The sequence below is a fragment of the Colletotrichum aenigma genome (assembly GCF_013390185.1).
Source record: "Colletotrichum aenigma strain Cg56 chromosome Unknown KSG_Cg56_contig01, whole genome shotgun sequence".
Lineage (NCBI taxonomy): Eukaryota > Fungi > Ascomycota > Sordariomycetes > Glomerellales > Glomerellaceae > Colletotrichum > Colletotrichum aenigma.
The window spans coordinates 2,027,779-2,141,058 of NW_023500907.1; the positions used below are offsets into that span (position 1 = coordinate 2,027,779).

The 113,280-nt window shown below is 53.5% G+C and overlaps 34 protein-coding genes across 34 annotated transcripts; 21 read left to right on the forward strand and 13 right to left on the reverse strand.

The window, feature by feature from the left end:
• Positions 1-1,639: 1,639 nt before the first annotated feature.
• On the forward strand, positions 1,640-3,121 carry MNN10 (putative alpha-1,6-mannosyltransferase MNN10; the record flags this gene model as incomplete). The annotated part of the gene is made up of 3 exons (XM_037315792.1): positions 1,640-2,066; positions 2,125-2,407; positions 2,458-3,121. The coding sequence occupies 3 exons, from the start codon at positions 1,640-1,642 to the stop codon at positions 3,119-3,121; spliced, it is 1,374 nt and encodes a 457-aa protein (XP_037184501.1).
• Positions 3,122-14,814: 11,693 nt separating this feature from the next.
• On the forward strand, positions 14,815-15,837 carry CGCA056_v000532 (Endo-1,3(4)-beta-glucanase; the record flags this gene model as incomplete). Its single annotated transcript, XM_037315793.1, has 2 exons — positions 14,815-15,215; positions 15,267-15,837. The coding sequence occupies 2 exons, from the start codon at positions 14,815-14,817 to the stop codon at positions 15,835-15,837; spliced, it is 972 nt and encodes a 323-aa protein (XP_037185262.1).
• A 2,219-nt stretch (positions 15,838-18,056) lies between these two features.
• Positions 18,057-18,648, forward strand: CGCA056_v000533 (uncharacterized protein; the record flags this gene model as incomplete). Its single annotated transcript, XM_037315794.1, has 2 exons — positions 18,057-18,224; positions 18,280-18,648. The coding sequence occupies 2 exons, from the start codon at positions 18,057-18,059 to the stop codon at positions 18,646-18,648; spliced, it is 537 nt and encodes a 178-aa protein (XP_037185261.1).
• Positions 18,649-19,552: 904 nt separating this feature from the next.
• Positions 19,553-23,165, forward strand: CGCA056_v000534 (putative ATP-dependent helicase; the record flags this gene model as incomplete). The annotated part of the gene is made up of 3 exons (XM_037315795.1): positions 19,553-22,255; positions 22,319-22,410; positions 22,463-23,165. The coding sequence occupies 3 exons, from the start codon at positions 19,553-19,555 to the stop codon at positions 23,163-23,165; spliced, it is 3,498 nt and encodes a 1,165-aa protein (XP_037184498.1).
• A 3,994-nt stretch (positions 23,166-27,159) lies between these two features.
• Positions 27,160-27,591, forward strand: CGCA056_v000535 (uncharacterized protein; the record flags this gene model as incomplete). The annotated part of the gene is made up of 1 exon (XM_037315796.1): positions 27,160-27,591. The coding sequence occupies one exon, from the start codon at positions 27,160-27,162 to the stop codon at positions 27,589-27,591; it is 432 nt and encodes a 143-aa protein (XP_037184497.1).
• Positions 27,592-29,921: 2,330 nt separating this feature from the next.
• On the forward strand, positions 29,922-32,118 carry CGCA056_v000536 (uncharacterized protein; the record flags this gene model as incomplete). The annotated part of the gene is made up of 2 exons (XM_037315797.1): positions 29,922-30,493; positions 30,543-32,118. 2 exons carry the CDS (start codon positions 29,922-29,924, stop codon positions 32,116-32,118), a joined length of 2,148 nt encoding a protein of 715 aa, XP_037184496.1.
• A 1,249-nt stretch (positions 32,119-33,367) lies between these two features.
• On the forward strand, positions 33,368-34,369 carry CGCA056_v000537 (uncharacterized protein; the record flags this gene model as incomplete). Its single annotated transcript, XM_037315798.1, has 4 exons — positions 33,368-33,581; positions 33,676-33,757; positions 33,816-34,004; positions 34,078-34,369. The coding sequence occupies 4 exons, from the start codon at positions 33,368-33,370 to the stop codon at positions 34,367-34,369; spliced, it is 777 nt and encodes a 258-aa protein (XP_037184919.1).
• Positions 34,370-34,566: 197 nt separating this feature from the next.
• csn-4 (COP9 signalosome complex subunit 4) lies at positions 34,567-35,886 on the reverse strand (the record flags this gene model as incomplete). Its single annotated transcript, XM_037315799.1, has 1 exon — positions 34,567-35,886. One exon carries the CDS (start codon positions 35,884-35,886, stop codon positions 34,567-34,569), a length of 1,320 nt encoding a protein of 439 aa, XP_037185266.1.
• A 1,057-nt stretch (positions 35,887-36,943) lies between these two features.
• Positions 36,944-37,651, reverse strand: CGCA056_v000539 (J-type co-chaperone JAC1; the record flags this gene model as incomplete). The annotated part of the gene is made up of 1 exon (XM_037315800.1): positions 36,944-37,651. One exon carries the CDS (start codon positions 37,649-37,651, stop codon positions 36,944-36,946), a length of 708 nt encoding a protein of 235 aa, XP_037186322.1.
• Positions 37,652-38,710: 1,059 nt separating this feature from the next.
• Positions 38,711-40,382, forward strand: CGCA056_v000540 (Cytochrome b2; the record flags this gene model as incomplete). The annotated part of the gene is made up of 4 exons (XM_037315801.1): positions 38,711-38,738; positions 38,797-40,092; positions 40,151-40,224; positions 40,293-40,382. The coding sequence occupies 4 exons, from the start codon at positions 38,711-38,713 to the stop codon at positions 40,380-40,382; spliced, it is 1,488 nt and encodes a 495-aa protein (XP_037185772.1).
• A 3,538-nt stretch (positions 40,383-43,920) lies between these two features.
• On the forward strand, positions 43,921-45,137 carry CGCA056_v000541 (uncharacterized protein; the record flags this gene model as incomplete). The annotated part of the gene is made up of 4 exons (XM_037315802.1): positions 43,921-44,081; positions 44,155-44,582; positions 44,637-44,761; positions 44,817-45,137. The coding sequence occupies 4 exons, from the start codon at positions 43,921-43,923 to the stop codon at positions 45,135-45,137; spliced, it is 1,035 nt and encodes a 344-aa protein (XP_037184995.1).
• Positions 45,138-45,976: 839 nt separating this feature from the next.
• mug151 (Meiotically up-regulated gene 151 protein) lies at positions 45,977-46,943 on the reverse strand (the record flags this gene model as incomplete). The annotated part of the gene is made up of 3 exons (XM_037315803.1): positions 45,977-46,695; positions 46,763-46,811; positions 46,872-46,943. 3 exons carry the CDS (start codon positions 46,941-46,943, stop codon positions 45,977-45,979), a joined length of 840 nt encoding a protein of 279 aa, XP_037184718.1.
• A 798-nt stretch (positions 46,944-47,741) lies between these two features.
• On the forward strand, positions 47,742-51,194 carry PRP5 (Pre-mRNA-processing ATP-dependent RNA helicase PRP5; the record flags this gene model as incomplete). The annotated part of the gene is made up of 4 exons (XM_037315804.1): positions 47,742-47,899; positions 47,944-48,010; positions 48,066-48,504; positions 48,559-51,194. 4 exons carry the CDS (start codon positions 47,742-47,744, stop codon positions 51,192-51,194), a joined length of 3,300 nt encoding a protein of 1,099 aa, XP_037184719.1.
• A 474-nt stretch (positions 51,195-51,668) lies between these two features.
• CGCA056_v000544 (uncharacterized protein) lies at positions 51,669-52,156 on the reverse strand (the record flags this gene model as incomplete). Its single annotated transcript, XM_037315805.1, has 2 exons — positions 51,669-51,827; positions 51,926-52,156. The coding sequence occupies 2 exons, from the start codon at positions 52,154-52,156 to the stop codon at positions 51,669-51,671; spliced, it is 390 nt and encodes a 129-aa protein (XP_037184722.1).
• A 1,308-nt stretch (positions 52,157-53,464) lies between these two features.
• Positions 53,465-55,375, forward strand: ADE17 (Bifunctional purine biosynthesis protein ADE17; the record flags this gene model as incomplete). The annotated part of the gene is made up of 3 exons (XM_037315806.1): positions 53,465-53,610; positions 53,687-55,169; positions 55,220-55,375. The coding sequence occupies 3 exons, from the start codon at positions 53,465-53,467 to the stop codon at positions 55,373-55,375; spliced, it is 1,785 nt and encodes a 594-aa protein (XP_037184723.1).
• Positions 55,376-57,809: 2,434 nt separating this feature from the next.
• Positions 57,810-59,999, forward strand: ZNF701 (Zinc finger protein 701; the record flags this gene model as incomplete). The annotated part of the gene is made up of 3 exons (XM_037315807.1): positions 57,810-59,481; positions 59,535-59,681; positions 59,728-59,999. 3 exons carry the CDS (start codon positions 57,810-57,812, stop codon positions 59,997-59,999), a joined length of 2,091 nt encoding a protein of 696 aa, XP_037185773.1.
• A 3,441-nt stretch (positions 60,000-63,440) lies between these two features.
• On the reverse strand, positions 63,441-64,328 carry RPL35 (60S ribosomal protein L35; the record flags this gene model as incomplete). Its single annotated transcript, XM_037315808.1, has 4 exons — positions 63,441-63,449; positions 63,642-63,867; positions 64,001-64,140; positions 64,326-64,328. 4 exons carry the CDS (start codon positions 64,326-64,328, stop codon positions 63,441-63,443), a joined length of 378 nt encoding a protein of 125 aa, XP_037185774.1.
• A 496-nt stretch (positions 64,329-64,824) lies between these two features.
• GOS1 (Golgi SNAP receptor complex member 1) lies at positions 64,825-65,640 on the forward strand (the record flags this gene model as incomplete). The annotated part of the gene is made up of 3 exons (XM_037315809.1): positions 64,825-64,893; positions 64,968-65,081; positions 65,137-65,640. 3 exons carry the CDS (start codon positions 64,825-64,827, stop codon positions 65,638-65,640), a joined length of 687 nt encoding a protein of 228 aa, XP_037185777.1.
• Positions 65,641-65,919: 279 nt separating this feature from the next.
• ATP10 (Mitochondrial ATPase complex subunit ATP10) lies at positions 65,920-67,042 on the reverse strand (the record flags this gene model as incomplete). The annotated part of the gene is made up of 2 exons (XM_037315810.1): positions 65,920-66,589; positions 66,645-67,042. 2 exons carry the CDS (start codon positions 67,040-67,042, stop codon positions 65,920-65,922), a joined length of 1,068 nt encoding a protein of 355 aa, XP_037185778.1.
• Positions 67,043-67,588: 546 nt separating this feature from the next.
• CGCA056_v000550 (Lipoamide acyltransferase component of branched-chain alpha-keto acid dehydrogenase complex) lies at positions 67,589-69,184 on the forward strand (the record flags this gene model as incomplete). Its single annotated transcript, XM_037315811.1, has 2 exons — positions 67,589-67,757; positions 67,830-69,184. The coding sequence occupies 2 exons, from the start codon at positions 67,589-67,591 to the stop codon at positions 69,182-69,184; spliced, it is 1,524 nt and encodes a 507-aa protein (XP_037184526.1).
• A 1,114-nt stretch (positions 69,185-70,298) lies between these two features.
• CGCA056_v000551 (putative gluconokinase) lies at positions 70,299-71,087 on the reverse strand (the record flags this gene model as incomplete). Its single annotated transcript, XM_037315812.1, has 2 exons — positions 70,299-70,748; positions 70,809-71,087. The coding sequence occupies 2 exons, from the start codon at positions 71,085-71,087 to the stop codon at positions 70,299-70,301; spliced, it is 729 nt and encodes a 242-aa protein (XP_037184525.1).
• A 4,340-nt stretch (positions 71,088-75,427) lies between these two features.
• CGCA056_v000552 (uncharacterized protein) lies at positions 75,428-75,625 on the reverse strand (the record flags this gene model as incomplete). Its single annotated transcript, XM_037315813.1, has 1 exon — positions 75,428-75,625. The coding sequence occupies one exon, from the start codon at positions 75,623-75,625 to the stop codon at positions 75,428-75,430; it is 198 nt and encodes a 65-aa protein (XP_037184708.1).
• A 1,184-nt stretch (positions 75,626-76,809) lies between these two features.
• Positions 76,810-79,139, forward strand: YOL057W (putative dipeptidyl peptidase 3; the record flags this gene model as incomplete). Its single annotated transcript, XM_037315814.1, has 4 exons — positions 76,810-76,934; positions 77,040-78,657; positions 78,708-78,819; positions 78,871-79,139. 4 exons carry the CDS (start codon positions 76,810-76,812, stop codon positions 79,137-79,139), a joined length of 2,124 nt encoding a protein of 707 aa, XP_037184707.1.
• Positions 79,140-79,843: 704 nt separating this feature from the next.
• Positions 79,844-80,930, reverse strand: RPL6A (60S ribosomal protein L6-A; the record flags this gene model as incomplete). The annotated part of the gene is made up of 3 exons (XM_037315815.1): positions 79,844-79,996; positions 80,082-80,417; positions 80,811-80,930. 3 exons carry the CDS (start codon positions 80,928-80,930, stop codon positions 79,844-79,846), a joined length of 609 nt encoding a protein of 202 aa, XP_037184522.1.
• Positions 80,931-81,794: 864 nt separating this feature from the next.
• On the forward strand, positions 81,795-83,951 carry CGCA056_v000555 (Heat shock protein 78; the record flags this gene model as incomplete). Its single annotated transcript, XM_037315816.1, has 1 exon — positions 81,795-83,951. One exon carries the CDS (start codon positions 81,795-81,797, stop codon positions 83,949-83,951), a length of 2,157 nt encoding a protein of 718 aa, XP_037184521.1.
• A 1,147-nt stretch (positions 83,952-85,098) lies between these two features.
• ARF (ADP-ribosylation factor) lies at positions 85,099-85,928 on the reverse strand (the record flags this gene model as incomplete). Its single annotated transcript, XM_037315817.1, has 4 exons — positions 85,099-85,191; positions 85,248-85,313; positions 85,383-85,627; positions 85,781-85,928. The coding sequence occupies 4 exons, from the start codon at positions 85,926-85,928 to the stop codon at positions 85,099-85,101; spliced, it is 552 nt and encodes a 183-aa protein (XP_037184524.1).
• A 1,466-nt stretch (positions 85,929-87,394) lies between these two features.
• Positions 87,395-88,180, forward strand: EMP24 (Endosomal protein P24B; the record flags this gene model as incomplete). The annotated part of the gene is made up of 3 exons (XM_037315818.1): positions 87,395-87,592; positions 87,705-87,912; positions 87,975-88,180. The coding sequence occupies 3 exons, from the start codon at positions 87,395-87,397 to the stop codon at positions 88,178-88,180; spliced, it is 612 nt and encodes a 203-aa protein (XP_037184523.1).
• Positions 88,181-89,246: 1,066 nt separating this feature from the next.
• CGCA056_v000558 (uncharacterized protein) lies at positions 89,247-91,877 on the reverse strand (the record flags this gene model as incomplete). The annotated part of the gene is made up of 1 exon (XM_037315819.1): positions 89,247-91,877. One exon carries the CDS (start codon positions 91,875-91,877, stop codon positions 89,247-89,249), a length of 2,631 nt encoding a protein of 876 aa, XP_037184710.1.
• A 4,092-nt stretch (positions 91,878-95,969) lies between these two features.
• CGCA056_v000559 (uncharacterized protein) lies at positions 95,970-96,999 on the forward strand (the record flags this gene model as incomplete). The annotated part of the gene is made up of 2 exons (XM_037315820.1): positions 95,970-96,813; positions 96,902-96,999. The coding sequence occupies 2 exons, from the start codon at positions 95,970-95,972 to the stop codon at positions 96,997-96,999; spliced, it is 942 nt and encodes a 313-aa protein (XP_037184709.1).
• Positions 97,000-97,269: 270 nt separating this feature from the next.
• Positions 97,270-98,460, reverse strand: uap2 (Splicing factor U2AF-associated protein 2; the record flags this gene model as incomplete). The annotated part of the gene is made up of 1 exon (XM_037315821.1): positions 97,270-98,460. The coding sequence occupies one exon, from the start codon at positions 98,458-98,460 to the stop codon at positions 97,270-97,272; it is 1,191 nt and encodes a 396-aa protein (XP_037185693.1).
• A 531-nt stretch (positions 98,461-98,991) lies between these two features.
• adrm1-b (Proteasomal ubiquitin receptor ADRM1-B) lies at positions 98,992-100,485 on the reverse strand (the record flags this gene model as incomplete). The annotated part of the gene is made up of 4 exons (XM_037315822.1): positions 98,992-99,550; positions 99,773-100,256; positions 100,308-100,377; positions 100,435-100,485. The coding sequence occupies 4 exons, from the start codon at positions 100,483-100,485 to the stop codon at positions 98,992-98,994; spliced, it is 1,164 nt and encodes a 387-aa protein (XP_037185694.1).
• A 522-nt stretch (positions 100,486-101,007) lies between these two features.
• Positions 101,008-102,042, forward strand: eef1b (Elongation factor 1-beta; the record flags this gene model as incomplete). Its single annotated transcript, XM_037315823.1, has 4 exons — positions 101,008-101,047; positions 101,104-101,143; positions 101,378-101,757; positions 101,813-102,042. The coding sequence occupies 4 exons, from the start codon at positions 101,008-101,010 to the stop codon at positions 102,040-102,042; spliced, it is 690 nt and encodes a 229-aa protein (XP_037185695.1).
• A 602-nt stretch (positions 102,043-102,644) lies between these two features.
• Positions 102,645-103,414, forward strand: PSF1 (DNA replication complex GINS protein PSF1; the record flags this gene model as incomplete). The annotated part of the gene is made up of 3 exons (XM_037315824.1): positions 102,645-102,671; positions 102,730-103,259; positions 103,321-103,414. The coding sequence occupies 3 exons, from the start codon at positions 102,645-102,647 to the stop codon at positions 103,412-103,414; spliced, it is 651 nt and encodes a 216-aa protein (XP_037185696.1).
• Positions 103,415-106,173: 2,759 nt separating this feature from the next.
• Positions 106,174-109,744, forward strand: CGCA056_v000564 (Uncharacterized protein; the record flags this gene model as incomplete). The annotated part of the gene is made up of 6 exons (XM_037315825.1): positions 106,174-106,330; positions 106,448-107,212; positions 107,264-107,406; positions 107,459-108,005; positions 108,058-108,491; positions 108,542-109,744. The coding sequence occupies 6 exons, from the start codon at positions 106,174-106,176 to the stop codon at positions 109,742-109,744; spliced, it is 3,249 nt and encodes a 1,082-aa protein (XP_037185697.1).
• Between the last annotated feature and the right edge of the window lie 3,536 nt (positions 109,745-113,280).

Sequence of the window (113,280 nt, forward strand, 5' to 3'; positions counted from 1 at the left end):
CGTCGGAGCCATGTGTCATCTACTTACGTCTCCGTCTCGACTGTGACGACGCATGAGCGCCTGATGTAATGTCAGCGGTCCACCGCATCTTGGCGGCCAGGAGACCCTCCCGTCCGAAAAAAGATTGGACGCAGCAGTACGGCTGGCACCACGAGAGAGAAAAAGGGAAAGGAAAAAACCTTACCAAAGTGAGGTTGGGGCCAGGCACTCTCTGCACCTGAGAGACAGAGTCTAGAGAGAAGGGGGGTGGAAGGGCTCCCTTATTTTATTTGCCCGTTTGCCCATTCCTTTTGCAGATACGAGACTGGAAAACAAATACTCACACAAAAGGCGGGCGTCCTTCTTCCCTTCCTGGAGTCACAGGAGTCAGCGCTTTGCATGTGCAAAAGCCCCCGTGGTCCTTTTTTTTCGTCTGGCTGACTGCATCTGCATTTCTCTCTCTTTCTCTTCTCTCCTCTTTCCCGAGTTGGCATCTGTCCCTGTCCCCCCAGTGCCAGTGACCTCACAGCTGCTCCGTCCCCTCCACTCCACTGGAAACCCCCCCAGGTGCGAGTGCCAGTGGCAGCAGGAGGCCAGTTCGCTGCAGCCACCACCAGCACCGCGTTCTCCTCTGTCCCCAGTCGCCCGGATTCCATTGCCAGCAAAGAAACCCCCCCAGCCTGGAGACGACTTTCCTCCACTCTCACCCTGCTCCTCATCCCTAATAATTTTTTCCTTCTCCTGTTTGTTCCCCCGTCCCGTAATATCAACGCAGCCGACTGGACAGCGTCGTCGCCCAGAACCACCAGAACCACCCATACCACCATATCCCTCACGGCCTAGGCCTTGCTTTTACGTTTTGGCGTCTTCGCGCATAGCACCTTCCCGGCATCAGGACAGCAGTACAGCCTCACTCTCCCCCGCCAAAAGTTACTCTGCCGGCATCAGGCACACGCACCGCGCTACCACTGCAGGACGACACTCAGACTCACTCTCCCGTCCGTCCCTTGCCCACGAGGACCCCCTCCCCTTTTTCGGATACGGAGACCCCCTTAGGTCCCCTACCTACATTTAGCGAGTCTATCTCGTCCTTCAATCCTCCATTGTGTGTTGTAACCAGACGGCTCGAGTGCCATCTGGTCACAACCCCCATCAATTCTTCAATCTGGATCCCTCACAGCCCTTCGCCGCCTCTTCGTCCTTCAGCGATCGAAGGCCAACCCGCTCACACCACCGGCGGCGCTCTTCTGCCTCAAGCGGCCTTGCTGTCACCGTCGACGGGCCTGACCGTGGCTCTCCTCAATTCCTGGGGGTTCAAGGCCACGGACACGGCCAACCGCCTGCTCTCGCCCCGATCCCAGGTACGTCGCCTCGCCTCGCCTCGCCTTGCTATGACATGCCCCCCGATCCTGTGTCCGTATCTGTATCTGTGTATGCACCTTTCTGTGTCTGCATCTCTATCTGCATCCTCGCCCGCAAACCACACAATCCACATTCCAGCCCGTGGCACACCTCCATGCTTCCCATCTCTTTGTTTCCTGACCACCCCCGTCACCGACATGCCACCGACGCAAATACGGGTTGGACAGCCAAATGACAGGACCCGCTTGCTGACTTCTCGTGTTCTTTCAACGCTGCAGGCACCCCCAATACCGCAGGAATGTCCCTCTCCCGCAGCCCGTCTCCTATACCTGGAGGTGGTTGGGCCAGCCCTGGCTTGACCATTAACACCAGCGGTCGAACGACTCCGAGCAAAGGCTTCTCAGCTTCCAACGGCGCCTCGGCACCCTGGGACACCGCCAAGATGAGGTCTCCAAGCGGCATGAACGGCTATCCCTCCTTTTCCACCCAGAACCAGGGCTTCTTCACACGACACATGCGCCGCATATCGAGCAGCCTGCCACGATTCAACAACCAGACCCCGTACGCCGAGAAGGAGAAGCTGGGCAGGCCACAGTGGGGCGCGCAAAAGGTTCCCTTGACGGGGAGGATACGGAGCGTCTTTGCGCGCATGGGGAGGAAGATGAAAGTGCGGCTGCTGCTCCTCTTCATCCTGCTGCTCTCAATCACCATTTTCTACACAACTCGTACGCCAGGTCAGAACCCTTCTAAAATCATCTTCCCCCGTTGCTAACCTGTAAACAGCCCTGGTCCACCATTGGCGAAGAAAGATGGGCGGCGGAGAGAAGTACGTCATTATCCTGGCTGCGAACATTGGTGGCGGAGTCATGGAGTGGAAGGGAGCCCGCGAATGGGCCATTGAGCGAGACAGCGTGCGGAACAAGAAGAAATACGCATACCGGTGGGGATACGATCTCGAGATTGTCGACATGAGCACCAAGAAGCGTTATGCTCACGAATGGCGCGAGAGCTGGGAAAAAGTCGACTTCGTTCGCCACGCTTTCCGCAAATACCCCAAGGCTGAGTGGTAGGTTTATCACAAAAATGACGTGAACACAAGCTGACAAGTCGTCACAGGGTTTGGTGGCTGGACTTGAACACATACGTTATGGAGCTTTCCTACCCCCTGCAGAACCACATTTTCAACGACATCAGCAAGCATGTCTACCGCGACATCAACGAGTACAACCCGCTGAACATCTCGCATCCCTTCACCGATCCGTACCTCGACGAAGAATCGCGAAGCCCTGTTGGCGACGGAAAGTCCGACTCTGTCAATCTGATTCTCTCCCAGGACTGCTCAGGCTTCAACCTCGGCTCCTTCTTCGTGAGACGGAGTGCCTGGGCTGATCGCATGCTGGACATTTGGTGGGACCCGGTCGCCTATGAGCAGAAGCACATGGAGTGGGAGCACAAGGAGCAAGATGCGTTGGAGCAGATGTACACAACTCAGCCCTGGATCCGCAAGCACACCGCGTTCCTCCCCCAGCGCATGATTAACAGCTTCCCGCCCGGCGCATGCTCCGAGAATGGCAACGACACCCGCATCCACTATGACCAGAAGGATCGCGACTTTGTCGTCAACATGGCGGGATGCGAATGGGGCCGCGACTGCTGGGGAGAGATGTACAACTACCGCGAGCTCAGCTATTACCTGAACCGCAATCCCTGGGAGCGCTTCAAGGAGGATCTCCTAGCCGTCATCTGGTACAAGCTCACTGGCCAGAAGGTCAAGCTTTGAGGTTCCTCACGGACTAAAAAGACGAGGTCCCGATGCGTCATTTCGCGTCCTTACCTGGACCACCTAATAGCGGCTGGTCGACCGTGTTTCTCTTCCGGCAAACTGCTTATCGATGGGGACACCCATCTTGTATACCACAGAATACGCATGCGAAGCCCGGCATCTCGGAGTCTCTGATGTGCAAACGTCATGAGCAATGTGAACAACGAGACGGGGGCAGTACGATTGGCTATATGGACATTGCGGTATTTAAAAGGAGGGAGTTGACGATGGCAGGAGTATCGGATACGATTTCTGATGGGATGTACAACACGGTCATCTTTTTTTTTTTATTCGACGATGGTGCACGTTTGTCGTTACACTACTAGACGTTGTACGTCATGGCAGCGCAGAACGCGTGCATTGGCAGAGCAGAGCCTCTTTGGATTATTTTACTGGCATCAAGAGCTGACGCCGGCTCCTTGGCTTGTGGCACAGGTAGATTGCATTTTAGTGGCGTTCAAATCAGAACTGTTCAAGTGTTCAACCGAAGGAAGTTGAGTGACGTGAAGCAGCTCCAGTATTCTGGAGTTTTGTCGCGGTGTCGTATATCAAGGTGAAACGGCGGAGGCTCTTCTTCCCCAGAGCTGTTCAGGGTTGAAGAGAGTTGTTTGGCGGTGCTCTATTGGATGCGCTTTGCGTGAAGTCTATCTAACTGAAAATGATCGACGAATGCAAAGACGGCAACTCTAACGTAAATCCAAGGACCTAGCTGCTTTCTTGTTCAAGCCTTGACAGTGACAGACGCGGCATCCAGGAAGAGCTCAGTGGCGATAACAAGCCTCCCCTGCCCAGGTGCAACCCCTGAGGTCGATAAGGGGACAGTTGATTTTGCCTTTGCGGTAACCTTATGGTTGGGGCAGCAACTTTGCAGGGGCTTGTTTTTTTCTTCTTCTCTCGAAAACGAAAGAAGCTCTCGTGGCGAGAGGCAAGACATGCAAATTCTAGGATTGCTCTGTGGCGAAGAGCAAAGCAAGCAAGCAAGCACACAAGATGTCGCTGAGGGGACAGATATTGCCGTCTTCTGCACGTGTAAAATGGGACGATCTTAGCTCTGCGGAGCGGTTCCTCCAGGGTCTCGCGGCACCTGGGATCTCGCGCAATCTAGGGGACCTTCTCTGCGCGGCTTTATGCCGGCAGCCAATTGGTGGTTTGAAGGTGGCCAGGGCACGGCGGCAGTGGTGGCGCGGCGCGTATTCGGCTCCGCTGCCGTGGGAACATATTCCCTGATTTTCCTTCTTCGTTATCTGTTTGCTGCGGGCCCTTTTTGGTCCTTGTTGTTGCCTCTCGGGACCCAGCACAACGCTTTGTGAGTCAAAACTGCGGTAAAAAGAGTTGTCAACGTAGCAAGTTGGCAAACGGGAAAATGCCTCTGTACACGTATGTAAGGCGCACTCACACTCCGGCCGGCAAGCGTTTGCCAACCAACACTGCAGAGATCGTGGAGCCGTGATGGGGCCCACGGGGGCCTGGAAGGGAGGCTCCGGTTCCGCATAGAGTGATCTGCGCGCTGGCTATTCGGATGGCATATAATACACCCCCTGAAAGTTTGTAAGCGTGGTACTTCGGGCCTGGTTTTGCATGCGGAAGACCTTCTGGAGGCTAATTGTATTGTAGTGAACGATAGGGCTAGCCTTAGTTGACGCTAGGGGCCCTATTTAGCGTTAATATTACTATATATTTAAAATATAGATCTAACTACTTAAAAATAACTTTACTAATATATCTTAATGTTTAATAAAGCCCCCCTATACTGCTACTACTATATATAGCTTATGAGATATTAAATATATTAATTTTAGAAGGTAGTTTTCTAGTATAATGTTCTAAGTGTAAAGTATTATTATAGTCTTCTTACTAGCTAGAAGCTATAGTAGTAGCAGCTAAAACTATACATAAATAAAGTAAATAATAATAATAGGAATATAAATATAATTAATTTTTAGGTCTTATATTCTATAGTCTAACAAAATACCTTCTTATATTTATAGAGTTTAAACTTTTATATTTAATATATTAAAAATCCCTATAAATATATAACGTACTTGCATAGCGAGTCGGCCAACATAGCGAGTCGGCCAACATAGCGAGTCGGCCAACATAGCGAGTCGGCCACCTTCCTCTACCTTTCAACCTTTTGTATAAGTTATTTCAACCACAACGTACGAAATCAATTAAAACTACATATCATCCTCTTCCTCATCACTATCCCAAACTACTTCACAGGTTCGTGCGTTATGTCCAGACTTTCCGCAATTGCTATAGCGTTGCGCGCGTGGTTCAGCACCTTCTGTATAACCCTCCTTCTGAGGGTTATTCTCTCCTCTAGTATTAATTAACACTACCTTTTTCTACTTATAGTGCCTCTGCTTCAGCAGTATTAAGTGACCCTCTAAGATGTAGTTAGGTCTTTTTTGCTTTTTAGCGCTTACTTAATACCTTATTTGCTATATAAAGCTATGGTTCTTAGCTTTAATAAGAGCTAGTTAGTAGGCTAATTTACTAATACCTTTTGCTTATAGGTTAACTACCATATATAAAGGTGTTAATAAGCTATTTTAATATGCTTAGATCTTCTTTGTAAGGGAGGAAGCACTTTATACGCCCTCTAATACTATAGTTAGTATCTTTATATCCTAAGAGCTTTAGCTATTAGCTATAAGTTTGATAGTATTAATATTTTTAGCTTGAAATCTAAGTAAGAAAGAACTATTTTAGGGTTAAAAAGTATAAAGCTTATTTATCTAAAACTAGCTTATATATTCTTTTTGCTTATTAAGGTAAAAATGCTAGCAACTTTACTAAAATATATGTTAAGCTTTATAGATAGATATTCTAAAGCTATATAATAAGCTACTATAAAAGCCTAAATATTATCTAAAATAAAAAATAAAAGATTATAACTTCAGCTTTATATATTCATTATATTATACTGATCTTTAAGTTTTTTTAGAAGTCTATTAATATATTTATCGTTTAACAGAATAATACTTTATATTATAATATTATTATTATAAAAACTTAAATAATAGAGAACTTTAGTATTATCTATCTTATTAATTAACCCTCTTAATCGCCTAACTTAAACTTTATGAAATATATTTAATTATAGATAAAGCGCTAAATTAATAAAACCTACTTTATAAGGCTTATTAGCTTAACTCTATAAAAAGCTATACTTATTATAAGCCTTTTTACTTAGGTTAGCTAGATATATAAATAATTATATACTTATAGGAACTTTTTATAAGGGGCTGGCCCTTAGTTTATTTAACTTAAAGGTATCTTAATTATAGTAATCTAAGCTAAAGAAGAGAAGTTTCTAGGATACTCTTTATATAGAGGAAAAATAGGTATAAGGCGCCTATTAAGTAAATATAGTCACTAAAAGCAGAATTCCTAATAGTTTATAGCGTTACTTAGATATAATAAGTAGGCGTAATTTATAATATATGCCCCCCCCCCCTTTAACCTTTATAAAAATATACTTTTAATATAAGCTAAAGTTAGTTAATATAGACTAAGAGTAGGCTTAAAACTCTATTAATTTAAACTATTAACTATATTATACCTTATAAGTAAATAATAAAATAACATGATTTTTTATATTTAGTTTATTTTTAGTTTTTTTTTCTCTTATTAATTTATATAGTAATAAGTTATTTAATTTTTTATATTATTATTTAACTAATTTATTATTATTATAGCTATACTTTTAATATATTTTTAGTTTATTCGTTCTATAAATTAGTTAGATCTAAATCTCTATTAAGCGCTAATTTATATAGATTTAGCTACTATCTATTTAGTCTTTATAAATAGTACTTCTTATATATTATTACTTACTTTTTCCCTATTATTTCATTACAATTAACCTTATATAACTTCCTATTTCTAATTTTAGTAAAGAGATAAATTCTCTCCTTCTTATTAATATTAAAAGCTTATTCTCTAATTATTTTAATTTTATTAGCTTTTTCAATAGTAAGAAGCCTATTTTTAAAAAATTTAATTTTAAGGATAACCCTTTCTATAACTTTATTTAGTCTTTTGCTATTTATTTTACTATATAAGTATTTATTTTCATATATTGTTTAGTTATTTATTTATTGTGTTTCTAACGTTATATTAAAACTTTTATAAATATTAGTTTATTTTCACTAATATCCTCTTAAATAAGACCTAAAGACTTCTTTATAAGGTTTTCTATTTAAAATATATAACTACTATAGCTAAAGCTAAGCACTTTATTAATATTATAGCTTACTATAATATCTTTAAGCGAAATACATTATTTTATTGCTTTTCTATAGCTATAAAACTAACCTTTTTTTAAATAATATCACTTAGCATATCTATTACTCTAATAAATCTATTAAGTCTGCTTATATTAATATAAATATTACTTTTTTATTATTCTATTTCTATAAAACTAATAATTAATTAGAGTACTAGAAATATAGTTTACTATTATAAAAAGTTTATTTTTTTAAGTTATAACTATTTTATTTATTATAATATTAATAAATAAGTTTTGATAAATCTTTCTTATATTATTGCTTTAATATAATTACTGATTTTGTATTAGCTTTTTATATAACTTAAAACTTATATGAAGCTTTTTTACGCTATTCCTATTTAAAGCTATAAGATCTATACTAAAGCTAAAGAGAAATGTATTATTAAGGTTATTATTAAAGCTACTATTAATATCAATACTTTTTTTATACTTTTTATTAGTTCTCTAGCTATTCTTATTTTTAGCGCTTTTATTATTACCGCTATTTTAATATCTCTCTTAGTTAAGTTTAATAAAGTTTAGTTATACTACTTTGTTTAAGTTTATTTAGATATAGCTAAAGCTTTTTATAAAATATACTGTATTTTTATTTTGTTTTTATTTCTAGTATTCTACCTATTTTTAGCTTATTAATGCTGCTATTACTATTTATACTAAACAAGAGAAATAGAGGGTTTATTTCTAAAGTTTTTATTTTATTTACTATTTACTTACTTTAAGCTTATTTTAGCTTTATTACGCCTTTTTATAGTTTTGTATTATAATAAACTCTTTTTATTTCTTATTATTTTCCTCTTTATAAATTATTTTACTGCTTTTTTTCTTTTTCAATTCATTTATTATTATTAATTTATAACGTTTTATATTAAAAGTTACTATTATTTTTATTTATAAAGCTATATTTTTCTTTAAATTTATTAACTATTTAGTTATTCTATAAAGATTATAAAAGCGTCTCAATAAATTAACTATATTTTAACTATTTAATTAGTAATTGATAGTATTTATTTATATTTATATATTTTTATTATATCACTAAAATAGATTTAATTTCTTATTTATTCTCTTTATTGTCAAAAATAAATAATAGATAGAAATTATTAACTTTTTAATTTAAAAGTAAGTTATTTATAGTATATAATATAATAACTTAATATAAAAATAGTTATAAATTTTATTTAGAACGTTTAATTTAATTATAATAAATCAGATTATTTTAGTTATTTTGTATTTTAAGTAAAACTAATTTAATTTCTTATAAGGTCTCTCTATATAGAAGTTTATTAGTAGTAACTAAATTTTGTTACTTAGTTTATAACATTTTATTAGTATTTTTTCAATATTTACTAATTATTGTATAGTTTATTAAATAGTAGTAATTATTATTTAAGCTAATTTTAAAATTAATTTTAGTTTATTAATAAACTTATTAGTAGCTAATTTATATAAGTTTACTAGTTTTAATATAAGCTAAATTATTAAACTTAGGTTAATATAGTAATTATAAATAAAAAAGAAAACATTTATTTCTATAGTAGCTATATTATAACCATTAATTATTAGTTAAATAGAAAGTAAATAAACCTCTTAGTTATTCTAAATAAAGTTAATTACTATCTATAGAACTATTTAGATCTTTTAGTTAAAACGTTTAGTAATATGATTTATTTATAAATAAAAAGTAATACTTAAATATTATTTAATTTTAATAAATATATAAATATCACTAAAATTAGTTTATTTAATTACTATTTTTATTACTAATAATTAATTTAAATATTCTATAGAGTTAGTAATAATAGTTTATAAAGCGTTTGATATATATTTCTATATCTATTAAAATTATTCTTTTTAAGTTATTATTTTAGAGAGTTTATTTAGTATTATTTAGAGATATTTAGACTCTATTTTTATAATATAAAAAAGGTTTATTATAAAGTTTATATTAAAGTTAAAATAAAGCTATTTAGTTATTAATAATAAGTATAAAAGTTTATATTTTATTTATTATTATATTATTTTATATTTATAATTATTAAAGCTTTTTATAAATTAATAAATAGCTAAAAACTATTTTAATTAGAAGTATTATTAAGCTCAAATAGCTAAAATATTATTTTATTTAAAATAACTTATCATTACTAAATTATAATATTTTTAGATTAGCTATATTTAAAATATATTCCAAAAATAGTTTTTGTTTATTAATCCTAATATTTAGATTTAATCTCTAATTATTAGTTAATTAAAAATATTAATATTATATTTAGTAATCTATAGTTTTAAGTCTAACTAAATAGAAAAGCTTTAATTACTAAGTAGTAAAGTGATAAACTTCTTTATAATAGCTATACTGTTATATTAAGTTTTATTAGAAAAGATCTAATATTTTTAGTTAGTGGTAATAAAGTAGCTTTAGTGAAGTATAAATTTAAAGTAGGATTTTTTGTTTTTTTTAGGTAGGTGTATAGAGATAGGTTATAATATATAGTAGGTATTAAAATTAGTTGTTATGAAACGTATAGTGTTACCCAAATAAAGCGTGAGGGTGGATATGAGGCTAAAAAGCTATACCTAAAGGATAGTGTGATTATAAGGTGTTTACGTTATAAATTTTTATAGTAGATTTTTTATAGCGTTCTAATAACTATATAGCAGCTATAATTACTATATTAAAGTTTAACTCTATGCTTTAGAGCGTATTATACTTGGCGTAGTATTAATTTTATAGTTTTTATAACATATTTGATATTATAGCTAATAAAAAGATAGAGGCTATAGATTACAATATGCTAATTATAAGTAGTTAGTAGTAAGTTAATAGTAGTAAAGATAAGTAGGGCTAGAGTAATAGGAGTTTAAACGTTCTGAGGGGTAAAAAGGTTAATAGAAAGGCTAGTTATAAAAAGAGAGGTATTAAGAGGTTTTAGAGGGGTATATAAATAATTTTAAAAAAAAGATAATAAAAAGAAAAAAAGATATATATTTAGCTAGGTAATTAGGTGAAAAGCCTTAGGGGTAGTAATAAGGTATTTGAAATTATTATTATTAATTTTAAGTAGGGTAAGCTGTTAAATTAGCGCTTAAAGTTTACTTTTAGCTATAAGGGATTAATATGCTAAGGCTAGCGATAAGTGCTGCTTAGAAGGCGTATTAACGTTAATATTACTATTATTAGTATTAATATTATTATTATTATAAGTAGAGAGGTTAGTATTTAAGTTATAATTTAGTGGCGAGAAAATATTATAGTTAATATTATTATTAGAGAGGTTTAGCGTTAGTGAGGCTACTTAAAAGTTAGCTATATAGCGTAACACCTCTTATAATAATTTTTAAGCTATTTAATAGGTAGATAGGTAGGTAAATAAGTAGGTAGGTAGGTGTAAATAAAAGTAGTGAAAAAAAGCTGGTTTTTTAATATATTAAAGCTATTTTAATTAAACTATAAAAAGTAGGGTTCTTTGAAAGGGGAGAAATCATAAGAATGATTATAAGTATTATTAGAGATTATTATAACAGTCTAATAGTAAAAATTAGTGTAAGAAGGTAGTTTTTTTAAGATTGCAATTAGTAAAAATTGTTATTTTTTAGTGTTATGAGAGGATAAGTGAGGTTGTTGTAGGTAGAGGGGTGGTGGGGGTTAAAAATGACGCTAACTTGCCTAATTAGGCCTAGCGTGGCTGGGCTGCAGGATGTATGGAGGGTAACAAACTTTCAGGGGGTGTATTGTACGCCCTTTTTCTGCGGGATGATCTTTGTCCTTCCAGAACCAGGGGGAGACAAGAGGATCCTTCTCGGGGGACTGCCTGCTAAGGCATCTGGACTGTCCATGGAGGTTTTGATCCGAGCAGAGAGAGGCGACTCTTCCCGCGGCCGGCGGACGAATGTTTGGTTCTTGTCTGGGTCCTAAGACGGGAGATAGATTAAGACCGTTGGGAGGGGGCACGACGCGGGTGGGTTAACTTGAGATGGCAAAAGATCTGGCTCTGCGGCTGCCGGCGCATCGACGGGATGATCTTCTCATGCACCCATGCTTCATCCCATGGAGCTCCGGCTCTGCACAGGGTTGACGGGGCAGGTCTGGATAGTACTTTGTGGTGTCGACATTGGAGAAACCCGTGGAGAGCAAGAGACAGAAAGAAGAGATGATGAGCGAAAAAGGGCCTTCTTCGGGCAGCTCAAACAACCCCTGCCTTATCAATCCCATGGATCTCGTCCTTTCGCCCCCTCCGACGACGATGTCCGACGGGATGCGTGATGGGTACTGTGCTTGGGAAGAGACGAAGCGAAAGGGAACACACATGAGGCTAAGCTGGGCTGGTCCCAATTCCAAGACCAATATCGTTGCTTACAGACATGCCGCAGCACCGGCGAGGGAACAGAAAAAATAGTTTCAGAAACATCAGAAACATCAGCTGGGCGAGGCATCGGGCAGATGCGCGATGCGAGCGGCCGTTCATCAGACTCAAACACACACGACCAACGCATGTTCCATGGGCTACGTAAGCACCCACGCTACAAGGAGAAGTGAAGGTGGTGGTGATGTTTGACTCTGTCCCGCAGTCGCACCAAGACCTCATAAAGTTGAGTCCGTGTGAGCCGTGTGCACTGCCTTATTACTTCGCTGTAAAGGCCCGAGGTTGTAATGATATTGAGTCGACGTTTGTGCGAGTGTCAAAAAAAGATGATCGTGCGCAGTGTGTGAGTGTGGTTGGGCAAATGTTTCAATTCAGCGCGTCCACGTCCCTCTTCCCATCCTCATCCTCCCTGACAGCTACCCCCTCTTTCGGGGTAGCCTGTAGGATGGATGGGATGCCTTACGTGGCGTGGCGCTGGATATCTATATGTGGCAGGAGTTCAATAATGTTTCAGACGCCCGCCCTCGAAGGGAACTGTAGAATGCCATGGGAGCGGACGGCGGGCCCGTTCGGATAGTCAAGCGCAGGGGGGACTGGGAAACAGAGACACAGAGAGACAGAAGGAGAGTCTAGCGCGGCATGGCATTTTGACACTTCTGAAGCGCAGGCGCAGGGCGATAGGTTCCGTCAGACCAAGCCCTCCTGTCAGGGGAAAACATGCGTTAGTCGAGGGAGTGACAGTCAGGAACAGCTGCAAGACATTTGCTAGGCGCAAGTATCTTTTCCGCCTCTTATGGCTGGGGAGAGACTTAGTTCGGGGCTCTTGGTCCTCCAGTCGGGAACATGCAAGATGGAGAGAGTACATAAGCGTGTGTTGGCGTGCTAGGTAAGGTACCAGTCAGTGCCAAGCTGACTGAGGTGATGCAATGCTCCATCGAAGCCCAAGAGCATGCAGTCACTGTCAGTGAGTGTGGTTACAGTGTGGGTGGGTGAAGAGAGCCGCCGCCGCTAGGGCGAGTGGGCGCCGCGTGCTCCAGAACAGAGTGACCCGCGGCGGCGGGAGGGCTGCCATTGGGCGGCTGCCCGCCCGCCCCTGGCATGGTCCGTGTTTCAAAACGGGCGAGTCCAGAGTCTTTGACTTGTCCACCAACCCGGCACTGACATTCAAACGTCTTGCCATCCAACTCTCGTTGTTCTCCCTTCATGTCCCTTACAAACGCCCATTCGATTGGCCACGGGCTCTGGTTGCGTTTGTTTGGTACTCGCGCAGTGGAGGTCTCCGGTTTTCTGTTCTGCTCTTCTCCTTTTTCTCTTCTGCTTTTTCGTCCCAACTGCAGTGATTCCCCCCCACTATGGGCAGGGTCCTTGAAGATCCCCTCCCGTCGCCGGATATTGTGTGCCTATCCGCAGTGTACCTACATGACTTTTTGTTTCTTCGCCCAGACTGCCATGCCAGCCCGCGAGAAAAGCACGCACATACCCACTCAAAACATGTCGACAGCCGGCAACATGGACCCCTTGGATCTCGTCTCGGGACCAAAAGACTCGCATTATGCAACCATACCGCCTCTCGGCACCCGGCCACCGAGGCGAATTCGAAGCCCCATGAGCCCCTATCATCCCGTCTTCGCTCCGTCGTCGTTCGGGGTTCCCCTTGCAAAGAAGTTGACAAGCCCTTGGCGGGTAAACAGATTGAAACGGGCCTGTCGTTCGTCGACTGCTCAACAACACCACCCCGTCCTATCCACCACACACCCCTCCCCGCATATGCGCACACATGTCTGCATCCCAAGATCAAGGCTCACAGGAGTTGGGCCGAGAAGAGGAGCAGGAGGGGCAAAGGCAAACGAGCGTTTACTTGCAGTTAGAAAAAAAAAGTTTCACCATGGTTCCCAGATATGGCCCATGTCTTTGTGCGTCTACGTGCCCCCCGGTATAGGTCAGATACAACGGACGAGATTGGTCCCTCGGTCTCTGTCCCTCTGTCCCATGTTCTGGGCGCCTTGTCAAGCCAAGTCACAGTCACACTTCCTCAAGGCAACGCAAAGAATGTTCCCCAAGACTTGTCCGAAGGGCAAGGGCCTGGCCTGGTCTTGGGCCTGGCCCTCCTCGTCCTCGCCTCGTCCCCACCTGCTCAAAGAGGACTGTATTTAGCTGGCTGCATTCCCCCATGTGGTTGAGGCTCATGATCTCCTCGTGTGCATCGGCTGCTCAGTATCCACGACGACGCAAAGGCCCCTCCTCAGCCTTCCTTCTTTCTTTCATCTCTTCCTTTTCTCACACCCTCGGTGGTGCTTCACTTCTTCTTCTCTCAATCTTACCAAAGCCCAGCCCCCAGCAGGCACAGCCGTTTCAATCTCTCCGGCTGAAGTTATCGTCATCGACGGTCCCACTCTTTCTTTACTCACCACAGCCCGTCCCATCTCGGACATCCTCGCCAAGCCGGTCCAGGTCCTATTGATTAGGCCAAACAGCAAACAGCTGACACACATTTGCTCCTCCATCTCATCATCGCTCGCGAGTCGACGTAAGAGTTGAGAAGAGCCAAGCAACTATACCATAGCCTCCCAGCCTTTTTGTGCGTGCGTGTCGCTTTGGTGTTCCATTCTTTCGACATCAAGACAGAAACGGAAACGAGAAGGAGGGCCTAGATCCCGTTCGTGTGAACCAACCTCGAATCGCCAAGTACTCTCCCTTTTGGGACCCAGCAGGATCCAGAACAGGACGACGTAGCTGGCTCACGAGAACGTCGTCACCCAAGTGCCGCCAACCACCTCGTCATAGTCGGCTCACTTGAACCCCGAAAACATTCAAACATTCTCTTTCCTCGCTTTTCCATGACCTCTTTGACTCTCACTTCTCCCCTTTGATTCAAACCTTTCAGACACAATCGTTCTTCTCAACCTTTCCACACCCTTCATCCCGGTCAAACCTAGCGAAAACCACGCAAGTCTCTTATTACCTAAGACTCTTTCCCTCTCTCCCTCTTCGACATGATACAGATCGTGATGCCTTCGCAAAAGATCAAGTGTGTCTTGGGCGCCGCCGCCCTACTCTGCTCCGGGCTGGCCCAGGCGCAGAAGTACGTCCTCCACGACAACTTCGACCAGACCAACTTCTTCCACGAGTTCAGCTTCTTCGACCAGGCCGACCCGACAAAGGGGTCGCAGACGTACACCAGCGCGCAGACGGCCAACGACAAGGGCCTCGCCGGCTTCGCGCAGAACGGCATCTACCTCGGCGTCGACGCCAAGACTACCGGTCAGGGCCGCCAGTCGGTGCGCGTCACGTCCAACAAGGCGTACGACTCTGGTCTGTTTGTCGCCGACATTGCGCACATGCCCACGAGCAGCTGCGGCGTCTGGCCTGCGTTCTGGATGTTTGGTCCCAACTGGTGAGTAACGACAGTCAGCAAACAGTAAGAATGGAAAACTAACCGCGGCAGGCCCAACTCTGGCGAGATTGACATCATCGAGGGCGTCAACACCCAAGAGTCCAACGCCGTGACTCTGCACACCGGCCCCGGCTGCACCATCACCAACGACGGCACCGTCTCCTCCACGACGCTCAAGGAGAAGGACTGCAACGCGGGCAACGCCGGCACCGGGTGCGGCCAGTCGACCTCCAGCAACCAGAACTACGGCGACGGCTTCAACGCCATCGGCGGCGGCGTGTACGCGGTCGACTTCAACTCGCAGGCCATCTCCGTCTGGTTCTTCCCGCGCAGCGCCATCCCGGCCGACGTGACCTCGGGCAACCCGACGCCGTCGTCGTGGGGCCAGCCGCTCGCCAAGTTCAACGGCGGCCAGGGCTGCGACATCCCCTCGCACTTCAAGCAGCAGAACCTCGTCTTCAACACCGCGCTGTGCGGCGACTGGGCCGGCAAGGTGTGGTCGCAGAACGCCGAGTGCGCGGCCCTCGCGTCGACGTGCTCCGACTACGTCGCGGCCAACCCGCAGGCCTTCACCCAGGCGTACTGGCTCATCAACTCGGTCAAGGTCTACCAGAGCCAGTAAGCAGATGCCCTCCACTTGGTGGGCGGGTGCGTCTTTTTTTCCCCTTTTAGACACGACGACTGCAAAGACCTGGCGTCGGTATGATAGACGACGATCCAGAACGGAGTTGGAGGCTGGTTTTCTTTCTTCATGGGTTTAGCTTTTTCTTTTGACGACATTTACGACATTTGGCTTTGACTCTTCTTTTTAGAGATTCTCTTCGACCACCCCAGGATATCTACTGGTAGATACCATTTTTTGTGAACCTTTTGGGACATTACATGACGGAAAGACGGCGTTACGGGAAAGAGAGAAAGAGGTCTCCTTTGATGATTACCTACCTTAGACTAGGTTATGCTTTTTGGCTTGTGGGTATGTTACCTCCAGATACCCTGCATTGGACTATTACCTCGTAAACTTGGAATATGACACAACCCCTGGTCTTACTTGAGTTCAAAATGAGTAAACAGAGATCGTTTCGCCGAGCAGAGCACAGAGAGCAGGCCTCGTTTCGCCAAGTAAAGTATGAGGGAGATCAAACTTGAATGCTGGTCCGAGTCAGCACGCAGAGCTGTCAGGCGTCCTTGAGAGGTTTTCGGCAAGAAGGACCGCTGAAGACTCGCTCTTCGTCGTTCAAGTTCATGACACGTGCGGTGCTGCGGCGCTGGGAGAGACATCTCCGGTGCGCTGATTTCCTCGACTCGAGTCGGCCGGCGACGAACATGTGTGCATCCTGTCACCCGGAGCAAGATTCAGTTGACGTCCCGAGATGAGATGTCGTCCAACTTAGAGGGCCCAGCAGCCACTAAGAACGAGTGGTTCTGTTATGCCTCCAGGGAACCGGGCTGTCGGGCGAGGGCTGCCGAAACTGAATTAGATTTCACCGGGAGGATGTGCGTCCGATCTCTAGTGCGGGTTGCATGAAGTGGTTCAAGTGGCAGAGCCAATGCAGGGCCAAGACTCGAAACACGCTCATCTTTTGCCGTCTAGATGGGCGGGCGCGACTTCACTACAGCTTTTGAGGCCAACAGAAGATAGGAGTAAGGTATTAGGATTGACGATCTCTGGACCTGAGTCGAGCAGGCCATCGATGGCTCTGGAAATGAGGGTTACCATGATCGGTCGCACTCGGTCATCCCCGTTACCATTCGCGGATCTCGTCATCCGAAGAATTCAAGAGTGGGGAAAGGAGTTGGAGATGATGGTGAGAAACGGGCTCAGGGGACAGGAGTTGGCCAAGACGGGAATTACTCCGGGATAGAGGCTGGGCGATGAGATGCAGGAGAGGAAAGAAGACGTGATGTGAAGCGCCAGGGCTCTCCCTCGACCCCGTGCTGCTGCTGCCCTGCCGTTAGTGCTCAGTTTTTAGCGCCCCTTCTCCCACGCGCAAACCTGCAGTGACAGCAAGGGGCCCCACACGCTTAAGACATGCAGCTAACAGGTCCCACCTGATCGGGCTTAGCTGCCAGGGGTATGAGGCAGATCCACCGTGATCTTCGACAGACTTCAAACTCGCAACAGGCACACAACCAAAACCTCCAGCTTTGCCCGACCTCTGGAAATGGAGCAGCCGACGGGCGGCCCCCGAGCTCGTCAAGGTCGTAGAGAACTACCAAGACCTCTGATTGGACCCTGACCCGCTCAATGGAATAATCTACGCTCCTCGTAGATCGTGCGCTTGGCAAAGAAGCTTGTCTGCTCGTACCGAGTTGACCAGGGGACGACCCCGGCGTCGATGGCCCTTGGCACTTGTGATGCACCTGAACCAGTCCACATGTTGCATCAGGGCCTCGGATGAGACGCCGATGGGCAGTATTACTGCGATTACCGCTCGTTCTCGTTCGGACGACTCAGGCCCATGGCCGCATATGGGGTGGTGTTTGTCGCGGAATCTGAGATGAGCCTTCCGTCAGACGGTCTACTGGCCCGATGGAGCAATGATGGGATGGGGCGAAGAGGGAAGCCGCGGGGTCCAGGGCGACAACCAGATGGAGCAACAGTACGGTTTGGCTATAGGAACTTGTGGTATAAGATCCTCCCGCTCGCCCCGACCATCATCTGTCTTGCCTCTTCTCATCATCAGCTTCATCTCATCCAATCTTCAATAATATCCATTCCCTTCATTCCACAGCAGCGCTGTCCCATTCACTCTTTGCCGGTCAATAACCTTAAAACAGTAAATATTATACAATTCACCAATACCTTTCGTCAACACGCCGACATCAACCACCAACGACAAAATGTACTTCACCAAGGTCGCCGTTCTCTTCTCCCTTGCCGCCACCGGCTTCTCCGCCCCCGTCGAGAGCCGCCAGGCCAAGCTCCTGTCCGTCCAGGACTACTCCCAGTTCCAGGTCTCTGACGGCGTTGGCGGAAACGCCCTCGCTGAGGTCGCCCAGAAGTTCCCCGTAAGTCACTTTCAACAGCCACACATCACCATCACCATCCACTTACACCAAACAGATCGACCAGATCAAGGCCAACCTCGCGGGCGTCAGCAAGGACGATCTCGCTATCCTCCAAGCCGCCCGTGTTGCTGCCGAGGCCGCCGAGACCGATGCCGGCGGCTTCAACGACGCCATCGCCAAGGCCTCCGGCGCTGACAAGGATGCCCTCTCGGTCGGCAAGATCAAGAACAAGGTCCTCAAGCTCCAGCTCGAGGTCCTCGCCCTGCAGGTCCAGCAGGCCCAGGGTGCCAGCAACCAGGCCAAGATTGACGCCGAGCAGAAGAAGCTCGACAACAACGTCAAGACCGACACCGCCTCCAAGGGCAAGACCAGCCAGGCCGTCAACTTCAAGGCCACTTCAACCCCCAAGGGCAAGAAGAACTAAGAAACTTTCTCCGTGGGCTATCGCGGCCGTTGCCGTGAAAGGCATCTCGCGCGGGGGTTTGGTGCAGGAGAGCAGAAGAGAAACGGCGTCAATCTCCTCTTGGCTATACGTGGTGGGGGAAACTTGGGTCATGAAACATTGGCGAAGGGAGTTTACGCTCTGGGGAGCCTGAATTCCTGGTTTAATTCGTGGACATGATAATTCGGCTGAAGTTGGGGGAAATTTAGTAAAATACAATTGAGTTTTACTACTCGGACACTCCCGATCGGTGAAGGTGTGACAGTGAAAAGATCCTTGAAACCCGTCTTCTGATCGAAGTATCAGTATTCTTCTAGATGTCGTCGCTCATTACTGCTGGGTACGTACTTTCCACTGGCGCGGTCGCTTCTCATCCGTTCCATTCTGGCCAAATCATGTGTATGTCTTGTAGGATTCACGTCCATCACCTTGATTTAGCCTCCGGAAAGCTTCTCACCTTGATATCATTGCACCGAGTCTACACGATGGAGAACAACGGTTGCACGACTTACACATTTAAGTTGGGAAGGATCCTGGGTCGCACTTGCCTTGTTCCGGCCGCCAATGCGCCGCACTGTGCTTGGCGCCATGATCTTTGCGGCAGACTGTGTGAGCGGCCGCCTCATTCACTGTGACTAGGCTTCCACTCGGAACCTTCACCTCACCTTCACACTTTCTTCCTCTTACACTGAAACGTCAGCGACGTACCTGTTTTTTTTTTTTTTTTTTGGGAGATCTATCTTCACCATCGACATTGGCCATACATATCAAATCAATTCGAGGCTATCTCAACACCGCAGCGGCAATTACGTGGCCTCCGCCGCATGACTTGCACCACCTAATACCTCAGCGAACCGGGCGCCCCCGGTGGCAACTCCCTTGCCCAATGTCGACGCCATCAAACTACCTCCCCATGGGATGCTTGGTCATCACCAGGGAGAACTCCGGTATTCAAAGCGATGTTTGGAAGCGATTGCGAGACCGTTACGGAAACTGGGCGGACATTAATCCAGCAGATCCGGTCCCCGACATCAGCACCACCCAGCTGGCGAATTTTGACGACACGGATGAGGCTCTTTTGAGGTCAAACCCCGTCACGGTGTTCAGAAATCTTGCGGCCGCCAGATGGATTCTATTGCAAGTCTTGGTCTCTCAAGATCATGTTGCCATCATCAGAGTCTACGCGCTACCCGATGACGTTGACAGGCGCCTCGTCGATCGTGAGCGGAATAAGCTGAAGCACTCCCGTGGCCTGCTATTCGCAGCCCTCGACTTTTCACCGCAAACTTGGTCAGGCCGGCCTGCCGATGCACCCGTCACACTCAGTAATCACTTGAAGGAGGATTTCGACGACGAAGATGAGTCCCGCACGCTTTTGGAGATGTTCAACAGCATGCCCTCGCCAGACCCCAATCCCAATGTCATCACCAATCACGGGGATCGTGAGGCGGCGTATGCAGTTCTGGAGAGCGACGTTCCTGGCCTTGCCACAACACTCTACGACTATCAGCGACGATCAGCTGCTCTGATGATTGAGCGAGAAAGCGAGCCCGGCCAGGTCCTCGATCCCCGCCTTCTCAAGAGCGTTGACCAGAATGGCGCCACGTTCTACTTCGACCCCAGCCAGAGCGTGCTTCTCAAGGAGCCACGGTTTTATGATGGAGTCAGAGGTGGCATCCTTGCCGAGCAGATGGGGGCAGGCAAGACGCTTATCTGCCTGTCTCTAATTCTAGCGACCAAGCACTCGGCCACCCAAACGCCAGAGATTTACCGTGGAAACGACATTCCTGTGAGAAAGCGGGTAGCATCTCTCGCAGATATGGCGGCTTCATGCATCACTCGAAACGCGGCTCCCTGGAAGACGTACTTTAACACATACGGCACCGTGGAGGATCTGGAGTTCCCAAAATGCATTGCTGCTATTGAACGGAATCCTGGCTTTTACCATGTTCCACCTGCTCCGCCTAAGCGAAGCAGTCGATACCAATCAACGGCCGAGCCGCCACCGACAAAGATATTGCACAGTCACGCATCGTTGGTGGTTGTCCCAAATAACCTCATGAAACAATGGGAACAAGAGATTGCGAAGCACACCGCTCGCCAGGATCGAGCTGGTCTTAAGGTCCTCACCCTTGCCAGTCAGGTGGGAGAAATACCCGACGCCCCTTCGTTGGCAAGGTACGACATCGTCCTCATTTCTCAGTCCCGACTCGGCAGGATATACAAGCAGACTATGCTACATGGGTGTCCCCTGACAGAAGTTCACTTCAAGCGCTGCATTGTTGATGAAGGCCACAAGCTTGGATATTCCAGGATTTCGAGCAAGAGCGATCTGCTGCTAGCTCTGGACTTGATGCAGATTACTTCTCGATGGATCGTCACCGGAACACCAACTCCAGGATTGTACGGTGTAGACGGCAAGAGCAAGGTAGCCAGTGCTGGAGACAAGATGGCTTCGGCGGACACCGAGAAGCAAGATCTTGAGAAGGTAGGAGCGATAGCATCGCTGTACCTGAACGCCCGGCCTTGGTCAAATACCTATCATGAAGCGGAAGATACGCCTGCAGACTGGGCCGTCTATGTGATGCAGCCGCGGCACAGCTCGAGGAGTAGCGGACGCAAGGGAATTCTCAGGGCAACGTTGAACACGCTGCTCATCAGGCACCAGCTGTCTGAACTCAACAAGCTGCTTCCTGCCGTCGATGAGAATATTGTTGTTCTTGAAGGTTCCTATCAAGACAAATTATCGCTCAACATCTTCTCGATGATGGTCATCTTCAACGCAGTACAGTCACAACGGCAGGATGTAGACTACTTTTTCCATCCTCGACAGAAGAAGTCACTCCTCCAGCTACTACACAACTTGAAGCAGGCTAGCTTCTTCGGTGGTTCATTCTATGCGCCCGAAGACTTACAGAAGTCGCTCGATACCGCCGAAGAGTTTTTGAAGGAAAAGAAGGTACCGATCAGCCCGAGTGATAAGATTTTGCTCGAAAAGGCCATGACAGTGGCTCGCATTGCCCTCAGCAATCCGTTGAAACAGCTCAGCAACCAGTTCAACGAGATTCCCATCTTTGTTCAGGACTTTCTTCCAAACGGTGCTAGTAGAGCCTGGTCTATGGATGATCAGGATACCAACCCAACTTGTACCGACGCAGGTATGGTGATGGGTGTTCAGAAGGTCGTCCGCTCTTCGCTGGGAGATGCAACCAAGTTGAACAGTCTGATGAATGGCCAGCTTAAGGAGGAAGGATATAAGATGATGGCAGACGGCAGCATCACCAGCGCCCGATCCACCAAGGCGGAACGACGAGCAACCAAGCTTCCGGACACACTCGCAGGAAACACAAAGCTTGGAGGGGAAAGGACGCCTCGGCATCTGCGCGCCAACGCTTTCCACGCCCCTGAAGAGTCTTTCTCTCAACAGAATCTGCCGGAGGACCTTCTGAAGGCAGAGCTAGTTTCTACGGTGTCAGCCAAGCTGTCGTACTTGCTTGATAGCATTGTGGAACATCAAGCGACGGAGAAGATCATTGTCTTCTATGAAAATGAGAATGTGGCATGGTACTTGGCCAGCATGCTCGACGTGGTGAGTAGGCAACTACAGTCTATGCACAGTCTATGCAACGCGAAGCTAACTTGACGAACGCAGATTTCAGTGTCACACCTAATTTACGCCAAATCACTGGCATACGATCGAAAGATGCAGTACATCAATACATTCAACCATGAAGACAAGTTTCGGTCAGTTTGCTACCTACCTCCTTCATCGAGTAGTCTCTTACATGCATAACAGCGTAATTCTCATGGACCTGTCCCAAGCAGCTGTCGGTCTGGATATGCGCGCGGCTTCGAGAATCTACTTCATCAACCCGGTCCTGAACCCCCAGATACAGGCACAAGCTGTTGGACGAGCTCGGCGTATCAGTCAGCAGAAGCCCGTTACAGTAGAGACGTTGATTCTCCGTGGCAGCATCGAGGAAGTGATTGTGGAGAGAAAGAAGAGCATGTCCCAGATCGAGCACTGGAAGTGCAAGACAATGTTGGACGACCGTCCGATCTACAACTGGATCCTGAACGCCGCCATCATACCGCTGCCCGAGGGCGAGATGGAGAAACTGGCTCAGGCAATTCCGCTGAAATATCCCCAACCGGTATTCGGCAGCGGTTTCGGAAGAGAACACCATCCTGACCAGGACCTCATCATGGGTGACATTGGTCCCAGCTCACCCATCAAGAATCGACAATCGGCGAACGTCAAGACTACCAACGGAACAAAACGTTCTCGCAGTCCAGAACCACGGAGTGCGCCTGTCCGCCCTGCGCGCAGAGCGCGATTTGCCGAAGATGATGCTGCCCCATCTGTCAACATCGCGATGAACGGCGAGTCCAGCACTGCAGAGACCCCGGTCATTGACCATCAAGAGAGCGTTCCACCTCAGGACTCGCATGAATTAGACACTAAGCCAGCTCGCCGAGTACAGTTCTCGGTGGCTTGATGACATGTCGGCGTACGGGTATTGTGTTTTGATCACGTTTTATAGATAATTGACTTGTATATAACATGAGAAAGGGTGCGGGCACTCCTAAAGCGGCGGAGTGCCATGGTGTGGTTTACCCACGGGTGGCAAGAACTGCTACCTGAGTCTATATATAACGTTCATAATAGCAGCTTCACGGAGGCAGCCAGCTGTACATACCTAATGACCAAAGGTTTCGGACTTCACCCTTCTTCTCTCTTCATGCAGACTGCGACGCCATCGAAGGCGCATACGCAGAGCACGCGCCCATCGGGGATCCGATCTGAAGATGCAATGCAAGCTGTCGGTTGCCACAGGGATATCTGAGATCGCAGGACGAACTGCGTTGTTGTCTGTACCTACACGCAGAGCCAAGCATGCGATGGCGTCCGAGGACCAGAGTCCTGAGCTATTCATAGTTGGATTTGGTGAGGTGTGAAGTCTGACCTCACGGACCATGTTGTTTTTCAGTCCTTGCGATGCTTGTTCCTGACCACGAGGCCTCGTTATGAAGGGGACTAAGTTCGATGACAGCGGAACCCGGTTCACGGCAAGCACGTGTGGACGAACCGGGTCGTCCAAGGAACTGGGCCAAAAGAACGGACCGCCGGTGCACTTCTTTTGGCGAGAGGGAGTTTGGACGTTTTTTTGGCCCACGAACCTCACCTTAAATCCCGCGCGAGGGGCAGTGCGCGGCCCTCCGTCCGTTTTGGCGAAACCTCTGTGCACGAAGAAGGCCTGGACATTGCTGAGATTTGTTTTTTCTTCTTCTGGACAGAGAAATGATGGGGTCATTGGCCCATGGGAAGAACCAAACCAGGTTTTGCAGGCATTGTGAAATAGGTCGATCAAGGTGATTGGGGTTCTTGGACTTTCGTGCCGAGACGGCGGCGGCACGCCGTTGTGTTGTAGCTAGGAAATATCACACGCGAGTGGGGAGGAACACGCACCCACTCTCCAAACCGAGATATCCGTTCAACGGGGGTGGTTCAGCCGGCAAGAAAGGCGATGATGCAATGCGGAGATGTCGGCAAGCCGCCGCGGCCCCCATTGCCCCCGGAAAGAGAGGCTGGGAGTCAGGCAAGGTAGGTTTGCGGTGACAGGAAGATCCCCACTCTGCCTTCCGGTGACTGTCCGTCCCAGTTTCCGGGGGGCGGCGACTGAAGAGGAAGAAGAAGAAACGGAGGCGCATCATGACGCCTGTCTCGTTCAATCTGTGACTGTCAAGTCTCTGGGCTGAAGGGCGGGAGGCGTTCTGGTCCACACCATCCACATCCAATCCTTCCAAGTTTCATGGATCCTTTTGCAAAAGTCGGCTGTTGAGAAAGCCTGGCCGGTGGCGCCCTTGCAGCAGCAGCAGCATCATTATCGCGCACTTTGACGCGCAAGTGGCGGCGCCGCCAGGAACAGACGCGGGTGCATTAGACCGGCGCTCGCTAAGAAGTACCTCGCCTGCGACGCAGTTTAAGAATGACAGATGCATACAATGCAGAGCCATTGTCGATAACATTCCTCGCCCCAAAAGGACAGAATAGAAAAGTCCAGAGGTTGGGCCGTTTGCGCTAAGAGTTGGGTCTAGGGCAGGACACAGCAGGGACGCCCGTTGAAACGAGTTTCTCACCAGGGCAACGACTTAGCCCAAACTAGTTACCTTGCTCCGATCTCTCGGGACTATCCCCTCCAGCATGTCTATTTGCATTCCACCTAAAAGTCCCGTCACCTTCTCTCGGCTCGGCTTGGGACGAAGGGCAGGCAAGAGAAGATGGGATGGCCCGGGCGGGAGCGACTGCATACCATCATCACACCATCCCGCCGGTACCGCTCTCGGGCTGTTGTTGAGATGAGTCGTGAGATCGAAATTGCGATGATAGCGATAACAGCCCTGGGCAAGATGGGTTGCTTCGAGTGCGCGGGAAGTCAGCGGGAGGCGGATGCGAGTAAGCGCCTTTCAAGATTGACGAGGCGTCGTTGATGCGACCTCAGCACGCGCTGCGGCGTCCAGGGTGCAAGCCGGGGCCTCTCAACTCTCAGCTGAGGAGGGGAAAAGAGAGCCCGGTGGGATTTGCCATGTCGACCGTTGGATTTCCCACTTGAAGCAACATCCACGGCATCCTGTTCCTGGTGTGTTGGAGTTTAGCCAATCCGCCAAGGCAGGAAAGCAGCAGCGTACCCGATGCTGCAGCCCTCGAGGTTCCAGCCCCGTCTGTGCCATCGAAACACTCCAGACCGACAATCCCGTCATGGCCAGCTGCAGCAACAACCCCCGTACGTACGTCCTATCCAATCTTGATGCGTGTGGGCGTGTGAAGGTGTGTGTGTTTGACGCTGCAGGGCGGAACGGGATCTCCCCAACCTCTCGCCGATATGCTTCGCGGGTCACCTCATTCGTTGGTCTGAAGGTCCGGACGACGAGCCCTGGGCGAAAAGCGAAAAAAGATGAGACCAGACGACGAGAGGGAGCGAGCTTAGGGCCGTTCAGGGACTGGGCTCTATTTGCCCGAGACGACTACCAACGCACAATCACATCACCATTGCCTGTCCATGTCTCTGTTTCTCTGTCTCGCGTTCTCCTCGGCCTAGGTGCTTCACATGAAAGGACCACGGAAGACGACGGCAACGTGCGCAGCTCTGTATGGGCTGTGTGCATGGCCTGCATTGTCCAGAGGAGCCTATTGCTGGACGTCGATGGCGGTTCATCGCAACCCCGCGAAACGGGGGGGGGGGGACAGGGAATCATGGCATATGCCTTGGCTACCTCCAGACAGCCCATTGGCCGCGAGCAAACCCGGGAGTCGTCGTCGTCCGTCCCAGCCGCCTCCGCCACGCAAGGAATCGCCCGGCGGTCCAGAAACCTCGCCCAAATCCACCCTGTTAACCTTGTTTTCTTAACTTTGCACACAAATATCGTCTTGTGCTGAAATGGAATTGTGGGTAGACGTTTATGGATACAGCCTGCAACACATCGTCGATTTGATGGAAGAGGCGCGGGACTGGGCTAGACGAAGGGGGGGCACCGTGGAAGGTAGAGGGGTCAGATTGCCCACATTCCAATCATTCATGCCGACTAAAGCATGCCCCAGCCGCTGTGTTGCAGAAATGCTGCCTCCATATTGCGTTGCTTTGCGTAGAGATGCGGTAAAGGGCACGGAAAAAGTTCTCTGGACCAGGCCTGGTCCTTGTTTGTTCTGGTGCTGCTGCTTCCTGGTCTGAGGGGGCGAGCGCCGACACATGGACATGTCTTACCGTGCCCACGACATGACGGATATTTCGAGCGTGCGTGGGTTGGGGGTGTTGGCTGAGGCGTGTGTGTGTGTGTGTGTGTGGTCGTCCTCGCGAGAGAGTGGGAGGAGCCTGATATAATGCGGTCAGCGCATGAGATTCCGCAATCTCGTCCTTTTGCCCTCGCTGCTCATTTCTCTGTGTTTCGAGTGCGCGCAACCGCCCCCTTTCTTAGCATTGGTACATATTTGTCTCGACTCGTTCCTTGATTTTCTTCATTTTGGTTGTTCGGATTGCTTGGGTATATGGGTCCCGGCCGGCTTGTCTGAGCTTGGCTTCCACTGTTTCCGACCCCTATCCTTTCAGCTCAGCTCGCTTCAGTCCCTGCTTGGTGATGCCTTCAACTTGGTAACGGGCGGGTCGGCTACTGAATCGAGAACCCACACGACAAGGCAACGACGGCAACTAGCCAAGCTCCCCACGTTGGAATATATTAAAAACACACAAAATTACGGCACATCGACCTCATGAGGACCAAAGTTGCGGGCACCCTTTGGCGACAATAAAAAGGGCAGTCTCCCCCTCAGACGGCCCCGGCGAGCGGCGCGGCGGAAGTTTGAGTGAGAAAGAGAAGAGAATTGTGAGGAGCGAAAAAGAGTCGGTCAGCGCCCCAGCAACAACGGAATCTCACCGAAGGCCAAGACGAGGACGCAACGAGCCATTGAGACTCGGAAAACCCGAAATCCACGGCGAAATGATTAGCGGACGGCAGTACTACGAGATCCCACCCGCTGGCGGCGGCGGGAGCGGCGGCGTCGTCATCGGCGGCGGTGGTGGTACCCGTGGTGGTGCGGGCACCCACGCGATGAACGGCCACGGCAGCATTCATCGATTCGACCCGACATACGTTCCCGGCTACGGCCACGGCGTGCATGGTTACAGTCGGGGCCATAGTCACGGTGGTGGTGGCTACTACGATCGCAACCGCGGGACGCGAGTCCAGCAGTACGACGACGACAACGGCGATAGCAACAATATCAGCATCAACCACGGCTTCAAGCCTGCCCCCGCGGCCAGGCAATCCCTCTCGGCGCTGGACGAGAAGCGTGCTAACGAGATCCGCCGAGGCGTCTACGCCCACGTCTTTCTCGATGTCAAAAATAGCAGCAAATCAGAAGTCTCGTAAGTCCCTCTTTCGTCCTACTCTCTGGTTTTCGCGCCTCCGTCTTCCATTGGCCGCCCCCGTTTCTTGGGTTCATCATCCACCTTTGCTTTCCATCGCAATTTTGTTTCTCGTTTTCGCGCGCGCGTCAAAAAATCCGTCGGTCAGGCTGTCAGTCTGTTTTCTGCCCTTCGCGCATGTACACTTCACTTTGCATGAGAATGCGTTCGTGTTCGTCTCTGCTGCAGTCGGATTTACTAGTCATTTTCCGGGCCTGCTAGTCATTTATGTTACCGCGTGCCTCATGCTGCAGCACTTTTTCTGCTGCTGCTGCGCCCTCTTCGATGCCTGTCCTGACTTTGAGGATGGTTTCATCCATTTGCGAGTTGGGACGGGGTCGTTTGGGCTTCAGGTTCATCCGATTATCCCGTTTTGTCAAAGTCAATCCCTGGTACCCACGTTGTTTGCGCATGTGCATGTTCATGCTGCGTTTTTCTGTTTTTCCACCGTCTCTTGCCCACATTTTTGAAGATAAAATCTGGAAATCTGGATGACGACTTTGGATACAAGTCCGACTGTTATCGCGTCGTGCGATCTCCCGAAAGAGTTTAATGGGGCGCTGCTCCACGCCTCATTTCATCGGCGCCCGATGTTTCCAAGCGGGACGTGGAGCTGAGCCGACGGGGTGCCTGTTAGTGTTGGTTATTGGAAATGCTCTCTCCATTTGCACTTGCACACTTGCTTTTCGGGAAGGCTTGGAAAGACAAGACACATGCAGCAGCAGCATGCGGGAAAATCCCACAGACGAGCAAGCCGCTTCCTTCAATGCCGCAGTCGTTCCTCGAACCTGCTTCTTCTAAAATTGCGTCCCCACGAGATCTTCCGCCCAGCCTCGGCGCGGGCGGAGACGAGAGCTCGCTGATCGCGAGCTGTCACTTCTGGTGATGGACACGCATCGTCATCCCCCCAACATGGATGGAGCTTTGGTTCCCCCGAGTTCGACTTGGACTTCTGCTCCATGTCTCCCCCTTGCCCAAAAAGACACATAGCGCAACATACGACCCCCTTGCTCTTTCATCTCCAATCTCCAATCTGCAGCTCAAAGTTGGGCAGACCCATGATTTGAATCATCCTTCATCCTTGCCAGCAGCCGCAAATCACCCACCCTTCCGACCTGGAGCGGACGCTCTCAATCACTTGGGTGCCAGGGAGCACGAGAACGGAGACTGCAGACGTTTTCTCGGAAGGAAACGATAAGCCCAGCAGGAACCAGGGGACCAAAGGAGCTTCCTAATTTCCACCAGGAACAGTGGCGCGCGTCTCTGTCCAGTGGCCGGCGAGGACAAGACTCGCGCCGCTACCCGCCAAGCGGCACGATACGGCTCCAAGGCTGGCTGCTGCCAGAGACCAACAAGATTTTTTCCTTCTGTTCCTCTTCTCGTCCCTCTTCGCGCCGCACATAGTGTAAGCCCTAGCGCAAGTGCTAGAGTAGGGAGTCGTCGTCGTTCGCCGCGCCCACGTTGCCGGGTTGCGCGACTCGACTACGGCGTTGCTTAGCCCGGCCGCCTTGCAACGCCTTCCCAAGACTCGACACAACACCCGCGACAACCCACGGCTGAGGTTCGCCGGTCCCAGGTGCCAGGGACCCCCTTCAAGCTCCAAGTGCGCCCCCAAGGGGGTGGTGGGAGGGGTGGGAGGGCCCTTGGTTCCACGGCCCATGGCAACCCCCCCGCCGGTGGATGGTCGATGGGCGGGCACCCATCAGTGCCATCACGCTCCATTGGGATAGGATGATCAGAGCCATTGTCTGAGCACTGCCGATGCACCTGTCTGTCGTTGCGTTTTGTGTGTGTCTTCCACGGATGTGTTGGTGTCCGTAGTTACGGTACAGAGTACCTTACGCAGCCTGCCTCCGCTGAAAGCCTAGGGTCCAGGCTACAGCCTCCCCGCCGGTGCCAGCGCTGGTGCGAGTGCCGGCCTCTGTGCTGTTTTCCTCCCGTCTTTTCGTATTAAACATGACTGAACCCCCCCCCCCATTCGTCACGTCATGCTGGCGCTTGTTTAATCTTCTCTGTTTCTCGCTTTCACTGTTTGCCGATTGCTTGTACCTTCTTGGCTTGGACACTGGGACTGGGGCCGTTGCCGATTTCCGATTGCTCTTGTTGGATCTCACCTATTAACACGTCTTCTCCCACCCCAGTAGCAACAATCCTAGAGTTCAACAACACAAGAGACGAGCCTCCGCCTCCCCTGCTGCTTCCACTTACGTCGTACACGATGGTAATCGCCTGAGAGTCCCCGGCCGTTTCTCTTCACGCCCGTCAGTCGCTACCGCAGTCACCCTGACCCCCGTCATGGCCGCCAGCCACGGACCGGCCCCAGCATACTTTGGAGCCCCTACGGAATTATACTCCAAGCGTGATTCCTCGATGAATGCGATGAACGCGATGTCGCCCGCACGATCGAGCCCGCGGATAGCCCGCGTACCGTACGCCCTGCAAACAACATCCGCCGAATCCAAGGGTGTCGTCGAGGCCATGCCCGTCACCCCACTCAACAGACCGCGGAAGCTCTCACAGGCTTCCACTGTCACCGTAACCAGCGTCAATAGCCCGAGGGACAGCTTCGACTCGAGGTCGAGGAGCTCGTCATGGAGCAGCAACAGGTCCAGTTTCGAATCGAGGGACTCGTGGAGACCTGACTACCTGTATCAGCGACCCAGCCAGCCTGTCGTCTTCAGGAAGAAGGCCCAGCCTGGTGAGATCTTTGCAAAGCTGCCTGGAGAGGTGCTGGAGCTCATCCTGGGCGAGCTTAAGAAGTTACATCTTGACAGGAGTAGTGAAAGCTGTGCGACATGTTGGATGAGGGATCTGTGCTCCATCAGCCTGACTGCTCGAAAATGGTGCAAATACGCACGAGTGGCCTTGTGAGATATTCTTTCCTACAACGCCGTTCTGTTTGCTGACGACTTTAAGATACGAGGACATCCAGCTGGTGGGACCAGACTCGACCGCGCAGAAGAAGAAGTACAAGCTCGCACTTGGCTCCAGAATGATGCTTCTACGACGAACTCTGAGATCGAACGCGTACCTCGCCGCCATGGTTCACACCGTGAAGGTCCCCAGCCCGCCCGTCGGCGTCGCGCTGGAGGATTATCACAACCAGGTGGCTGCCCTCATCATGGCCTGTCCCAACTTTGAGCGCCTCATCGGTCTTCACCCTCAGTACAGCCACTCTTTCAGCAAGCTGTACCACGCCCTCTCGACCCGCAAGCGTCTTAAGCACATGGACTGGGTGGTCCAGCCCTCACCCTTCCAGCGACAGCACCGATTGGGCCGTTCGAACTCTTCTGATAATGTCCCAACATTAACCCAACGCCAGCGCGAGATGGTGACGCCTGGCGATCTGCAACCGCACCAGAGCGCTACTTTCCTCGAATATCACGTCGACTGGGCTCACCTCAGCACTTTGACGATTCACTGCCTCCCGGGCGCGACGCTCACTCCCGATAATCTCGTCAGCTCGGCGCTGATGCACCTGACGTCCTTGCAGCACCTATACCTGTCTCACATGCCGGTGACTGCCTTCAACGACAACGCCCTCCTTTCGCTCCCTCCCTTGCGCACACTATCTCTTTCCCACGTCCCCGGTGTCACTTGTGCCGGAATCTCGGCCTTGGCGACTTTGCCTACAAGCCAGGCGATCCAGAAACTGACTCTGCGCCACATCAACCTCGAATCCCTGCCGGCCCTGGCTCGCATCTTCTCCAACTTCACCTACCTCGAAGCATTCACTCTCGTCCAGAGCTTCGCCCCTACCCTCCCCACAGACACTTTCATCTGGCTCATGCCCTATCTTGCGTCTGGTTCCCTGCGCAAACTCCACTGGGATATCACCAGCAACACCACCCACGCAAACGCAGCGGATTCGATCCTCGCCCGCAGCATTGCAGCCTCCGGCTTCCCCTCCCTTCGCAGCCTCCGCACCCCGAACGACCCCGAGGGTATCTTTCAAGCTCTCTGCCGCCCCTACGAGCGCGTCGACCTTGCCAGCGACCGATTCCGCCAGCCCGTTGCCCGAAGCGCCTCGTTCCCCGCCGCGGCGCCCGGATCCCCCACCAAGTCCAAATTCCCGACCAAGGCCGCCACACTACCGCCCACCGAGACATTCCTGGAGTGCACCGATCTCCACCAGGCCCGTCTGGCAGCGCAGGCCCGCCTCGAAGCCGCGCGGCCTTTCCCGCGGTTCTTTGTCAACGTCATTGATGAAGACGGCACGCTGTTGGAGAAGTACGGACTGGCAGGTTTCATGGGTACCGTTGAGAGCCGTATCTCATACAACCTGCGTCCGGACTCTGGCGCGAAAGACGAGCGTGGCGGAATAGTCGAGATGTCAGACTTGATGGCTGGCAGCAACGGCGAGGACATTCCCAACGGCAAGGAAGGCTGCACCGGACGCTGGAATGTGTCCTCGTCGGCGGCGGAGAAGAAGGACAAGGAACGGTGGTGGCACACGGAAAGAGGCCGATGGCACCAGCCCGAACTTGCGTAATGATGATGAAACGTAATCATGGAGGCAATACCCCTTGTGATCTGGCTTTTCTCTCTCTCTCTCTCTCTCTCTCTCTCTCTCTCTCTCTCTTGTTTCTCCATGACGACCTACTCATGATATCCAAATTGTCTTGGACGTGGAGATAGATACCAAACGAAATCTGGGATGGGGCAACGGATGTGTATAGATGTGCTTAATGTTTTATAACGGTATTTAAAGGGCCCAACGACAGACGGCGAGAGATACAAGATGATGCCAAAAAGAAGTAGATAGGCCAGGAAAGAAATCAACAGCACCTCTTTGACAGGGGTTTCTTGACGATTGATTCATCCTTCTGCTATGCTGTCTGTCACATTCGTGGGGGTCTGTGAAACCTTGTCAGGAAACTTTCCAGAAAAAGGAAACGTTTTGCCCTCCAAGTCCAGTTGCCATGGTGTTTCGTTTTGCGTGGAATTCTCTAGAAGACGGTCCGTCCGGCTTGTGCTTCAGATCATCCGTGGACGGTGACATGCATCTGGGTATCCAAAGAGCTTACATCAGCGCCCCCCGACGAGAGCAGGCCGCAAGCTGTGACATGGTGGGACCAGGAGATGAAGCAGGCACTGCCTCTCTGCTGTTGCCTGTGCTCACAGTCATTGTCAGTCATCGCGTGCTGAGGTGCCTGGCTGCCTTTTCAGCATCAGGTATGAAGTACCATACATAGGTAGGTATGCTCGGCTGGCGGCAGGCGGGGGACCCTGGTGCGCTGCAGGAGCCTTAAAACCCGCCCAGGGAACTCCCCATCATAGGCGGTTCCATTCCTCGCCAACCCTCCCCCCTTCCACTGGACCCGTCCCCGCCCCCACCGTAGGTTCCCTGTCCGTCAATCCCGTGCGCGCAGTGACCACCCGACCGCTGCTGCCTCCCCACCTGACCTCAGTCACCTCCGTCAGCCTCAACGACCTCCGACATCTACAGTATCTCGACTTGCACCTCTCACGTACCAGCCGTTCGTCTCAAGATAGATTTGAATATCCTTCACCGCTTGAATATCCTTCTGAGTCGTTACTTCCGACGCTGACAACCTTGCTTCATTTGCATCATCACCCGCCCTCGATTGCATCATTCAATCGGGTACCTTGTAACGAGTCTGGAAGTACATCGGCATCAGTCTGGGGACCACATTTCCGTTCGGAACAGACCGAAAGACGACGAACAGGACGGGAGCCGGGAAAGAAGACCACAAAAGGCACGGAAGAGGCAGACCAAGATGGCCAAGGAGAAGACGCTCCGCATCTTTTGCTTCGGCGACTCGCTGACGGCCGGGTTCTCGGCTTACGGCTCAGTCTACCACCCGTACTCCATTGCTCTGACGCAGAAGCTATCCAAGGACTTGTCCCACACGCAAGTCATCGCCACCGACAACGGCATGCCGGGAGATGTCGTCACCCAGGGTGCTTTTGCACAGCGGTTCGCGAGCGAAGGTCCGTTGCCGCCGTCCACTTTCATCTCATACGATATCTCACTTCACGTCTCGCTCATAGCTTCTCATGTATGATGCTGATTGATGAAATGAAGTGAACTCAGTATCATTTGATCCCGCCGCCGGTAAATCAGTCCCAACAGTGTACGACTGGGTTATTATCCTGGGCGGCACAAAGTAAGTTCGACCTCATTCATTGTGGCCGCATCTCGGATAAGTGCTAACGCTCTTGCAGCGACTTGGCATATAGCGTGCCTCCAGAGAAGATTTTCCAGTCTCTCCTAGCAGTTTACAACACAGCCCTTGAGAAGGGAAGCAAGGTCCTCGCGTTAACAGTACCCGAGACTGCCATTAAGCATACAAAGGTGGACGCTGCGCGGAGTCAACTCAACTCCGCCATACTCTCACATGAGGCGCCAAATTAGTAAGTCAAAGTCTACTTCTTCACAACCGAAGTCGTCACGCGAAAAAGGAGAGAAACGCTGACCGCAGCTAAGCTACGCCTTTGATCTCAACGCCAGAATCCCCTACCACGCCCTCCCAGACAGAGAGCGTAAGAAGTACTGGGACGACGGCGTACACTTCACCCCGGCAGGCTACGACTGGATGGGCGGCCACATCGCCGAGGCGCTGGGCAACTTTATCGAACTAGAGCGCGACCCCAACTCGCGCAGGTCGCGACGCACGAAGCGGTACAAGGAGGAGGACATCTCCTTTGACGAGGAGTCGGGCGACCCACGGTCGCTAAGTGAGGGATACGTGGTCGTGCGGATGAGAGACTTGGATTAGATACCTTTTATGATGCACCCTTTTTCTCTTTCTTGCTGACATCTCTCTATTGTCGGCTGCCTGCCCTTCCGGCTGCCGAGGTGCCCTCCCTGATGAGTGGTCTCATGTGCTATGCTTGTTGTGTGTGATTCCCCTGAACGCCAGTGATCCCCCTTTACAACGCCAGATATGTTCATCATCCAGTCGTAGCCGTCATTTCATACAACCAAGTTGGCCTCCACGAATTCCTGAGTAGGACGATTATCAACCGCGTTTGCACAGAATATGTCGAAGAAAGGGGTGGTACTCACGGGGAACTGTTTCTGTAAAGCGTTGGTCACATTCTCGACCTCCTCGGCCATGCTCTGCACGTTGGCATCCCACTGCCTCATCTCCTTGCCGACCGTCACCTCCGCCCGCCCGCTGCCCTTCTGGCCCGAGGCCTCGCCGCCCTCGAACCAAATCACCTCCTCAAGCTGGTCGATCCGGCCGAGAAGCCGGCCCTGCTCAATCATGCGCGCCGTCGTCTCCTCCGCCTTCTCCCCGTCCAGGCCGAGCAGCGAGCCGAGCGCCTCGAAGCCGATGTTGCGGTAAAGGCGCGAGGCACCTAGTAGGTTGTGCTCAACGACGGCCTTGGCCAGGACGGTGGACCCGTCGGCCGTCGTCGCAAGCTGGTGCGGCTGCAGGCCCTGCGCGAACTTCTCCACCTCCGCGGGCGCGAGCAGCCTGTCAAAGAACATCTTCTCCAGCATGCCGAACTCGTCCAGCCCGGCGGACCGCTCGTCCTTGTACAGCTTGCCGAGCGCGCGGCTGCGCATCGGGCCGGCGGGGGCGAGAATGGCGCACTTGACGGCCATGCTGAGGGTGTGCAGGCGCTCCTCCTCGGCGATGGCCGGGCTCAGGCTGATCTCGTGGTAGCGGTTGCTGGCGCCCAGGAAGTCGCGTTTGGAGTCGAGGATGCGGGCCTGCGAGAGCTTGAAATGCAGGTCGAGGTCGCGGTCCTGGACGGTGTGCATTATGTTCTTGAGCTTGTTGACGTACGTCTCGGCGGCGGTGGTATCGTCGACCTCGAGGTAGTTGCGGGCGATGCGGACCCAGACGCGGGCCTTGTCGTCGTTTGTGACTTTCCGCTGGGAGCCGTCGAGGGGAATCTCGGCGAGGGACTTTGCGGCGTCGAGGAAGTCCTCGTTGTTCTCGTGGGCCTCGGCGACGAGCTCGCGCACGGCGGCGGCCTGGTCGAGGAAGGAGGACGGCTGGGCGCTCAGCTGGAAGAGGGTGTGCGTGCCGACGGCGATCCAGAGGTCGTCGTTCTTGAGGTCGCGGAGGACCTTGACGAAGGTCGTAAGGACGGCGCGGGTAGACACGATGCCGAGCGAGGCGGCGAAGAAGGCGTCGAGGACGGCGTTCAGGTCGGAGGTGATTGTCGGCGGAGAGGAGAGGTTCTTGATGTCGGTGATGATGGCCTCGTAGGCCGCTGCCTTGTCGCCCGCGGACTCGGCTTGGGCGAGCCGCTCGGCGACCTTTTGCGAGGGCGCCATCGTTGCTTCTTTCCTTCGTTTGTAGGGTTATTCGTGGGGGTGAGTGAAATTCGTGAGGTTCTTGTTTTTGGCGTTAGGGTGTTGAAGTCGCAGAGCTGGAGCTGAGCTGTCCGTTGGTCGTCATTGGTAAGGTTAGGCAGGCAAGGTGGAATGGTGGGGTAATAGCTTCGGAGAGGTTCACATTGTGAAGGGGTGCAAGGGTCCACCATCAAAAGTCAAAAACATGCATTGTACGACGGGAGCTTGTACAACGAACGAAGCTAATCATTACACAACAAACTATTTCATGTCGACCTAGAACGACTTCGAGATTCTGGGCTTCTAGGTTGAGGGCTCATAATTGGAGGAGTTGCTCTATCAAGGCACTTCCCAGGTTTCTAGATAGACCGCCTGATATATGTACTTGACTACTTTTCTTACGGACGATAGTGACGATAACGACGATGGTAATCAGGACGATGTTAGTAAAGCAGAGCAAGATATATAACCACAGGAAAACTAATCGCTCTAGCACAGGAAGAATAGACTCTTTTCAATTCACGAAGGTCAGTCTCATAGCTGTTGTGAGGATAGCAGTGTCCGTCACCAGTTCCCAGTCTGGCCGGACCCGCACTGGCATCACGGTAGGTAGCTGGAGGGAAGCTCTCAAACGGGGCAAGCTGCCCAAAACCGACTTGTTGATTCTGCCTCAAATTTACCCCGTCGGTGAACAGTCGGAATCAAGGAGGCTGGTTTTCACAACATTCGCTGAACTATTTTAAAGCGGTCGCGTGTCTGGGCCATCGGGATTTTTTGCCAAACACGACTCGCTCTCACCCCGTCCATTTTGACTACCCACGATCGCGCGAGACAGGGATCGGCCGGAATGCATGGGAGTTGTGAATGCATTAAATTATGAACGGTGCGCGGGTATCTTTCCAAACATCGGCCCACCATCAGCCGATGATGACGAGCGAACCCTTCCAGCTTAGATATACACTTTTTCCCCTCCTCGATGTCTTTTTTATTTACAAGACACTATGGAAATGTTTCGCATCACCTCGTTTTCCCTCGAAAACTAGTGTTGCAAAACAATCGGCTTCCCCGCCTCCCAGTTGTGCAGGCTCTCCTGGATATTGACCCAGTACCGCAGCTTCACCGCCTCCCTCTTGGCCGTATCGATATCGTCGTGCCGGAACGCGTCCTCCAGCACCTCCTCGCTCTCGCGTATCCGGCCCTCATTCGCCTCCCGCTGGCCCTCGAGTTCGCTCTCCGCCGCCGCCTCCTCAATCTCCTCGCGCGCCTCCAGCACCACCATTAGCAGCTCCGGGTCCTCGACCTTGAGCGTCTCGTCGTTGGCCACGTCCACGCCCCGCAGCTGCAGCAGGTACTGCGCCCGCAGCAGCGGGTTCGACAGCGTCTTGTACGCCTCGTTGATCCGCGCCGACGTCGCCTCCGCCCGGTTCTTGAGCTCCGCCGGGTGCATGTCTGGGTGCGCCTTGGCCTGCAACCGGAGGAACTCGCGCCGGAGGGCGCGCTGGTCGATGGGGAAGTGGCCCTTGGGCGGCGGCCCGTCCGGAAGCGTGATGGGGAAGAAGTCGTAGTGCGTTGCCGGCGGCTTGCTGCCGCTCTCCTGCGCGGAGGAGGCCGTCTGCTCGCTCGACGCCGCTGTCGCCGGTCGGGAGAGGGAGGCCGTCGCTGACATCCACCTTGTCTGGGTGAGGCAGTTAGAGGGCTTCGGGCCCCATTGTGTTGTGCTTCTCGCGGCCAGCGGCGTGCTGGTCATTGCTCCCGTCCCGGCTACCCGGGCCACGGTCGCTTGTCGCCGGCACCTCGCACAGAGGCGGGATACGTCGCGTGCGCTCGTCGTGATTGAAGTACGCATTCTGCAAGACTGGTACGATTGAACTCAAAAAGCTTCTCCTTTACGCAACGCAAAATGGGTAAGTTGTTGGTAGCAATCGTGGGGGGGTATCTATGCGATTGGAAACACAGTGAATGGCCTTTGGTGTTGCTCATCTATAAAAGTACGAAATTTGCGACGGCTGAAGGGCGAATGGATGACGTCCCCCCCTTCCAGTTAATTGCCCACACTGCCGCGCCAAAGCGAAGCGAAGCGGGTTGAGGTGGTCCTAGCGCCGAGAGCCGCGCCGACATGTCCGAAGTCGGCCGGGGGGCAAAGTCGGTGTTTTCGCGGGCTCGCGGCATTCTTTCCACGGGCGGGTCCTGCTCGACATTGTTCCCCATTTAAAAGGAGCCACAGCTTTTGACTAAAAAGTGCGGTGTGATTCGATGGTTGTCGGGTTACGAAGTGTTGTGCTGGAGCTGTCTGCATCCACACCCTTCCGATGTCTGGGGTCGATTGACTGCATTTTGATGATGCCAGCACCCAGAGAGGAACTGGGTGTCATCACAGGTTTGCGGCACTGATTAAAACGTGCAGACAGTGAAGCATCAAGATGCACTCTTGGACTTGCACTGGAAATCCTTCCCGGTCACTCCCGTGAAGCTCGACCTCTTCTAAGGTCTTATCAGAAAGACGTTCCATTCAAAAGACCAATCAGGGGATTCTTATTAATGCATGTGCACCTATTTGGGCAGCTTTCTCCTACGCCTACCGTATACGTATCCAGAATTGTGTAAGCACCCGTATCAGGCTTGCTTTCACGGACGTGCTCCCCCAACCCCAGATCAAACCCCACGGGACTGGTTCCTAGGCCATACGTACGGGGTAATTACCGCCGAATGGCAGGCGACTTATTACGACGATGGTGCCCGCTTCGTCTCGTCGAGGTTCGTCCCAGTTTTCGTGTTGAAATTCGAGACCGCGAACAGCTAAAACATCATGTCCAAGGTATTCACTGCTGAAGAAGGTCAGTCCACGTCGGCTTCTCTGCCCCAATTCCTCCTTGCTGACACCGAAACCATCAGTGCGAAAGCACAACACCCCGGAAAGCTGCTGGGTAGTGCTCTACGGCAAGGTGTACGACGTGACCGAATTCCTCCCTTCCCACCCCGGCGGCTCCAAGATCATCGTGAAGCTGTCCGGCAAAGATGCGACCGACGAGTACGACCCTATCCACCCCCCAGGTATCCTCGAGGAGAACCTGAAGCCCGAAAACTGCCTCGGCACGATAGATCCTGAGTCGCTGGCTCTGCTGCAGCCCGCGCCGGCCAAGGCAGAAGACGCGAAGCCTAAGGAGGGACCGCCTCGCTTGGAGACACTGCTCAACCTTGATGAGATTGAAGAGGCTGCCACAAAGTTGATCCCCAAGAAGGCATGGGCATACTACTACTCGGCTGCGGATGACCTTTGGACGAAGAGCAACAACGGCCGCGCATACAGGCAGATTCTGCTCAGGCCGCGCGTGTTTGTTGACTGTACTCAAGTTGATACCTCTACATCAATTCTGGGCCACAATGTTGGGCTTCCGCTGTTTGTGTCACCAGCTGCCATGGCCAGACTCGCCCATCCTGACGGCGAGCGTGGCATTGCAAAGGCTGCTGCCAAGTTCAATGCGATGCAGTGCGTATCGAACAACGCCTCAATGACCCCAGAACAAATCATTGAGGGTGCCGAGCCAGGCCAGGTCTTCGGATGGCAACTCTACGTCCAAAACGACAGGGCCAAGAGTGAGGCCATGTTGAAGCGCATCAATGCCATGAGAGATCACTACAAGTATGTCTGCTTGACGCTGGACGCCCCCTGGCCCGGCAAGCGTGAGCTTGACGAGAAGCAGCAGTTTGAGGGAGCCTTCGAGGTCGAGTCAGAGTCAAACTCCAAGACTGAGGAGGCTAAGCGGCCAGGCGGTGGTGGTGTCGGCCAGCAGCTGTTCTTTGGAACGGCAGCTGACTTGACGTGGAAGACAACCCTTCCCTGGCTTGCAAAGCACACTGATCTGCCCATCGTTCTCAAGGGACTGCAGACGCACGAGGATGCCTACCTGGCTGCCATGTATGCGCCTCAAGTGAAGGCCATCATCTTGTCGAACCATGGAGGCCGTGCTCTCGACACGGCCCCGCCTGCGGTTCACACTTTGCTCGAGATCCGCAAGTACTGCCCTGAAGTGTTTGACAAGATCGAGGTTTGGGTCGACGGCGGTATCAAGCGTGGAACAGATGTTGTCAAGGCTCTGTGCCTGGGTGCGAAGGCTGTCGGCGTTGGTCGCGCTGCCCTCTTCGGTCTGGGTGCTGGTGGCCAGGCCGGTGTGGAGAGGACGTTCGAAAGTGAGTCTTACGTGTGCAAAGACATGTCGTTGTTGACGAGTCGCTAACTTTAGTCTAGTCTTGAAGGCCGAGACGGAGACATGCATGAGGCTACTTGGTGCGAAGAACATCAGCGAGCTGGGCCCCAAGTTTGTAAGTGACACCACTACAATCCAAACGCAAGACCCTGGTGAGACGTCGGTTGCTAATGTATGCGGCAGATCAACACTCGCCAAGTTGAGAGGGATATATACGACGGCGAGTCTGGGCTCGAGAACAGGGTTAGCCTGTGGGTGAAGTCGAAGCTGTAGATTGACAGCGCCATGCCTGTACACCAGCTGAAAAGAGGAGGCTCTTCGAACGTTGGCCGAAGGGGGCAAATTACTGGCATCGCGGGGTAGACGTTATCATTTTGCCCTCAACGCTGCGATTGCATGGTCCCTGACCTCACAAATGTGGGATGCGCCTCAGCTCAGTTCAGGGTCAGCCTGGACATTGTGAGCTGAGATGAAGGGTTGATAAGGAAAAGATGGTGGGTGATGGCGGAATGGGTTCTGAAACCAAGGCATACGACAGCGTCGCAATTCCGCTGGCTCGCTCAGCCGTGTAGAGTCATATATGAATGTAGAAGGACGCAGAGAGTTCTGGATTTCGAATAACAGGGTTAGGCTTCGGATGCCAATCATTGGCAGCTATTGCCATCCTATCAGTGGTCGGCCCGACGTTTTGAAACGAAACCCTCAGTGGTGTCTTTCGAATTTATTTCCGATCCGACGGCTTCGCTGTCATTGTTAGATCCGAGCGCTGCCCACCAAGACAGCCAACAACAGAAATGTCCCGGCGTGGTGGGTTGGGTTCCACGATTCTCGGTCAGTTAACGTCAGGCGGTGCAGCGACTTGAGACGGAATTACGTCTGTTGGGAGGTTGAAAGGCCGGGAACCGTTGTCGGCGGCGACGGGATCGTGAAAGACGTCGCGTGAGGAGCTCGAACCTTGGGGCAGGTTGTGAGAGGTACATTGCGCGGCATGATGGATGGATGTAGGATCCATACGTCTCTAACACGGTTAGTGATGCTATTGTGGCTCTGTGAGTAACCACGGATGATCGGATCGCGAAGGATAGTGGGTTTGGCAGAGTTTTGGACGAGTTTAATGTATTTGGAAAGGAAGCAGACGATGTTCCTTCGTCTTCGGTTTTCTGCCTTCGGGTCCCAACGTAGTACTCGGCCGATTGAATCGAGTCGAGTCGGACCAAGTCGAGTCAGCCCCAGCCCACTCGGGCAAGAAGCTTGTGCAGGGGTGGTTGACGGCATCCCGCGTGGCACACGATGAGGTCGGTGACGACGGGGAGAAAAGAAGAGACCGACAACGAGGACAACCCAAACAATTGCAAATGCTGTAGCATAGTAGTACAGACGAGAAAGACTTCGAATGTCGAAGTGGGTGTGACACGGAGTGACAGCCTTCCCCGAGAGCTTCCCATGTTGAGAGACGAGAGAGGCGGCAACACTGTGAAGAGGGTGGACGCACAGAGCATCGAGCAGCTTCAGCTCCACTCCACTGGTCATCAGCGACGAGACGCATGTCGTTGGCCGCTCAGTTGCTGTTGTTGGTGTGTGATTTCCGGTGGAGATGCGCTAGGTAAGGCACCTGGTGCTTCTGGGTTGTGATTCTCCACTGCCCGATGCCTTTCCCCCTCCTTTGCGCGCCCAGGTTCCCCGTCCAAAAAGAAAGTGCAGCAGCGGCCTCCGCTCCCCCGCCAGCACCCGTCGTGCCCAGGCCGGGGTATGCAGGGGTTCGAGTGGTTGGGGTGGGCACGCGATGGACGACTTCAATGTCGGCTGCCCTTCGCCGTCCTGCAGTCTGCAGGTGCCTCGTCCCAGAATGAGAGCACCTTCTTCGTTTTCAGTTTTTTTAGTGGGCGCTGGCAACAGGCCCCCTCCACTTCCTAATATTTTTTTTCCACTTTTTTGCCTTCGACTAGCTGGGCAGGGCAGGTACTTGGGGTGCCTCGTTCTCTCGTACTCGAAGCAAATCATTGGCTTCCTGCGTCAAATCTCCGAGGCTATTTCGTTGTGTCCAGCCAATCCAAACGCTTCCTCACCCCATTTCGGTCTGCTGCCGCTCCCTCTGCGCTGTCATTTCGACACCGTCCTTTTCTCTGCATACGTACTTTGCTTGTATCCACGAACTGGTGCTCTTCCCCCGCCCATCTGTGCACGCCAGCAATCCCTCCCATCCGTGGTTCACTAGCACTTTGCCTGGTGCTTGTTTGTCAGCTCTTTCCTGCGAAATCCGTCGTGTGATGCTCCTCGACGCCATGCGTTCATCGTGGCTTGGGCAGCCAAGATTCGGCGCGATCCAGAAGGCAGCCCTGGGGTTTTCGAGGCCAAGCTGCTCATTGGCCCCTGGGCAGAGTCCGACGACTTCACCAGTGGCGCACGGCAACTTTGCGGGCACGACGAACAGCCGTCAGCCTCAGGGCCGTGATACTTTGATTGGACAGGCGAGGATTCCCTCTCCAACGCTAGAAGCCAGCCGGACCTGCCTAGTGGCCATTAGGCCGCTGCTGGGAAAAGCTCAACGTCCACTGGATTCCTTGCCTCCACGATGAAGCTTGTCTCATCTCCAAAAATGCAAACCGTCGCCCCCCAGCCGTTTATTCTTTTCACGCCGCACCCATCTTAGTTCTCAGACTTCTCCGGCTCTTCAAGCCAACCGACGACCCGAACGCCCTATCATGGGCTGACAATTCAAAAAGACGGCATCATGGTCTCCAAATGCAATGGCCAACCCGCGTTCTCGCCTTGCTCCCCTGCCTCTTTTGGCGGCCAAGCCACCAGAGCCCGTATATTGCGCCGCAGATGCAAATCAGTGCTACCACACACGAGATCACTTTCATATGCTTGACCCAAGACCTCAATTCTCTTCACAAGATGCCGAGGGACCGCCAGCCGGTCGCCCAGCAGGATTGCAACTCTGCGTGTTACTAGGCACCGCGCAAGGGACCACCCCGGCTCTGCTCGACACACAACGCGGGGCAACCGCTTCGAGATGGTGTCGACCTTGTTCTCGGCATGCCACCCAATCTGGACGCTGCCCCGGCCTGCCCTTGCAAGTCTACCGCCGCCAGCCTATCCGTACCATCCATCCTGAACCCTCCCAAGCGCAGATTCGGACGTCAAATCTTGGTGACCTGACAGCTTTTTCATCTGCATCCAGTCACGCCGTGCCATCTGACTGGTCGATCCCGACTCCTTGTTACGCAGTCGGGCCAAGTATCCGTTGGATAGATAGCCCACGCACACGACGTACGGATACTATGGATGGTACATGCCCACTTCGTTTTGCCATGAACACAGGTCAAAATGTACGCCGGGCACATATGTACTCAATATCCATTCACGCCCAGCCCAGGTATGTACCTGCGCCGCGACCCAACTTTAGACTACCCCGTCTACCTACCGAGTCGGGGCGTCTTAGTCGAATGGGTCGAGGCGAGCGAGAGGGTTACATGCTTGAACCATTGTGGACATGAAGATCTTGAGCTATCGCTACCGTGTGATGCTTTAAGGGTGCCCATTATTCCCCGGCATCCCCAGCCCTTACCCCAGAAAGCATCTCTCGATCTCTGTACTTAAACACCTTTGGTCCCACTCGACTGCTTGGTTCCTCGATACCCTGCCCGCCATCGTTCAGCTGTCATCGAGACATCCAAGCGGACTGTTTGCTCCTTCGCCTCCTTCGAGAGAAACATCGGCCTGTTACGGAAGCGAGCAACAACTCTACGACTATTGCATCCCACAACGCATAACACACACATAAGACGCACAGCACGACTCGGTCAAGATGAGGGACAAGCAAGATATCAACCATTCCGAAAACGCCTTGAACGGTGTCAATTCTGGAGGAAGCGGAAAGAATAAGTCCTGCATGAGGCATTGCAAGAAGCTGTGGTGGGCGTATCTGCTCCTGCTGGTGGTCATCACCGCCATTGTCGTCCCAGTCATGTAAGTACACGCGATCAGATCCTTACTAACTACCGGAACGCTCCTCCAGGCATGATACTGACCCTTCCTGCAGCATTTTGGTTGCCGTTCCAAAGATTGCCCAGCATAAGCTCGACGAGGCCGAGCTCGTTGTCGATGGAATTACCCTCTCCAACACAAAGTCCAACTCATACACCATGGCCATCAACTCGACTTTGAAATCGGACGGCAAGGTCAAGGCCACGATTGAGGGCTTCGAGGGAGTCATGTACCTCGAGGACTTGGAGCCGCACACCCCCTTTGTGACTATCAACTTCCCCGAGACCAAGTCCGTCAAGGAGCAGACCGTCAACATCAGCCAGCCTATCCAGATCCAGAACATGGCGGCCTTCACAACGTTCAACACCTGGTTCCAAGCAAACGAATCCCTCAGAGTCACAGTCTACGGCGAGACCCACGTCAAGGTCTCTGGACTCCCCAAGAGATACCCCGTGACCTTCAAGAACACGGTCACCCTGCAGGGTACGATCTGAGTTCAGCCCCCAAGTTATCGCATGATAAGCTAACAAAACCTAGCCCTCAACGATTTCAAGGGACTCAATGTCACAGAGAGCGAGATCAGCCTGACCCCCGACGCCAATGGCGACAACTTCAAGGGCAAAGTGACGATCCCCAACCACTCCGTCATCACTCTCGAAATCGTAAGTTCATGCAGGTCAGCCAGGTTGCTGCCGTAACTGACACGAAGCTTTCCAGGGCAACGCCTCTTTCCGCAACCTGCTCAATAATAACGAAATCGGCACCGTCTATATTGACAACCTTGTTCTGCATCCGGGCGACAACAACGTCAACATGCGCGCCAACATCTCCCAGGCCCCCGTCCTCACGGCCATCCAGGCGAAGCCCGCTTGCGAGAACGGCGTCATCCCCTTTGGCCTGAACGGCAAGGACGTCGTTAACGGCGGTCAGAGACTGTCGTACTTTGCTGATGCTCTGGCTGCTGGCACCGTCCTTACTGATATTAACGTCGGCGCCGCCCTCAAGAAGATCGGTCTCAACCTTACCTGCAGCTCTTAAGCAAGCGAGCCTTACGACTAGAGAACATAAACGCATAGGGAAAACTGGATATGGGGAGGCAAGGTGTCTGCTCGCTGGTTCGAAATAATGGTTTACTTCTGCGCTCATGGGGGAGGATTTACGTGCTATGTGTGGAAGATTTCGATACCTTGACCTCTGTGAGATGACGATACACAGTGAAGCTGGGCGCTATATGGCTGCAATAGCTAAATCATGATACACGTTCCGCAATCACCGTCCCTTTTGATACAGATTGGTATGCCCAGCAGGAAGGTTCTAACTGACAACCTCGCGATGCCAGTTGTTCACACAAGATTAAGCCTATTTCCGACGTCATGAAACTCACCCCATCTTCACCCCTACGGCTTCTCAACCTTCTTGCTTGACGCACATTCCCGTCACCTGTCGTCCAAAATTCATCTTCGGTCCGTGTCCCGGACTTCTTCTGCTCTGACGACACGGATGACGGTGCACACCCATACATAGGATACACGAGGAACACACGGATGTCATCGTCCTAAGGGGGTATCACAATGCCTTTTCCCTCCTTCTCATCTCTCCTCGCTTACAATCAGACGCCGTCAACGCAGATGAAAAGCACTGACTTCTCATCGCAAATCCACGTGCTAGAAGACCACTCGTGAAGCGCGCCTCGGCCCAAGACATCCTGAGACGCCTGCAGAAACCTTGCTCCTCTTTTTTCCTGCCTGTCCAACCCCACGCAGCGCGTAATGCAAGGCCATGTAACCCCAAACTGATCTTCGCGAGCGCTGACTATGCCCATATGCCGTATGCACTAAGAGCTGAGGGGGGGCGTGGGATCGACTTTTCACACTACCTTACCAGCCGCCGCCCGCCTTTCGCTTCTCCGCGCGGGAGAGGGCCCCCTGCTCGGACGAAGAAGCCGAAGCCGCCGCCGCCGCCGCCTCGTTACCGGGAGACGCGACTTCGGATGCAGAAGGACCGCCGGCAGCCGCTGTAACGAACTCGACTGGCCCGCCGGCCTTCCTCAGCCCAGCACGCTCGGCGCGGACGCGCTCCTGGCTCTGTCGCAGCGCGGTCCTGGTGGCCCACTCCGGGAGAACTGCTTCAGACGTGGGGTCCCAGATGTCGTGGGGCAGCGTGGTGGCGTAGCCGCCGCGGCCGTCGATGTCGACGAAGTCCATGAGCTTGTCGGTGAGGCTTGGATTGCGTAGGGCGGAGGACTGGGCCAGCTTGGCGTTGAAGTGCACACCCTTCTTCTTGAGTTCGATGAACTGGGTGAACTTGGCGGTTAGGGCTGGGGGAGGGGAGCCTGGAGGCGAGGGGGGGATGTCGAAGTTCGGGACCGGGGGGAGGGTCAGGTCGCGGAGGAGGGCGCGGGAGGCTGTGTAGGGCGAGTCTGCACCGTCGGCTGCTTGTGACAACGACCCCTGGGGTAGCTGGGCTCCCATGGATGGTAGGGCAGGTCCTAGAGGAACGGAATGTTGCTGAACGGGGCCGATCGTTATGTTCTCTGACGGTGGTTGCGGCTCCTGAGCCTCTTGCTTTGGTGGCTGTGGTGACGGTGGCTTGGCATCTTCAAAGAATTTTGTCAATGTGAGATTCGCAAGAGCTAGATGACCGAGTTTATCACAACTGCTTACTCGAATCGGCCTGCTGTGGGGGCGGTGCCGTTGTTTTTGAAGTTTCAGTCTGTGGATGATGAGTTAGTGAACCGCTTGGGAGAAAGGAGTAGTGAGTGAGTGAAGGCACCTTCTCCTGAGGGATAGTCTCTTGGACATCGTCATCCTCGTCACTGCTGTCATATGCGACCAGGCCGGCCATTTTGATTGAAGTAAGATGGAAAAAAAAAAAAAAAAAAAAAAAAAGTAAGAAACTGCCAAGAACTTCAGATGATCGTGGGGGGAAATCAAGATGAATTCAGCTCTGTAGCGATGGCGTTGATCAAGGTGAAGCGCCGGTGTGAGTTCCTTACAGGCTAGCTGAATTCCGGGGAATTAAATTGGAATTTTTCGATTGGTCTACCAGAGTGGGTCCTTGCCGCAAGGTCTGACCTCACGTTTGGGCGGCCTGGAGCAACCTAATTATCACGTCGCGACCTTTTTCCGCCCCTCTCAAACTTCTCCAGCCGCATGTCATCAGCATCGCCATCCTAGCAGACCGATCTGTTGACGACGCTCCTTCTTCACACCATCATCATTTTACCCTACGGAGCTGTCAGAGCCAAGCTCCAACAGTGGTTGACACCCAGAGTGACAGAACCCTGCGAGAACAAGAAGCAAAAAAAAGTAGCTCTCACCAACGTAGTGTCTTGCTGAGAGTTCGAGACCTACAACATGGCTCGGACCAGGGACTCGCGCTCACCATCGCCTGCAGGAAGCCAATACAACGCGAGACGCCACCGCAAAGACGATGACAGGCGCGATCGGGATCGCCGCGATGACGGCAGAGATTACCGTCGTCGCTCGCGGTCCAGGAGCCCTGGCGATGTGAGAAGACACCACTACGGGAGACGCGATGGGGATCATTCTGACAAGTTCAACGAGCAGCGCCGATACCGAGATCGCGACCGTGATCGCGACTCCTACCGCCGCAGGGACCGCTCCATAGACCGACGAGACGATGATTCATATCGAGGAAGCCGACGAGACAACGACCGCCACAGAGACCGGAGGAGGTCGCGTGACCGATACGCTGACCGAGACCGGTCGCTTGACAGACGGCGGCATCGTGACAACGACAGAGACCATCGCCCGCGGCGGGACGATTCTCGGGACAGGGTGCGCGCCAGGCGCGAAGGAACGGCTGATTCCCATCCCCGTAGCAGGCGCGATGACAGCCGTCCGCGCGCTGCGGCGCCTTCAGACAGCACGCCAACTGCCGGTAATGAGGTATGAATATTCCCCATGTATACTTGATGCGAACATCGCTAACAACGATTGATAGGCTGCTAAGCACAAGCCTACCCCAGCACAGACTGAAGCTGACAAGAAGGCTGAGCGACTCGCCAGACTTGAGGCGTGGAAGAAGAGCAGGGAGAACAAGGCGAGCAAAGAGAATGAGGTTAATCCAAGTCAGACTAGGAATCTCCTCGCTGAGATGGACAAGAAGTCCGTGCCTTCACCGGCCGCTGCTTCGCCCACCGTTGCGTCGCCTGCCGTGGCCTCACCCGCTGTCGCGTCTCCTGGAGCCGCATCGCCAGCTGCGACGCAGGCGACATGTGGAGCCGCATCGCCGGCTGTGCCTTATTCAGGCAAATTTGACCCAAAGGCGATTGCCAAAAAGTCTGCGGCGTCACTCAAGCAATCCAACTCGAACGGTGTTCTGGGCTTGCTTGACGGCCGTCCTGAAAAGAGTACTGCTGCTGTTGCGCAGACCACCAAAGGTACGTTTGTTCCGCGATCTGCCACGCATACTTTTGCTTACCAAGACATCTCAGCTTCCGCATTGCCCGCCAATCGAGGAAACCTGAGCGCCTTCGGCTTCCACAAGCAGGCCGACAGCGACAAGCTGCCCAGCAAACGCAAGCTGGACCTCGACGAAGAGGAGGGAACGAAGAGGAAACTTACGAAGTTGCCCGCCCTTCCCCTCGAGGCTGATGACACCCCCTATGCTGATCAAGACGAGGACGATGAGTCTGACGGCGGCAACTTTGCCGAGACTGAGGAAGAGGCTATTGCGGCCGCTCGCGCAGCACACGAACGGCGAGAGAAGGAAATGCAAGAAGCAAAAGACGAGGAAAAGCCCGACGTCACAATGGATGACGCGGCTCCGGCTCAGACGAACGGCGCTACCGAAGAATCCTCAGCGGACAAGATGGATGTCGAAGAGGAAGACGAGGTTGATCCCTTGGATGCCTTCATGGCCGACTTGGACACCAAGCCCAAACCTGCTGCTCCCAAGGCAAGTACATCATCGAAGAAGGTCCAAGAACCCGAGGCGTACTTCAGTGACGATGACTACGCCTTCAAGGCAGAAGACAAAGATGCGAATGCAATCCTCGCCATGGCAGCCAAGCGCAAGAAGAAGGATATTCCCACCATCGATTACAGCAAGCTCGACCTGCAGCCAATTCGCAAGAACTTCTGGGTTGAACCGGCAGAGCTTGCAGCCTTGACCGAAGCTGAGGCCAACGACCTACGTCTGGAACTCGATGGCATCAAGGTTTCCGGGAAAGATGTTCCCAGGCCTGTCCAGAAATGGGCTCAATGTGGTCTCACACGGCAAACACTGGATGTCGTCGCCGACTTGGGATACGAAAAGCCTACGTCCATTCAAATGCAGGCGTTGCCCGTCATCATGTCCGGCCGCGATGTGGTCGGCGTAGCCAAGACTGGATCCGGTAAAACGGTTGCTTTCCTCCTGCCCATGTTCCGTCACATTATGGACCAGCCTCCCATCAAGGACACCGATGGTCCCATCGGCCTCATCATGACCCCCACCCGCGAGTTGGCGGTTCAGATTCACCGTGACTGTAAGCCTTTCCTCAAGGCCATGGGTTTGCGGGCTGTCTGCGCTTACGGCGGAGCGCCTATCAGAGATCAAATTGCCGAGCTCAAGCGAGGAGCCGAAATCGTTGTCTGTACGCCTGGCCGCATGATTGATCTGCTGGCAGCCAACCAAGGCCGTGTCACCAACCTGCGCCGCGTCTCATACGTCGTCCTTGATGAAGCGGATCGAATGTTTGACATGGGTTTCGAGCCTCAAGTCATGAAGATCTTTGCCAACATGCGACCTGACCGCCAGACCATCTTGTTCTCGGCGACGATGCCTCGCATCATTGACTCCCTTACCAAGAAGGTGCTGAAGTCTCCAGTAGAGATAACCGTCGGTGGCCGCAGCGTCGTAGCGCCAGACATTACGCAAAAGGTCGAGGTCATCCCTGAAGACGCCAAATTCGTTCACCTCCTAGGACTCCTTGGTGAGCTTTACGACGAGGACGAGGACGCCCGTACTCTCATCTTTGTCGAACGTCAAGAGAAGGCAGACGACTTGCTCAAGGAGCTCATGGTGAAGGGTTACCCATGCATGTCCATCCACGGCGGTAAAGACCAGATTGATCGAGACTCTACGATTGCTGATTTCAAAAAGGGCATTGTCCCTATCCTTATTGCCACCTCCGTTGCCGCCAGAGGTCTAGACGTCAAACAGTTGAAGCTGGTTGTCAATTATGATGCCCCTAACCATCTGGAAGATTATGTCCACCGCGCCGGTCGAACCGGAAGAGCCGGTAACAAGGGTACTGCTGTGACTTTCATCACTGAAGAGCAAGAGAACTGCGCTCCTGGTATTGCCAAAGCGTTGGAGCAGAGCGGTCAACCTATACCTGACCGTCTGAACGAGATGCGCAAGGCCCACAAGGACAAGGTCAAGGCTGGCAAAGCCAAGGACACGTCTGGTTTCGGTGGAAAGGGTCTGGATCGTCTCGATGCCGAGCGTGAAGCCGCCCGTCTTCGCGAGCGCAAGACTCACAAGGCCGAGGGCGAGGAAGACGACGTGAAGGAAGAGAAGACAGAGGAAGACAAGGGCAAGGATGCCGCGTCTGCCATTAAGTCAGCCGTCTCCGCGATTGTATCACGCAACGCCAACAAGCCTGAGGGAGAAGCCAAGCCCAAGGACGCGCCGGCCGCCGCGGGTGCCCCTGGTGGCAAGAAGCCTCTGGACGCTGTTAGTGCCGCGATCAGTGCTATCAACGAGCGCCTTGGCAAGGCTGGCCAGCTACGTTCTGGACAGCCCATTGACAACAAGGGACCTGATGCCGGTGCTTACCACGCCACGCTGGAGATCAACGACTTCCCGCAGAAGGCCAGATGGGCCGTCACAAACAGAACCAACGTGGCCAAGATTCTGGAGGCGACTGGCGTGTCAATCACCACGAAGGGAACGTTCTATCCGGCAGGCAAGGAAGTTCCTCCTGGAGCAGACCCCAAGCTGTACATCCTTGTTGAGGGTGACACTGAGGTCGTAGTGGGGGCTGCTATTACAGAGCTCACTCGTCTGTTGAGCGAAGGTACAGTGGCCGCTGCCACGGCGGACAGCCGCGCGCCCGCCTCTGGACGTTACAACGTCGTTTAGAATCTTTCGTGTGTCTTTCGTTGTCCATAGTAAGCTCGTATTTAAGTCGGTTGTCGGAGTGGCGGCGTCAGGAAAGAGGGAGGTTCGCCTCGAAATATACATCAGGGCACACATACCGGAAGGGAGATCCGTCCTTATCGGGCTGTGGTATTAGTGAGAGGTTTCAATAAAAAACATGCTCTTCAGATTGGCTCAGTTCTCGGTGAACGGTGGATGAAACTAGCTAGGTAGCCAGCGTCGGTCGCATCTTTCAACGTCTTGATAATCTGCTGGAGAGACCACCAACTTATGCCGAGAAGCGCAGGACCAAATCACAGGAGGGCTAGTTGCTTCCGACAGAGAATAGGTCAATGTAATAAATCTGCTTTCCCATGCGCTAATAATGACAAAACCAAGAGGTATTATGGAAACGACGCCCGCCAAACCCCATATTATCTTGCAAAGAACGCTGCCCCCTCTTCCTCAACGCCAGGTCTAGTTGTAAGTCCTCGCCTCAGCTGCGGCATCAGCATCGCGTTGGCGCAATTGCTGGGTGCTGGCATCCTTCAGTAAATCGGTCTGCGTCTGCTTCTTTTGCGCATTCAGTTGCGAGCCCAGCTTCCCCGTCGACTTGTTCGCTGCTTTTGCGCGGGCCTGTTGTGGTACATGTTAGCGACACTGTCTCACAGTGTTCCAAGGGGGGTCCGTCGGTCGCCTGGCTTGGCATAGGACGGTGAGGGGGCGCCTCTTACCTCTGCTGCCTCGGCGGCCCTGCGTCGCGCGTCGTCCGCGTCGGCGTTGGACCGCTCTCCGGATGCGCCGCCGCCGCCGCTGCCGCTACCACCGCCCAGTGTCCTCGGAGGCCCTCCTACTCTCGCGGGGATCGGCGCGGTCTTGGGTTGGGGCGGGGGCGCAGTGCCGAGGGGGCGGCCCGGGGAGGAGAAGTTGTCATCGCCCGACTCCTTGCCGCAGACGGAGCCCATTGTCGCAACGGCGGTTCGGGGACGGGGTATGGATGGTCCTTTGTTTGATCGATGCGCGCGGGCGGCGGTGGCGAGATCGTTTCGGGGGCGCGATTCAGGACGGAAGACGGAGCCAACGGTCGGGAGGATGAGGTTCGGCGGGTTGGGAGTCCGGAGGGAGGAGGTCGGTGCGGATGTACGTAATTACGGTGTGTTCGCGGCGGCGGCCGGGATGCAGGGTCTAGGAAGTGTGGTTATCTGTTTTGTCGGGTTGCGATCGGGGTTGCGACGGTCGTTCGGTGGGATATGCTGTTGTCGCTGGAGGAACGGATGAATGAGATGAGACGCTGGAAGAGGTTCGGAGAGGGAAACGTCAACATAAGGATCACTTGGCCCGGGGAAATTCAGGGCCGCGTAAGGTAACCTCGTCTATTGATATGAGGCCAAGACTGCGACGGGAGGTTCGACGACAGCTGCGCCGCCCTGCCACAATGGACGCCGCGCACACGGTACACCCGGCGAAGAGACGCTAACAATCAGCAGGCAAGGGTCCCGTGGTGCTTCGCTGGGTCCGTTTGTCTCTGTACGGGTAAACCGCCTTCCAGGGCTGTGCTACGGCGGGGGCGGGGTTCATTGGCCCGAGACAGGTCGCTCCGACCTCCCCTCTCTCCAGCCAGTGTCTCCAAAAAATGACGCTGCAGCGCCGGACCAATGGCCGAAACTCCAATTCTCACAGTGTTTTCGCAGAAATCTGCAAACTTTGGCGCTTCAGATTCACCAGGTGGGGGCGGGGATTCACAACCTGCGCGGCAAACGCGACAATGAATCCTCCGCTGGCTTGACTCAATATCTGCAATCGCCATGTCTGCCGGATAGGAGCGAATGGAGCTGTGGAAGAAGAAAGATTCTCTCTCGTGCTCAGTTTCCCCTCATCGTCGTCCCACTCGAAGGGGCCCCGGGAGGTTGGTTTGCGGTTGAGGTCACTCTTGTTGCATTGCACCAGGAGGGACGAGCACGCGACGTGGGGCAAAGTAACCTGTGAAGTACATCATCTAGCACTAAATACCCCGCAATCCTGCGGTACATGTCCCGTACTTTTGCCAGCGTTTTATTTTTTTTCGTAGCTGCCCCTCCCCCTCCTTGATCGGAAGCTGATTTTGCGCGCCTACCTCTCACACCCACAACGCATCATCTCGCAAGGGCAAATTTTTTGCTTTTCGAATCTTGCCGTTCCCCTACTCCTCTTCGTTTCCCAATTGTCCTTTACTTTCATCCTTCATTCCCCGACACCAAGCCATTCCGTCGAGTTTTGAAGGCACCGAAGCAAAGATGTCGGGTCAGAAGATTGCCATCCTCTCTGTCTATGACAAGACGGGTCTGCTGGACCTGGCCAAGGGCCTCAACCAGCAGAATGTCCGCATCCTTGCCTCTGGCGGCACTGCCAAGATGATCCGGGAGTCTGGTTTCCCCGTTGAGTAAGTCTACCAATAAGCCATCATTACCTGGGCTTCCGTGACTTGAACATGACTGATTGGGCTGCCCCTCGTACAGGGACGTTTCCGCCATCACCAAGGCCCCTGAGATGCTGGGCGGTCGTGTCAAGACTCTTCACCCCTCCGTTCACGCCGGCATACTTGCGAGAAACCTCGAGTCCGACGAGAAGGACCTGGCCGACCAGAACATCAACAAGGTCGACTATGTCATTTGCAACCTGTACCCCTTCAAGGACACCGTTGCCAAGGTCAATGTTACCGTCCCCGAGGCTGTCGAGGAGATTGACATTGGTGGCGTCACCCTCCTCAGAGCTGCTGCCAAGAACCACAGCCGAGTTACCATCCTCAGCGACCCCAATGACTACGCTGAGTTCCTCAAGGAGCTTGAGACCGGCGAGATCACCGAGGAGAGCCGCAAGCGCTATGCCCTGAAGGCCTTTGAGCACACTGCCGACTATGACACCGCCATCTCCGAGTTCTTCCGTAAGCAGTATGCTGCCGACGGCAAGCAGTACATGGCTCTCAGATACGGCGCCAACCCCCACCAGAAGCCCGCGGCTGCCTTCGTGTCTTCTGGCGAACTGCCCTACAAGGTTCTCGGAGGCTCCCCCGGTTACATCAACCTCCTGGACGCCCTCAACAGCTGGCCTCTGGTCAAGGAGCTCAAGCAAGCTCTGGGCAAGCCCGCTGCTGCAAGCTTCAAGCACGTCTCCCCTGCCGGTGCCGCCATTGGCACTCCTTTGACCGAGGATGAGCGCAAGGTCTACTTTGTCAACGACATTGAGGGTATTGAATCTTCTCCTCTGGCTCAGGCCTACGCTCGTACCCGTGGTGCCGACCGCATGAGCAGTTTCGGTGATGTGATTGCCCTCAGTGACGTTGTCGATGTCCCCACTGCCAGCATCATCTCCAAGGAGGTGTCTGATGGTGTTATTGCTCCCGGTTTCGAGCCTGCCGCCCTTGAGATCCTCAAGAAGAAGAAGGGCGGAAAGTACCTGGTCCTGCAGATCGACCCCGACTACGTCCCCTCCAAGACGGAGACTAGGACCGTGTACGGCGTTACTCTGCAGCAGCACCGTAACGATATTGAGATTTCCCCCAAGTCTTTCAACAGAATCATCACGCCCAAGGACTCTGCCCCTCTGTCCGAGTCCGCTCTGCGTGACTTGACTGTGGCTACTATTGCCCTGAAGTACACTCAGAGTAACTCTGTGTGCTACGCCTACAACGGACAGGTCATTGGCCTGGGCGCCGGACAGCAGTCCAGAATCCACTGCACTCGTCTCGCTGGCGACAAGGCAGACAACTGGTGGCTCCGCTTCCACCCCCGCGTTCTGGGCATCAAGTGGAAGAAGGGCACCAAGCGCCCCGACAAGAGCAACGCCATTGACCTGCTGGTCAGCGGCGAGCTCCCCAAGTCTGGTGCGGAGCGCGATATGTTCGAGGCGGTCTTCGAGGAGGTTCCTCCCGCCTTCACTGAGGCCGAGAAGGAGGAGTGGCTTGGCAAGCTGACCAACGTCGCCGTGTCAAGTGATGCTTTCGTAAGTTTCAAATGCTCCGATAATGCAAGCCACCTGCTGACCAAGTCCAGTTCCCCTTCGTTGACAATGTTTTCCGCGCATCTCGATCCGGTGTCAAGTATATCGCCGCCCCTGGCGGCAGCCAGAACGATGGGGCCGTGTTTGACACTGCGGAGAAGCTTGGCATCACTTTCGTCGAGCAGAACATCCGCCTCTTCCATCATTAAGATCTCGTGTTTTGACAAAAGCTATGGTGTTATGGGGAACCATTGGGAATGATTGGATCGGCTGGGATCCGGGGAAAATTGAGACTTAGGAGGCGTCCATTCAACTCCGAGAAATACCGGCCTCGGGCTGTGGAGATCTCAACGATGATATGCATCACGAATCGAGAGCAGCAGCCGCAGCCGTGTGAGTGGGGAGGGGCGCCGGGGAAATACGCCACGTCGGAAGAGCACTGATATTCAACATATATCCGGAGTACTTGGGATTGACTTATTTAGGCAGATAGCGGAACATGTGGTGTGGCTTTTGCTACTTTTACGACCTCAAAGTCACTACGGAGGAAGTTGACTTCCGGTAATCATTGTTTGTCGTATTACACTGGCGATCAGTACTCTTTCGCAAAAGAAGATTTCACCACGAAATCTCTACTCCCTTGGGCTATTGGCGTAAACCCGCGCGCGACTTTGATTGACCGGACGTATCTCCATCGAATATCTCAGTGACGGGAGTTTCTTTAAGCCACATGCAACGATATTTTCTCTCTGGGAAGAAAAAGCCTTTTGTGTACTGAGAGTTTCTTCCGGCAGTCGGTGTTAAGCATGGCAAAGTAGCAATTAAGCTTTTGAAATTATGAGGCAACTAACTGGGCATCTGATCAGTTCGTTATGACTCACACGGCTTCAGCTCTGCGAGATCCACCGAGAGATTTGTTTAGTCGAATACGATTATCGTTTGAATTCGAAAATGAGAAAACATCATGTTCCTGAAGGCATGCATATGCGGCGTCATCGCGTCATTTGCGCAGCACTGGAGCAGAAGTGGTCTACTTACACTTTGTGGCGTGATCAGTTTGGAACTCAACTTGAGGCTTGCAGCTGGTGGCTGGCTGCTCGCCTTGTTTTCTCATCCCATTGTTCTTGTGCCTGCGTTTAGATCAGGGAATCGAGTTTGGCAGTAGCCCCAAAGTTCCTATTCGCATGAGATCCATCATGGAGGCAACAAGGCAACCAGCTAGCTGGCCCTAAGTCGGAGTTGAGCGCCTCAGCCGCCGCGGGAGATGTTCGAATGAAGATGAGATGTACAGATAGTGTTCAGGTCCCGTACACAGTGCTCCCTCCCATCTCAGCGAGGCGCACAGGCACAGGCGCAGGCGAAAATATGCGCACCATAAACGCAGCGTCGCGGTTCTCGCTGCTGACATACGCGCAAAGCTGGACGCCCGAGCCAATCAGAGACCTCTCGTCTGCTAAGAAAGGGACTGCAGTGGATCCCAGCGCCAACCACAGGCGACTGATTACCTTCTTGAGATACGTATCCGTACCACTTGCTGGACCCCCCCTGTGACCCGTGTTCTCCACACACGCCCCCACGTTGTCAGCTTGTCAGCCTCTCAGAGGTCCAGCATTCCTGCTCGTGAGAGGCTTGCTTCGGTTCACACATCACGACGGTGGATGATGGCTTGACCAGCGGCGGCGCTCACCGAGCTCTGCCTAGAAAGAGGAAACCTTACGTCTTGTCTGCGAGCACCGATAACGTTGTTGTTGGCAGCGCTCAAGTTACAATATTTAAGACGGCAGGACCCCTGTGGTCAAGGGGGTTGCGTCGACAATCAAGCAAGAAAAAGCACACACAAGAGAAAGAGAGAGAGAAAGAGAAACCAAAACCCCGGAGCGCAAGCGCAATATTGCCTCGACTCCTTCAGACCCGAAGGTAAGTACTCATCGTCACAAGTGATCTTTTAGCATGGGTTTTTGACAGAAGCGACAGGGATTCCAGTGTTACGCTGCCCCTCCGTCGCCATACTGAAAGACCGCATTTTCGCGCCGGTGGCCATCAAGGTTCTCAAAAGCGCACCGCACCTGGGCATCGTGCCTGCTCCAGCAGTGAACACCGCCTTCCCACACCACGCGCAGCAAAAGGACGCCAGTCGCAGGAGCTGCCAGGGCGACGACGAACCACCGGCTCATTTCCCCTCAGTTCGATTCACCTTCCAAATTTTTCTTGCCTCCTTCCTTGCCCAGAACCCCAAACCCAAGCTCAAGCTCAAGCAAGCCATAGCACGAGCTGGCTTGTCAACGGCTGGACCTCCCTCCCTCTTCTTCAAGGTTGTCTCGCTAGGTTCTTTTTGGTCCCAACCCCAAGGGTACTCCAGCCATACAAAGTCGGCGCCATTCCGTCTGCATCCCAAATTTCCTCCCAGACATAACTGGATCTTTTCCCACCAACCCCCAGACACTACGGCTACACCATCTGTTCTTCATACTTTATCCAGGGTCTCACCGTTGCGGCTCTGCGACCTTCCGAATCATTTCCACCTCGACTGTCTTCTCCAGCCAGCCCTCCTCGTGGCCCAAGTTACCTTGCCCACTGACGATCAACGTGGGGTGACCCAAGCGCGCAAACAACTTCGAAGTCAACGTCACATCTCTCTCCATCATGGACGGCCTGGGCAACCATGGCATCCATGAGCATCTTGGCCTCAGGGGAGAGACAGAAGAATATTACCAACTGCAAATGGAGCGACATCAGCACGCCCAGCACTTCCAGGGCCACGCACACAACCACCTTCATGGTCTGGTGAATGATCCTTTCCTGCCCTCCTACCACGACGACACCTGTTTAGACTTGGGCCCAGGACATACACATACCCACGGTCCCACCAAGAGTCATCAACAAACGATGAATCAAGCCCATCACGGTCGCAGCATGAGCATGGCTGCTATATCATCCAACAATCTCTCTACGCCTCACACACCAGATATTAACGTTTTCGGCCCTTTCGTCTCGAACTATACTATTGGCGTGACGCCGGAAAGCAATATGACCTTCGATCATCACAATGCAATGTCTGTGGATTGGATGACGGCCTATCACGAGCAGCAACAGCAGCAGTTGATGGGCTATCAAGAGGAGCAGCTGCAGCAGTCAAGCCCCGCGATGCCTAGCAACCATTCTGATTGTGACGAGTCCGATTCCTGCGCAAAGCAATGCCCCGACAGCCGCTGCGAGCAGGGCGTTGCCTGCAACAACAAGGATTGCGCCGAGTCTCCTTGTCTCTCTAGTTTCTCTGATTGCGACGACCCTGAGTGCGAGGGAGACGTCTGTAGCGAACCAGACTGTTTAGCGCTGGACGGCCCTTCACTGAAGGCTGCAGAGTCTCTCATTTCGTTGGAATCGAGGCCGGCGCAGTCTTCGTCCCAGCCGCCTTCTCAGCCCTTCTCAGGCCAGGGCACTCCCCATGGACTGCCGGCTCATTTATCGATGCAGTCAGTGAACCTCGGCGGCCTTTCAGAGACACCCAACTTCAATATGGCGCATGGGGACTTCTACTGTTCATCATCTGCTAGGCACGGTATTCCATCCGATGGTCTCCCTATGCCACACGCCTATGCTTCTCAAGTCTATACGAACGGGTCCATCGACTTGAACGACTTGAACAACAACATGGACAACTTGAACCAGTTTATCATCCATGCACTGGAACACCACGTCCCTGGCCCCCATCCTGATCGTTGTCTGGGACCTTGCTACGACACGGTCAACGGCTTGGTATTTGAAAAGTGCCCCCTCCCAATGGATTCGCACTTCCACCCAGGACAAAGAGGGTTTTGCACAGATAACTCCACGCAAGGGGAATGTAATGCACCTTTGCATTCCGAACCTGGGGCTTTCTTGGATCATATCAGGGAGATGCATCCCATGACTATTGAACAACACATGATGGAAGCAGTCTCGCAACAAACAGTTTGGCCAAGCTCCCGGGGTACTCTTCCAGCACAGAAATCGATCTCGAGGCGATCAACTCTTGACATGTCGTCGCCAACACTGTCGTCGGCTTCCGGGACACCCATGTCGGCGGAGACTCCAGTCACGCCTGACACAGATATTGGACAAGCTTGCACTTGCAAATGGAAAGTCAGTGATGACCAGATCTGTGGCCTTAGGCTTCCCAACGATGAAGCTCTCCAGAAACATTGCAAAGAAATCCACCTGAGCGCAATGGCCAAGCAGGCAAAGGGGTTCCCCTGTCTTTGGAGCACATGCCCTCGCGATACTACGTTCAACCAGAAGTCCAAGCTGGAACGCCATATGCAAACGCATACAGGATGTAAGAGACCCTGTTCCAGTCCCCTTCAGGGAAGATAACTGACTGTACCGCAGACAAACCTGTCAAGTGTGAAGTCTGTCAAGCTGCACTTTCCGCCAAACAGTCGCTGGCACAACACATGCGTATACACACAGGAGAGAAGCCGTGGAAGTGCAATTTCCCGGACTGCACGCAAAGTTTCAAACAGCAGAGTGCACTCAGTAAGTTCCCATCGAAGTCTCAACATGATCTAGCTGACCTTCGTAGCCATGCACAAAAGAACCCACACTGGCGAAAAGCCACTATCTTGCGAAATCTGCGGAAAGAAGTTTGGCGAGTCCAGCAACTTGTCCAAGCATCGCAAGACTCACAACGTTAAAGGTCAGTTCACCTGTCAAGTCTGTGGCAAGGACTTCCATCGACTGGACCAGATGCGAAGACATATGAGGGTCCACGACAACAAGGACAAGGATACGCAACATGGAAACGGTAGCATGGGCCGCGTCATTAGCGGTCGCGTTGAGAAGAACACAAAATGAAGTTCCATTTTCTAGGTAGTGGCGTTCTGGTATGCTTTCGGTCTGTTTTTTTCTTTTTTTTTGGTGTTGGTATGAAATTGGGTCTCCTTCTCACTTGGGCACGGCTTACGAAAAAGATACCCTGGGTCATGAACTGGCGTTATCGGTATACCCGGGAATCGGTGTTTGGGTAGCCCCTTTTACAGGAGGGCAAATATCTCAAAGGATGTCCCGTGCCGGCTGAAGGATTAGTTGTTTTCAAGTTTCGCGCGGTGGTGCAGTAGTAGTAGTAGTAGTAGTAGTGGTAACAGTTTGCTCGTCAGAGCCAAAGACAAGTGAACAGTTTTTCACTGCCACAAGTCTGACCACCCACTGATTTGCGTTCGTGGCTTGTATGATGACTTTGAGCCTGGCTCATCCGGGTCTCTATGTCGGTACTTCATCTTTTGGGATTACTGAGATCAACCGAGATGTGTTGGGGTTGGATGATTGCCTTCACAGTCTTGTTCGGGACGCTGACCTCGAGATCAGGGAGAGGGTCTGCGAACCATAGCCAGACAGCCAGACTGGCTACTCTCGAGGCAGAGGATTCACATACGACTGAGTTCTATGAAAACTTAGTGTATCGAACGCCCCACAAGAGCCCGAGGGAGATCACATTGAGCCAAACCCGCCTGCAGCATGGCCGCAAGCCGGGGAAAGGCCCGACGCTTTCTTTTGGAGTAAAATCTAACATCGGTTCCTCGTACGACTCTTGACGAGGGAAAGAAGATCCGTTCGCCACTGTTGACAGGAGTGTTTGCGCTGCTTTGGGCTTGGGTCTCGTGTGAGGGCCTCCTGCCGGGACTGCGGGTGCTGCCACCGCGAAGGAGGTCAGTCTACAGTGCGGCATACGTTCGCCTTCCTCGGGGGTGAGTCATTTGAGGCGTCGGGTGAGAATCCGGGACGTCTGCGTCGAAGTTGCCCACCAGCCGACGCTGTTGGTACCCCTGAACAGTTGGACTCATGTGATTACGCCGCGGGCATCGCGCTCCACTCGGTCAAACACATTGCCTAAGGCTCTCGTGGAGTGGCACGAAGATGTGATCTTGGTGGATATTGACGAAAATACTTTCCCTGTGTATCATCATCGCCGTCGTTCACCGAGGGGCTGAAGTTTAAATGCCCCGCAATCTGGCCAATGCAGAATGGAACAGCGGATCTGCCCGAAGACGGGGGAGTGACGGGATACCAAGAACCCGGGGCGAGTTTAGAAGTCGTAAGAATACGAAGTTGCGCCAGGGTGGATGAAGTTGCGCCAAGGTGGATTTTGTTGTTGTCTCATGACTTTCGGAACTCGACCTGGGGCCAATTGAGGAGATGGGGGCGTTTAGACTTTCGAATGCGACTGTTCTGGGTGTGGTTCGCCTTGGAAAGATCGTCTTGGAAGAAGTTGGAAGCTTTGAATGTGGAAATGAAGTTGTCTGCGGTGGAGTTTTCGTCTTGTGCGGATGACGTCTGCTGAAAGTCGTACAGAAGTAGCACGAAAGTCACCAAGTTGTATAATCATGTTGAGATTGCCGCTTATCTTTCGTGGGGAGGAAATGGTGCAGATCATGCCTAAACTCTGCGAGTTCGCGACAGAATGTGCGAGAGAGCAAGTGGCGTTTCCTCAGAGAAGATGGCGGCGCTGGGTGCAAAGGAGGGGGTTGTCGCGACAGGGTCTGGCAGACTCCCCGCGAGTTGCACCAGGGTTGGTTTTCTCTGTTGCTCTCGGCTTCTAATTATGACTGTGCTCTTATTCAGTCCTACCAAGGCCTGGATTGCATCGCTTTGGTTTCGACAGAGCGGTCGATGAGACGAATACGCTATCGATGATTGTCGTTGAGGAAGTCAACCTAGAGGTTTCCCGTCCCATTTCGGAAAGTATGTGTTACTGTCGCTTTTATGAATACTGTACTACCACCGTCGTTGTGTTCTTCTCGCCTGTGTGGTGAATCATGTCTACTATCATCGCTCATGTTGCCAGGTTTGCTGCGGACGGAGCCATCACGTATTCTTCGGTCGATTCACATACTTAGACCAGCGAAGGGATACGGCAGTCTCTGAGTATTGGGCATTATCATTGAGAAACCCATTCAAAATGTGTATGTAGCAACGGTGCCTTTGAAATTGCTCGATTCGCTTGGAATCCGAGCCTGTTTGAGGCGACTGATCCCTATGATACAACGTCTTCTTCGATGACAGCTTATGCGGTGAGACAAGAGCATGGCTGCCAATAAGTCAGGAAATACGACGCCGTGATTAAGTGTGTCTGCGGCTATTTATACCCTAGGTAGGAATTGGGAAGCTGGCGATGAGTGGTTGTTTGAGGAATCTCATGATCAAGAAACATTTCAGCGAAGTCATTTCACGATGCGCCTTTGCCAGGCAAAAGCGGGTCTAATTTGCCCAATGTTTGAAAGTAGCACATGCGTTTATTTCGAATCATAGAGAAGAGTTGACAGTAGCTAGCTACATGGGAAAAATTGCAGCGTGTGGTACAGCTATCGTATCTCGTTGAAGACTTGATCGGTTGAGTTCATGAGTTGGAATCAAGGATTAAACGACCGGTAACGCTTAATCGACATCCGACAACGCGCGTCTGAGAGAAATAGCAACTAGCCAACTCAGGCTCTACGTAGTTGACAACCGTACCTTGGTGAACACACCTTGATGAAACCATGACTAGACAAAGGTCTAGTACCGAGTATTTGGTGGGGTCTAAGTGTTTGTCGGGCATGAATCATTGCTCGAATCGTAAACGAACATGCTTGGGATAAGAGAAAGACCGAGAACATCGCGGGAAAATGAGGCGCCAAGGACGCAGTAAGAATGTATTGCCTGCGATGTCCGTCAGGCACCGACACGGAAAAGCGTGATCTGAGGGCGGTCGGGGTCGTTGAAGACCTGTCTTAGGTCCGACAAGAATCGAAACGCTAGCCATAAGGGTAATTTTCAAGAACTACATTCAAAATATGCATCAAGATGTCATTGTCGACGATAGCCGGGAAACACATGCAGCTGAACGGATATACAGACGTCTGCGGTGTGAGGATGGGCAGAGGAACGAACAGCACACTTTGGAAACGGAGGGATTATTTTGAAGTCGGGACATCTTTGGCCCCATTTGACATTTTTGTCGGCAGCTCTATGCTACCAACCACACTCGGAGGGAGCCTCTCATCATAGAGATGTGACAGAAGAGAGGGCAAAAACCTGCGAGCCAAGCTTTTTGGTTTGCCATGACCGGTTGAGAAAATCCATTTGTTTGCAGCACTGGGAAAATAACAAAGCGCAAAACCCTTTAATTTCCCTCCGTGACCATGCAATGCATCATCGAGTAATTCGGGATCCCCGTGTGCCAAAAACGTGTTACGCCTCCGTTTCCATTTTCGTAGTTCCTCATCCCCAACCCTAGATACCCAGGAGCGGTTGGCTAATTTAAGCGGCCTGCTTGACAGTCAGTAACGGTGTCCTTTGCACGGGAGAACCAGAGGGTGAGGTGGGAGAGCGTGGGGACAGCTTGTGGCAGAGGGTGACGGTCTGTCGGTGACGTGATATCCCACTCATCGAAGCACCATTCCACTGACCCGTGGCGCTCTCGCAACCTCATCCTCGTGGCAGATATCCGATTCGACTGACCTTCACGGCGAACTTGCGTTGAGGGAAGTGGACGGTGCGCTTCTTGGCCTTCTCGGTAACGAGGGCAGCGTCGGCGGCGGACAACCGGCGGCGGATGGCACGGGTCTGCTTCGCGCGGAGGTCGAGGGGAGCGTACTTCTTGTTCTTGTAGAAGAGGCGGAGCTGAGCGCGTTGCTTGGCGTTGATGACGGTCAGGACGCGGGCGATCGACTTGCGGATGTCGTGGCTGTAAGAAAAATTTCACCGGTCAGCCCTTCTGCCTTCCTTCTTTCGCGGATCCTCCGAGGCCTCCTTCTGTCTGTTCCTCCCCCCAGACTCTGCGTCGGACCTCGATCGGGGGATTGGAGTGGTAAACGCACATCTTGTTCAGCTTGGAGCCAGAAGAGGCGATCTTCTGGATGCGGAGCTGACCGAGCTCGGTCTTGAGCTCTCCGAGTTGCTTCGTCAACTCATCCTTGTTCTTGTTCCAGAGCTGGCTGGCCTTGACCTTTCCGGACGACTGCGACAATGAAGACTCTCGTCAGCGAAAGTTCTCTGTGTATGTCCCCTTTGGGAGGGGCGTGATGTATGGTGTTTTTTGCGTTCGTCGATCGGGGACGCGCGGGGGGTCGTGATTATTTCGGGAGAAAAATATCGTGCTGCTCTGGAATCGCGGACTCCATCGTGATCAAGGGGTCAACTCACCATCTTGACTGATATGGGGGGTGGCGCTGGATATCTGGGTTAGTATCAACACGTCGTGAAGCGTCAGGTCAATTCACAGATTGCAAAAATTCGAGGTTCGGGAAAAGAATGCCCTAGGGTTATGGGAAGTGTGGTGGTGTGCAATCGAAATTTAGCGGGGATCGATTTGATTGGAGTGCAGGCTGGCTTTTCAGTGGGGCTCTGAGTCGGACCTGCGCCACGCTGTCTGTTCAGCCACAGAGACCCTCGAAACCCCGGTAATACGCTCACCGAGCTCACCGAGGATGGCCTGAACGATTCATGCGGCACCATCCGATACTTACATAATCATTTCAGATGCACGGGCCATGTGACGCCGAGCTCCCTCCATGCATCTGGTCCCTGCCGACAGCGTCCCAGACACGCGGACATGGCTGAGCCCATCTGAAGACGACTTCTCGAACACAGGCAGCGAAGCGGACGAGCGTACACCCACCACCGCAAACAACATCGCAGCGCCATGGCTGCGGCTTCTGGAAACACGGGCTGGGCCCAGCTACGGCAACAAGCGCGAAGTCTCGAGACACAGGTATGAACTTCCATTTGCTCGCAGCAAGCATCACCTCTCCGCCGGGTTTCCCTGACATCCGAGTCGCGGCGCAGACAGAGACCTTGTTCCACACATACTCCCAGTTCTCGACAGTATCAGATATACCAGCAAAACCGACAGAAGATGAAAGGACAACAGAAGCAAAACTCCAGGATCTCCTCGAGAGAGTAAGACCGCCGCCTTCGTCCCCGCCAACCTTGGCTCAGCTAACACCGCCACCAGCGCGAGAACGTCATCTCCCAACTAGCCCGCCTCCTCGACTCCGAAGCGACCCTCACCTCCTCCGCTTTGAAGCAGAACAACCTCGCCCTCCTCCGCGAGAAGCTTGCCGAACACAAGCGCGACCTTGTGCGCATCCGCAACACAATCGCCCAGGCCCGCGACCGCGCCCACCTTCTCTCCAATGTCCGCTCCGACATTGACGAGTACCGAGCCAACAACCCCGAAGCCGCTGAGGCCGAATACATGCTCGCCGAGCGCAACCGCATCGACAACAGTCACAACATGGCCGACAGCGTCCTCTCTCAGGCTTACGCCGTACAGGACAACTTCAACATCCAGCGCGAGACCCTCGCCAGCATCAACCGTCGCATCACCATGGCCGCCAGCCAGGTCCCAGGGCTAAACAGCCTCATCGGCCGAATCTCCGCGAAGAAACGCCGGGACGGCATAATCATGGGCGTCTTCATCGCCTTCTGTTTCCTCGTCTTCTGGTGGTTCCTATGACGATGCTGCTATTGAGAAGAGAATGTGTGGTTTGACGTCCTCGTTATGTCTGTTTTTGTCACAACAAGCCGTTACGACTGGGTGGGATTACCGGCATAAGGATTGCGACGGCGTTCTGGGATTGCTTGATGTTGTCTTTGTCTGGAATTGAGGGTATCCTTTTGGTGCATATTGTACACTAGAAAAACACGGGGTATCTATAGGCAGCAGGCTATGACCTGACTGCCATATACTTTTGCTTGTGAAGCCCCCGAATAAACTGTTTCATGTTTTGAATCATCACGTCGACTTGTGGTCCCCGAAAGCCTTCTGTGCTGTGCTGGCCTCTTTCGCCGCCTGCTCCGCCTTGTTCCACTCGTGGAGGACGAGCTTCATGCTCTTCACCAAGCTATCCCTCTCATCCGGCCGACTGGGACCGCTCGCCGCCCAACGTATCCTGCAGAGATTGTCTACGAGGTACACATAGCCGACCTTGCTGTTCAGGTATCCAATCGACTCGCTGATCTCCGTTGTGATGGCGCGGGGGACCAAAAAGTACTTACCCCAGTCGCTCTCCGGCATCTGCTTGCGCAGGTTGCTCTGGAACAGCTTGACGATCCACGCCTTGAACTTGTTGTCCTCGATGTTGAGCTGCGCAATCTGCGCCCTGCCATTCATCTTGGTCAGGAGCTCGTGCAGCTCCGGGTTCGCCTCGGGGGAGATGAAGGTCTTGGTCTGGTCCTCGGCCCACTTGCTGCTGTACATGGCCACCACCGTCACCTTGTTCAGCAGCGCCCGCGTCGTGTCCCGCGCTTGGCTGTCCTTCTTCGCCAGGGTGTCGCCGACGAAGTTGGGGAAGAAGAGGGAGTGGTCGGCCTTGAAGGGTAGCGGGGGAGCTAGGAAGGATTTGCCCTCGTGCCATTGCATATTGCGCCAGTCACGGAAGTAAGGGCGGGCCATCTTGTCCTTGCTGGAGGGTTACCATTAGCATGCTTTTCCCCATAGAAGAAGGCATTGCGACTTACAGCTCCTTCCTGCGAACGAGATGCTTGTCGTAGTCGACAAAGTCGTCTCTCCTCTGTTGCAACGACCTCCTGTCGACGCCCGAGTTGTCCTCTGGGTGCGGCGGGTACGCCATGCCAACGGGCCGCGGCAGGGGCTGCGGTGTGAAGTTGGTGACCTTCTTGCCGTACGCTCTCGGGGCATGGATCGCGGCCGCGGGGAGGTCGGGCTTTGCCGACTCCGCGGGTGCGACGGCCGATTCCGGGGCCGAGTCCGGGGCGGGCTTTTTTGCGGCGGCGAAGGGACGGGCTGGGGGCTTTGGTGCGGCGGCGAGCCAGGGACGAGTGATGCTCAGGTGTCGCCTCGATGCGCAGACGGCGCAGGACAAGGCCTTCCTCGAGGGGCCCATGGACAGCGCCATTTTGCGGAACGGGGCGATTGGGGCCATTGCAGCGGTCTAGCTTGGCCGCGGGGGTGTGAGTATTTTGAGATTGTTCGGCTCTCAGCGGGAAAATAAGTTCCTATGCAAAGCGCAGCAAGACGAGCAGGAGCAGGTCACTGAGAAAAAAACCGAACAGTCGCGCCACAAGTGTTCCTGATGCCGCGTCATTCCGTCTAGCTGCCGCCACAGATCCAGCCACAGCTAGGTGCAAGATGAGAGATTGTGGGACACTGCGGGGAGAACCGACTGAGGGGATGCAGTTGGCCGGTGGGAGTAGACTGGGGTCTCGAGCCACCATGGTGCTTTGCTCCGAGGGGCCCATTGTGTCATGGGGGACTTGGACGGCCGAACACCGCGAATAGCCGAGTTTCTGGGGGAGAGCGCGGTGCCGAGCGGTTCCTCCTACAGCAGTGTGTTCGCACATTCCTAGGTCTGCTTTCGGTTTCCTCCCTCTTGCGTTTTAGAGAGGTGTTGAACGGGCAATTCTTCTCTTGCTTCTCTTCAAGGTCCGTAAACCGCTTCAAAATGTTTTGGCAACGAGGTTCGCACGTCGTGAGGACGCAATGGCACGTCTCCAAGAGCATGGCCCGTCTGGCAACGGCAAGGGCTGCTGGCGTCTACCCCTCGAGACGGTTTCACGACACAGCGCACCTGCGGGTGGTCAAACCTGTTTTGCTGGCGGATATCGGTGAAGGTACGAATGAAATCCCAATATTTCTGCCACGTTGAAGACGGCACCATCTAACAATGGATCTCGGGGAAACAGGCATCGTGGAGTGCGAAATCATACAGTGGTTCGTCGAGCCCGGCGCCAGGGTCGAGGAGTTCTCCCCGCTGTGCGAGGTCCAAAGCGACAAGGCCTCGGTCGAAATCACCAGCCGCTTCTCGGGCGTCGTCAAGAAGCTGCACTACGACGCCGGCGACATGGCCAAGGTCGGCAAGCCATTTGTCGACATTGACATACAGGGCGGGGCCAAGCAGGAGGACCTAGATGCGTTGACGGCACCGACAGGGCCGGCAGACACATCTACACCCAGCGCATCCGAGACCCCAGCAGCAGCACAAAAGGATCAATCACAAAAAGCAAGAGAAAACACACAGGCCGAGGCGGCGCCAGCCCCAGCAGCACCGGCACCAGCAGCCGAAGCTCCGAAACAGAAGGGCAAGCACGCGGCGCTGGCAACGCCGGCCGTCCGCCACCTCTCCAAGACATTAAACGTCGACATCGCCGAGATAGACGGCACAGGCAGGGATGGGAGGGTTCTGAAGGAAGACATCCAGAACTTTGTCAAGCGCCGCGAATCCGGGAGCCCCGCGGCGGCCCCGCCTTCCGGCGCCGAACCCACTGGGCCCGCACCGTCCACCGGACCCCAGGTTGAGACCCGCGTCCCGCTCACCGTCACCCAGCAGCAAATGTTCAAGTCCATGACACGCTCCCTCAATATCCCGCACTTCCTCTACGCCGATGAGGTAGATTTCTCCAGCCTCGTCCAGCTGCGCACCCGCCTGAACCGCGTCCTCACCTCCGCCCCGGAGCTCGGCGCCGACGGCGTCGCGAAGCTCTCCTACCTCCCCTTCATCATCAAGGCCGTGTCGCTGGCTCTCTACCAGTACCCGATCCTCAACGCCCGCGTCGATCTCGACGCCTCCACCCCGGCCTCCAAGCCCTCCCTCGTAATGCGCAGCCAGCACAACATCGGCGTGGCCATGGACACCCCCTCAGGCCTTCTCGTACCCGTAATTCGCAACGTCGGCGCCCTCAACATCCTCTCCATCGCCAAGGAGCTCACGCGCCTGCAAAAGGCCGCCTTCACGGGCAAGCTCACCCCGCAGGACCTCGGCCGCGGCACCATCACCGTGTCCAACATTGGCAACATTGGCGGGACGTACCTGTCGCCCGTGATCGTGGACAAGGAGGTCGCGATCCTCGGCATCGGCCGCATGCGCGCCGTGCCGGCGTTCGAGTCCGAGGATTCGGACCGCGTGGTGCGGAAGCACGTCACCAACTTCAGCTGGAGCGCGGACCATCGCGTCGTCGACGGCGCGACCATGGCGCGGGCCGCGGAGGTGGTGCGGAGGGTGGTGGAAGAGCCTGATGTCATGGTTATGCACCTCAGATGATGGAGAGAGAGATATGTAGGCGTAGAATGGGGTTGAAGAGGGGGCTGGCTGAGGGCTACGTGCTGCATTCTGGTATACCTGGGCGAATGGGAAGACTGGCACGATGACGGGAGGGTGCCAATTGCCCGCGTGACTACACCAGAACGGGGGCCCGGGGGGTGTAGTATGGTGTGGTCCTGCGGGTTAAATCTGACAATTAGACGTTTAATGATTTGTAGATAGGAGGAAGGGGGGCCAGCAGGCCCGCAAGCCCTCCATGAACTCAGCATCGGGACAAAAGGCAAAAAAGAAGAAAGCAAGGGTTCATCACAAGAAACAAGAGATCACCTGTGAGATGCTTGCTGCCCGACGCATGTCTGACAAGCGCCGTTAATGCCAGTTCATGTAGCTATATGCTGTGATGATACCTTGCCCGGAGCCACTTCCCCCTCTCGGTGTGTCCTTGAAGATATGTGACGGCCCAGTGAGGATATACGGAACGCTCTCCACAACCTCACCGAGTTGACGACAGCCAATGCTGCAGAATGCTCGGATGGCAAGTCACTGATGTTCCCTGCCCCCTCCAGGCTGCAGGCAGCTCGATCGGGGGGGGGGGGGGGGCGGTGGCAAGTTGGGGGAACTAGATGTGAACAGGGTTCCTACCGCATCTGAGGCAGCCAGCACGTACATAGTTGCATTCCGTCATGTCATCAGATTCTGTATTTCCAACTCAAGGCTAAGCAAGTGATGAACAACCAAGAAACCTTTGGCCGTCTCAACCAGTAGGCATTCACCATTTTAAACCTTGCATGAAGATACAAGCGCCAACTCAACATCGCTGTCCAGGCCTCAGACGGCCGCGCCCCTTTGAACTTCCCCTCGTCTGGGAATCGCGCTTATGAGAACCAAGCACAAGTTGCCCGTCCTGAGCAGCGGCGCATCTCCCCCCGACCTTCCATCGCGTATGCAAACCGACTGTATCGAAGTCGGCGGTATTGTAGACCAAATCCCAATGCTTGCGCCGTGTTAAGATCCCAAATCAAAGTCAACGCTCATTATTCTATGCCCTTTGAACTCCGTAATCCCGTAGGATATGAACCCAGCCAAATATGCGCCTTGCAGCTAGACGGCGGTCTCACTGCTCATCCTCCTTCTCCATCATCGCCTTGACACGGGCCAGAGCATCGATCTCGACCTCTTCGATGCTGCGGCTGACGTCGACGCTGATGACGTCGGTCTCGTCGTCCATGGGAGGCTCGAGGGACTGGAACTGGCTGCGGACCATGTTGGCGCCCATGTAGTGGTTGGTGGCAGCGCTGCGGGCCGTCACACGCTGGACGAGGACTTCTTCGGGCGCGGAAAGGTAGATGAAGTGGATGAGGATCGTGCGGTCGTAGTATCCGGCCACGCGGATGACGTCTCTGTACTTGCGCTTCAGCGCAGAGCAGGTCAGGACGACTCCGTCAGAGCCCGCGGACAGTTGGTTGCGGGATTCCTCACGGAGGGCAACAAGCCAGTCCCATCGGTCGGCGTCGGTCAGGGGGATGCCGTTGGCCATCTTCTCGATGTTTGCCTTGGGGTGGAACTTTGCGCACGCGAGTCAGACGGTACTATAGGAATACGAGGCAGAGGATTTGCGACTTACGCTGTCTCCCTCAATGTAAGGGAGCTTGAGATTTTGAGCCAAGTACTCGGCCACCGTTGTCTTTCCGCAGCCAGCCGGGCCAGTAACCAGCCAGATGTGGTGATACTTGGTGTTCAGGTTGCCGTTGACGTGGGCGCCGTTGGCAGCAGAGGTCGGAACTCCGGGCACTGAAGGCTGTGTCTTGGACGCGACGGCTTGTTGGATGCCATTGGTTAGGCTCGAGGACTTTTGTCCGTTGAGTTGTCCGTTGACAGGCATCGGGGAGTCGTATGAGAGCATTTTCTTCGAATGTGGTTTGTAAGAATGGGGAGCGGATGTGAGTATATTGTGGTAGTCGGAGTATGACGCTATCGCATCGTATAAACCAAGGTCGGCAGGGAAGACAAGGACGGAGAGGCAGAAGTGACGACAACACTATCCGGACGGTTTAAGCAGTAAAGTAAGAGATTTGGGAATTTCTATTTTCAGCGCAAGGACATCTCGGGAGCAAGATCGAAGAAGGAGCGGGACGACGGCGCAAGGCGTTGTCTTATACTTTGTAAGTGACTCTGGCAGGGACTCTCACTCTGGGGCATCGATGAGGTAAAAAATTCCAACGGGGGAACCCAAGGGGTGCTTGACGGCAGCTAAAACGCCTGGAGCGTCCAGCAAGTCCCAGTACATCGTACCTGACCTTCACCTCAGCGGACTTCTTTCGGGGCCTAGTAGGGACAAGGGGGCTTGTCACTGACCCGGGACCCAAAGAGCGGCGTTCCAGTGTCGTGCCGCCCAATGACCAGCCCGCAGCACCCCAGCGGGGAGAAATCCGTACTCCACAGATGACTGGGGGAGGGTGACTTGTCTCATAGCCGTAGGGGGTGCGCTCAAGACCATCGTGTGTGTGTGTGTGTGTGTGTGTGTGTGTGTGCGAGCGTCCAATGTTCCTGACTGCAGTTTTCCATAGTCCCAGTACGTACGCTACGTACTGGCTCTCTCCACGGGGCCGGAGATGCTAAGGGGTTGCATCTGGGGACAGACGTGGGATCTGGGATCGTTCAACTGGACTGGACTGGAAACAACTCGTTCCTTTCGGTCGTGGGCCGTCCGGTATTGAGATCATCTTTGCTTATTCGTGCCGAGTTGAAAGCCTTGGACACCGAACAGACTGCAGACCACACTTGTGAGCTGAACAACCCTCTCATCAAAACCGACAGTGTGAAGGGGAGATCAAATACCGCAACAGCGGCACAGCAAGGGAGATCAACGGCAGTAGCAGCGTCAAAGTCTGGCAAAGTGGTTGCGTCTATTGCCGAGTGCCCTGACCGAACTCATATCCTTAAGGTACTGCGTAGTAGGTACAAAGCTGGTAGCGTAGCGCCGTTCGCCTGCACTGCGCGGCGCGGTGCGTGCGTGTGCAGCGGGATTTCAAGAGTTTGAGAACCCCGCGGGCCTGGTTCAGAGGAGGGTTGGGTTGGTTGTCCCAGGAAAAGTGATTGTCCAGGAGGTCCCCGGGGAGGAGAGGGGTGTGGGAATACAAACATCTCAATTTGACAGCGGCGGCGAGGGCGACGATGCCGACAGCAGGTGCGTCGCGGGCCCGGGGAGGACGGAGAACGGGGTTCGGTCAGGGAGAATGGAAGGATTTCGTTGGCTCAAGGGGCGAGGCATGACGATGCTATGGATGAATAGGGTCAAGAAGCCAAATTGGCGGGGAGGCGGTACTCTGAAGTCTGGGTACTCTGTACGCGAACAGCGGTGCGCGGGCTGGGTGGGTGGAAGGGGGGCGTACTGCTAGGTACTGTTGATGTTGCGGTTGTGGAGGAGGCAGCGTGGGGGGACACACTTTTCTAGAACACACACTAGGAGATAATTTCCTGAAGCGGGCAGGGGACTGCGACTGGAGCGAGGTCACTCGACACGCAAGAAAAAACTCGGCCCTCAACCAGGCTGGGAATGCTAGGTGGGGGAAATGTCTCCGATAGCTGGCTGAGAAACACGGGAACTCAGGGAAACGGGGATTCTGGATGTTGACTGTGCATTCCCTAGGTACGGTAAGGTACGTTATGGCGGAGCAGAAGCCAAACAGCAGTCAGTGCCCGCGGGGAACTGGAGGGCATCACTTAGTGACGGGACACTGCGACGACACGCAAACAACAAGCGAGCGACTGGCTGGGGATGTTGCGTGGTGGACGGGGTAATAAATGGGGGACGGATGGGGGATGGCGGCATCATCGCGGAGTCAGGACGCGGGACATGATGTCGGGTTCGAAATAGAGACGATGCCCAACAAGAAAGGTCAGCTGGCGGGCAGGGAGAGAAAGTGGTTTCGGTCAAGGCCCGAAGAGCTATAATTACATCATAAGGAAGACACGGAAGGCTGATGGGTCATGAATCCATGGCAAAAGCAAGCTGATTAGTGCCTGCTTTCTCAAATGTGCATCCCCAAGAAGCAGCAGGCAGTACTTCGTACTTCGTACGGACCGTAGGTATGAACCACATCCACTCAGTCCTTGTTGCGAGACCGAAAAGCCTTTCTGGTAGTTGTGCTGCATCTCAACCCGTTGCTACCTTATCCGTACTCAACCAAGTAAGGTAACAAGTCTTACTGCAGCTAGGGAAGTTGCTAAATCAACACAAGCACGACTACGAATACAATGAATGCTCTTCTCCTATTGCGTAGGGCCTCCGCCTGCTTTTCGGCTCGGCTGCTGTTCCGAGTGGGACCCGACAGTAGCCCGGGACTTGGTGCATCCATCCCATCATTTGGGAAAATTTGTGGTGTTCTTTTTTGCCCACCCCAAGTCCCATTCATCACTGTCATTTCATTCCAGCCATTCGGATTGCGTCCTCAGTCGCATCACTTCGTCTCTGCTCCAGTGCTTCTCCTCTTATCCACGGACCACGACTCTCCTCCACTGTGCTCGTTTTTGACACAGCGCAAACAAGCCAAACCCTCCGCAAGACTCCGCTAGATCCTAGTCCTTGCCCTGAGGTGCTGCGGGCAACCCACGCGCTGTTTGCTTGTCTTGCCTTGCCTGGCTGCTCCGACTCGTCGCTTTTCGCTCTCCCCCGATCCTTTTCTTTTTCGTCCGCTGCCTTCTTTCCCCCCCTCCTCCTCCACGCTGACGCATCCTGCACCTTCGACCGCCTTCTCCAAGTGGACCAAACAAATCACTCCAGATCACTCCCCGCCAACAAGTACCCAACACTGAACCCAGCCCAACGGTCAAGGGGGACCGACACGCGAGCGGACAAGGATGGGGTCTCTTTTTTCACTTTGCCCTTAGGGGAGTCTTTTCTTGACAAGTACCTCTCAGTACTCGGTACCCCTCTGCCTCGCTTCAGTTTGGCTTCGTCGGCCTCTCACCGCTCTCGTGATGAAGCAGCTGACTTGCTTCCGGGTGGGTCGCCCTCTAATTGCGAATTGGCCCATTTGATCGGTATTGGACGTCTCCATCAACCGTCGGCTCGGCTTTTGATCGTGACGTTTCGCGATAACCACGTTGTCGCCGTCGCAACACGGGCCATTCACAGCACGCGATCCTCTGTCCGTCCCAGCTTCTGCCGTAATCCGGCCCAAGGCCTGTCAATCTGGCAACTTTGCGATGCTGATGACAAGCCAACCTGGCTTGACATGCTGTCGAGTTCACCAGAACAATACCGGTGCTTCTGGAATGCAATCGCATGCACATTCAGTGTCAGCCCAAGTCATCGATCGCAATTGTCCGGCGGCCGATGGACACCTGCCTACCCCAGGCCGGTCTATGCGTAAGGCTCTACCAGGGCCAAATACGATGCACATCATATAGAGCACTTTGCGAACTGCCTGCTCACGAGACACGGATACAAATTACAAACCTACTGCAGGACGCAAGGTGAAACTACACTTCGTCCAGACCCAAGCTCCAAATGCACGGCGGATGTTCCCCGGTGGCCTTTGGTCTAAGCAACCCCGGTCACCGAGTTCCTTTTTGACAACGCTTGACCTGCCGCCCATTCGCCAAGCCAAATGGCCCCGAACAATCGGAAACTCCGGAACCGCAGGTTGCTTCCCCGGCCCAGAACTCGGCGAGATTCGACAGTGCTCGCAAGAGACGTCGGCTTCTCTACCCGGCCGGGTCGACGTCTTCAACGACAGGTCTGTTCACGCCACGATCGTGATACAGCAGTCGTCATTCTGCCGTATGCTCCATGCAATCTGACACAGCAGGAACGGCCAAACACTGCCACGTCCCAATCGTCGTGCGGCGCAAACCTGTCCCTATTTGTTCCTTGCCGATGATGCGGGGGGTTTTTGAAGCACAAGCGCCGCCCCGACAAGGCGAGTGCGAGGTATTGACCGCCTGTCTAGCTGAATGCGCACCACGTAACTTGCCAATGCCTCCAACTCTGCTGCATACCACCATTCAGCAGGTCACCAGACCGAGCTACAACCCCTGTGGATGGTCTCTTGCAGTCCGTCAGATTTCACCAAGAGGCTGAGTCTTTTTCTGCCAGTTCCGTCACAGCCAGTCAAGGCCGCCCATGTCATCTGCGCGTAGTCGTCTGTTCTTCGCTTGCCGTGGGGATGATGTTTTCGCGCCAAAGACCAGACGTGTTCGTACTGCTCGGGCGTGCGGCAGGAATAGCGGCGATCCAGGTCATATATCATCAATCTGGACCTGGCTGTGAACTAGCTGCAGGTCTGCCTTCATAGGGCGGTTTGCAGAGGACTTAGCATGGTACTGCATGGTAAAGAGGCGAAATATCCCATTGGCTGTCGAACCCTGCATGCAAGAATACCTGACAGGCCCGGTCTGCGGGATGCACGCCGGACCCTCTCGGTGAGCAGACGGCATCGACAACGGGACGATACGTTGCCTTCCCCGTGGCCGGGAGGGGAAACGGATGCCTGATTGGTGATGCGTCTGGTCAGATTCGGCAAAGCAACGAAGGGAAACATACCTGCCACCTTGGACGGGTTCCATGATGTCTGGGAACAAGACGGGCGACGTGGTGTCCCAGACACGGAAACCATTGAGCTACTACATCTCTTTCATTACTTCTGTGTCAATCTGGCGTTGTGCGGGGCGTTGGAGCCTCGGTGAGCTCGAGGGGGAAGCATTGACATGGAGCCATGAGCCGACTCCTATCTCATCTCACATATGACATGCATTTGCTCCAAAACGCTTCCGCTGTCAATGCTGTCAGTAGCTTTCTGCGTTTGCTGATCAGAGTATGAATTGACTGCCTCAGAAGCCCTGATCAGGCTTGGCAAGTTGTCTGTACAAGTCGGCTCACATAGTAAGTCGAGGTATGACCACGCAAAGTTGCCGCATCAACTTCGCTGAGTAAGCCTGCCAAGCAGGCCGAATTGGGACGAAAGGTGATATGGTACAAGATATCAGCATGGCGGAGACGGCAATGATGACAGACGTGAGAGGTTGATGGCAAACGCTGTGCAGCTTTCTAGCTACAACTCTAAAGAGACTACATCTCTCAGGAACCCCACCAAGTCCCCACGCAAGAACGTTACCTAGGCTTGGGGGACGACAGTGTGACTAATTCTCATGGCGTACTGCCTAAGTTATCTTTGGCGTGGAATGTTCTCGCGCGAATATCTTCAGTGGCCTCTTTCCTTTGGTCCCCTTTCTTCCCCGGCCCGCCTTCTCGTTCTGAACAAGTCAGGCCCATCCCATTTCCAAAGGTTCCCAAAAGTGCCAGTGCCCCTCACTGTGGTGGCTGAAGCTGTGCTCCCGCCTGCCGGTTTAGGAAGTCGTCTGTGGCTTGTTGCGGGGAACATCAAAGTGAACAGACTTGCGCGTTCGGGCGCCGCCAACTGCCTGCCTCATCCAGCGTGAGCCAATGACCAGCTGCGGCACCATCTCGACTCCTCATGCGGGTTTCATCCATTTCCGCCCTCCAAAGGCTGTCCTCTTTGCGAGCTGCTTCTCCTTCCATTCATACCTCGCTGAGGACTCTCAAACCTAAATCGCATCTTCCCTTTACACTCACACAAACCTGCCGGCAGAGATTTTCCACAATGAACGCCGAGCAGCTCACTCACTACCTCGCTGATGCGCCCCCGAGCGTGGTCAGACTCGAGATCGAGAAGCACTTTGAGCCCCTCACCGACAAACAGAAGCGTTATGCCCATTTCATCAGCAAGTAAGGATACCACCCAAATCTCGTGCGACATGCAACCCATCTGGGCCGATGTGTGCCAAGCTTTTCATGGGGGTCGGGTTCCGGGAAACTAAAGTGACATCCCAGAGCCTCATTCGCCGGCACCCGCATCGTGCTCAGACAGATCTCCCCGGAGTCGGAGCCCATCTACAACTACATCATTGCCCTCCACAAGGCCAGCGGCGGTGATTGGAACTCTCTCGCCAAGAAGGCTGGTGTCGATGAAGCCCAATTGACCCACTTCCTCGAGTATGCCGCTCAGTTCCTCGGAAACAATGGCAACTACAAGAGCTTCGGCGACTCCAAGTTCATCCCCAGAGCTGATGAGAAGACCTTCGCCGCTCTCGCTTCCACCTCTCCCGAGGCGGAGAAGTTCTACAAGGCTACCAACGGTGGCATCTTCAGCGCCGAGAAGCCCGGTCTGATGCATCTCGGCTTCCCGGACAAGGGCCACCTGACAACCTACTACCCCGATTCTCCCGACATCACCCAGGCTGAGATTGAGGCTGTATCTGGCTGGATGGAAAAGAAGGGCCTCCTGCCAGAGAACACCAGGCTCCGCAAGACGAAGGAGGGCCAATTTGAGATGCTCATTGCGTCCGCTGTCACTAGCGTTCCCGAGGAGGGAGGTGATATTGGAAAGGAGACTGAGTTCCAGATTGAGGATGGCCCTCTCAAGGGCAAGACGATCAAGCTGGTCTACGGCGACTACGCCGAGGAGATGAAGGCTGCTGCCGAGTACATCGTGAAGGCAGGCGAGAACGCCGACAACGAGACCCAGGCTAAGATGCATGCGGCCTACGCCAAGTCGTTCACCACGGGATCTCTGGAGGCCTTCAAGGACAGCCAGAGATATTGGATCAAGGACAAGGGACCGATGGTCGAGGCCGATCTTGGTTTCGTCGAGACCTACAGAGACCCTGCTGGTATCCGTGGTGAGTGGGAGGGTTTCGCCTCCGTCGTCAACATGGAGCGCACCCGCGCCTTTGGCGGCCTCGTCTCAGCTGCTCCTAAGCTGATTCCTATTCTCCCTTGGGATAAGGAGTTCGAAAAGGACACCTTTTTGGCGCCGGACTTTACTTCTCTGGAGGTTCTGACGTTCGCTGGATCGGGCATTCCTGCTGGAATCAACATTCCCAACTACGACGACATCAGGCAGAACGAAGGATTCAAGAACGTCTCTCTCGGAAACGTCCTCAGCGCCAAGGCACCCAACGAGAAGATTCCTTTCATCTCCGATGCCGATCTGGAGCTGTATCAAAAGTACAGGGATCCTGCCTTCGAGGTGCAGGTCGGCCTCCACGAGTTGACGGGCCACGGCTGCGGTAAGCTGCTTCAGGAGACTTCTCCCGGAACCTACAACTTTGATGAGAAGAACCCGCCCGTCAGCCCCTTGACCAACAAGCCTGTTACCACTTGGTACAAGCCCGGCCAGACCTGGGGCTCAGTTTTCGGTAGCATTGCTGCCTCATACGAGGAGTGCCGTGCCGAGCTGGTGGCCATGTATCTGGGATGCGAATTTCCCGTGCTGCAGATCTTCGGCTTCGGCGATGGCACCACTGACATCAACAACGAGGCCGGCAACGTCCTGTACGCCGCCTACCTGCAAATGGCCCGCGCTGGTCTGGTCTCTCTTGAGATGTGGGATCCCACGAGCCAGAAGTGGGGACAGGCTCACTCTCAGGCCCGTTTCTCGATCCTTCAGGTCAGTATTCCCATCAGCTTCACCTAGGATCATTCACTGATGTTACGCAGTGCTTCCTGCAAGCCGGTGACGACTTCTGCAAGCTCGAGTACAAGAACGATGATCTGTCCGACCTGGAAATCAAGCTTGACCGCTCCAAGATCCTGACGACCGGTCGTGAGGGTAAGTTCACTGCTGCAACTGTCCAAAGACGTGTGTGCTAACAACAGACAGCCGTCGGAAAGTATCTCCAGAAGCTTCACGTCTACAAGTCCACTGCCGACGTTGAGAACGGCATCGCCTTCTACAAGGAGATGACCAACGTCGAGAAGGAATTCTGGGGCACCAAGGTCCGCAACATCGTTCTCAAGAACAAGCAGCCCCGCAAGGTCTTCGTCCAGGCGAACACGTATCTCGACGAGGCCACCGGCAAGGTTAGCATCAAGCACTACGAGGCGTCGCCGGCCGGCTTGATCCAGAGCTGGGTCGACCGCGACTTGTGACTCCCCTCTTCATCGGAGCCGAGAACGACGGCGACGGCGGCAGCCAAGTTGTGAGGGGCGTCTCGGCCAGGCAGACTTCACGACTGGGAAAAGGGGCATGATATGACGATGTAATTTTAAAAAATTCAATCAACTTTTAATAACAATGCCTCCGAGCAAGGGGCTTTGAGAATATTGAAACGAGGGCCTAACGAACGATAATCTTGTCTACCATGTACACACGCGCACTTTTGGAATACAAGAGGAGAAAGAACCGCGGATAGGCATCATGTTCAGAACGTGTGTCCATTTGGTCTGCGAATCATCATTCGTCTCATAAAATCACAAGCCCATTCTGTTTCTCGCTAAGCGACTTTTTTTGCTCTGCGTTTCTTCCGGTTGGGTTTCTTCTCCCCTTCGGTTGTGTGTGTGGACCAAGATTTTTATCTTTCTTTGTGTTGGATTTGAAGAACCTCATTACAGACGCCAAATGTGACCGATGCCGTCGACTTCCAAATGCAATTGGCAAAACCAGCCCAGCCCGTAGCCATAAGTTCTTCGTCGTCTACAACAACACAGTATCAACCCGAATTGATTTTTTCCCCCAACCGAAAAGGTGTAGTTGTTTTGATTTCGCCCCGCCGCCGCGCAGCGCAGAAATACAGAACATCATATCCCCCCGCACGTTGTTTTCCCCGACAAACTCCGGTCATGTAAGGAACCGTTTACCAGGTCATCTCGTGGGGCTTGTCACCCTTGCGCAGGCTGAAGGAGCTCGCCAGGTAGGAAGGCAGGAACTCGACCTTCTTGATGCTGGCGATCAGGGCCTTGTCGACGGCCTTCTGGTCAGCCGCACGGCTGCTGTTGACCTCCTTCTTCTGTAGACACATTCCAGTCAGTATTCTGCTTTCCTTGCCATCACATATGCAACGTCATGTTTGCACATGTCGTCCGAAAACGTACCTGGGGCTTCTCTCCCTGCTTGAAGAAAGCCTCCTCACCAGCCTTCTGCTTGGTCTTGTCGGCGGTGAAGTACTTGGGTTGCGCGATCTCCTCAATCTTCTTCTCGTCGAGGCCGGAGACGTCGACCTTGTAGGATGTGGCGATGACGTAGCGGGAGTTGACGCGGCGGAGGGGGACGCCGTTGATCTTGAAGGGGCCGGTGACGAGGAGAACACCCTGCTCGAGGGTCTTCAGGAGGACGACGCGCTTGCCGCGGAAGCGACCGGCGAGGAGGATCAGGACAGTGCCGGGCTGGAGGGTCTTGCGGGGAGTCCAGGGGCGGACGGCCTTGCGGACCTATGGTGACATTCTCGTCAGTAATCATATTCGCTCGGTGGTGGTTGTGTGATTCATGAATGTGTCATTCCCAGGTCACGAGCGGTTGTTCCTCCTCTTCATGTCTTGCGGCTGTTGCTTTCGTTCATGGAGTTGTGTGCACTTGTCGTTTTGTGTGTTGATTGCTTCTTCTCGGTGACTCGCGGGATATGGTGCCTCCTTGCGTTGGCGATTTTGAAGATTGTCGATGTGCGCGCTTCCAGATTGTGGATTCCCATTTGTCCCCAAGACCTTTTTTTTGTGTTTTCTCTTGCTCGTGACCCGGTGTGTTCTCGATCCTCCGCACAGCCAACAACCAAGTCGACAACCCGCTCAAAAAAATCGCAAGGACGTTCGCTGTGTGCAGAAACTCACCTTCTTGGCCTCGGGCTCATCGTCGGCGTTGTACCACTTCTGCGCCTTCTGGGATGCGGCGGGGACGACCCGAGTGGACGAGCCGAACTTCTTGGTCGTGGATTCCGTCTTCGCCGACATGATTGCTTTCGGTCCTCGTTGAGGCGGCTGCTGGTGGTTAGCGGGAATAGGGAAACGAAAAAGAAGTTAAAGGTGGTTGTTCGCGTTCGGAGGAAGCGAGGGCTCAGATACGTCGAAATGGAAATGTGTGGTTGTGGGTTTACTCGAAAACCCTCACTGGACTAAGCCTGTTTTGGCTGGCAGAAACTTCGCGCGGAAGCGGTAAGGGCGGTCAGGCAGGGTACCCCACCTCGGTGGACTGCCAGGCGTGTACTGCCACCGGGGCTGGAGCACGCCTGCCAAAAAGACGAAAAGAAAAAAAAACACGCCGGGAGAACATCGGGCCTTGCCTCCGGCTGTCCGGACCTTCAGGGCTGCAGTCACTGGACACCGAGCCCACGCCCGCCACTCGGTGCAGTCAGTCGTTGTTGGCTGCGGCGGCCTGGACCCGTCTGCAAGGCATGGCGGTGGGCCACGTGGTGATAAGATAAAGCTGTGTACTAGCACCCCTGGCCTCGCCGAATCTGCGAGAATGTGCCTGTGAAGTCTGCCTTCTTCGAGAGGTGACATCACGAAAGCATTGGTTTTGGAGTATTTAGAGTTGCGTTTTCCTTCTTCCTACCGGCCTGCGCGGCTTCATGACTTCGTTTCGACCGATTTGCTATTTTCCGGAGGATTTCAGCTACAATGCTTAGAAAACAACTCACCTCATCAGCCAGGCGTCTTGCTGGTTCAGCAACCCCAAGACCAGCAAGACTGTTCACAAGAGCACTTCCAATTCTCAACGAAAGTGCCCTCAGAAGCGCCAGAGTCTTACCAACGGTAGCCATTCGCACATATGCCAATGGCAGACCTCACCCACCAGGTGGCACCCACACCATGAACATGGGTGGCGAGCCTGAAAAGCCTGCACTTGAGCAATACGGCATCGACCTCACTGCGAAGGCCAAGGAGGGAAAATTAGACCCTGTTATTGGCCGTGATTCCGAGATCCAAAGAACAATTCAGATCCTTTCACGGAGGACGAAGAACAACCCTGTCGTGATCGGAAAGGCCGGTACCGGAAAGACGGCCATCCTCGAGGGCCTCGCGCTGAGAATTGTGCGAGGTGACGTTCCCGAGAGTATCAAAAACAAGCGTGTTATCGCTCTCGACCTTGGCTCACTCATTGCTGGTGCCAAGTTCAGGGGCGACTTCGAGGAGAGACTGAAGAAGGTCTTGACCGAAGTCCAGCAATCCGAGGGCGAAGTCATCCTCTTCATCGATGAGCTGCACACCCTGCTCGGCCTCGGCAAGGCCGAAGGTTCCATCGATGCGAGCAATTTGCTGAAGCCAGCGCTTGCTCGAGGCGAGCTTCAGTGCTGCGGTGCCACCACACTGGAGGAGTATCGCCTGATCGAGAAGGACGTCGCTCTCGCGCGAAGATTCCAACCCATCATCGTCAACGAACCCACCGTCCAAGACACCATTAGTATTCTCCGCGGCATCAAGGACAAGTATGAGGTCCACCATGGTGTGCGCATCACGGACGGTGCCCTCGTCGCCGCCGCTACCTACTCAAACCGCTACATCACCGATCGCTTCCTGCCAGATAAGGCCATTGACCTGATGGACGAAGCTGCCAGTCACCTAAAGCTCCAGCACGAGTCCAAGCCCGAAGACATCATGGCTCTCGACCAAAAGATCATGACGATCCAAATCGAGCTCGAAAGTCTGCGGAAAGAAAAGGACGTAGCCAGCCAAGAGCGCCGCGAGAAGCTGCAGGCCGACCTGAAGAAGTACGAGGAGGAAATCGCCGAGCTTACCAAGCGCTGGGACGCCGAGCGTGCCGAGATTGAAGGCGTCAAGAAGACCCAAGAAAACCTCGACAAGGCCAGGATCGAGCTCGACCAGGCCCAGAGAGAGGGCAACTTCGGGCGTGCTTCAGAGTTGAGATACAGCGTGATTCCATCTCTCGAGGCCAAGATTCCCAAGGAGGGCGAGAAGCAGAACGGAACTCTCATCCACGACGCGGTCACAGCCGACGACATTGCCGCGGTCGTGTCGAGGGTCACCGGAATCCCCGTCTCGAAGCTCACCTCTGGCCACATTGAGAAGCTGGTTCACATGGAGGACAGTCTCCGCCAGGCAGTCCGCGGCCAGGACGAAGCCATCAAGGCCGTCTCCAACGCCGTCCGCCTCCAGCGCGCTGGCCTCAGCGGAGAGAACAGGCCGACGGCCTCATTCTTCTTCCTGGGCCCGACCGGTGTGGGTAAGACGGAGCTCTGCAAGAAGCTCGCAGGCTTCCTCTTCTCTACCGAGTCTGCCGTTGTCCGCTTCGACATGAGCGAGTTCCAAGAGAAGCACACCATCTCCCGCCTCATCGGCGCGCCGTCTGGATATGTCGGCTACGAGGACGCCGGCCAGCTTACCGAAGCTGTCCGCCGTAAGCCCTACGCTGTCCTCCTCTTTGACGAGTTCGAGAAGGCGCATCGCGACATTTCCGCGCTCCTCCTCCAGGTTCTCGACGAGGGCTACCTCACCGACGCCCAGGGCCACAAGATCGACTTCCGCAACACAATTATCGTCCTCACATCCAACCTCGGCGCAGACATCCTCGTGGGCGCGAACCCGCACCACCCGTACAAGGAGACGGCCGACGGCGAGATCGACCCTGATGTCCGCAAGGCCGTCATGGACGTCGTCGCGGCAAACTACCCGCCCGAGTTCCTCAACCGCATCGACTCCTTCATCGTCTTTAAGCGGCTGGCCCTCAACGCCATCCGCGACATCGTAGACATCCGCCTGAAGGAGCTGCAGGTCCGCCTTGATGACAAGCGCATCATCCTTGACGTCCCCAACGACGTCCGCGACTGGCTCGCCGAGCGCGGCTACGACCCCAAGTTCGGAGCCCGCCCGCTCAACCGTCTCATCACCAACGAAATCGGCAACGGACTCGCTGACAAGATCATCCGGGGCGAGCTGCGGCACGGCGAGACGGCTGTCGTCTCGGTCAAGCAGGACGGCTCTGGTCTTGAGGTCGCGGCGCAGAACAAGGATTAAGCAAGCATGTATTTCTCACGACTTATGAACTATTCTTTGTAATTGGGGAATTTTCCCTCTTCAGGTGTCAGGAGTAATTTGGGGGATGGATGGAATTCCCCTCTCACGATTTGTACCACAAAATGCATCTGCATCACCACTTTAGAACACATAGGTCTGTACTTTAGACTGTACTTACACTGTTGAACATGAATAAGGATCAAACACACGTACACCATCTGATAATGGTCGTGCGCTTATACCCACCTTTGGTGTTTAGACATTTGTCCTCTTCGAACCTTTCTGCCATCATCCCTGTGACGTAGGGTACCCACAACGCGAATGCGTTTATGGGAGTACATCCAGCGTCGAGAAGGCCCTAGTCGTACTGTGTTTACACTTTGGGTAGATCTAGATCGATTCGTGAGCCGCCAAAGAACGTTAATTGGTCCTCACCGGGCATATAGGATGAATCACGTCGTTCAGGGCCGCATATTTGGAAAGCGAATACAAATCTATAACGATTTTGTCCCAACTCTGGCTTAAACTACCTAAACCCCTCCAAGCCCAACAACAAACAACAGGACCGGAAGACATATAACAGGCAAAATAACCCCTGAAAGGAAATCGACCAGTCGTGAAGAACCTTGTTAAGCCGTCGTATCGTAAAAACCCCCTTTCTCCACTACCGAGAATGGCTTGGAGAACCAGTCAACACCGGAAAAGATATAAAAAGCAAACACCGATTTCATGAGATTCGCATCGAAAAAAGGCGAGAAAGCCAGGGTTCATGGTATGGCTTCTCCGTTGCATTTGGTCGGAGAACCCGTATAGAGTTGCTGCGTGTGCGTGTGTGGACTGTACAGATTTCCCAACCCAAGACGCCCCCTTTCTTCCAAAACGAAACTTGTCCTTTTGAGACCAGAATGTGTGCTTGCTGCGTCGAGAGAATGCCATTGTAGCGTGGCTCACGAGATGTCAGGGAGGACCACCACGGAAAAGGGGAGGGGGGGATGGATGGACGGAGGGAGAAAATGCGGTAAATGAGTTATGGACTATTCGATTGCCTTGTGACCGGTAGCTGCTCTGCGAATTACAACCGTACCAGAGGGATGACGTGAGAGAGTAGCAGAAGAGAGGGAGTCCGTCCGGCTTCTCTTCGCGTCTTTTACTGGTGGCCCGCCTTGCGCAGGGTGGTGGCAAGCCACTCAAGACCCTCGTAGAGACCATCACCGGAGGTAGCGCAGGTAGACTGGATGTACTGTTGGGGAGGTCAGCGTGGCTGTCGTCGCGGTAAGGCGCGAAGAGGATACGTACCCAGGCGCGTTGTCTCAAGCTGTGGAGGCCAAGCTTGTCTGTGATCTCGGCAGCGTTCATGGCGTTCTATAGCAGAGCAGGTCAGCCACATGCTCCAATGTAAATTAGGCTGGGACGGGGGAAATAAGAACGTACGGGCAAATCCTGCTTGTTGGCGAAGACCAGGAGAATGGCATCGCGTAGCTCATCCTCGTTGAGCATTCGCTGAAGCTCCTCGCGGGCCTCAACGATACGGTCGCGATCGTTGCTGTCGACGACGAAGATGATACCCTGGGTGTTCTGGAAGTAATGTCTCCAGAGAGGACGGATCTTGTCCTGACCACCGACGTCCCACACGGTGAACTGAATGTTCTTGTACTCGACGGTCTCGACGTTGAAGCCTAGATGGAGTTCGCGTCAGCGGGGATTCTGAGAGATGTTTCCATTGAAGCATTGGGTTGGGGCTAGCGACGGCGGGCGGGGGCGCCACTTTCGTTGATGACACGGGGCAGGGCGACGGGACGATTGAGGGGGCAATTGTTGGGCATGCGTACCGATGGTGGGAATAGTCGTGACAATTTCACCGAGCTTGAGCTTGTAGAGAATCGTAGTCTTTCCGGCGGCGTCAAGACCGACCATCAGAATTCTCATCTCCTTCTTCCCCCAGAGCTTGTCGAAGATCTTGGAAAACGCGAGACCCATGGTTGCGATTCGGACTGTGGTGTATGTCTAAGTGTCGGGTTTGGGTTGAGAGGAAGAAGTAATCTGTTGAGAAGAAGTAAGTGTAAGCGCAATGATCCAGAGCGTCGAGAGTGCAAGCAATTAATTAAACAGTGGTGACGTCGAGAAGGGCGAGTGCGGGTGCGGGCGGCATATAAGGGTAGGGGAAAAAAGATGTGCCTCCCGAAAGAGGACAGATCTTTTTCGGAGACGGGATCGGGTCACTGACGACAGTGTGCCTGATGGCGCTGCTGACACGGGCAAAGGGCGAAGGCGGATGGGATGGATGGCGAGGTCCAAGTTTCGACGTTGAAGTTCAGGCTGCCGCAATTCGCAAATGGAGGAGATAGCGGGATAGGAAGAAGTGGATGTAGACGACAGGCGACGTGGAGGGAGGTATAGGGATATTGGGTTGGGGGGCCGTAGGGTGGGCTGCTCTCACTCAAGGCGGCGTAGGCCTAAGGTGGTGTATTCCTGAGGTGTCGTGTCCAGACCAGACCGATGCAGGCACGCAACCGCACGCGCGCAAGAGCAACTTTGGCCGAGGGGGTGGTAAAGGGGAATGGGAAACCGAGAGACGAAGAAACGAGACGATGCCGCCACCAACACTTGCAGAGGCGAAGCTCGCAGCAGACGACCAGCTTCGGTACAGACAACGGACGCAGATGGATAAAAATTAGGAAATGGAAACCACTCACTCACTTCTTCGCGACGGGCTCCTCGACGACGGCGACGGGATGCTTCTTCGATGGGGGTGCGGTTGTGATTGTCGGTGAAGGGGGGAGACAGTCAAGTGTCGAGAGGTTAAGGTGGAATAGAGGGGTGGCCTTTGGTAAGATAAGTTCGGCTCGGCGAGGTTGGTGGTGATTTGGGGGACCAGAAAGGCCATGTTTTTCAAACTCTGAGTCTCCACTCTTGACCACCGCTACGAACGGACGCCACCACTCTCTGGACCGCCAAGGTGTACCTCTGGCAGCTAAGGGGGCGCTGAAGGTACCTGTCACGCCTGCTTACCTCGCCTTCCTTGCGTGCTTGCTTCTGCTGAAGCCCAACCACGGGCCACTCAAAACCACTCAAACATGTCCCCTTTCCATCCCTTCCAGCGCTCTTCGACCACTAGAGACCCTTCTGAAGCACCGTGTACCCGCATCACGTGGGACCCGCGCTAGCCCCTTTCGGGGTCAGCCTCAATCCAACCAAACTTCGCCAAAGTGTCCAGACTCCTGTGACAGGGATCATCTCCAAGAACCGATCTGGAGAACAGCCTGGACACAATCAACGTCGCTCCTTTTTTCCCCGTGGCCCTGCTTGCCTGCCTGCCCACCTCTGCCTCACGACTACGGAATAGCTCGTGACTCTGCTGCCGTAGCAGTCTGACGTCTCTCTGGTCACCGATACCATTGAGCTTCTCGCACCCCCCTAGCTCCTCCCGCAGAGCTCCCGCCGTCATGATCTTCCCTTCGGTCGCCAAGCTGCTCCTCGCAGCTGGCTTCGTCCACTCGGCTCTCGCCCACAACATCCAGCTGCCCGCCCACGGCCGCGAGTGCTTCCACGAGTCGCTGCACCGCGATGACAAGATGACCGTCACCTTCCAGGTCGGCGACCGCGAGTTTGGCAGCGCTGGCAACCTCGATATTGACTTTTGGGTATGAGGAATCACAACGTCGCATATGGGTCTTGGAAACCGCGGTTCTACGCGCGTCCAATGGCTTCATCAGTGTGATTGGGACGTCAAGTGCTAACTCTGTGGCTTGGTAGATCACGAACCCCATGGGCCAGTACGAGACCTTCGACAAGAGTGTCTCCAACGGCGACTTCTCCTTCGACGCGAAGCACGACGGCAAGTACACCTACTGCTTCGGAAACGAGCACTGGGGTGCCCACAGCAAGGAGGTGTCCTTCAACGTCCACGGTATTGTTTACGTCAGTGAGACCGATGTTCCTGCCGATCCCCTTGAGGTTGAAGGTAAGATGAGAAAGCCTTGAACATGCCCCATGGGCCAATTAGTCTAACAAGACATCCTCCAGTCAAAAAACTCTCCGAACTGCTTGCTCAGGTCAAGGACGAACAATCCTACATTGTCATCCGTGAGCGCACCCACCGAAACACCGCCGAGAGCACCAACAGCAGAGTCAAGTGGTGGAACCTGTTCGTCATTGGCCTCGTTGTGGGAGAGTCCGTCTTCCAGGTGTGGTGGCTGCGTAGATTCTTCGAGGTCAAGAGAGTTGTGTAAGCTTGCGCAAGTTGTTATCGTTTGCGGGATACCCGTGGTGGGACGACTGGTTGGCGTATAAAAGGCGGTCCTCTGCGAGTTACAAGACAACAGGCTTAAAGCTTGGTCTTGACTCTAGAGACCTAAAATGCATGTACAGTGTATCATAATCACACATGAATGGACGAAAGACGAATGGTTCTGAACATCCCTATTTTCCAAAGACGTTGACCTCGACTGAGATGGTTGTGCAAACTCTCGCCTAGGCAATGGCGCGACAAGAAATATGACAGGCTTGACGGGTGCGAGAACCACTTGATGAGGAACCGGGAGAAGCCAGAAGAGCCACAAACGACATACATCGAGGGGTTTCCTCAGCCAGCCTCGTACGAGAAGACACGTTGGACAAATGCGGCGAGAGGATATTGCGGCATTAGCCATGAATGAGTTGGTGGAAACTCGTCATCATGTTCACGAAAGGATTCCGGTTTTCGTCAGACGGGATGACACTTCTCATAGTGTCAGTGCGCCTTCTTAATGCCACCTGTAGTTCAGGCCCAGCCAGCCCGTTGCTGGAACGGCACTAGACAGCAAGGCTTAGATCGTGTCCGAGCCAAGGAATGTCAAATGTCTTAACGGCCGCCTCTCCCAAGACTTCTGCCACCTGTCAGAACGAAGACTGAATTCCAGCTGCCTAGGCATAGCTCCAACGGCGCAGCCCACCGACCTCTTCCAAAGAGGCATCTGATCACGAGACAAGGGAGGTGTCAGTCAGTTTGTCAGGACAGATTTTGCAAAATGCTGCATCGTTTGAAAGCTTGAATTGTAATTTGTTGTTGGTCATCGCTGTGGCCATGTATGACTCCCTCTAACCTGACAGTCATTATGTACATCATCCATCATGTATACGGCCAATGCATTATGCCTTTCCTACAATCGACACAAATTCGTATCGTGTGGCCTTGAAAAGAATCCAACAAGCCAACCCCAAGACGCCATACCATCTAAAAACAACCAAAAGGTGGCCTTTATAGTAAAATGAAAACAAAAACATCATCCGTCATGTAGCCAAAGAGGGCCCGCTAATTCATGCATTGGGATCAGACTCAGGAACGGCATTCTCCTTGTCTTCCTCGGGTATCGCCTCCACAGGCAACTCAACACCCTTGACGGGGTGGATGAGCATTGGCGGCAGGCACATGCGGCCCTCGCCGCCGCGCATTTGGCCGACGCTCGAGCCATCCTTGGTGGTGTCCTCGGTCTTCTCGAACTCTTCGCCACCGTCGTTGTTTACCCTGAGGCCAAGCCATCTGCGGTACAAGTTCGGGGCGAAACCAGAGTTGTAGAACCAGGACAGACCACGCAAGTTGTGCTCGCGCTGGCCAAACACAGCGGTGCGAGAGCCACCGCTAGCGCCGTTCTTGCCACCGTTGAGGACCTGGGCCATGTACTCTGTCGGCCACTCCCTGTCGACATACATGGGGTGAGGTGCGAAGACGGCCTTGTATCCGTGGTGGAAGGCGACCGTGGCAGGCCACATCTCAGGGAATGCGAAGTGCTTCTTGAAAGCCGTCTCGCGGTGCATCGTCATCAAGAGGCGACGAGACATGCGTGACGCGGTAATGATGTGCGCTCTTCTCGGAGGCATACGCTCGTTGCGGTTGTTCTTGTTGTATCCGGTGATGTCCTCCGCCAGGAGCCAAGTGGTGCCTTCAGGATCGAAAATGGGGTTGAAAGAGATCAGATCAGCCTCCTCGCCGACTCCCCACTTGTACTTGTCCTTCTCGTAGCTGGTAGGGGGCTTGGGGTCCTTCTCGATCTCAAACCAATCCTCCTCATTCAGAGGTCGCTCCGGGCCCCAAATAGTCTTCTCTGCGCGGGAAACTTGAGTGGGATCCTTGCCGTCCTTGCTCTTTGCGCCGGGCATGTTCTTCCAGATGTTGTCGGCTCCGTCAGTGCCCATCTCAGATTGAACGCGAGCCATCTGCCTAAAGTCCTCCCATGAGCCGTGAACACTTGGGAGGTAGAAACGGGAGTTGCGTTCCCAGAGGCCCTTTCTAGGCTGCTCCTTGGCCCAGTCCTCCATCTTGCTGAAGAGATCATAGTAGTGTCCAGTGTAGCGGATGTCCATCTCCCAGGACCAGTAGTAGTCGTATTCGGGGTGCTGGTACGCGAAATACTGCATGGCCATCGAAAGACCGCGGTAAACACCATGAACGGGCAGGTCGGGACCACGGGTGAACAGGTCAAAGAGACCCTGGTAGAGGGACAGCATCTGTGTTTCGGTCCACAGCGTGACAAGACCTCTGAACTCTTCGGGAATGCGTTCCCTAATACGGCGCTCATAAACCTCATGGTCGGCGAAGACGGGGTGAGCGGCGTCGTTCTTGATCTGAACGAGAAGGTGGATGTCGTAGCGTCCGCCAGAGGCCAGGGCCAGCTCGGAGATGACAGATCGAACGTTCATGATGTCGTCCTCGCGCCAGTTGTACTCGTCCCAAACACGGATCACGACCGCAGTGCGAGCGCCCTTCTCATCGTCCTTCTTTGGTTCTTCGCTGGCAGGCTTGCTCTCGCTCTTCTCCTCAGGCTTGCCATCTTGGACGGGTTTCGCGGTGGGCTCCAAGTTGTCCAGCGGATCGCGGGCGACCAGGGTAGCATTCTGAACAGGCTCGTCGATGTAGAAACCACGCGCCATTGGGACCTTGGGCGGCATGGCCTTGAATCTTTGCGAATTGGACTGGTAGCAACGTTGTTGAGCCTCAGCCCAGTTGACTTTGCGCCAATCCACCTTGGCAGCCTGTTCCCAGACGGCCTCCGAGCCCTCCTTCTCGCCGTGTTCACCGACGCCAAGACCACCGGCGGGGACGGAGTATCCGAAGCCATAAGGCCCGTAGCGTCCAAAGCGCTCGTAGCAGATGTTCTCAGGAAGGTTTAGGAGCTCGTAGGATCCCTCGACGTGCTGGGGGAATCCTTGGGGTCGGCCGTCGAAGTAGCGAATCGGCGGCACACGAACCTTGTTCTCCTTGTCCACGAAGCACTCGGTAATCTTCTCGGGCTTGATGTTGAAAATGGAGTCGGGATGGTCGAGGAACATCTTGCTCTTGGGCACCGATCGCCTCACAGCGTCATCGATGCCATCTTCGCTGGTAGCAGTCGCCGTAGTGTTGATGTCGAGCTGGCCCAGAGGAGTCTCATCCTCGGACCGAGGGTAGGAGGGAATATAGTTCGTGGGAGGAACGACTGATCTGATACCGCCGTAGTATCTTTGGAGGAAGCCGAAGGATTCCCATACGGGGGGAGGGTCCGGCTTCTTCTCCACCTTGCCCTCCGAAATCATCTTGTTCTCGACATGACTGGCGCGCGCCAGTGACATGATCATGACCAGCATAAAGGTGAGCAGACCAAAGCAGAGATATCTGATGATGCGGTTGGGCAACCTGTACATGTGGGTTCGCGGTCGGCGGGCGGTAGCGAGCGCTCGTTTCGGCAACATCAAGGCGGCGCTGGAGAGGGAAGAAGAGGTGTTTCTTGAGCTCCTCGCACTCGGTGAGGATGTCGACGTGGTAGAGTAGCCGTCCGTGTCTTCGTCGGAGTAGTAGTCGTCGTCGTCATTGGAGAGACGCTCCTTGGTTCGCAACGGACTCAGTTGTTCGTACTTGGGTAATCTGGCCCCGCGGTTCTCGCGAGACCGCAGAGGGTTTGAGAAGAGACCCATGGTGGCTGGTTACCGATGGGTTCGAGTCTGGAGGCTCTGGTGTTAGTCGCCAGAGGAGAGCAGACGAGCGCAAGCAGTTCTTACGACTGGAAACTTCAGGGCAAGTCCAGTTCGGTCGTGAAGCCCGTCAGTCGGGCAATTGTTAGATGTTGTTGCTCAGTCGAGTATGATAGAACCCAGCGTCGATGCGTTCGTTTAGGCGTTCGGTAGAGGAGAGTCGACCCAGGGGGGGAGTGTGGGAACTGGACCTGGGGATCGTACGGAGACGGAGACAGACAGCGACTAAAAGGCTGTTTGTAAGTCGAGTCTGTACTGGGTAGGCGTTGGCGAAATAATGTACAGTACGGCAAGCCAAAAAAGAATGGAGATGAGGATTGGAGACGCGATGCTAGGGCATCATATGGAAATGAAGCACAGCAGGGGGAAACGAGAGAGGGAGGTCCGTTCGGGCCAGCAAAGTCCACCTCGACTAATATGGATCTCTGGTCAAGGTCAGGTTGGATGGATATGAGCGACCCAGCGACGGCGGGACAACGTGAGAAAAAAAGGCAGGAGAGGAAAATAGTACAAGTACCTACGTCAGGTACGTAACTCCTTTCGTCTGTCGTCTGTCTGTGTGTGGTGGGTGTGTGTTGTGGGTGGTGTGTGTGCTTGCTTGCTTGCTGCTTCTTTTGCTGATGGTGGTGGTGGTGCCAATTGTGCGCCAGTGGGTGTGCCACTGGTTCGGCAGTCCGATGGGCGATTGGCATGGCACACAGTGTGTACACTCGAGTGTGCATGTTCGACTTCCCGGTTCGGTGAGGTGGGGCATGTTTTCCCCTATCCCACGCAATCGCCACTATAAAGAATGGATCTGATTGGGGAATCGGTGGGGAGCTCTCGACGATGACTGGCCAACAGGGCAAGTTGCTCTGAGCAACCACCAACGACCAGGCTCGGCGGGCTTGAGACTCGGATGCAAGAGCACCATGCAATGGATGCAACTCGATGCATGCCGCAGAGCTAGTTTGCATTCTGCCCAGACTGACCGCTCACCACTCCCAGCCAGCACATGTGCTCGCCAAGCGCTCCAGGGAACTTGAGATGTGCGCGCCAATGCGGGACCAGCAGCGTCCTGCCAGGCCTTGCAGGCGCAGCAGGGGTCGCCGCCTTGGTCTCGACTTTTCGCTGGAGCCACCGACTGGGGTCTCCCTGACAACCATTTAGCGACCTCCGGGACTGCCTGCCCGCTACGGTTCGGCTCCCTGGTTCGCGCCGTTTCCACTTCCCGTCCTCTGGCAAATTCAGGACCGTCAAGCGCGCCTTTTCCTGGCACTGTCCAGGCCAGCCTGCTGAACCAAGCGATTCCTCCGGTCTCCTTTCCGAAGCAGGACGCTGGAGCATGCAGTCCACTTCGTCTTTGGTCAAGACGCCGGCCGGGGCCAGCCCGACAGACAAAGCCACACCACACTGGACGTCCAATACTGCACTGCGTACGGTCCAAGTCGTCGAATGGAGGTCGAATCGTTTCCTGTCTTGTCACGACTCGTCCAACCGTCAAAGATACTGGACGAAGCTGCAACATGGTCGGACGCGTTCTTCGGTTTCGTCTCAACATCCTTCTATTCTAATGCTCTTGGCCCTTCCATGAGACAGTCTCTCTTGTTGGCCAGAAATGCTAAGCCTCACAACTACCGGCCACTGAAATATGTGCTAATCGATCCATCCCCGAGACCAATTGCGAGTTCAGTCTGAAATTCCTGATCCATCCATGCACCCCGCAGTCTCCTCCAAAAGTCTCCGCGCCGACGTCACGGTGCCAAGTTGGAGATTGTGTGGCCGACGATTCCAACGAACAAGATGCCACCGCGACTCAGAACAGAGATTATCCCCATGAAGGCTCATACCGGAGCGCCAATCCATCAGTCCGGACCGTCAATCGCAACTCCCGCATGTCGGCCCTTCACTCTCCAAATTCCAGAAAGAACAAATTTAGAACATGCCCGAGATTTCCCACCCGAATATCGATATGCATATCCATTTTTCATCTCCTCATGCGCGTGGCTGAGGCGGCAGAAATCAGGCCTATTCGCAGTGTCGCCCTCCGATGCAACCCCCCTATGTTCATCCCTGATCAACCCTATCACCGTACCTTACCTACCAATCTACCCATCTCATTCTCCCGAGCTCCTCGCCACCGCGCTTGACTCTTCCGCATTCTTTTCGGCTGCTTGTTGTCAAAGAGGGCAAAGAGAGAGACACCACTAGTGGAGACTGCGCCGATAAGATCTTTTTTTTTTACGGGCCTTGACGCGTCCCGTCTCACCAACCACGGCCCGCCTCCGTCAAAAAGCTGCCTCCCGAGCAAAATCTGCTGCAGCCAGCCGAAAGCCACATTCCTCGAGGGCCCATGCTGGCCGCCGTGTTGGTCCTTGGGTACATGTCAACACAGTTCGTATTGAGGCACAACAAATCAATAGGTGATTTGGCGCTTCTAAAGTTGGGCAGACTTCGTAAGCCACGGTCCCGGAGCGTTCCCCGGTAAAAATAGTCTTTCTTACGGCGGTACGAGTCCAACTTCAAGTTCGCGCTGCGACCGTGACGCAACTCTATCATAAGCTTCTCCTACTAGCGAGGATCGGAGAAAACTGGCACTGTGGCAGCAGCCATGTAACCCCCAAAAACACAAAATGCGTTCGCCAGACACGCCAGTGCAGTGCGGCTGCAACTCGAGCTCGCTGAGAGCTGTCAAGTCTTTTGAGACACAAGCCGCAGCGACATCTGCAAAGGCCCGACTCCAAGTGCACCACCCAAGAGCCGCCTGTGCCAGTGCCAACCTCCCTCAACCAACAACCAGAAACCCAGCCCACTGTTGACTGAACATCAAACTCATTTGCTCCTGAACATCCCACAAGACGACATCATGATACGGGGTACAGCAGCCTGAAGGGGGATCCCTCCGAAGGAACTTGACCGATCAGCTCCCGTCCAAACACCCAAGTGGCCCCCAAATGCGGGGAGGTAACACGGTGGTGACTGGCCACCATTGAACCCGTCTGCCGTCGTCCTACACAAGACAGTTGGCCTGCTGGGCCCTAACCTTCTGTCTTCTCTACCTGTCGGAGGATTTCCAGAGCACCCTCCGTCACCGGCCGTCTGGGTAACATTCACCCGATCCGGCGGTGGAACCCCAGCAACCTCAACCCAACGTCATGTAGGAGTTCTCTCCGCTGGGCCCAGCGGCCGTTGACCGTCCTTTCCGGGTGGGGTCTACTGCGCCGGCCGTCTGCTATTTCGCCGGAGCATGTCGCCCGATACCGTCTCCTCGTGATAGGAGGCATCTCTTCAGGCTTGTTCCTACTACTGCTGCCGCCACTCCGCCTTGGACCCTGAAAGACCGTTGAAAAGGCCAAATGGTGAGGGTGTCCTCCTGACCGGTAGTATCCATAATTAGCCCAAGCCTCCTAGGAATCCGGGGTAATCTGTCACGAGGGCTTCAACAACGAACTTGCATGCTACGGGGTCTCAGGGCAAAGGTACTTGCTATGTCCTAGTCTGCTCGCCGAGGCGGGAACTCTGCCCATCTCTCGCCCTCGCACGAGCCCAACAGGTTGCAGGTTGCATGTCCTCAAGGGCTATATGCGGCGCCCAGTTGTGGTTCGAGCTTCCGCCCTCCGGCCCTAGCCACTCACGTTTGACCCTTTTGTCACTTGATCAGCTAGCAGGCCGTCGTCCACCGCCAAACTTCAGTGTTCCCCCCTCAGCTCCCGAACCCCGCATGCTGTAGACCTGCAACGAAAACGCTGCCGGCCTGAGGAAGTTTGAACCTCGTGTGTCTCGTGGCCACTCGTTTCTGCCTGTGTCAGGTCAGCTTTACCTCATACTGCCTCTGACCGATCTTGGCTCATTTTCTGCCCTGCTCTCTCTCTTCTCTTTGTCCCAAGGTGCCGCCTCCTCCTCGTCTTCCTCCACAACCCCGTCTTATAAGAAATCTATCCGTTCCATCTCTTTCCTGGGGAAACCGCTCGCGTGCTTCATTGCCCCTCAATTTCGAGCCAGGCGTAGGCCGTGCATATTAGTGCCCATGCGTCTCTCGTAACAAGCACAGCAGCCATGTCTGTCTCCATCACGACCACCACGTCCTCACCCACCCGCCTCCACGAGGACCCTCTCGCCACTGCGGACGCCTGCGGCGTGGGCCTGGATCTCAACCAGGTTGCCGTCAACTGCGTTCTCAAGCAGCAGCCCATCTCCGTCACTCTCAATGGGCCCGCAATCTTCACCTTATCTATGAGCCTGGCCCTTATCATCCACTTCCTCGAGCCCAGGATCGCAGAGTTCCTCATTATCCTCGTGCCCATCCTCCTTCTCGTCCGCAATGACTATCAGAACTTCCTCGGCCTCGGGCCCGGAGGCACGCCGGCCACGTTCCAGGGCTACATTAGAATAGCCTGGCTCCGGCTGTGGGCTCTCCGGGATCCCTTCACCGCACCGGACCCAAAGCCCAACAGCCTCCCCAAGAGAGGCATCCTCATCCGGCAAAACGACGACCAGAGCTTGAGCCGGCTGCCGTACCGCCCCGGGCCGCGTCCGCTGGTCGCCGGGATCGCTCCGCAGCGTCAACTCGACCAACACGGGACAACTTCGCACTACTACGCCCTGAGGCAGACACTTGAGCGTCTCGCGGCCGAGAAGCCGCTCAAATTCGGCACGGCGAGGTCATGTCTGGAAAAGCATGGCCTCGGCCTGTTTGCCCGGCATCCAGTCAACGTGACCTGCAACGGGGAGGTGTGTCATGTTCACGACTCAGATCACTCGTTGCACATGAGTCTGCATCCCGAAGACATCCGAGAGGTCCTCGCCAAGGGATGGGGCCAGCGACATCCGCTTGCGTGGAAAGGAAGACTCGTACAGATGCCTGTGCCGGAGGAGTTCATCATGGTATACGCGCCGAGAGGTGAGTGAGATAAGACACGAGTTTGAGTTGCTTCTTATCGTCGAAGGGAACGAAAAAGTGTGCTGTTTTAGCTGACATAAATTTTTAGACGACCATGAACTGAAGATTGTATGCCGCATTATCGAGGCAGCTATCTGGTACGTCGTCTCCGAGAAGACTGAGATCAAAATCGAGAAGGCCATCTAAGATGGCTTCTCGTTGAAAACGCTCATATATATATAGCATCGTTTCTTTACGCCAAAGGGGATACAACTTGGACGAGAAGGCGTTGGATAAAGCACGTAGATTACAAGTACAAGATAAAAGCTTTGGGAATATTGAGATTGATTTTGCCCTGAGGTCCTGAGCTTTGTGATGCTATATCAAAAGGTTCTATCACTGAAAGTCCCCGCCCACGCCCATCACATGCTGGTGTAAAGAAAAGCCCTGTCGTTTCGCCAATAAGAGAGACGTATCTCAGTCACTGTCGCTTGCCTGATCCTTCTTTGATTGTTTGAATTTCTCCCTGCCCGTCGACACAGACGCCTCAACCACCCGGCCATCGAAGCTGCGCCCGTTCATAAGCTGTATGCATGCCTGCGCCGACTCTGGTTTGGAGAACTTGACCGACACCACACCATCCGGCTCCTCGTCATAAAGCACCACATTAGTCACAGTGCCCAGCTTGGAGCACTCGTCGCGAATATCCTCCTTGATCTCCAGCAACGCAGCCGGGTCCTCCGCCAACTCTTCGAGAGTGAACATGTGCTTCAAGATGACCGTCTTATCCCATTTGGAGTTGGTCTCAGTCGGCATCATAGACGGCTCGTCGTCGCTCCAATCAGCAAGCTTGGCTGCCATCTTCTGCGTCTTGCGAATGATCTTTTGCCTGTCCTTGTCGTTGCGCTCTCTCTTCTGCTGTCCGTTTGACGACCCGCCATTCTCCTTCCCCTCAGCTCCCGCCCCGTCTTCGTATTGTGTCTTCTTGTAACTTGAGTCCGCCGCTTGTACGCGCATCCTCGGCTGTGCTGCCGGGCCATCGTACCGGAAGTCCGTGTCGTCAAGGAGCATGATGGCCATCTCGACGCTCTGCGGCTTGAAGAAGACAACCAGCGCGTCGCCCTTGAAGTTGCCGCTCTCGTCCGTGTACATCTTGATTCGCGGGCGACCACTGTCAATTTCTTCGGCGATGACGCCTGCCTTGCGCGAGAAGAGCTCGTGGACCTCGTCGGCTGTTGCGTCGGTGGGCAGACCGGTCACGTACACGGCCGTGTTCTGGCGCGGCTGCGGCGGCGCGCGCGCAGGTTTCGACTTCTTTGCCGGGCGATTGTTTCCGTTGCCTCCATTTCCGCCTCTGTCGTCCATCCCGCTCGGGGAATCTTTGCGTTTCCTGGAGTTCGCGTTTTGTGCTTCGCTACCTCCTGGGCCGACGCTGGCACTGGCGCTTCTCGAGAGATCTGCGAGCTGTGCGGTGTGGTCGTCGTCGAGAGGCTCGAGAGGTTCGTCTGCTGCCTCAGCCCATGTCGCGGTCGTGGAGTCGAACTCGAGCTCGGTGCCATCGTCGAGGACAGCCAGGTACTTGTTGTCAAGCTTAGAGAAGGAGATGCGCTCGTCGTTGCCGAAGTCGCCAATGGACGTCGGCAGCGGATCCTTTAATTGATCTGCCATGCTGTTATGTAGTCGTAGTGTCGATGGGAGGTGTTCGGCTCAAAAAGGTATCGAAATTAGCCAAAGAATGGGCGAAGACGTTGGGTAACGGTTGTTGCCTATGTTTAAGCTTGGTCTGAAATGCAAAGCGCATTCTTGGTGACGTTAGTGGAGCAACGGCAGTGAGCTGCAGGGAACATCAGTGCAGGACTTGGGGTCGTGTGGGGTCGTCTGATCTAACGCAAGCTTACCGCGAGGATAAGCTGCGAGCTATCATGTCAACCACCAAGTGCATTGCGCCAGTGAAATCCTCACTTGTTGCAAGGCATGAATGTTCAACAACTGGGAGGTCTCGGACAAGATCTACCTCGTTGAGACGAATCATCTTACGCTCTCCTGCGATGTATTAGCATCATCATACGATGATCTCCTAAAACCAAAACGTTCGGCAGAATGCATTTCTTCGTTATTCTTGAGTGTGCTCGAGTTCTCTATATTCATCCTCGTCTATTGTAGGATCGCCCCGCCTGCATGCCTTCAACCCGTTTCCACTTAGCCCTGCTTCTTCTCCTTGACCGTTGATTTGACTCCCTCCACGAACGCCTCCACAGCTTCACCGCCACCTAGAGGCATGGCACCGCCCCTCATGTAGCCACCGTTGGGGACCTTGACCTTCAGGGCCTCCGCGACAGTTGGAAGGCCGCCATCACGAAGAGCCATCGTCAGGCTGCCCAGGGCCTGGTGGAATTGAGGACTTCTCAGGACTCTCTCCAGCAAACGCTTCTTCTCCGCCAGGCTCAAGGTGGCCATGGCGGCGGCTGCAGCATCTGCTGAAGGCTCCGAGTCACCCAGGTCGTCATTCTCCGTGGCCAGAACCACAATTGCTGGCGGCAAGAAGCCAAGCAGCGTGTCTATGTAATCCTCTGGGGCTGAGCGGAGCATGGGAATGGTAGTCTCGTTGGGGAGCAGGTGGTGCAGGTACGGAAACGGTTTGTCAGCTTGCTCTTGGCCGCGCTGTTGAGATCCGCCCAGGGAAGAATTGCCCTGTAATGAGGCCAAGAAATTGCGAACAGCAGCATCCGCATCGGTGTTACCAGAGCTACCCCCGGCGCTATCAATCAATTAGCATGGGTTCATATCAACAGATCAAGCCGTGGGCACCACGAAACAATGGCAAACTCCGAACCCTCGTCTCTTTTGAAAGGCTCTAAAAGTACAGGTGGCGCCGTTTCGCGGGCCTCACGTCTTTTCCCTGACTGTGCCAAAGCAGTCCGTATGATTCTAGTGACCCTGGACTCCGACCGCAAGAGACATGCATTGGAAGGAAACCTACGCTCGAGCTCCATCACTACCACCCTCTCTAGCATTCTCGCCCTCTTCACGCACGTCGCCGCCTGTTGCGCCAGCACCAGCACCGCCGCTGGCCGGGTGGTCTCCTTGGCCCTCGGCATCTTCCATTGTCTCGTCATCGTCGTCGTCCCGTCTGTCGTCGGTGTTGGGGACCTGCGCCAGCTCTCGGTTGACGTTCACATCCTCGCCTTGCAGAAGGGCGTTGACGACCTCCCCAATCTTCTTATCACGGGGGCTGAACCAGCTGGGGTCACCGGTGCGGGACTGAGGCTTCGACTGGAGCCAGAAGAAGTGTCGCTGGGAGGAAGAGCCGAACTTAAGCACAAAGACGCGGCCGTTGGTCTTTGCTGTGGGCTGGTCGGAAGGAGTATGGGGGAGGAATTCGCCGTCCATCGGAACCATGACGAGGTCGAGATCGGGAGAGTCCATGGCGGCGCTGCGCTCGCGCCAGCAGAAGTGGATCAGATCTGCCGCTTGTTAGATGCTGACAATGGCCTTTCCCCTTGCAATTGACGTACCATCTTCGGAGTAGAGGTAGATGTAACCGGGCGTGGCCTGGGGCTTGACCTTGTAAGGCTTGCTGGAGGTCTACAGTCAAGTCAGCGAACCGGGGTCTGAAGCGTAGAAGCCGAGTAGGTCACTGACGTCTGCCTCGCAGATACCGGCCTTGAAAGTAATTATAGGCACGATCGACATGTTGTGCCTTCGACTTTGTGGTATGTGAGAAAAAGAAGTGAGGTTGAGGAAGTCGAGGTTGAGATGGGTAGATGGCCGTTTGAGGTGCAGGTGTGGTTGGCGTCACGTTGAGCTCGTTTGGATTGGAGCTCTCTCGAATGCAATTGCGTAGGAGCTCCCTGCCTGCGTGCACCTTTGCCTGCCTCAGGTGGGCTGGCCGCCAATCCCACATGCGCCAGTGGACGGTCCCGATCAGGCACCCCTCCACCTCAGCCTGCAGGGCTCGCTGCGGGCCGTCCTTAGTCCGGCGAGGGGATGGATGGACCTTGAGAGCGGCGCTGGGCAACCAGAAAGTGGGGTCCGTGCAAACCCAGAAGCGCAGAAGCAGAGAGCACCGCACCGCAATCAAAGGGAACAGTCAAAAATTTCCCAAACCCCACCTCGACCTATTTGAACCTGAACCTCTACACCTCCTCACCATCTCCTGCTTCTTCCCTTCCAGATACCCCTTTTCTTCTCTCCAAACCTCTTCAAAACGCAAAAATGGGCTTCGCCGACCTTCTCACTGATGCTGGTGCTGCCAGTAAGTTTCTGCAGCGTTGAATTCTTTCTTTCTTTCATCGACTGACAGTGAGTCAGTGCTGAACAGCTGGCTCACCACCCGCTCCTACATCGTTGGGTATGTTGACACCTTTTTCTCTGATGAACCCCTCTCGAGCTCCTCGATTCCATCCTCCCAATCCTCGCGGCAACAACATGATGAGAAACATTGGTCCGTGTTTCGGAGGCAGCTTAAGACCCTGCTAAACGACGAAACAACAAGCACTTCGGTGCAACTCTGAACCCCGCATCGCCCATTCACATTTTGATCCTCAGCATCGTTGGGAACCATTGTCGCTGACAATTAGCGTAGCCACTCCCCTTCCCAGGCCGACGTTGCCGTCTACAAGGCTCTGTCCTCTGCCCCCGACGCTGAGAAGTACCCCAACGCCGCCAGATGGTACAAGCACATCTCCACCTACGAGAGCGAGTTCGCCACTCTCCCCGGTGATGCTTCCAAGGCCTACTCCGTCTACGGCCCTGAGGCCTCTGAGCTTCCCGTGAACCCCGCCAAGGCCCCTGCCGCCGAGGAGGACGAGGACGACGTCGACCTGTTCGGTTCCGACGACGAGGAGGAGGATGCCGAGGCTGCCCGTATCCGTGAGGAGCGTCTGGCCGAGTACAAGAAGAAGAAGGAGAACAAGCCCAAGACCATCGCCAAGTCCGTTGTCACTATGGATGTCAAGCCTTGGGGTATGTTTGCTCTCTGATCCCACAAGAATGATCTCGAAGACTAACCAAAACTCAGATGACGAGACTGACATGACCGCTCTCGAGGCTTCCGTCCGTGGTATCGAGAAGGATGGTCTGGTTTGGGGTGCCTCCAAGCTTGTCCCCGTCGGTTTCGGTGTCAAGAAGCTCCAGATCAACCTTGTCGTCGAGGACGAGAAGGTCTCTCTGGACGACCTCCAGGAGGAGATCAGCGAGTTCGAGGACTACGTCCAGTCCTCTGACGTTGTTGCCATGCAGAAGCTGTAAAGTGCTTTATGATGGAATGGGAGGGATGATTCACGAGGCATGATGGTGGAGACATGACAATCCATAGAATCCTCAAAAAAAGGTCAACGTGGAATTGCTCAGCACCAGCGCAGGTAACATCCTGTCGCCCAAGAAAGAGTGCGAGCCCAAGACTTTGATGAATACACATGAGGTTACGAAGACCTTTCAAGAAGTAAAACAAAACAATGTTCTCTCCCGTTTCGATAATTGTGTCCCATGTGCTTGATGCCCGACTTCACGACAAAACCCCGCACCAGAAGGACCCTGATAGCATTCAGGCCGCTGCAAATTTTGAGTCAGACCGGGACCATGAATTTGACGGTGGGTGGGCGGTGAGGTGTAGGTGGGGCACAATCAGCGCTAAGTGAGGGGCAATTTTCATGCTTTCCCAAAGCGGTCAGACCAACGCAACGCGACCTGACTGGGCGGGATGAGGTAGCTCGCGGCGAGTTCCCATTCCCACCTCCATACCGCGATCCAAACGCGACCTCGACAAGTCAATTCCTCATCCATCACTTCCGCAGGCGTACGAAGCTTGATCTTTGGATCGTGCAAAGAACTCTCGCATCGCAGGCTGCATAATGTACGGTGACTTAGGCAACAAACTGGTGCGCAGACTGTAGCTCTGACCCGCGAATCACCAAAGAGACTAACGCGTTCTTGCAGGTGCAACACGCCAAACGAACGCAGAACCTCGCCCATTTACCACCCTACCAAGCCGAGATAGTACGAGCCGTGGCACGCGAAGTTAGAGATCTCGATAAGGACGTGTCGGAACTGCTGGAGCCCTTCCAAGGGTCTTTCGACCCAGCCGCAGACCAAGCAACTGCATGCACGCTACTTGTAAATCACCTGTCGATGCGCAGAAACAAGCGATGTCTACTCGCATATCATCGAACCCGAACAGATAAGCTGGAAGAGTCGGCGTGGAAGGGAGTGGACGTCCTGGATCTTTCCGGGCAGCAAGTGCGCAGCAATGCCGGATCGTCAACCGGAGCCAACGGGGGTGCTGATGGACCAACGAGCAGTCTGAGTCCGCAAGAGGAGGAATACGTGAGACAATACGGCGATCTTCTGGCCGCGTATAAGGGTCAGTGGACTGACATCGATCTGACGGGGAGCTTGGAGCCGCCCCGTGACCTGTTCATCGACGTGAGAGTCTTGAAGGACGCGGGCGAGATACAGACCGAATATGGGTAAGTTGGGATTGCCTGAGCCACAACAGAATGACAGATTTATCTAACACCAGAGATCTAGCGCCATCAACCTGACGAAGAACAGCCAGTTCTACGTGAGGCAAGGAGATGTTGAGCGGCTCATAGCGCAGGGTTATCTCCAGAAGCTCAGCTGATGGCCGAGACTCGGCGCGATAACGCAGCACCAAACTCTAGAGAATTTGAGACTAAAAGAAATGTGTCCTCGCATCTCCTCATGTTGGAGATCAGCGGGGTGTGAGGGGTGCAGATGCAAGAACGCCCTGTCCAAACCCTTGCACGGAACATCTAAGTATACATACAACAGGATGCACGCCACGCGGTGCGCCATTCGCGGCGGGATATCGTAATACGCTGCGTCAAGATGATGCGAGAAATCCAACATCTGAGCATGCCTTGTTGGCGTCTCGCGGAATGCGCGGGACACACGCATGCAGTTTCAAGGGGTTTGGGAGAACAGCAGCGGGATTCATGACGGATGGAGGGCCAAAACGGCCCGGGGATTTGCTCCTGCATCGGGTCTGGATGACGGGGACCACCACCAACAACAAAACAAGGCCCGGAGCAGAATGGGGCCAAGATCAGCGCGGATGGCTTCCGGAGCGGCCGACTCAGGAAAAAGTGGCTAACACGGCAACGAGGCAACGGCACGCGGGAGGCTCTGGTGGAGGGCGAGAGCGGGCGCTATGGACGGGCACAAAATCCAGACCAGGCACATGGCACGCAAAATATCTGCGTTGCTAGGCTCTTCAATGGGTCATTGCTTTTTCCTACACAACGAGATGAGCGAATAATCGAGGAGGAATGTCTCGCATGTGGTAGCAGTGGTGCACGTTTTGGGCACCTTGGATTCGACGGGCGCAGCTCGCATAGCTCGGACATGGAGAAATAGGTGCGGTTGCGCGTGGAATGGATATCGGATGTCGCGATATCGGCGGCGGATGAGCAGAACCGATAGCGATATAAAACATTCGACGATCGGCCTGCATTGAAACCTCGCACACGTCCACGACTGTAGACGTCTCTTGAGCAGAATCTTTGCGGGCTGTTGTCCGCCAGTCAGCCAGCCCGTCAGCCAACCACCACAGACAACAGCTGTTGGTCGTGGAGCACAGCACGGCACAGGCATGGCAGGGCAGAGGAGGGGGAAACCTAGGCTGGCCTGGTGCGCAGCATTGCATCATGCGCTGCATAACGCCGTTGGCTGACCTGCCTAGGTGCCTGGGCCGCCGCCCTCCTGATCGTCTGCCCAGCCCAGCAGAGGAGCCGGAGCCGGAAGCTTGCTGATGACGGGTAACTGGCTTGAGGTGTAGTGTTGGTGTCTGGTAATTTGCCGCCGGACTGAATTTCCTCATCTCGCAAATACATCGGGTCATTGACAGAGACGATGAGGAGCAATCGACCGAAAATCCCCAATTGACAAGCCGTTACCCCACGAGAGACGTGAGGAGATGAAACTTTCAGCATTACATTGTCTGTTCAGACGTGAGCTCGGGCTGGGACAAGGCCGGTACAATGCACGGCGAGGGCGAGTCCACAGGCCGTTCCCCATCCGGTGTCCTGTTGCATCTCCACTGTGTGCCGCGGGCAGCAGAGCTCTCTCCAGTCTTGTCAGTCAACTTCCAATGGTGTTGGAGGATTGCAAGTGGTGCCGCAGGGCCTGGCTTCCGGAGAGCGAAAGGCAAAATCCTGGATCCGAAGTGGGCCCCAACGTGAGGTGAAAGGTGACACTGCGCCTGGTGCTGGCTCAGTTCAGTGTCTGGTGCAGTCTTCCACTGGGACTGACTTGCTGCCCACGTTGCCCACTGAGAGTGCCCGCAGCGGCTGTAAGTGGTCATCGACATGGATGCACTGCATGTTTTGCTACGGTTACGTAGTGCGACGCGAGCACGCAGGCTTGGTTCGCCCCTCATTCAACTCACTTCCAGCCTGCGGCAACAGAATGGAACTGGCTGCGGTAGATGTTTGGTAGATGGGACCTTCTGGTGGGCTCCTGTGGCCACGGAATGTCCGCTAGAAACTGCGAGGGTGTGCGCTAGGCTTCCCTTGTGCGGCCCGGATACCTAGGTACGGTACAGAATACATTGGCCTACAGCGGTACCATGACTGTTAGGCCGCAGAAGAGGCGCTAGTGAGGGGCGAAGAGCCACATGCAAAATGCAAATTTGACCTGGTTCAAGGTTCGTCTAAATTCTCTGCAGTGCTTTGCATCGCTGCTGCTGCTACGCAAGTCAAGTGAGCGCAAGTGAGTGTGAGTGTGTGTGTGAGTGAGGTGCGCGCGCGCCATGTTGACGACAGCTTCGACCACCACAGACCAGACTGATGACTGTCGCTCTCGCCGCTCGCTCGCTCGCTCTTCCGCCCATCCGTCCGTCCAGTCCCTTTCCTAGCTTCTCTCCTCCCACGCACACTCTATTCTCTCTTCTCCAATCTGCCCATCTCCGATTCCCCTCTGGTTGTCCACCCGCACGTTCCATCAAGCGGGTATTCCTATCTATCAAGCGTTTTGTTTTAGCCTCTGGCACTTCAGCTTTTCCTCAGCATATCGCACCCAGACCAACACCACAGAAAAAACTAGACGGGACATCCTTGTCTTTACTTTGTAGATCCAGTCCCGCCCACAGCCCGTCGTGTAATACACTTCCCCATCTCTTATCAGCGCCGACGCTGCCAACCCTTTTTACGCTCTTCCTTTCTTTGCGCCCACCCTAAGCATCGCGAGCTCGAGCTTCCCAGCTTTTCCCATGAAGCCCAGCTAAAACCTGCAACGACCGACCGCCCAGCCATTGGCCTGGTTCTCTGACAATTGGCACCCGTAGACTGGTGCTCCGGCGAACCTACGGCGCCTCCCGTTCCCGCCCTCTACCGCCGCCGAGAACTATAAACCCAGCCAGCCATGTCTTCTCCCAACTTTGGCTTCTCTCCGTGGAGGAGACGAGCTTCCTCGCTGAGCTCCCAGAGGAACAACGAGTCCAACCCCGAGAATCCGCTTCTTAGTCCTGGTCGCAACTCCCAGCTGGCCAGCGCAGACAGACTATCGTCCTCTGTTTCGAGTCACCGAGAGCCTATTCGCTCCTTCATTCACGGCACCTTGAGGGACCACCTAGGCAAGCAACCCTCGGCCCGCGCGATCTTCATACCAGACGCCACAGCTAACTCTTGATCGCCAGCTCCCGTCGATAGTGCCCAGTACGCCCGCAGCGTTCGCGAAGATACGGCAGAGCTGGCCTCGTACCTCCTATCGGACAAGAAGACGGGCCAGAGCCCGGCGTTCCTCTCCCGCCAACGCTCCCAGAACTCCCAACTCGCGCGAGAGACGGCGATTTCAGACAACGAGGAGGACGATGTGGGAAGCGCGCACGTCACCAGCTCCGATACCATTCAGGAGGTTTCTGAGCCGGCATCGCCAGAGGAAGGGGAGGAGGAAATTCTCGAGGACGGCCCCTCAATCCTGACGAGCTTGCTGAAGAGATCACCGCCGCAATCGCACCGCGAACCCTCTCCTGACGCTCGACCTCACTCCCAGCAGTCCCACTCGGAAGTCGATGAACCGAAGCCGAAGCGATCGCCGTCCAGAGAAAGACCCGAGCCGGAGCCGGAGGTGCAGCGTTCGTACGAGGCTGTTGTGGAGGAACCGACCGAGCGCACCCCGTTGATACCGAGGCTATCCTCCGACAGCTTCAGCACAGATGGGAGCACCAATGGGGTCGACGTTGAGGGACAAAAACAAATGCCCAAGAAGCATTGGTTCCGTGGCTTGAAGGACCTGACGGTCAACGTCGAGGATCACATCGTCCATGGCGTCCAAATCGCAACAAGCCCCAAGATTTGGGATCGCAAAGTTCTATGGCAGAATGCCGTGGTTGCGCCAGTGTCGTGTCTGCCCGCTGTCATTGTGGGGTTGTTGCTGAATGTACTCGATGCTTTGTCTTACGGTAAGTCTGGTGTAAGTCAAGTTGGAGTACAAACTTAACTGACTGTTACAGGCATGATTCTCTTCCCCCTTGGCAAGCCTATTTTTGCCGGTCTCGGGTCGGCTGGCATTTCGATCTTCTATGTCAGCACCATTGTCTCGCAATTGACGTTTTCATTTGGCAGTATTTTCAAGGGTGGTGTTGGCTCCGAACTTGTAAGTAGAACCACTTCGACCAGTTGCCAAGACTTGACTAACAGGACCTCAGATCGAAGTCGTGCCATTCTTCCACAACATGGCCGAAACGATCACCAACCACATTGGCCAGGATCAGCCTGATGCTGTGATCGCGACGACTATCGTCTCTTATGCGATTAGCTCCATGATGACAGGAACTGTCTTCTACCTCATGGGCAAGTTCAACTTCGGGTACATGGTTGGCTTCATCCCGCGCCACATTCTGATTGGCTGCATCGGCGGTGTTGGCTGGTTCCTAGTTGCTACAGGCTTCGAGGTGTCAGCCCGCATGGACGGTAGCCTCGAATACGACCTCGATACCCTCCACAAGCTCTTCCAGACCGATACAGTCCCTCTCTGGGTAACCCCCCTCATCCTGGCCATAATTCTCTTCTACAGCCAGGCCAAGGGAGCGTCAAAGTACTTCTTGCCGCTGTACATCATTTCCATTCCGATTGTCTTCTACTTCTTTGTATTTTCTTTGGACGCGCTCGAGCCTGATTCCCTCCGCGATCATGGCTGGATCTTTGAAGGCCCCCCGGCTGATGAGCCGTGGTGGTACTTCTATACGCTGTACAGTACGTTTAGTCCGCCCTCTCTGATCCGGACGGTCGCTAACAAATGTCCCAGAATTTCACCTTGTCGAATGGGATGCTGTGCTGGAGTGTATTCCCGCCATGCTTGCCCTTACTTTCTTCGGCATTCTACATGTCCCCATCAACGTCCCGGCCCTTGCGCTGCAGACAGGCGAAGATAACGCTGATCTCGATCGCGAGCTGAAGCTTCACGGCGCTTCCAACTTCATCTCTGGCCTCGCTGGTAGCATCCAAAACTACCTCGTCTATGCCAATACTGTTTTCTTCATGCGTTCCGGAGGAGACAGCAGGCTCGCTGGTATCATGCTGGCTGCTTTGACCTTTGGTGTGATGATTGTCGGGCCGAAGATCATAGGCTTCATTCCCATCATGATGGTCGGCACTCTGATTTTTGACCTGGGATTTGAGCTTCTTCTCGAGGCTGTTTGGCTTCCGAGGAAGAAGCTGAAGCTGGCAGAATATCTCACGGTAGGTTACTACTTGATTTAGTTTTTAAGAAACAAGCTGATGATTTCCAGGTGATCGTCATTGTCCTCGTTATGGGCATCTACGACTTTGTCATCGGTATCGGTGTGGGTATCATACTAGCGTTTGTCTCCTTGATCTTTCAGACATCGAGGGTTCCTGCGGTGCGAGCAAGCTACACGGGCGAGATCGTCGGCTCCACCGTGCGCAGAAACCCCTCACAGCACCATTACCTGCAGGAAGTTCGTCGACAAATATACATCGTCAAGCTTACGGGCTTCCTCTTCTTTGGCACTGTGGTCAGCGTCGAAGAGAAGATTCGAGCTCTCATCGACGACGGAGCCTTTGCTGAGAGGCCCATCAAATATCTCATCCTCGACCTGTACCATGTTACAGGCCTGGACTACTCGGCTGGTGAGGCATTCAATACCATCAGCAGATTGCTTGACAACAAGGGCATCATTCTTGTTATTAGCGGGAAGGATGCGGAGAGTGAAGTTGGCAGAAACTTGAGGCAGGTGGGACTACTAGGAGACGACGACATCGAAGTCACGCTGCTGCCAGACCTCAATTCGGCCCTCGAGAGCTGCGAGAACGAGCTTCTCAAGACGCTATACGCAAGCCAGCAAGAGCTTCGCAAGAATAACCGCCACGCACCAACGGCCAACCTCGACGTACCAGCGGCGAAGTCAGATGGAGGATCTTTCGACATCGTCATCAACTCGCCGAGACGTAACCAGCTCCACGAGGCGGCGAGAAATGCATTGGCGAACACAGAACCTTTGGGGACGACTAGGTGGCAGAGCTTTAAGGAACCGCTGCGACTGATGTTGCAAATTTTCCAGGGCCTAAGTGAGAAGAACGAAGACTTCTGGTTCAGAGCTGTTGGCTACTTTGTCAAGAAGGAGTACAGGGCAGGTACCGTCCTGTTCAAGAGAGGCGAAGTCGCAAAGGGCTTTTACCTGGTTGAGCACGGCATTCTTCGTTGCGATTACGACCTGCCCCAAGGCTCACTGACGGAGAGCATCGTCGCCGGCACAACGTGCGGCGAGCTTCCCTTCTTCTCGGAGACGGACCGTACAGCTACGGTCACCGTGGACAGGGATTGCGTGGTATGGAGGATGGACAAGGAGGGATGGGAGCGGCTGCAGAAAGACCAGCCGGACGTCGCGCAGGAATTGCTCAGAATGTCGCTGAAACTGACGAGCGAGCGTATGACGTCTATTACGTCGTACATCCTGACTATGGCGGGATAAGGGAACGTATGCTCACACAAATTTTCTTGACTACTACTACTATCGGCTGGAGTTCGTATGGATACAAAAAAACCAGGATGTCAAAAAGGGGGTTGGACTTGGGAAGTCATCATAAGCGAGGCGCTCTTTATTTTCAAAAGTAGCAGAAAAAGTACCTATCTATGTTAGACATGAGAGGTGGCAATACTCTCCGACAGCGGGTGAAGTTTGGAAAATGACAAGGTCAATTACATCTGCTTTGTTGGCTTCGAATATGTGAAATGTTTGATAACATGATCTCAATTAACTCAGCGCCAAGGTGTTTCTGTTCTTGTGGTGACATTTTGCCGTCCGTGGGGATATGTGGGCTAAGAAAAACCCGTAATTCAACAAACCTGTTGGCTGTTCAATTGTCCTTGTCATCGTCTCTGTTGTCGTTGGCGGTATCTCCTTGATCGACCCTGTTGTTCCTGTCTGTCCGAATAGTAAAGGTCTTCCCGTATGTGTGAGTGTCTTTCCATGTTTCCCTAGCACAAAAGGCATCCAGAAGTCATGCCCCTAGTGTACAAAAACGGGAAATTCTGTGTTATGTATTAACTGACAATTATTCCGCTTTCCACACAGGTATTTCAACCGGCTCCAGATCGGATCGTGGACCCGTCGTGTTTACAAATTTAGCCAGGTGAGATGCCCAGAACCGGCCAGACTATTACAATCGATAGGGGGCAAGCCTTGGCGAGGCATCGAATGGACAGCATGCTAGCTTTTCTCGAAGACGTGCTGGGAGAACAGGGTGATTTGAATATTCTTCAAGCTTCAGCGAGTTTTCAGCACTCTTCCACCTTGAGAGATTTAGGCTTTGTGGGCAAAAATGTTTGATGGGCTTGCATTCCATGTGACTCTACGCCGTTCATCAAGCTGAGAAAAAAAAGCTTCCTCACTGCTGCACCAATAATCTCCGACCTCCAATTCAAACATAATATAGAAAGCGCAAAAATAAAGGCTTCCTACTTCAGCCACCTGCACATCTCACCACCATCCCAGGCCTTGGATACGAAGACGCTTTTACTGAACAGAAACTGAACAGTCAGCTCTATTCAGCAACCATTCAAAAGAAACCGTACACGATGGAGCCTGGAGATATACCCAAGACTGAAGAGCGTAATGCTGATGACTGCTCTTCGAGCACCAGGCTTACGTCTCAGGGGTCCACAGTACCGGGGACCAACAGAAGTAGGGAGTATACGACCACAGGCAGCGAACACCCCTTCGTTGATTATTGGAACAAATGTGGTAAAGATCCAGAAGACGCGCTGTCCCAGATCATGAGCACGCTCAAAGGCCTGCAGTGGTCCGGTATTCATGTTTTTCGAGTGGGCCCACGCAACTGTGAAACCAAACACCTGGTCCTCGTCGTGTCCATTTGGGTCGAAGGGGGCTCGTTTGATTGGGAGCAGGGAAATGCCGTTGTTCTTCGCTGCCAGGAGATACTGGACCAGCATGGCTTTCCTGACGTGTACTACGAATTGGGCGAGGTAGCTCCCCGAAGACTGGAAGACTATCGCAGATGGATACTCAAAGATCGGGGAAGACATTATTACAAAGGTTTGCCATCGAACCCGACATTCTTGGCCAGATCCCCCGATCCTACTTGGAACCCGCCAATCGACAACATGGACTCGGGATACCCTCCATCAGTAGAACGCAAGTTTCTGATGCCGATCGGCTGCCACCCCATTCTCGAGAAATGGAACAATGACGACAACGCCTCCTCTTTGAGGTCCCAGGTTGTGAGCAATCTGAAAGGGGCAAAATGAACTTCAGTCGATATACTCCGATGCGGATACGAGGGCAAAAAAGATGCCCCGGCGATTCTCTTCGTCTCCGTCGAGCCTGGCAGCACGACGCCAGAAGAGGCACGACAGTTTGCTGATAGATGTGCGGCCACACTGTTCAATCATGGAATCACCGACATGTCTTGCGAGGTGAAAGAGTCACAAGTGGTTCCACTAAGCAAGCTACAGCCACCTTCAACAGTTGTCGACGCAGGCAATTGGTGGAAGGCGAGCTACAACCTAACTGACCTGGTCGGTGCCACTATAGCCAAATCTGATCAGCAGGGAAAGCAAGGCACCAAAGGCCCTTATCTCCGAGTCAAGACTGTCGAGAATGGCATAACAACATCATCAGTCTGCGCCCTGACATGCAGGCATGTGTTATCGTCTTCGGCCCAAGGAACGGAGCACTATGGTTCGAATAAAATCTGGCAAGGCTGTGAATCTGTCGTACAGCCGGAGATCCATCATCAAACCAAGCTGGATTATCTCACAAAGCGTCAAGCACGTAAGTTCCAAGACCATTGCGATGATCCCGCAGCCGAAGAAAGAACGTCTGCATCTTCCAACGCCCGAAGTACCGTCGACTCTATGACATTCGGCCATCTTACCCGTGCAAGACAAAGCTCAAGCGGCAGAGCGACAGATTGGGCGCTCATCAGGCTCGACGCCGACAAGCATGAGCGACCTTTGGATACTATTAAGAACCAGGTTTCTATCGGTTTCGGCGTCGATAACGGGTATAATCATGGGTACGAGGCAGAACAATATTGCTTTGTGGCGAACACTTTCTTTCCCCCACATGACGGCATTCACAACCTGCGGGGCATCCTGCCAGTTGCAAACATACAAGAGCCAGAATCTGAGGATCCTACACGTGAGAGCGCAATCTGCCTTGGCAAGATTGGGCACGGCTCAGGCCTGACTTTTCGTCTCGCGAACCAGGCCCTATCGATTCTTCGCCGGCCTGTGTCTTCTACGAAAGATGGTCCCGGCGAAGAAGATGACTCGATGCACCTGTCAGTGTGCGTCATGGGCAAAGCCGGGGGGTATGGAATAAGGCCATCCACGAGAAGCTTCGGCATCGCGGGTGACTCTGGTGCTTGTGCTTGGGATCTCAACGGGCGCGTCGCCGGGATGGTGACGGCGGGGTCTATGTGGGACTTGGAGGATCGTTGGACGAACGTGACTTATGTTACGCCGATGGAATGGATCCTGGAGGACATGAGGGAGTGTGGTTTGGAGGCTACTCTCTGCGAATAGGACATCAATCATGGAAATGAATGCCCGAATGCCTCAAGGTCTTTCAATGTCCCAAAGTAAACCATAAACAAACGGATGAAGGCTTCAGCTAGTATTGCTGTATTCGGCATTGCTACATTCGGCTTTCACTTGCCGGTGCTGACCTACAGAGTGCCCAGATTATCAGTGTCGTTAAGGACGCATCATATTATTATGTGATATTACCTCCTTTCCATGCCTCGGCTGCGTTTTGCCATCCGGCTTCTATGCCATGCTCAGCAGAAAACAATATCGGTCCGAATTACTCTTTTATCTTTCCGACGCCGCGAGCTGTTCAGGCTCTATTATTTTCTAGTTTGATACGCTATCTTGCCGGGATGAAGCGATGCGTTTTCGCCAGCCACTGCACTCATAGCAGCATTGCTAGACATTCCGCAGTTGACCGTGTCATAATATACCTTCTTTAGATTACCAAGCCAA